Source organism: Triturus cristatus, chromosome 4_1 (genome assembly GCF_964204655.1).
Source record: "Triturus cristatus chromosome 4_1, aTriCri1.1, whole genome shotgun sequence".
In the NCBI taxonomy this organism is placed as follows: domain Eukaryota; kingdom Metazoa; phylum Chordata; class Amphibia; order Caudata; family Salamandridae; genus Triturus; species Triturus cristatus.
In genome coordinates this window covers 1,192,154,589-1,192,298,767 of record NC_140585.1, presented here as the reverse complement: position 1 = coordinate 1,192,298,767, position 144,179 = coordinate 1,192,154,589, and the positions used below count along the sequence as shown (strand labels likewise).

At 44.5% G+C, this 144,179-nt stretch overlaps 1 protein-coding gene across 2 annotated transcripts; it reads right to left on the bottom strand.

The window, feature by feature from the left end:
• Positions 1-80,906: 80,906 nt before the first annotated feature.
• On the bottom strand, positions 80,907-133,498 carry BEST2 (bestrophin 2). 2 transcript variants are annotated; one of them, XM_085654467.1, is made up of 10 exons: positions 133,363-133,498; positions 123,762-123,938; positions 123,404-123,498; positions 98,237-98,470; positions 96,731-96,885; positions 95,742-95,819; positions 85,594-85,746; positions 84,581-84,661; positions 83,777-83,931; positions 80,907-82,241 (listed from the first exon to the last, which is right to left on the bottom strand). In XM_085654467.1, the coding sequence occupies exons 2-10, from the start codon at positions 123,911-123,913 to the stop codon at positions 81,518-81,520; spliced, it is 1,827 nt and encodes a 608-aa protein (XP_085510593.1). In that variant the 5' UTR covers positions 123,914-123,938; positions 133,363-133,498; the 3' UTR covers positions 80,907-81,517. The 2 variants fall into 2 exon arrangements, with proteins under 2 accessions (XP_085510593.1, XP_085510594.1); XM_085654468.1 differs by lacking the exon at positions 133,363-133,498 and adding an exon at positions 132,623-132,689.
• Positions 133,499-144,179: the final 10,681 nt, after the last annotated feature.

The following is a 144,179-nucleotide window of genomic DNA, read 5'->3' as shown; positions in this document are numbered from 1 at the left end:
TCCGGTGGAATCCAAGGCTGGATTCAAGATGAAGAAGACCTGAAAGCAGAAGGGACAGTGTTCACAGTCACTTGCCAGTGACCAGGAAGATGGATGCCCACGGATGTCGGGTGATTTCAGGTGATCAAGGGTGTTTTGACTCTTCGCTCACGAGGTCCAGGAGAGATCGACGATGACCAGCAGCTGGATTCGGAGTGTCCCACAACGTCTGCAGCAGACTGCGGTGTTGGCAACCGGATTGGAGCCAACAAGCCTTGGCAAAAGCAGGACTTGTGAAAAGTGAATAAGTTAATGGGGCAGACCAGCAAGGTCTGAGGGACTCACCCAGCGAAGTTAAGTGAGGGCAGGCCTGGAGCAACCAGGGGAGTCTTGTGGTTTGATCAGAAAGTCTTCAGGAGACCCACAAGCCAACGGGCAAGGGATCGCGAAGACACCTCGTGAGGAAATGCTTTACAGGAGCCCACGGTCACTCGGGGACAGGGTAGGCCTCTGATTTTTGGTGCACAATCTGCTGGAGGCTTGGGCCACAAATGGTCCAAAGCACAAGTTTGTAGAACATCGTGAAGGGGTTGCACTCGACAATAGTGCACGGTTCCCAGGTATTGTGGTTCCTCATCACTCGTGGGTCCACTCGCCTCAGCTTTGCTGGGGACTCACAATGGCTGTCGAGAAGTCAGGAAATCCACTTCTGGGGCTGCAGGGACTTTGGACTCCGGCGGGAACAGGAAAGTTTGCAACCATTGATGCAAGTTTTTGGTGCCTGCCAAGCAGGGGAGTCACTCCTTGACTCCAAGGGAGATTCTTCTGTCTTCCAAAGGTAGTGGAACATCGAAGGGCCAGGATTCTTCTTGTAAAGCGTCATCCAGGGATATCTGATTTGCAATGGCAATGTTTCTCTATCTTATTCTGAAGGTAGGGGAGGGACTAGCTTTATGACCACTCCTCTGGGAGGGTCAGGGTAGGGGGTGGTTACACCCACTTCCCTTTGTCCAGTTTCGCGCCAGAGCAGGGACAGGTAGCCCCTGAACTGGTTTGAGCTGGCATATGCACAGAGGAGCCTACTGCTCCCCCAGTGCAGGACTTCAAAGCACTCTAGGAGTGCACCCACCCAGCCCCAATACACTAAATCCTGTCTGGAAGGTGGTGACACCTCCCTGTGACAGGATGCCTATTGTTGGGCCTCCTCCACTGCGAGTTTCAGTCGGCAGCAGGAGGGCAGCCCAGTGTCTGTGCTGGTGGCATCCATTTTGTGATGCCAGGGCTCTTTTAGATTTCTACCGTGTTTCCACAGTAGGTACATGTCGTCCCCTCTAGAAGGGTGGGACCATACTCTCACACCAGTTACTGGTGTGGGGGTATGATTCCAAGTTGTTTTGACACCAAACACGACATGTTTTGATGCAGTCATTCCAAAGTTAGCATTTACCGGTAGGTTATAATGCACTTAAGAGTATATGGTTTAACCGCATCCACAAACAGCCACAGAGAATAGACTCTGCCAGCTGCAGAGGGGCCCTGCTCAGGCAGAGGCACCCCCTCACATTGTAAACCAAGCACCCTGCCCTCAGGGTTGATAGGGCCTGCCTTAGGGGTGACTGATAGGTTTATATGTGTGTGTATGGTGAGATATAGGAACCTATACCTCAGTGAGGAGTGCTAACACTACCTCACCCAGGCGGCAGTAGCAGGCCTGTGGTGTCAGATTGAGTCTGCTTCCCAGGGGTGGCATAATACATGCTTCAGCCACTGGTAGGCCTGTGAAGTACCTATGCCCTTGGTACCTAAGGTACCATATACTAGGGGCTCATAAGGTACCACAGTATCCAATCACTAGTGCATCTAGTATGCACTCCAATTTGTTTAGAGAGAACAGAAAGACTGGGGCCCTGATTAGCAGGGACCCAGCCAGACTATAGCCGGAAACCAGTGTTAACATCAGAAAAAAAGTGGGGGCAACATAAGTGCAGATCCTACTCTCCTACAGTGAGGGTCTGGACAGTCTGATTAACTGTCAGAAACTGAAATGTTTGTGGCTGCGATTAGAAGATGACAGTCACCAATGTCTGACTCCTGAAAAGGGTAGGGGAGCAGCCTCCAACCCCAGTAATGGTGTGGAGTGTCCGAGAGGACCAAAACTCATTTTCATCATGGGATTCGGGGCCCCTTAACTTAAAAAAATAATAATAATCATAGTTTTTGGCCATAAACAATTAAAACAAAAGCAGATCAAAGTGCAAATAAGAATATGCACTCCAACATAGGGGGAGGCTCTGTTTATGGCTAGAAGTTATGCATAGCTCATACAGTGGGACATGGGCTGGTTCATATTTTGTACCTAGGGCCTACTGCACACAGCCCAGTGGCAAATGGAGCTGCTGGAGGCCAGACCCTGTGCACAGAACCTGATGAAGGTTGTGTGCTGCTGGTCTATCACATGCTGAAATAACTATTTAAAAAGTAGGCAGGGAGGGGCGTGTCCAAGATGGCACCCGTGCAGTAGCTAAGCTATGGAGCTCCGCAGCGCTGGATTGCTTTTTAGCAGTCCCCGTGGGAGTGCCTATCCCAAACTCACAGCAGAGCGGGCGGAAAGAGAGCGGAGCAGACTTGCGCAATTGGCGGTGGCTGCTGTTAGGTTTATACGTGTGGCCCTCGGCGGACACCGTAGTGTTCCCTTACTCACATGTCCCTGCGAGGACACCGTACCGCTGCTTCCCTCACCAGCTGTTGGTTGACAGCTGGTGATCCTGATGCAGCTGCTGTTACTTGCGCTCCACGTTCGGAGCTGTGTTGGCGAATATAACAAAGAACTTGCCTGCTACCAACATCTCGTCAACAGAAGTTCTTTACAAGTGACGACGAGCGCCAACACCGGAACCCACAGTCAAGAAATAATATTTAAGGAAGAATAACCGACGACATTCTAAATCTTAAAAAAGACGGACCTCAACCATACACTAGTACAAAGAAGATTGTATGGAATTCAAGCCGCTAAGTATCACAAAGAAGCACAACAACAAAAAGTTCCGTGAGAATTTGCAATTTAATAAACTACACATGCGTGTGGCGGAAAAGATAGTAATTACTGGTGGAGAAGTTATTAAGAGCGTACAACTCGTATCGAATTACATCGATAAAACTACATCTCAAAAGAAAGAACTTCAGCTCAGCTTCAATCAAGCCGATTTACAAAGAATGCATCGTGAGTAAAACCACTGACAGGCCAGTGACAGTTCAACGGACTGTCCAACTGTCAGCTGAGGGGAACGTCACCAACTGATGTAGCTACGGCGTGACGTACTTCGCACGTATGCGGAAGAAAATACAAAGAGTCGGGTCAGCAGTGAGAATCAATTGATGACGTATCACGCAAGAAAACGTGCGGTCATTTTGAAAAAAAAGTAAACAAACTATACTGTCAATTTCAGTCATCTGACATTGTGCTCACATGCACAAAGGCAAAACGGACTTAATAAAAAAGATGAAAAGTGGATATAAAAGAATCGGAAGCTAACGAAATAAACAAGGTACGGGAAAGGTTTAATTTGCCGCAAGCTCAAAAAAAAAAAAGGTTAATTTAGAGCAATTTGTAAACCAAGCTAGTAGCAGAATAGCAAATATATAAAGACACAGCTTACAAGAGATAAAAATTCAAACCATACAGTGCCATACCCAAAAATATTCAATAAGCAAGTATGGCATCTGGCTACTTGTGGAATCTCTCTCCCCCGCAATTGTTCCTACCGGGGAAGGGTGAACCAGTACTAAAATGGGAGGAATGGAGGGAGTATTTTAACAATTACATAACGCAATTTGATGAGGACGATGAATTTACACCCAAAAAAAAAATACAAACTCTTATTACATTGTCTAGGAGCAGGTGGAATCAAAGTATACAACAGCATAAATAAAAAGGGGAAGGGGAGGATGATGTTTAAGCAAGCGCTATAGATGACCTAAATGCGTATTACAAGCCTAATGTGTGTGTGGGTGTGGACAGGTACAAATTCTTCCACAGGAAGCAGGGAAAAGACGAGTCCGTCGATGACTATGTGTCCCACTCAAAGAATTGGCATTGAACTGTCGTTTTGGCGCCTTGCATGACGAATTCATCAGAGATCAGATCGTAATGCAAGGGTCAAATGCCAATATCCAGGACAGTTTAAGGGGAGTACCCTCTCCAAAACATAATAGACGTTGCTAGAAAGGCAGAGTTAACTGGTCGCTGTGCAAAAGCTGTCATTGCCGAGAGCAATGAAAAAAAGGAGAGTGGTACCGTAAGCAGAGTGACACATGCTAAGAGAACATCGAAACAGACATGGAGCAACAAAAACACCAAACCTATATACAACAAACAAATGAATAGCGAAATGAAGCGTTGTTATAGGTGCGGCGACGACTCACATTGGGCTGACGACAGGAAGTGTCCTGCTAGGGGAGTGAAGTGCACGTACTGCAGAGTAATAGGACATTTGCATGAGGCGTATCGCACGCACTGTCAAAATCATTAATGAAGAAGAAGTGTACCACCCTGATACATCAGATGATGATGAAATTAATATGTGTGTCCTTAGCATAGAAGACGAAGAAGTAAATGAGGTCAGTGCAATTGAGACCACTAAAAAGAAAAAACCCATCTGTGACATGATCATCGGGGGTGTGAATATAAACATTGTCGCCGATTCAGGCTCACCCTACATGATAGTCAACAGAATGGTCTAGGAAGAAAAGTTCTCACCATGCATTGGAAACCACCTGGAAAAGGCAGACATATCTATAAAATCGTTCACAGGTGAACCAATTGACGTATGCGGTTACAGAAAGCTTAGCTTTGTATATAAAGGGAGGAAGTCAGAAGGAAAACTGTACGTATCTGCAGTAGGACCCTCAGTACTGGGATGGTTGGACCAAGGCCATTTGGGCATTATACTTGATCCCAGCAAATCAGACCCCGTCCTAGTCGTCCAAAACTCAGTCGACTTCAGCCATTCCCTCTTAACCAAGTACCCCAAAGTATTCAGTGACAATATTGGAACACTTAAGGGGTACCAGCACAAGATCATAATAAAACCACAGGCCACACCCGTAGTACACAAGACACGAAATCTTCCGTTCGCTGTAAAGGATGAGGTAAAAACACAACTGGACAAGCTTCTAAAGGAGGGTTTCATAGAACAGGTGGAGGCTAGCAAATGGGTTGCGCCATTAGTCGTGGCCAAACGCCCCAACGGCAAATTGAGTTTATGTATAGACCTGCGAGACCTCAACAAAAACATAATTGTTGAACAATTTCCACTACCGAAGATAAGTGAAATGCTAGCTACCACAAAGGGAGTCAAATGGTTTTTAACAATTGACTTAAAATCAGCGTACCACCAGGTACCATTACATCACGAAAGCAAAAAACTCACTGCCTTTATTACACCCTTCGGGGGTTTCCAGTTCACTAGGGTGCCATTTGAGCTGGCATCCGCTGCAGCGATGCTTCAAAGACTTATGAACAACATTTTCAAGGGAGTTACAGGAATACTGATGTTCCAAGATGACATCCTCGTCATGGGAAGGTCAAAAGAGGAACACAATGAAAAGGTACAAGTGCTAGGAATCTTGGAGATGAAAGGTCTCACGGCAGAGTACAGCAAATGCAAGTTTGCTTGTGAATCTGTGAATTACCTGGGACACGAAATCAACGGAAATGGTATTAGCCCAAAGAAGGAACTACTCGAAGCAATAAAGAATTCACCAATACTGACAAACAAGGAGGAGTTGAGGTCGTTCCTAGGCCTTGTAGAATTTTACGCAAAGTTTATAAAGAACTTCTCTAGTAAAACCCATGAACTACGACAACTACTTAAAATGAAGAGAGAATTTGAGTGGGGCATCGTGTGTCAGGAAGCGTTCACCTCACTTAAAGAAGATCTGTACAATGCAATACCCTTGCAAGGTTTCGACCCCTTGCTCAACAATATCATCACTACTGATGCAAGTTCAAAAGGACTAGGAGCGGTCCTAACGCAGAAAGACAACAAAAGAACAGAGTATACAATAGCTTTTGCATCACGGTCCTTAACCCCAACGGAGGAAAAATTCTCCGTCATCGAACGTGAGGCATTGGCTTGTGTGTGGGCTTTAGAACACTTTCGGCACTTCGTATGGGGTAACAAAGTCACTCTATGCACAGATCATAAGCCACTCACACAGGTGTTCACAACGAAAGGCTTGTATTCAACATCGCCAAGGCTAGCTCGCTTATCTGTTCGCCTTTTTGATTTTAATTACTCCATTCAATATGTACCAGGGGTGAAAAATGTAGTCGCAGATTACCTAAGCAGGTTACCCATTGAAACCAGAGAGCATGACAACCCTACACAAGTGGAGGAGTATTGCATTGCCAGCCTGGAAGACTGTCTACAGGGAATTTCAAAAGAAGAATGGCATTCGGAACAAGAGAAGGAAAAGGACATTTGTCAAGTAATCAAAATGTTAGCAGGAGAGTGGACACACACAAACAAACTCGCCGAACCCCTAAGACATTTTTATAAAGTCAAGTATGAACTGTCACACGAAAATGATTTACTGTTAAGGGGTGGTAGAGTCCCTGTCACTTTGAGAAAACGCATTCTGCAGTTATGCCACGAAGGACACTTAGGAATTGTAAAATGTAAAAACAGGGTGAAAGAAAGCTACTGGTGGCCCGGTGTCAGCATTGACGTGGAAAGAATGGTTAGGGACTGCAGCATCTTGACCCCATCACATGCCCTGCCATGCCATGGGAAAGGGTGGCGGTGGACATTATGGGCCCGGTGCTGGAACATTATGAACAGAGGTACATGATCGTCATCATTGACCATTTTACCAAATGGCCCAAACTTAGATTTACAACCAGGCCAGATTCTAAAACTGTAGTTGAGTTTTTAGATGCAGTATTTATACGAGAAGGGCTACCCAAACAGATTATCAGCGACAATGGACCACAGTTCATGTCAGAAATATTCAAGGCATACACATCAAGAAACCAAATTGTGCACAAAACCACATCGGTGTACCACCCAGCCAGAAACGGCACAGTGGAATGTTTCAACCGAGTACTTAAGGGTATCATCCAGCTGGCCAACTGGAAAAAAGAGATCCTTATAACCTTGTGGGCTTACAGAATTACACCGTGTGACACCACTGGCCACAGCCCATTTGTACTCATGCGAGGTAGGACTCCCCTCACTAAAGACAACTTGGGTTGGACCTTAGCCGCAAAAAGAGTGCACTGGTCTACCGACCAGGTTAGGAAGAGAGTTGCGCAAGTACAGCACAAATGCAAAAGCCGGTATGACCTCTGACACAGTTGTAAACCGGTGCAACTCTCTGTAGGAGACACTGTAAAGGTCAAGAGAAGTGGACATATAGGCAAGGGACAGGATAAGTTCTCCCCACCCCTAACCGTTAACAAGGTGTATCGTAACTCTGCACTTTTGAGCGATGGTAAGGTGTGGCACTTCTCTGCCCTCTCTGTGTGCAAACCCACTTCAGAGGACCTTACCATTACACCCAGTGAGTTACCAGGCAGTGGACGAACCTGTAACAACAAGCACCACAACGCCCTATCAGACTCGTCTGACTGCGAGTCTGTAAACGATCCACTCACATCACGCAATGAGTCATCCAACCCGGCTGCACCTACACTAGCTGACGTGACGCGCGCTACCCCATGGGCACCAACCCTGGTAGGGTAGTCAGAGTATTGCCCCCCACTCCTGGGCACAATGAGTCACCCCATGTCAGCACCAGCAGATATGGTAGAAGGGTGTTGCCCCCAGTCAAACTCAGTGATTACGTTTGTGATTAAGCTTCTGGGTATGCAGTGCAATGTACTATGCGTTTTCTCTTGTTGTCTCCCTCGCCTTTCCCCGTTCCTTCCCTTCCTCCTCCTTCTCTCCTTGTTCCTTCGGGGGAAGATGTGTTAGGTTTATACGTGTGGCCCTCGGCGGACACCGTAGTGTTCCCTTACTTACATGTCCCTGCGAGGACACCGTACCGCTGCTTCCCTCACCAGCTGTCGGTAGGAATGTGCCAGTTGACAGCTGGTGATCCTGATGCAGCTGCTGTTACTTGAGCTCCACGTTCGGAGCTGTGTTGGCGAATATAATAAAGAACTTGCCTGCTACCAACATCTCGTCAACAGAAGTTCTTTACAGCTGCTAGGGCCGCCATGAGCTATTACAGTGGCCGAGCCGCCTACGGGACTGCGACAAAATGGCACCCGCATAAGCGCCAAACCCGAGGCAAGCAAGAGAGATCCCGCAGGAAAACAGCGGACCGGGCGGGGCTCACGGTGGTGACTGATGCTGTGAGAGTGAGCCTTATGTTTAATGCGGAGGCCAGATAGCAGACTTGCCTCAGGGGAAGAATACGACCGCGACGAGCCAGGGATCAAAGGGCTCCTCGGGGTCGGCTGCGGCTGCTACAGGCGAGGGAGATACTCTGAGGGACCTCGCATCAGTGGGCAGTGAGCCGAGCCCTCTTCACCGGCATTTCAACCCAGCGAAGCAGTGCATGCTCTGATTCCAGGTGAGCAGAGGCGCCTGGGGCACCTGGGGGCATTGGTGGAGCCTACTGGGGCCCCTAGATGGTGCGGGGGAATATGGACAGCCAACGGGGAAGAACTAAGATGGCAGCTGTTTGCTTCCCGAAGCCACTCTGACCAGGAGGGATATAAGACTGCTCCCCTGGGACCTGTGGAGTTACGCAGTGGGGGTCGCGAAAGAGGGTCTGTTGGACCAGGGAACGTAAGGTGCGGTGGGGCAGAAGGCGACCGGCGGGCATTAGCCCGACAACCTTGGCGGCCCTGCCATTTGAATTTGCAGCTTAGTGGCCTCCGCCCACGGAGTCTGAAGCGCACTGGTGTGAGGCCCGTACAGCTGAACCATGACAGGCTACAGTGAGTGAGGCGGCAAGGCGAGCTGGAGCAGAGAGCTCAGGGCCTGCAGAGCCACTGAGGGCCTACCTGAGAATTGTCCTACCGGCCTCACCTAATCTTGAACGGTAGGTGTCACGTGAGGGACTGCGAGCACCTGCAACAGCGTTTTTATATTTCACGTGGGAGGACTGACATTGAGGGACCGGACCTTCATATTTGGGGGGTTGTTGGGCACTGGCCCCTTGTTGACATTAACTGAGCTGGGATCGCTTAGAGCACGGTCCCCACGGTACCACCCTCGGTCCACCATGACCACCGTCAAAGAAGGACGTTGCTACCATCAAAGATCTCCTGGTTAAGGGCACCACCAAAAAAGCTGGAACTGTCTCAACCTCCTAAGATGCGGGTGGAGCAAGCTCACCGGTGTGACAGGAGGCAGACAAGGAGGCCCCAATGACAAGGGGCTTCGTGGAAGCGCTCTTTGGCATGCTGCGAAATGATATAGCAGCCCTCCGAGCAGAAATGGCCACCGAAATTAAAGATCTGCGTCATGACATGGGGTATTTAGAGCAGAGGATGGACTCGGTGAAGCGCGTCGGGGTCACCAGAGAAAAAGAGATGGAGGAATGCCGCAGAGAGATCTTGGAACTTAAGAATTGTAATGCTGACCTCAATCATCATCTGGAGGACTTGGAAAATAGGTCACGCAGATCAAATATCCAAATTAAAGGGGTGCCTCTGCAAGCAGATGTAGGTCGTCTAGAGGACTACGTTCTGCGCCTCTTCCGACACATCGTCCCGGCCTTGGATGGGAAGGAACTTCTTCTGGACCGGATGCATAAGGCGGGTAGCCCCTCCACCTCACCAGGTGCGCTACAAGATATCCTTACATGTCTCCACAACTATAAACAAAAGGAGTTAAAAATGACAGCGGTGCGGGACCAACCACATGTCCTCTTTGAGGGCACTAAAGTTCGCTTGCACCAGGACTTGTAGGTCATTACACTCCAGAGACTACGGGAAATGAGACCTGTGACGGCTTTTCTAAGGGACAAAGGCGTGCTGTACAGGTGGGGCCATCCATTTCGGCTGGTCTTTGTGTGGCAGGGAGAGACACGAGTGACATGCACAGCCGCTGAGGCAGCAGGCATTCTGGGAATAGAACTCGATCAGGACTCTTTCCCTCAACGTTCAAGCACGCAACTATCAGCTCCAGACTCACGAAGGCGGTGACGCATCACGAATCCTCCTCTGTTACAAAATACAAGGCCCACGAAAACTGAAAGCATCAAGAAATGCTCAGCTTTGCTGCAGCAGCTTTCTGAGCACCACCAATCTCGGAACGGGACGAAAATTAATGGCAAACCGCTCAGACTTCAGCATCAGTGGAAGGGGATGGGTGGCTCCTCCCGAGCCCTACATGTATTTTCACCATATCTGACCAGTTGCGGCGGGGGCCGCGAACCCCTATTCCTCTTCATACCTCCCGTGGACTACCAACGACATGAACCCTCCCTACAAACTCGCAAGTTGTGCACCAATTGGTGCTTTTGTTTTACTCCCTGTTCTTGTTGTCATATTCACTCAATGTTTCTGTGCTCAACACTTAATCAGACAGGCTTACCCCATGCACAGGTTTGGGGTGGGGGTACTGAAGAAGTTGCAGAGGGCTCTCATAGCGGCTCTACTCTCTTTGAACCATGGTGCAGGTATTTAGTTTGAATGTAAGGGGTCTCAATTCACCAGCCAAAAGAATAGCAATCCTTAATCAGCTTAGGGTGGCCCGATGTGTTCTATGTCTCCTACAGGAGACACTTTCTGAAACAGGATTGTCACAGGATGCGGTCGAGATGGTTTGATAGTCAGTACTAGTCCTCTGTCCAAGGGAAAAAGGCGGGGGTCGCGATCCTGGTGGCCACGCACTTCCAAGTGAAGGTTGAAGGGGTACAAGTTGAAATTCCCGGGCAGTTATTGTCCCTGAGGGTGTCTCTTGCTCAGCATTCACTTACTATAGCTTCCTTATAAGCCCCCAATGAACGGCAGGAACCTTTTATCCGTCAGGCGCTAGGTGAGGTACTGGCTTCCCCAGACTCCAACTAGGTAATAGGGGGTGATTTTAATCTGGTTATGGACGCCACCATAGATAGGTCCCCTTCACGTCCAGGGCCCACAGGGATGTTCTCTCCACAAGGGGTGAGCTGGCTTGCAAAGGCAGGGCCTACCGATATTTGGCGGGCACTAAATCCGAGTTCCCGGTCCTATTCCTTCTTTTACGCTGCCCACCAATCTCATGCCATAATTGATTATTTCCTGGTCTCAGACCTTTTATGCCCAAGAGTAGTCCAGGCCATGATTGAGGTGGCAGCCATATCTGACCATGCCCCAATTCAGTTAGAGAAACGCCTCCCGACAACACATCAGACTAACAAAACGTGGCGTCTTAGTCCTAAACTGTTGATTTATGATGCCACGGTAAAGGAAGTGGAGAAGGCCATAGTAGACTACCAATCTGTCAAGGATACAACGGACACCACGATAACAACGCTTTGGGAGGCTCTCAAGGCAGTTGTTAGAGGCACATATATCGCGATAGCGGCCAACCTTAATAAGTAACAAGCCTCGAAGCACGCTGTGCTCGAAGCTAGTGTGAGAGAGCTGGAAGACGAGCATTGACGGGTAGGCTCACATAAAAATAGACGGCAACTAAATATAGCGTGGAAACAGCTTAGAGCACTAGATATGGACATGGCTGCGTATACTTTGCTGCGAACGTGACAGAAGTATTATGCGGGGGAAACAAGGCAGGAAAGCTGCTGGCACACAGACTGAGGGCGCAGGTGCACTCTAGGCATGTACAGGGCTTCATAGATGGCAGCGGACACCATCTTGTGAGTGATGAGGATATAGCGGCAGAATTTGGCCGCTTCTCTGCACAATTATACACAGCTCAAGAGACACCCTCAGACATTTGCTCACCGTGCATCGCGCAGGCCCCAATAACAAAGCTGCTGACCTCTCGCGCTGAGCAGTTGGAGAAAGAAATAACTGAAAGGGAGTTCCTGGACGCAATAGGTCGACTGCAAGTAGAAAGAGCGCCAGAGCAAGACGGAGTTCATAGCTGCCTTTTACAGGCAGTACGCGTCGCTTCTATCCCCCATTCTAGTTCGTCTATACAACTCATTTAGTGACTTGGGGGAGCTCACAGAATCAATGCGCATGGCAATAATCACGGAGCTACCAGAGCCAGGGAAATATCCGCAGCACTGCTCATCATATCGCCCCATTTCATTCCTGAACGTTGACGCCAAGATTTTTATGGGGATTTTGGCAGGGCGATTGGGTAGACATAAGCCGGGACTGATAGAGCCTGATCAATCAGGCTTTATAGCGGGTCGCACCTGCGGTGATGACACTAAACGGATTTTTCATCTACTGGACAAGACTAGGTGTTCACAAGTCCCGACGCTTTTCTTGTCCATAGACGCCAAAAAGGCCTTTGACAGTGTGCATTGGCCTTTCCTGCATAAGGTATTTGAGGTGGCGGGCTTTGGACCCCGGTTCCAGCGTTAGGTCGGGGCTGGCTATGCGCCTCTCTTAGATGAACTTGCATGGTTCGGGGAGGTCTCCGGGTTTAAAGTAAATACAGCAAAGACACAAGCCCTGGACATCACCATTCCTCAGGAGGAACAAATTCACTTGGAGTAAAAATTTCCCTTTCAATGTACGCAGCAGGGTATCCATTACCTGGGCATTCAAATATTTCTCACAATAGAAAGCTCGATCACACATAATTATACGACCTGTTGCACACCGTGAGATCGTACATTCAATCGTGGCAGGGGAGTCCTTTTTCCTGGGAGGGCCGTATCGCGGCTGTAAAAATGACTCTGCTGCCGAAAATTCTCTACCTTATGCAGGTGATGCCGTTGCCGCCCCCCCCCCCCCCCCCCACCCATTCTGAAGAAGTTACAGGTTGCTCTTGAAGCCTTTATATGGACCGGTAAACGGGCTTGGATGGCGAAAGAGCAAACATATCTGCCAATTGCCAAGGGGGGTTGGGAATACCAAATCTGACAAAATATTATCAAGCTGCTCAGTTACGCTATATAGTCGAATGGCAGCGCCTGAGGCCCGAAAAAAAACTGGTGCTTCCTGGATCAAGCGGTCGCGGGAATCCATATTTGGAAGATCTCGTGGTTACAGCGTAAGCATCGCCCGCCGAGTATACATCTCGCCAGTGGTCAGAGGAACTGTTGGGGTTTGGGGCAAGGTATGCTCCATTCATCAGCTATCCACGTGTATCTCTCCGCTTACACCGATCACAGGAAATCCAGATTTCCCTCAGCTATGCCAGAGAAGGCGTTCGCATGTTGGCAGGGGGTACAGTGCAAGAGGATTGGGGACTTATTTGACGTTGGAGGCTTGTTGGACTTTGATGCTTTCCAACAGGACTTTGGACTCCCAGACTCGGAGGGCTGGCATTATCTAGCAGTTCGACATTGGGTGTCTCTTCCTGCAATCGAGCCACATGCTAGTAGACGACTAATGTTGTTTGAACGCTGGCTCATATCTAGGGGTGGGCGGAATTTGCGAACGCGACTTTCGCAAATTATCGCGAAAATGTTAAAAATCTCCGCAAACAAGCGGAAATATCGCGAAGATGCGGAAGTTTTTTTCCCGCCCGTTCGCGATATTTTCTGCATGGTTGCGGGTCGCTAACTAACCCCTGCGGTTGCTCGCGGGCGCGGCCATCTTGTTTTCAGTTGTCTCGCGGTGCATGATCGCGAGAAGAAAGACGTGATCGCGCGACGCATGACGTCACTGCGGACGGGAACTGTCGCGAGACAGCGCAAATGGCTAAAACAATACAACATCTCATGGAGAACGCGACCGGATCGAGAATACTTGTCGGCGAACGCGGTGATTCAGGTAAGGCGATCGCGCGCGCACGAGAATGTATTATTTTACAGCGCGAGCAAGAACCAAATTATCGCAAAGCTGCGGAATGCGGAAATTTTGACATTTCCGCGCTCTCCGCGGAACGCGGAAATGCCAAATTATCGCAAATTCCGCGAACGGAACGGAAATTTTGCCCAGGCCTACTCATATCTCGGAAAGACGACTCCCACATTTTGTCTGACATATACTCATTTTTAAACACTCAGACCTCATCGCTACAGACTCCAGCTATGAAGAGATGGTAACAGGAATGCGAACGCAGCTTCACAGATAAGGAATGGTTAGATATATTGCACCGAGCATGCACCTCTGCCACTAGCACTGCGGGCTACAAAACTCTATTAAAGTTAGTACACTACTGGTACTACACCCCAGCCCGCTTGGCTCAATGACAGAGGGGAAGGCCGGACACTTGTTGGAGACACTGCGCTCACTCGGGCACACTCACCCGTTTACTGTGGCACTGCCCCAAGCTTCATAGGTATTGGAAAGAGGTCCTGGCCGACATTGATAAGATGTTCCACACCGAAATACCCCGTTTTTCCAGCTATGTAATTTTGGAGTTGCCCAATGTTCAATCTTATCCACTACACTCTGAACGGGGTAAAGCCATCACATTAGCGCTGTGTTTAGCGAAGCAGGTCCTGCTATCAAAGTGGGGTACAGATTAATCCCAAACCATACAGATTGGCTCCCTAAATTTTGGGATTTACTGGGGATGGAGAAATTGACAGCCACCATTAGCCACACGTTACCCAAATTCGATGGGGAACATGCATTACACACCTCTCAGGAGAATTTCAACAACTCACATGTCCGATATATTTACACATACTGCTGATCACGCCCACCACACCCTCAGTGGATCCAGGGGGAAAAAAAAGAGTGATGTCTACAACTTTAGCGACATGAGCACGTATTGTTTCTTTATCCAATGTTTGATGTAGATTTGGATTACATTCACCTCTACCCTCTCTTCCCCTCCTCTCCTCCTGGTCTCCTAACTACCGCGCCGGCCAATGGATGTAGGCAAAGGATGGTGTAAATTGAATTAATACTTTAATGCTTATTCCTCGCCGGCCGATGGATGTAGGTGATAGCAGATGATCCCTATTCTTTCCTTTTATGAAATCAATAAAATGTTACAATCCTAAAACGTAGGCAGACCTGTAGCTTCATGCTGGGTGGGTGCAGCAGGTGTATAGTGTGTTAGCCGCACAGGAGGTTGAGCACAGACACTGGGTGGACTCCAGGCCCCACCATCAACCTCGCAGTACATGGCTGAAGGCTATGCGCAGTGGGGGTCGGCTACATGTGGGTTGGGCAGATGGTGTGGCTAAAGGCCAGGCCCTGCAGCCTGTCTCCACTGTGCATAGTCAAAGGGCAGGCACTGCAGGGGTGTTACTGCACTGTGGGTTGGGCACATGGCCTGGCCGTGGGTCTGGTGCTCTGTCCTGGGTTGTCTACTTAAAAAGTTTGGCACAGGCCAGGTGGCCTACTCCTGCTGCAAACAACCAAAGTATGTATGCCAGCAGTTGTTGGCAGCAGAGAGTTGAGAATAGGGGAATATAAAAACATGGGAGTTGGTTGCAGCTTATTATAAAAAAAATAATAACTGATAACATGTTGTTACTGGTAAGTTATTTTCTTTTTACAGGTAATCCGTTGACATATGTTTAAACTGAAGTCATGGTTATAAAGCGAAACCTAAAAAACCCTGAAATTGGCAAAGTATGATAAACTGCACAAATCATCATTCAAGCCCTCAACATTTAGAGTTCATAACATTATGGATGTCATCTCAAATGAACCCATTGATGTCACCACTGATCAGATAACATATGACTTTTCCCAGCAATTCATCAATGACATCACTGGACACTCTGGATTTCATGAAATAGTTCCTCAGTGATATCAATACATACATTTTACTGTATTGTCGCACATTATACAGAGACAATCAATTATACGTGTATAAATCTGTCTATAGGAAATGTTACTGAAGACAATGAAAATTACAAGATGTAAGAGTCACATGTCACCGATACTAACTAGCAGGCAGGATATTTGATAGTGTTTGGTCTGGAGAAGCACAAACTCAGAAGTTCAAACGTACCACAGTGGTTGGCTTTACTAAGGAGAATGTATTTCTTCCCAAACAGGGTAACAGATATCCTTTTGTTACTTACAGTTTTTAAGTTACAACCCTAATATAGCACAGTGTACCATAAACTGTCATCAAAGAGTTGCATGGTATAGGTTAGAATGTTATGTTTTTCCCCCAGTCTTTCATTATCCTAATGTTTCTAAAAAGTTATTGTTTGGGTAGAAATAATTTTGTATTTGTAAAGCCAACCCCAACCACTGTGACACTGTGTCCTGTATCCTGGGTTTGGGCTTCTCCTGACTAAGCACTCTTAAAAATGCCTACCAGTATGGATGACGTGCACCCTACACCTTGTAGTCCACTTTGCCTTAAGTAACATTTTCTATACATTGATTGACACACGTTTGATTCATTGTCTATGTGTGTGTGATGTAAAGTGCTTTGATTCCTTACACTGGTATGAGAGGCACTATAAAACAAATGAAATACATGTGAGCGAGGGCCTATGTAGAGATGAGAGACACTGTTGGAGAGTGATAATGAGGGAATCTTTGAAGGGCCCCAACAAAGACTGTTGTATCCTGGTGCACTGTATGGTAATCATTTACTACACTTTGAAACCTAATACCATTGAATATATAATGAAAAATGTGCTGTAGAATGCACCATTTCCCCTAGGTTTTCTTAAGGGGGGGGGCTGTATAGTGGTCAGGCTCTCTAGCTGCGGTCGCTATGTACCGTACGGGGTCTGGTCTGAGAACATTTACCAGGGCTGCTTGGAGTTCCCAGTCCGGCCATGCTACATACGCTCTAAAGTTCCTCCATGTCGCGCTCGATACAATTTGGTATTATCACATAAGTAATGAATTATGTATTTTCTGATGTGTTGAAATATAATTAGTGAAGTCGTGTGTGAGGTCATGCTAGTGCATGAAGGGGCGTGAGGTATGGCTTGCATAGGTAACTACAAGTAGTGGATTTTGTGGTTTGCTATCTTTTGTTTCATAACCATTACTACACTTTACACAGTGGAGAAGTGTGGCTCAATGGTTAGAGCGCCAGACCCTGATGCAGAGTTCTGGCCTGGGACAAGAGTTCAATCCCTTGCCTCGGCGGGTCTTGGATTCAATTTCCTCGGACCTGATAATTCTCGCCTCGGTGCCTATTCTAATCATGGGTCCCACGCTGCAACTCTGGGCAATAGCTTGCTTAATCTCCACAATGGCCCCAGCAGTGCTGGGATGCCTGTCTTCACCATGGGGATGCCCAGGAGTGGACATTTCACAGGGAAAGGCCAGGAAGGGTTCCATAGTGGTATGAGTAAAAGCGCCAGGATACCCCCGTTGGGGGTGGCAGTGTGCTATACAAGTACAAACACATTTACATTTTTAAGGATTTTTGTGTGACATATACATAAATATCCATACAGCTATACATTCATGTATACATATACAAAACATATATGCATACACACACAATAAGGGCACACAGGTAGGACGCTTTTATGACTTCTTTTTGGGTGAGTAGGACTTCCATGGCACTAAGAGGGGTCATCTGTCAGCAGGTGGGGTCTCCAGGATGCCCCCTACTGGTGGTGTAAGTAGTACACTGGATGCTAAATAGTATGTGGAGGATTGCAGATGTAAGAATTAAAAATATGGTAGAAATACAATGACTAGAATGCAACAGGATGAAACAGCAGCAAAGATTTATTGAGGTTTGGGCTGGTGCTCGACTGACGCAGAGTGGGGCGAGGAGCAGCAACCATCAACTGTTGCTCCCAAAAGCTATTTGAGATAGAAGTTGTAGTTCGCCCCTGTTCAGTTCTGCAAAGCGGGTTTGTCTGGAGCGGGACAGTGCACAATTTAGGTTTTGATGCAGAGGGCAATCTATTAAAGTAGCATGACCTGGTTTTCACCAAATGCTAACGTCAGGTAAAATCCGGAGCAAGCAAGGGGCCAAGCAGTGTGTTGCCTTACAAACCCAAGTGTATGCCAGCCTTATCTTAAAGCACACATCTTACACCCCTGACCCCTGTGCCGTGTGTTGCCTTACAAACCCAAGTGTATGCCAGCCTTATCTTAAAGCCCCCATCTTACATCCCTGACGACTGTGCCGTTGACTGTATATAGGAATTTGTACTAGAAGGTGTACCTCGAGCACAAATCTTAAGTTCGCTACTGCAGGCTTACGTTTGCACCATAGAGCAATGCAAAGCGGCGCATACGTCATTTTTCATTTGCATTGTTGGCTGATGACTTGCTAAACCATATGCATGTGTTTTTTGTTCTTCACGCCACATAGTGCTGCATTTTTTCAGGCAGCCCCTATTGTGTGAAGGATAATATCGGGGCCCTATTATTTTTCAGATGTGTCTGCTTGTAAGCAGGCTCACACTGGATGTCTATTTATGGTGTGAAGAAACAGCCATTTGTTTTGCTTTCACTCTGTGGAAACACGCTGTGAGCGCATGAACATGTTTAACCAGTGTGTGTTAATATAAGTCAAAATTAGCGTGCCTCAGTACAGAAATACTCAGAATGATTTACAGATTACTACATCGAGTGCAGCTCCTGTTTTTCTTAAAATATATTTGTGGTTATTTGAAACTTAATAGCAATGTACTGCAGGAGGGGGGTGGAGGAACTGGAATGAAGTGCTCCGTTTGTGGATAATGAGCGCTAGTGTTTGGGTGGACAATACGTTTGTTGTTGCCCAGTGAGTTTATAAACAGGGTGGAGGCAACATCATCTATGGATTAAGTGAACACGGTGGCACAACACAGAAGGCACACCCATCTGCCACAACCTTCTGCCACAAAACCACGATTTTCAAAGGTCTCAATCTCCTAAACATTTTTCTCGGCAAAACAATAATATATATCTATATGTATTTATATTTGTGTGTATATATATATAGTGCACCGTGCGCGTGCGCACGGTGATAAACCTTGAAAAAAAATACATAACTTAACATTTAAAAAACCGTACAAATTCACTGAAAAAACCATAGGTTTCACACACGTTATAGTTAGGAATTAGCATTTAAAAAACCTTGCAAATTCACTTAAAAAACCATAGGTTTCACACATGTTATAGTTAGCTGGACATTTCACTCGTGAAAAACCATTGAAATTCCCCTGTTATAGTTAGTGCAGGCAACTATAACTCACGCGACCGCAATCCTCTGCTGATGACGTCAGATATTACATCACTGATGACATATGTGTCTTTCTGAAAAAAAAATATTTGTAATATATGTATAGCTAAAAATTAATGGAAGAAGACATGGGTAAAGAAGTGTCTAAATACAGTGATGGAATATCTGACGTCATCAGCAGAGGATTGCGGTCGCGTGAGTTATAGTTGCCTGCACTAACTATAACGGGGGAATTTCAATGGTTTTTCACGAGTGAAATGTCCAGCTAACTATAACATGTGTGAAACCTATGGTTTTTTAAGTATATATATTCACTTAAAAAACCATAGGTTTCACCAATGTTATAGTTAGGTGGATATTTCACTCGTAAAAAACCAATGAAATTCCACCGTTATAATTAGTTCAGATAACTATAACTCGCGCGCCCGCAATCCTCTGCTCATGACGTCACATATTACATTAATCATGACATGGTCAGTGGCATCACTCTTGACATCACTGATGACATCATCCTTGTGATAGAGTGGCGGTTGCGCAAGTTATATTTATCTGAACTAACTATAACGGTGGAATTTCTTTGGTTTTTTACGAGTGAAATATCCACCTAACTATAACATGTGTGAAACCTATGGTTTTTTAAGTGAATTTGCAAGGTTTTTTAAATGCTAATTCCTAACTATAACGTGTGTGAAACCTATGGTTTTTTCAGTGAATTTGTACGGTTTTTTAAATGCTAAGTTATATATGTATTATTATTTTTTTTATATATATATATATTGTTTTTTAAATGTAAATGTTTTTTTCTGCCTTCGGGGTCCTTCAGGGACCCCCTGACAAAGGCTAGGGGGTCAGGAACTCTCTACCCTGCCCCCTTTTCACTTTCACCACCTTCCTTTTCCACTCTCGCACTGAAAACAAACAAAATGGCGGCCGACACTTCCTGATTTCGAACGATTGGAACGTTGACTGACATGTAACAACCAATCAGAATTACGCTTGCGCACGTTAGCGTGCGCGCACGGTGCGCTCATGGTGCACGCACAGTGCGCGGCTATAGATATGTATGTGCTTTTAACTGCAATTTTCTCAGGAACTACTGAACAGATTGACTCCATATATGCAAAAGGCACATCCCTGACCTGAGGACTACCTCTCTGCCAAATTTCAAGTAATTCTGTTCAGCCGTTCGGGCTGTACCTTCGACTAAAGGTCCTATGGGAAAATGCATGGGGAAAACGCATTTTGGGACCCCCCTTTTTTCTCGGCCCCCGCTTGACGAATCCCCCCGAGACTTTCAGGGTGGGAGCTGAGCGGAGCGCCCCATTAGTTTTGAAAATTTTGCGAAGATTCGTCAACCGGCGCCAAAGTTATTCAAAATAGAATTTTGAGATTTCCTATGGAAACACGGTCCTAACTATAACTATCTACTGGCGACCGCCAGTAGATAATATATATATATCTCTATCTCTGCCAGTGGAATTGCAAGGATTTCGGAGCAGGGCACTGCAAAGTTATTTTGCCAAGCGGTGGAGAGGAGAGATAGGCATGAGTCCTTAGGAGGGGGGACATTTTCAAGGTGAACAAGGGAAAATGCTGCTGCAATTTTAACAACTTGCCCATTTAGATTGTTGTGCACTATTTTAATAACATTTGTAAATACTCACCGCTCAAACTGGGACGCCAGCGAGCGAGCCCCGACCCTAACACTTCCAACATGATGGAGCCATGTAATATTTTTGGAGATTGGTTTCTAACTCTATGTAAGAGAAAAGTCATATTCTTGATTTAAGTTTTTTCACTTTTGTAACATGAAAATGTAGGAAGTGATATTACTCACGAGGCTAGTCCACTCAGCGGTCTATCATTAGCAGCTGGGAAGGCCATCGGGGAACCATTCAACATAGTACTTCACAATGAGCCTTGAGTGGTCTAAAGTTACAGCTGAGATTGCATTGGACATGTCTCTGTGGGGTGCTGATACTGGTATCAACACTCACGAATTCAAAGGTAATGTTTGGGTCACAAGCTTGCTAGTTCTATTGCGCTCATTAAGTAAGTTCCTATTTGCCGCTCCACTTTATCAGTGATGTACCACTAAATTAGGACACTCAAAGAGGGTATGCAGGAAACTCAAACAGAACTAGAGGACTGATTACAACTAGGAGAAAAGTAGAGCTATGGAGATGTACTCACCTCACACAGTTTAAGGCAGCTAGGACTGGTTTTATGAGAACAGAATTAGTTCTCCCTCTAATTTATCTAAAGAGGTTTTCAGAATAGTTTATTTGTTTCTGTCATTGTCTATAACTCAGAACCCTTGTGTCCAACATTCTCATGGTCCATTCTGACAAAGCCCTCAACGCACCACTACTGACAGAATTTGCCTAGCTATCGTCCAAAATGACCAGAGACCTTGTAGTTCAGTCAAATCTCTATCCCCATTGGAACACGATAACTCTCTGAATGGGGGTGGAGAAATTCAGTCCCGTCTTCACATCTGGGTAATGCTTTCCATGCTGTTGCTTTAATGCCGATAACTGATAGCGATAACCCTGCAACAAAAGAATCCAACATGGATCCCACCATCTTGAGCAATTGTTAACTAGTTTCAAAACTTCCAGTTACAATTGAATAAACAAATCTTACCCTATGTAGAGCAAAAGGCATTGCTCAGTCCTGCACAATCAGATTTTTTATCTTTGCATAGTACGGAATCAGCATTGGTAGCTGTGGTTAACTAAGTCCCATGAATGCTAGTTGAGGGAGGCCGAACAGCACTGATCCATTTGGACATCTCGGTGACTTGTAACACCTGCTCACATGGGGGCATATTTACAAGCCCCTATCATCACCACAACGTCACTTTCAGTGACGTTGTGTTGGTGATAGGGACCTCACCTTATTTACAAGGCACAGATAAGCCACTTAACGTGGCTTAACGCTGCCTTATAAATAAGGTACCCTTTCACGCTATATTTAGCGTGAAAGGGGAGGGTAATGGGTGTTGCGGTGGGCGTTCCACCGCAACACCCATTGATTTTTATGCTGCCCCCTATTTACAAGGGCAGCGTAAATATGAGGCAGCGCCAAAATTAAGACCAGGGAAAACCTGGTTTTATACAGGCAAAACGATGAAAAATGCATGTATTTTTGCCTCGTTTTTGGTAATTCTATGTGTGCTGCCTTGTTCAGCACACATAGAAACAGCAAATTGCCTATGATTGTTTATGTGCAGGAAGGTACGTCTTCCTGCACATGAACAATCTTTTTTTTTTCTAAATGCCTTTTCGCAACTTCTATGTGTGCTGCATTAAGCAGCACACATAGAAGTTACATAACTGCATTTCAAGATTGTTTATGTGCTGGAAGGCGGACCTCCCTGCACATAAACAATCTTCCCCTCAACACAGGCACCCTTGCACTATGGTGCAAGGGTGGCTGCATTGGTGCTAGGTAGCTATAGTTAGCGCCAGCGCAGGGGGAAACGCAGGCTGCACCATATTCTAGTAAATATGGTGCCTCCCTGCTTTTTTAAAGTGATGAAGCTTGTCGTTAGCCTCCTTGGCTTAATGACACGCTTTGCCACTTTTAAGTAAATATGCCCCATGGTGTCTTGCTAATTAAGCCTTATAAGTTTGGTATCAGAGACTCTGAGGCATACGTACCATCCCCTATCTCCACAGGAACGTCACTTTTTTTTACGTTCCTGTGGCGATAGGGGCTATGCCTTATTTACAAGGCAGCATTAAGCCACTTAAAGTGGCTTAACACTGCCTTGTAAATAAGGCCCCCTTTCATGCTATGCTTGGAGTGAAAGGGGAGGGCAATGGGTGTTGCGGTGGGTCGTTTCACTGCAACCCCCATTGATTCTGACGCTGCCTCCTATTTACAAGGGAGGTGTAAATAGGAGGCAGCGCCAGAATTAAGATCAGAGAAAGAGAGGAGAAATGTTTCATTTCTCCTCGTTTTTGCTGCTTTCATGTGTGCTGCGTTGTGCAGCAACCATGAAAACAGCAAAAGGCCAATGATTGTTTATGTACAGGAAAGTCCCCCTTCCTACACATAAACAATCACTTTTTAAAATGCCGTTTTGCAACTTCTATGTGTGCTGCATTAAGCAGCACACATAGAAGTTACAAAACAGCATGTCAAGATTGTTTATGTGCAGGAAGGGGGACTTTCCTGTACGTAAACTTTCTTCTCCTACACGCACACACCCTCGCACTATGGTGCAAGGGTGCCTGTATTGGTGCTAAGCTACTTAACTCACTACACCACTGGATTCAAGCTAGCCTGGCTGATGAAGAGTGATGCCCTAAAACCAGTCCCAGGATGCTGGTTTCTGGTCCAGGGATGACCTGGCTTGGCAGTTTGGGCTGGACTGTTCCCACAAGGAACAGGGTTGAGACTGATTTGCATATGGCTGGGTCCAAACTGGGGTGTTGTGAGCAAAAGAATGATGGATTAAACCCAGATCCTTGTGACTGGGGGTGAATGTGTGCATTGTCCAGCATTCCGTCCATCAATTGTTTCTTTTGCATATGTCGCCATAAGTGGGAAGGGTGTGCCCAGATCTGGGTTCCGTGCTCACTACACCACTGGATTCAAGCTAGCCCGGCTGATGAAGGGTGATTGCCCGAAACCGTTCCCAGGATGCTTGTTTCCGGTCCAGGGAGGACCTGGCTTGGCAGTTCAGGCTGCACTGTTCCCACAAGGAACAGTGTCAAGACTGATTTGCACATGGCTTGATCCAAACTGGGGTGGTTTGGTGAGCAAAAGAATTATGGATTAAACCCAGATCCTTGTGACTGGGTGTGAAGATGCGCATTGTCCAGCATTCCGTCCATCAATTGTTTCTTTTGCATATTACCTTAGCGCCAGCGCAGGGGAAAACACAGGGCTGCACCATATTCTTGTAAATATGGTGTAGCCCTATGTTTCAGAAGTGGCGGAGCGTGTCGTTAAACCAAGGAGGCTAATGATACGCTCCACCACTTCCCTTGAACATGTGCCCCTTTATCTTGAATTGAATCCTACTTGCAAAATAACAGTGACAATTTCATCCTTTTATTCAAAATTGAGTTCAGTCCCATACGGAGTTCCTGATGGCTCATGGCTTAATCCCACCTTCTGCCCTGTGCACCTCAGATCCGGTCGTCTTTGCTTCCCTTTCAGGACACACTTGTACAATACACAATTGATCACCCGTGTTGATGACCAAGGGGGCGGAGCAAGAGCCAGTTTTAAAAATTGTTTGGCAGCGACGGCGTCTTTGATATAATGCTCTAGAACTAAAAGTGCACAAAATCGAGGTTCTAAATCTGGGTAGCCCCCAGGATCTCACTGGTGACCCTCAAGCTGAGGTTCGGCACCAATTTCTGTTTCTTCAGCAGGGAATCCAAGCTTTACTTTTGATTAAACAAACTTTATTGTCTTTTATTGTCATCCAATAATACAATAATCAACATGTATTGAACAGATTCGAGTCTCACCCAGCCATCATGGATCTCATATCTCTAGTCTCATCCCCAAAGCTTTACTTTTGATAACGGAGCTTTGAACATTATGTCAAGAAATTCCCTTCGACCTACCTTTCTCCATAAAGAAATTGAGAAAAATATGGCCTTGCTTCCTCAGCATTGCAGGAATGTGTTTCATCAGGCGACGATGCTAGCCAGGTTGGATGATAGCAATGCACTATGGCTGGGATCTCCAAATAGGTCACTCTATAAATTACATTTCATATATAATCTGGCAGCACACGTTATATTCAGACTCCAGAGGCACACCTATATCTTACTTTGTCTGGCTAAGTTGCACAGACTAACAATAGAAACAAGAATTTTGTTCATAAGTCTCTATCTCACGCATTAGGCCTTTTATCAGGGCGTGTGTGCAAGAAATGTTTATACATCACAAGCCGAATAGATTAACGAGTTTAGCCTCAGAGGAGAGACTTGTAATTCCTCAATATCGGACAAAACTCATCAGGCAGACAGTCGATTTCAGTTCAAGAGGCCAAGAAGTGGAGTGGGACTCAGGAAGTTCAATTTAGTTAAATCAATATTTGTATATGTTTAGAGAAGATTGTATGTGAGTAGAGATGTGTTATCTTAAAGATAGCAGCACTTGGCCCAGAACTAGGCCTCCTCTCTCTCCTGGAACTCCTGGAAAAGACTGTTTGGGGCATATTTACAAGGGTATTGCGCCACAGGAACGCCACTTTAAACGATGTCCCTGTGGCGCAATGCCCTGCTCTATATTTACAAAGCAGTGTTTTTTTTTTATTTTTTTTTATTTTATTTAGTTTGTCAAATTGGCAGAACAATTCACACATTACCAATAAGTGTCTTGATTATACAGTATACATCACATATGAAGAATACTTGTTGTACAATGTTGGGCTTAATATCCCATTTTTACTCCTGACTGATGTAGAAACTTACAGCCCCGCTGCTTAACTCCCAGTCATGGCCCTCCTCCCGCCAGTTTCTCGATATAACCTGCTCTGTGGGGTCTTGCCACCGTCAAACATGCGCTCTAAAGGTTACCAACCATACCCGCCCCCACATCAGTACTCCACGAGGATTTGTCTCCTCTCACCCCGGTTGACATATAACCTTGCCATTATATACATTTCACCCGTCCTCTTGCATGCTCAGTAGATATTGTTTCAGGGGCTCCCAAAAGTCTTTGGGCCGTGAGGTATGTGGTAATTCTTCTGCATACGTTTCCATGGTTTCCCTGCAATCTGACAAGTCTGTGATCCAATCCTTGAATCTTGGGGGTCGTTTGTTTCCCCATTTAATTGCGATTCGTCTCTTTGCCAATAGTAGTGCTACCGCTAGGAACCTTCGCCGTGTAGGTTGCTTCAGTTTATACATCCCCAATAGACATACAAGAGGTGTATTCGGTACTATTTCTTGTAACATTGTGGTTATCTCCTGCCAATATGTATGTATCTGCGGGCATGTCCATGCTAGGTGCAAGAAGTCCGCCTGTGTCGCTTTGCATCTCTGGCACCTGTCGTGCGTTCTCAGACCATATCTATGGAGCTGCATCGGGGTGTAATAATATTGATGTAGAAATTTGAAGTGTATTATTCGGAGATTGCAGTTTGAGGTTAGCAAGTGTAACTGTGTGCAGCTATATTCCCAGTCTTTCTCCTCTATTGTCTCCCCTAACAATGTTTCCCATCTAACAAGGGATCTGTTGACATTATGGCTGTGTTCTGATTGGGAGACACTATATAACCTGGTGATTAGCTTCCTACGGGTCGGCGCTGTGAATAGGGCCTGCAACGCATTTAGCGCTGGTGGTTCCTCAGGATATGTACTATACAGTTCCCAAATTGCTACTTGTAGCCGCAGGTGGGCGAACACTTTCAATGGTGTATTGTGTATACTGAGTGCCGGGTCCTCTCTGCGTATGAATCTACCATGGGGAAAAACGTCTTTCATGGTCAGAATTTTCATTTCTTCCAGCAACTTCATCATTTTCTTCTCTTGTGTTACTGACAGTCTGGGATGGTTAGCTATGGGAAGCGCTGGAGCATAAATGGGAAGCTTATTGGCCCTGTGCGCCAATGCGTACCATGCATGTGTGGTGCAGTGTGCTGGTTGGATCGTGTCCCTATATATATATGGTCTCGGGTCAGATAAAAGACAAAGCGGTGTTAAGCCACTTAACGCTGCTTTGTAAATATGGTACCCTTTCACGCAGCAATCTGCGTGAAAGGGGCGTGCAATGGGTGTTCCTGTGGGCATTCTAGCGCAACACCCTTTGCTTTTTGACGCTCCTGGATTTACAAGGATGTGTAAATCTGAGGTAACGCCAAAAACAAATGCCATGCAAGAGCAGGTGTTAGAATGGCGATACAAGGAAAAATACCTTTATTTCTCATCGTTTTGATTTTTCTGCACATAAACAATCATTTAATAATGACGATTTGGTACTTTTATGTGTGCTGCATTCTGCAGCACACATAGAAGTAACAAATTGCCATTATTGACTGTTTATATGCAGAAAGGGACACCTTCCTGCACATAAACAATTGTTCCCTGCAACACAGGCACCCTTGCACTATAGTGCAAGGGTGCCTGCGTTGGCACTAGGCAGCTAAATTTACCACCAGGGCTAGGAAAAAACACAGGGGTGCGCCGTATTGTTGTAAATACGGTGCATCCCTGGGTTTTGGAAATGTCAGAGCGCGGCGCTGCCAAATTTGGCGCAAGACACACAATTGATGGATGGAATGCAGAACCAATCAAAACATTCACCCCAGTCAAGAGATCTGGGTTAAATCCATCATTCTTTTGCTCACCATGCCACCCCAGTTTAGACCTGGCCGTATGCAAATCAGTCTTGGCCCTGTGCCTCATGGGAACAGTCCAGCCCGAACTGCCAAGCCAGGTCCCCCCTGGACCAGAAACAAGCATCCTAGGACCGGTTTCGGGGTTTCACCCCTCTTCAGCCAGGATAGCTTGAATCCAATAGCACAGTGTACCTGGGACCCACACTTAGGGCGAGAAAGCAAAAGACACACAATTGATGGACGGAATGCAGAGCCAATCAAAATATTCACCTCCAGTCAAGAGATCTGGGTTAAATCCATCATTCTTTTGCTCACCATGCCACCCCAGTTTGGCCTGGCCATATGCAAATCAGTCTTGGCCCTGTGCCTCATGGGAACAGTCCAGCCCGAACTGCCATTTTTGGCGCAGCACCGCACACCGACATTTCATTGTACACATGCCCCTTTGTTTCTTTCTCTATTTTCACATGCATTCAAAATGTTCACAATTGAACTGTTCTCTACTCTGGGCAGCAAAAACATGTACCATTGAACGCAACTTTCCTTTGGGCTACTACAGTTAAGCGTCTTCCAGTTTCTAAGGCTCTGAAATAGAAATTCATGTATTGACCAGTTTGCCATTGTATTTTCATGTAACAAGCTTTGTACTATCGCATCTGTAGTTCAGATTTCAAAAGTTTATTTAATATTTTGTTTATTTAGAGAATATTGTTCGGTATTATTGAATTATTCAGAATTTTTTATCGGTTAGTGCAAGGTAAATGTGTCTTATTTTATGCTATTCATATGGTTTTTACCATGAATTTATTTTAAAAGCTGCTGGTTTTGGAGGTGAGCAACACTTTGCTTACCCGATTATCAGAGAGTAAGCCCTACCTGTTTGTTTTGCATTCTAGACTTCGAATTATTTGAAATTTGCATAAAGGCTGATTTTATGTCGGACCTCCTGCTGCATTTTATAGCTGATTCCCTATGAATATTTGCCTATATAGAGACTGTTTTCCTTTCATTTTGTTATGCCTCATTACATTTTTAATAAATTTGCTGCAGACTTTCTGCGGTCTTTTTTTTGTTTTTTTGTTCTATAAATTAATGTTTGATTTTTTCGAGTGTCTGAGGTGCACCCTATTGCCTCGTGCTCTAATGGTGTTCAACACCAGCCCCAATCCTGCATTAACACTTTATCTAATATTTATTTAGACACCTAAAAAAGGCTTTATAATTTTGGTGGAGAACGTGGGAGCATCTCCCGAAAATCTTTTAGCACCCCAACATTTTGAGAGACCCCAAAATTTGGATTTTGTTTGCCCTTGGTTCTGATGATCACTTTTGGATTATTGGCTGTGTTCCTGAGCTGTTCCTGAACAAAGGATTGTGAGTATAAATAGGGATGCATATTGCAGTGTGTTTTGGCCTGGCCCAGGTGCATTGTGTGTTTTGTAGTTGTGCATGTTCGATATGAATTCTACTGTGTGGGAGCTCTTTGGTTTTGCAACTTTTATTTGTGAGTCTGTCTAAGTGGTTTAGTTACTGTGATTCTCAATGTTTTTGTCGTATTTGTGAATTGGTGGTGTTTCTTTGTTGAGGATGTCACTGAAGTTTTGGTAAACAGATTTTTCAAGATCTCGAGATGTTCATATGCATTGAACCTGTCTGCAAAGTGGAGGCGTGTAATTGTGAGGCACCACATTCACACCACTGTAGGATGTTTGTTACTAAAGGTCTAGTTGGGAAGGTTTTTTTATTCAGATTGGTTTATTTTCTTGTTCATAGGAAATAGACGCACTGATCAAAGTAGGTTGCCACGGATCCCAAATCTGCATGTGCATGATTGTTAGTGCCATGTTGATATTGATAAAAACAATGCTAGTGCTTATGATGGTACACTCACATATATGAATGAAATCGCATTGCTATTGTCAAATTCGCCTATCATGTACTATGCATCAACCCAAACATGAAAATACGTGATCAAGCAGGCTCTGCAACCCAGGCACGGGTAACTGGTTGACAGGTCACAGGTGGGGTGGCACGTAGCCGGCAGACAAACGTGCGAACAGGAAACTCTGGTCTGTCCCCCAGATAAGCACAGCGACACCACAAAGGTCCAGGGAAATTGGCCCCAATAAAGCACACATGGCCAGAGGGGTGCGCACATTCCAACACACCATAAAGTTAGATGCCACATGGAGTTAGGAACACACAGCCACTCAGGACACAGCACAAACAGTTACGCAGCAATCATGCTCCCCTCATGCTGGACATCGGGGCACACCATCTACTGGATCACATTGTGTCCACGCAAGGTCGAGCCACCTGCATTTGTTATCAAAGATCCTTTATTTATGACTCCGCAGACATGGCCCACATTCCTTTATCAAATAAGGATCGCCAGATGTACTTTAATGGTACCCAAAACAGTATATAAGACTGCACAAATTGATTGTACTTTGAGACAGTCCTCTGACCCATTTCTGTGGGTTCTACTCCCGGTCAAAGTATTTATTTAAACCACCTGTTCCTGTTTTGCCATACACCTCTTCTCTTTGTTTTTTCAAGGTAAATTCATATTCAAGCAACATTTTGGCGAGCCAGCCAGGAGAGATTGGTACCTCGAGCCCAACTGCAGCCGAAGAAGAAGGACTCTGCCCGGACGGAATCACAAATGCAGAGCAAGGAAGGTGAGCAGACACCGCAATTGATTGGAAATTCTGCTGATTCTGCGGGGCAGAGGTCCGTCCTGAAGCCGCCATCAGAAGGGTAAGAGACCACCTCTGATCCTTAGTCCCCAGCATTTGACATGTGGCAAACTAGAAAGAATTGCAAAAATTTTACTTGAGCGCCCTGTTAGTGACCAAAATCGGGCATATTACACACATTTTATGTGCCCGAACTGAGTAGTTGCAAGGTAGCCTCGGAGGCGATCCCTCGTAGGTCACCTTTCAACGATAGTCAACAGGCTGGAAGGGTGAAGTTGGTAGTCGATTGGACTGCTGGGCATGATACAGATGCTATACTTGTTCCTGGGTGTGATACAGGGTTACCTCTTGGACCGCTGGGTGTGATACAGATGGTACGCTTGTCCCTGGGTGTGATACAGGGTTACCACTTGGACCGCTGAGTGTGATACAGATGGTACGCTTGTCCGTGGGTGTGATACAGGGTTACCGCTTGGACCACTGGGTATGATACAGAGGGTACACATGAGCTCTAGGTGTGATATAGGGCCGTCACCTTAATCTTATTTTTCAGTTTAAGAGGGTTTTCGCAGTACCACGATCTCTTAAACACTGGTGGGGTCTGAAAGAAGTGATAGGTTTTTGTTGATTGGCCCGCTGGGCATGACACTTTAAGCCCCTGGGTGTGAAACTGGGTGCAATTCAGATGTTAGGGGAGAATTTGGATCTGGGAGATTAGGTGTAGCTTGTGTTTGGCTGAGAGGAGCCTGCGGTTCTTCAAGTTATTCATTCTCTGCAAAATAAATTGTCGTTTTTCTTTCTCCTGGAGCTGATATTGGCAGGATATCAGGCTCACTTAGTCCTGTGTACCATGCAGGGCTTGCCCTAGTCACAGGATAGCATGCTCTAGGAGCGGGCTGAGGTACTGTTGATGAAGATCATCATTTTTCCTGTCAATTTGTTTTATTGTTGTAGTATTAAAATTGCTCCAAGGCACTTGTTGTGGTGCCACTGATGTTTTGATGCTTGTAATTTAATGCAACTGTATTTTATCTGAGTTTTGTGTTTTATCAATGTCTTGATGTCCCATATGAAGGTGTTGCCAATTTTTTCACAATTGCTCTTTTTTATTACAGTAAAGTCTGCTATTTTTTGCCCAATTTCTTGACGTTTTAACAATTGCACTTTCTTCTAGGTAGTGACCCTTCATATGCATTTCTGTTTATGGTTGTGAACTGGACATATTGATCCTTAGTTAGTATTTGAGCTCATAGTAGGTAGCAGTTAGGACTAAACATCCACGTGTATAATAGTTCCCCCGCGACCAAAGTATAGCTTAAAATTCCCCAAATTAGGTATTATTTGTCCCTTAAAAGGTGCTCACTTCATCATGAAGTCACCACTAAAACAAGCAAATTAGATTCCCCACACAGGCAAGAGCTCTTCACAAGTATTGCCATGAATGGCATGCGCACACTAAGGCACATGCATTTCCTAGGCCAGAAAAGGGAACCTTCAACACTAACAGAACACATGAGGACACACATTCAGACTAAGTACGCAGGACAGGAGGACAGTAGAGAGGCACTATTAGAGCACTGGGCCGTCTTCGAGGAGGCCCAGACCGATAATCTTAACCCACAATCGATAAGCAAAACATCAACACCTCCCCTGCCATATAGAGGGGCTCTCCCCAGTGCCAGTTATTCCTGCATTAGGATACACCAACCTGCCAGTCGAGTGAACCTGAGGGTCCCCTAAGGAGCAGCGAGCTGTTAGGTGCAGGCACGAGAAGCTAACCGGGCAGCAGGCCTAGGTACCACCACAATCCAGTGCTAGGGCTCCCCAACGCTCAACCCCCGTCCGTCACATTTGGACCATCAAGCCCCAGCGACACAAAGACCGCACAATCATACCAGGTCAGGTGAACACACTTGGGTGACAGGGAGATTCATGGCTGTCCTGGATAATGATACAACTAACGAGGGGAAATGCTCCAGGATCCGATGGCGAGAATAAAGCCACAGGGTTGGCCCAGCTGACCAAGGGGGCGAATAGGGAATCCATGCCAGACGCTGGAGCAGCATTCCAAGACACACACACACACACACACACACACACACACACAAACACTACTCTTCTGGTCATCCGATGACCCAATATTTTCTAAAAGCTGTATCGAGGTCACTGATGTTTTGAGTAACATCTGGTCAGATCATTCTAAAATCCATTTTTGTTGGGTTTTGGAGAAAGGTCCGCGATGTAGAGGGCCTAAGCTATCACTTCCACATCGCCCCTAGGCTAATGCTAAGTCAGAGGAAATATCATCTATTCTCTATAACAGTGCCCCAACTCTATCAGGTAGGCTTGATGATGATGCACTGGCAGTCAATACTTGGCTGAGGGATATGTCAGGCCAAATTGCACTTATTAAGTCAGGCTCTGGTGGCCTGCATTGACCCTCAGCCCCTTGGTTCGATGAGGAGCTTAGATCTATGCGTCAGAAGCGTAAAAGACTCAAAAGATCGTGGTGTAAGATTTATCTACCGGAGGATAAGGAGTGCTACAAAACGGAGCTTCAGTCCCACCACAGGGAAATAAAAAAAGCTCAAGCGAAGTATTTCACCAATGAAATTGCCTCATCTAATAACAAACCTCGAGAAGCGTTCCAAATAACAAAGATGTTTGTTAATCCATCTTCCCTCATTTAACCTCTGGAAGCCTTCCCCAAAACTTTGCTTGCAACTCTCGGACTCGGGCATTGTAGAGCATATAAAAGCAGCTGGTTCCTGTAACTACACAGACTCTACTGGATTTGAGGGCCAGACTTTACTTTCTGCTAGTAACAATAGTGATTCCTTCCAATTCGGCCCTCATCAATATCGTCCCATAACCCCCCCTTCTGGATAGCATTTCTCCCATTTCAATGGATGCCGCTGAGAATGCTCTTAAAGCCTGCAAGCCCGGCTCCCCAATAACCCTTGCCCTCCTCAGATTTTGGCTGCCAACACGGCAGCTATTAATCCCACTTTGAATTTTCTTCTAAATTATTCTTTGCGCCAGGCCATTGTCCCACGCCACTGGAAAGTGACCAGGCTGATTCCATTGTTAAAAAAGCCCACAGCGTATAAGGCAGTCCTGGCCAACTGTAGGCCAATCTCTTTGTTGCCAGCATTCTCAAAGATCCCGGAGAAGCTGGTTAACACCCAACTATCGAGATACCTTGACACCAATCAATTGTGCATCCATCACAATTGGGATTTTGCCCAGGATACAGAACTAAATCCACACTGGTTGAGGTTTCCAATGTTATTAGACTTGTTGTAGACACCATGAAGAATACTGCTGTGCTGTTATTGTATCTTTCTGCGGTGTTCAACACAGTATCCCATCCTAGCTCAATGCAACGTCTCTGTGACCTAGGTATAGGTGGGACCATGGGATATGGTCTAGCTCAGCCCTCCGACCCCAACCACAGTGGTGCAGAACCTTGGAGTGAAGTTCGATAACAACTTGTCTTTCAAACCACAGATAGAGAGTGTTGTCCAGACCTGCTTGGGCTCCTGAGGAAATAGCTGTTCCCGCTTTCAGTCTCTTGCCAGAAGACAGTAATCCATGCCCTTATAACATGTCAGCTGGACTACGCCAATGCCCTATACTAGGGTCTCCCTATGTACCGACTCAAGAGACTCCAGATAGTGCAAAACACTGCCAACCGGCTCTAGCTTAATATCCCCGACACACCTTTATTCAGGCTTATCTGAAGGAACTGCACTGGTTACCCATCCAGGAGAGAGTGAAGTTCAAAGGTTTACTGCTTGTCCACGGAGCTTACTATGTCCTATGGCCCAGCTATCACACCAAGCATCTTTCTCACTATCTACGTGGCCATCCTCTGCGCTCTGCTGATGTGGTGCATGCAGTAGTGCCCACAACTAGACCAGTGGTTGAAGTGGGGGGAAAATAGTAAGGAAACTGTGGGCGGAGAATCAGGGGGCAGAGATAACCCGTGGTTTGGGTCAGTGGGTGGAGTCAAAGGTGTGGCAGAAAGAGCAAAATATCCCAATTTTTAGTATTTGTTTCCCATTTCACTAGCCGATTACAGCTTATTATGCTATTTAATTTAACCAATGGATACACATGTTTATTTAAGGTTTAATATGAGTTATTGACATTAAAATACATTCACAAAGTGTGATACGTTTCCAATCACTGAATGTCCCAAATATCCTTAAAAGTGGAATCGCAAGCCATTTGTCATACAGTCATGGAGTTTCTGTCATCAGCACTTCTCCTTTCTTTTTCCACAAGAGCAATTCAAACATGAATGGCAAAATATCCTAGTTTACAAATGTTTTCCACATAATTATGCCTCTGCCATATTTGCCACATAATACGTCATCTGCTGCATAATCTGACGATTTTAACTAAAAAATTGTTTATAGCTCACTGGTCACCTTTCTCACTGCTGCAGTTGTATGTTCCACTGGTACTAAGGAAAAATCTTTGCAGAGACTGTTAGCATGTGTAAAAATGTAAAAACAATAAAGCATCAGAAAATTCACAACACCACTAATACCAGTGTAGGGTGTCAGAGGACATTACATCACACATATTACACAGAGACAATCAATCATACGTGTGTAAATCACTGTATAGGAAATGTTACATAAGACAAAGGACTACAAGCTGCAGGAGTCACATGACAACCATACGAGTAGGCAGCACAGTTTAATAGTGATTGGTCTGGAGTAACATAAACGTAATACCATGGTTGGGGTTCTCTTTAATAATCAGAATTGATTTCTACCCATATGAACCCTTTTTTGCAAAATTAGGATAATCAAAGACAGGAGAAAAAACCATAACGCTCTCATTTATACCTTGCAGTTTGCATGCAGCTCTTACAAGCTCACTGTTCTATGTTAGGATTTTAACTTATTAACTGCAAGTAACAATAGGGTTTCTCTGACAATACAGTAACCCACTGACCTATTTACATTATGTGCACTTTGTGATCTGCATGGTACATGTTCTTAGCAACAGGCACATTAACCCTCTGCGCTTCCTTTCCATGAGTCAAAACTTCCACTAGACAAAACACCATCTCTATCTACTAAGAACATTAATCACTGGAGTTATCATGACATTTTTATTGTTGCTGAAAATTGTTGGAGGCCAGGAAGGAGGCAGCAAGTGCTTTTAAAACCATATTATACTTACAAACATGACACCCCCTCCTGCAGTCAGCACCCGGTGCGGTTGCACTGCCCTAGAGCCACCCTGCTCAAGGGTCCTGTGACCTCAGTGACAGTCACTGTCACTAAATGGTATGCTGCTTCATAGGCCTGCCTGCAAGACTGGAGGTTAACATCAGAATTAATTGTGGTGGACAGGCCTTCAAGGTTAACTCACATTTGCCACTGCTAGGGTCCACCTGCTGGTGCTAAGACACCAGGGCTTTTAAGATCTTGCGGGGCCTTCTAAGGTATAGTATGGGAATGTGCTCCCTCAGGGGGAGATGTCTGATGGACTGGTCATGAAGGCTGAACCTGGTGCTCTAGTTCCAAATTCAGCAGCTCTGACCATAGTGCCACATCCTCTCCCCCACTGAACACCATACTGCCCCACTGAGAGAAACATGCACTGCACTGACCCGCTATAAACACCTGGATGTGACTCAATTCAAATTACTCACTAGAGAAGGCCTCTAAAAAAAATTAACAACATCCTAGAAAAAGCAAACACTCATACGGAATGCAAGATGAAGTAAAGCATGTTAAATGTAAGCAGGTACAACATGGTTACATTTTTCCTTTTACACTCATTATTCAGAAATTAGTGAGTGCTTTTGCCTGAAAAGTTAAGGCCATGACTACAGGGCCCAGAAGGGGCAAGTTTCAATGCCCATTGCTTATATCCTTACAAAGCGTAAGCATTATGGTTTAAAAAGACCACATTCTTGAAGACACAGCCACGGTACACATTTTGTTTTCCAATTCACCCATCAAGCAGGTATTTCAGTACCTCCAGGAATGGTGCACTTTCCCACCCAGGGAAAGCAATGTTGTTCAAAGAGAGACGAGAAAACAAAAGCAGCGCTTCACTGGCAAACACTGTAAAGTGGCGCTACTGTGTTTAGGTGTGAATAAATCAATCTGGCCACCTTGCAACCACTCTGTCTTGCTTTAGTTAGTTAGTTAGTTATTTTTCATATTTTGAATGTTTTATTTCTCTCCACCCTGAGGCTGCACTTAAAAATTGAAAAATGTCAGAAAAAAACAACATTTCTAGCAAAAGTGTTTTTCTTTTTTGGATCCATTTCACAGGGGAGCAAATAAACGAAAGGAGGAAAGAGAGGGTAATAATACCCGTTTCTTGAAGTCTCGGTTTTCACTAAATGAGGAGTGAGACAGAAAGAGAGGGAAGAGGTGAAACAAAGAGAGGGGCCCAGCTGCCGGTGGCAGGAGAACTGGACACTGTACTTGTCTTCTCTGGGCACGAAGGAAAATACAAAGTCATTTTCCTTCTTTGCCCGTTCCACCCGTCCCCAAAAGCCGAGCCTTAACTATCGGACATGGCGAGTTCTGCCGTCCGGGCTGCATGGTTAAAATAAGAAAGTAGGGGAACGGAGTCTATGAAATTAAAGAAGTACGGGCATGCCGTGCCCTGCCGATCCCGCCCACTTTGACCACTGAACCAGACAGAAGAGATGAGAAGGCTCTTCTTTCTCTGTGCTGGCTGCCACAGGTGGCACGTCTTTTTCCTTGCACCTTTGTGCTACCAACGATGCATGCTCTTTTAAGTGCAGCTTAAAGACGTGGTTATTTAATGGTGCCTTCGAACTCTCTTCTTATGTAGTGTTCAGTGCTTAAGGTACCTACAGCGCAGGGACAATCTCAGAGTAGCTGTGCCCTCTATAAGTTCCATTCGATATTTGATTTAGAGAACTTTGTTCAGTATTATGGAATTATTATGAAATTTGTATCTGTTAGTGCAAGGTAGATGTTGCTTGTTTAATGCGGTCCATGTGGTTTTTACTGTGAATTTATTTTAAAAGCTGCTGGTTTTGGAGGTGAGCCACACTTTGCTTACTGGATTTTCTGAGACTTAACCCTGCCTGTTTGTTTTGCATTCTAGACTTAAAATTATTTTAAATTTTCTTTAAGATTGATTTTATGTTAGACCTCTTGCTGCTTTTTATGGCAAATTTCAGCTGAATATTTGCCTATATTGAGACTAACTGATTTTCTTTCATTTTGTAATGCCTTTTATTACGTTTTCAATAAACATTCTTTAAAAGTTTTTAAAACATTTGCTGCAGACTCTCTGGAGTCTTTTTTAGAGTCTATTCCTTAATATTTGATTTATTTGGGTGTTTGGAAGGGGTCCTATTGCCTCATGTGCTAATGGGGTTTAACACCAACCCAGATCCTCAGAATCTCTGGAGTCTTTTTTAGAGTCTATCCCTTAATATTTGATTTATTTGGGTGTTTGGAAGGGGTCCTATTGCCTCATCTGCCAATGGGGTTTAACACCAACCCGGATCCTGCGTTAACAATTTATCTAGTATCTTTTTAGAGTTTGTTATTTGGTTGGAGAACGTGGGTGCATCTCCCGACATCTGTTAGCACCCCAAGATTTTGAAGTACCCAAAAATGTTGATTTTGTCTGCCCTTGGTTCGAGTAGTTCCAACGGCACCTGGAAATGAAAATGCAGGGCAGAGTCGGCCAAGGGCATTATTACATAGCCTACAGTGCCTATGGTATTAGCCGATGCAACAGCTGTATCAATTGTGCCCAATAGAGCAACTACTGTTGCTACTGCACCTTAGAAGAACCAAGAAGAGAAATTAGAATTTGCCTGCTCATTCCTTAGCTAAATTGTCTAAAAATTAGTTAAAAAGTATATGAAGACGAATTGAAATACTTGTGTAAAGAAGCAGCTAGGTGTGCAACTGATGTATATACAAAGCTTTTAGGAACTGGCAGAGGAGTAAAGAATCGATGTGACTGATGAGCAAATTAATCAGATTAATTTAATGCCTGAATCATCCTATGTTAACGTTTTGGCTAAAAGTACACAGGATTGGGTGGAGCTGCAAAAAATATGAAAGTAAGTGGGGGTAAAAAGAAAAAGCCTGGAGAAGAGAAAGTAAAGAGAGAGTCTGACAAAGAAATGGTTTAGACTGATTTTCCTTTGCAAGACGTTCATGGTGGGGAGCATGTGTATGTTTCCTGGCAGAGGTCTGATCTCATTGTAATTATAGCACATTTTCCAAAGCTCAGGAAGTAGCCAGAAAAATGATATATGAAGGTGGATAGATTGGTGATAATTTCACAAGTGCTTTATATGCATTTTTTGAGATTATGATTTCAAACGATCTGTGGGCAGATTGTAATTAGACTTTTCAGTGACCGACAGAAGGTTGCTCCAAATAATACTTAGGCTGTGGCTGCTCTTGTCATGGAGAAATAGAAGGAGTGATTGCATACTTGGAGAGAGGTTCTGGAGAAGGAGGTAAATTGGTCTACAATCATTGGGTTACTCAGCACCCAAAACAGTTGTTAGACGCGTATTAGGAGAAACTACTGCAGATCTATTGTAAGTACAGTTGAGTCGAAGCCCCACTGTAGACAGCAGTGGTTTCATGTCCCCTTTTGTTTTGGGTTTGTGTCCGGATTAGTACTCCTCTTCAGCAGAGTGTGGTGTGTTGGCAAGCTAAGGGCATAGAGGAGATCCTTAAGTATGCAAAATATTGTGGCATTTACTTCAATGCTAAGCAAGGAAGTTGAGGGGAAATCTGATGATAGCTCAGAGGAAGCATTGACAGAGGAATAAGAATCAACAGAGGAGCTTGGGTGATTCTGATTTTGCTGATGGTGTGGGTTCTGTTTCTAAATTTGAGCTGCAGGGTGTGAACATGCAAGCAAATGGGGTTCAGAATGTGCAGGTTGTTTCTTGATGTAGAGGTATGCCAAATAATCTGAGCAGGAATGGGAATATTAACATGTCGAAAAAGAGCACTTCATGTCATTTCTGTGGACCAATTGGGCACTGGAAGCGGGAATGTAGACATAATGCAAATTGATTTGTGTTCCCCAAATGCAGCCAAATACAAATCAGTCACTACAGAGTGGGCCATGACAGTCATAGTCAATCATCCCAGCCAGCTCCTGTGCAAAATGTGCAGAATCATGGGCAGTCTATTATGAATTTGCCGTTTTGCTCCAGCCATGCAAAATATGATCAAGTGCAAAATTATCAGAAAATGGTTTTTCCAGCAAAATCCTTTTTTCAGTAGTTGTGAGTTTCCTATGAATACAGTCACTTTTGGATTTTCTACTGGACCAAATCAGCCATAGAGACAGAGCCTGAAGGCAGAGAAGGACTGCATGCTTGGTGCAGTCCTAGGGGTAGACTAAGGTTGCCCCTATGTAGAAAGTCAGGTAAATGGCCACCAAGTATCATTTTTGATTGCTACAGGTGCTACCCGCCCCACGGTTTGTTCAATTAAGGTTTCAAGCCTACCTCTCTCTGGAAAAGAAGTCCAAGTTGTAGCAATTAACAATAAGCAGATTATGAACCATGTTTCAGCAAATGTCCCAATTAAAATTGGTCCAATTGAAGAGAACCACCACTTCATAATTTGTGGCGAGTTCTGATAACCTCTTATGTAGGGATCTTCTTTGCCAACTTAGGGACCAATTCCAATGCGGGCAGGAAGGGCTCTGACCGTTGGTTGGGGCCCTCCTGCCCGCATCAGAATGTGCCGTTCAGAAAGGAATTCGACTCGGTTTTCCGGATGGCTTACGACGGGCTCAAAGAGCCTGTCCACCATCCGGAAACCCTTCAGTACTCTCTTGGCCGGCTTTTTCCGGCCGAGGAAGTACGATGGCAGTTTCCCATTGCCTTTTTCTGCTGGTCTTTCTGGCACAAAAAGGCAGTGGGAAGCTGTCTTTGGGGGCCCCGAGCAGGGCTCCGATGGGTGCAGGGCTGCCAAATGGCAGCCTAGGGGGCACTTATGGTGCCACCCTGTTAATCCCTGCACCTGGTGGAAGGCACCTTGTGGTGCCAGCTAGGGGGTGCAGGGATGAACTGCACCCCTGCTCTTTCAATGAGATGCATGCCCATACCTTTCAACGAGAGCATGCATTCTGTTCTAAATACATGCTCTCATTGAAAGGTATAGGCATGCGACCCACCAGGGTTCGGTTGCATCCTACTTGCAGGTTTGCAACAGATGACAGGAGGACGTTCGGTGACAGTTTCTGACCGATGTCGAACGGACTCCGGTCTGTCCGACATCAGAAGCAGGCCCTAAATTGTGTGATTTATTGCACACTGGATGGTGTTTCAATTCAAACTCAAGATGAAAACTTTCTTTTTAGAATGAAATCAGAAGGGGCTAAAGTCTATTTATTCCCTGTGCTATCAGGCAGGTAAGAAGATATGATTGATTGAAAGTGCAGAGCCAGTGACAATTACAGTTAAACCAGATGCAGTATATGATGCAGTGATCGAGAAAATGATTGAACATGGCATTCTAGATAAGCGCTAGGAAGTTTTGTAACTCTCCTATGATGGGCATTAAACAACCTAACAGAAAATGGATGATGGTCCAAGATCTCAGGAAAATAAATAACAATGTTGTTCTATATTGTCCAGTGGAACTGAATCCAGCACTAATTGTGTTTTGGATCCTAGTGGATGTAGAGCGGTACACAGTCATTGGTTTGCGCCAAAAAGATAGTGGTATGATCCATGTTTCAGGTCAATTGTAGATGATCTTAGTCAGCGCTGTGTAACCAGCCAAACAGTGTATGCAGGAAAGCAGGAAAGCACATGGGTAAGCCAGATGATTTTTTTTTTGCATCTCCAGATTGAATCCACTGACTCACAGGGTCAAATTTGAATTCGTGGCCTGGTTCCAGACATGGCCTTAAAAATATTGAAGAGTAATAGCACAGTGAACAGCAATGTGAAGAACAGGAGCTTAAGCAAGAGAAGGTGCAAGGCTGTTTAATTTTAAAAGATTCCATCTCATGTTGAGGTGAAGTGGAAAATTCAAGTTTTGAGAACCCCTGAATGTGACCAGTATGCAGTTGATCCAGCTGATCAAGAATGCTCAGCTGTGAATCAAGTGGCAAGTTGAAGATGGAGAAGCAGCAGTAGTTACAAGTGAGACTGAAGACAAAATTGTGCATTAAGAAAAGTGGCCTGAGCCTGACTTCAGTAGGAAAATAAAAGAGTATATAGGTTGTAGGAGAGTAGGATCTGCACTTATGTTGCCCCCACTTTTTTTTCTGATGTTAACACTGGTTTCTGGCTATAGTCTGGCTGGGTCCCTGCTAATCAGGGCCCCAGTCTCTCTGTTCTCTCTAAACAACTTGGAGTGCATATTAGATGCACTAGTGATTGGATACTGTGGTACCTTATGAGCCCCTGGTATATGGTACCTTAGGTACCAAGGGCATAGGTACTTCACAGGCCTACCAGGGGCTGAAGCATGTATTATGCCACCCCTGGGAAGCAGAGTAAATCTGACACCACAGGCCTGCTACTGCAGCCTGGGTGAGGTAGTGTTAGCACTCCTCACTGAGGTATAGGTTCCCTATATCTCACCTTACACACACATATAAACCTATCAGTCACCCTAAGGCAGGCCCTATCAATCCTGAGGGCAAGGTGCTTGGTTTTCCACGTGAGGGGGTGCCTCTGCCTGAGCAGGGCCCCTCTGCAGCCCTCAGGGTCTATCCTCTGTGGCTGTTTGTGGATGCGGTTAAACCATATACTCTTAAGTGCATTATAACAAAGCGGTAAATGCTAACTTTGGGATGGATGCATCAAAACATGTAGTGTTTGATGTCAAATGCCTTGGAATCATACCCCCACACCAGTAACTGGTGTGGGAGTATGATCCCACCCTTCTAGAGGGATAGACATGTACCTACTGTGGAAACATGGTAGAAATCTGAGAGCCTGGCATCACAAAATGGATGCCACCAGCACAGACACTGGACTGCCCTCCTGCTGCTGACTGAAACTCACAGTGGAGGAGGCCCAACAATAGGCATCCTGTCACAGGGAGATGTAACCACCTTCCAGACAGGATTTAGTGTATTGGGGCTGGGTGGGTGCACTCTTAGAGTGCTTTGAAGTCCTGCACTGGGGAGAAGTAGGCTCCTCTGTGCATATGTCAGCTCAAACCAGTTCAGGGGCTACCAGCCCCTGCTCTGGTGCGAAACTGGACAAAGGGAAGTGGGTGTAACCACCCACTCCCCTGACCCTCCCAGAGGAGTGGTCATAGAGCTAGTCCCTCCCTTTCCTTTAGTATAAAATAGGGAAACCTTGCCATTGCAAATCAGATATCCCTGGACGATGCTCCTCAAGAAGAATCCTGGACCTTCGACGTTCCACTACCTTTGGAAGACTGAAGAATCTCCCTTGGAGTCAAGGAGTGACTCCCCTGCTTGGCAGGCACCAAAACTTTGAATCAACGGTCGCAAACTTTCCCGCTCCCGCCGGAGTCCGCAGTCCCTGCAGCCCCAGAATTGGATTTCCTAACTTCTCAACGGCCATTGTGAGTTCTCAGCAAACCTGAGGCGAGTGGACCCCACGAGTGACGAGGAACAGCAATACCCGGGTACCATGCACTATTGTCAAGTGCAACCCCTTCACGACGTTCTATGAACTTGTGCATTGGACCACGTGTGGTCCAAGCCTCCAGCAGGATTTCCTTTGAAAATCAGAGGCCTACCTCGTCCTGACCGTGGGCTCCTGTGAAGCGAATCCTCATGAGGCATCTTTGCGATCCCTTGCTGGCTGGCTTGTGGGGTCCCTGAAGACTTTCTCATCAAACCAAAGGGCTCCCCTAGTTGCTCCAGGCTTTCCCTGACTTACCCTCGCTGGGTGAGTCCCTCAGACCTTGCTGGTCTGCACCGCTGACTTTCTTCACATTCCACAAGACTTGCTGTTGCCAAGGCTTGTTGGTTCTAATCCGGTTGCCAACACATCAGTAAGCTGCAGACTTTGTGGGACACTCCGAATCCAGCTCCTGGTCATCATCGACACCTCCTGGACCTCGTGGCTGAAGAGTCAAGACACCCATGAATCACCTGAAATCACCAGACTACCGTGGGCATCCATCTTCCTGGCCCCGGGTCACTGGCAAGTGACTGTGAACACTGTCCCTTCTGCTTTCAGGTCTTCCTTCTTCTGAATCCAGCCTTGGATTCCACCGGACACTTCTCCAGTCTTCACAAGCAGCAAATCTTCTTCGGCTTCCATTGAAAATGACGCCGCAACCCGACACCAAAAGAAACCTATGCACTCGGCTTCCCTGGGTGAGGTAACTCGTGCACTCCGGTGCTCCTGTGGGTGTTGACCCTCAAAGTACTTACCTTGTAAGTGGCTTGCTTGTAGACTCTCCCGAAGTACCCTAAAATCCAACCGCGTCTTGCTCCATTGAATCCAATAGGGAACCCGCGGCTGTGCTCTCACACTGTACGCGCCTCCCGTGGGTCCTTTACTTACCTTCCTTGGGTGCATTAGTGAGGCCCCAGCAATTCTAAAGGCCCTAGGCCTTGTCCCTTTGCAAGTCGACATTCCTAAACCTCTTTTTTAGTATATGGTCTGGTACGCCCCTAGGGCCCCAGCCATATAAGTGCTTAATTTGTTGTGAAACATTGATTTGTGCATATGTTCCTGACTTCTAATCTCAAAGAGATTAGTAGAGTGTGTCTAGAAATAAATACATATATATTTTATATATATACCTGTGTGGGGTCTTTTCATTTGGTAATTCAAGAGATTATAAGGTAAAACAAGCTGCTTTACATTCCTCTGAGACTTCGTCTGAAGGCTGCTCTCCACAGCTACCACTAGGATAGCTTTCTTTAAAAGGTTGTCTTAAACCTATCTACCATAAGAGTCGAATTGGACTGGTGCAAGCTGGCCACTATAACTAGTGACCAGCATATGCCAGGCCAACTTCTCACATAGGTAGAGACAATTGTAGAGGAAACGGAGGCAGTAGAACAAGATCCCGATGACAGTGAGAGAGAACATCCAGTTGCAGAAAGATCAACTAGGAAGAGGATGCCCAACAGAAGGTTGCTAGCTCCTGAATGGTCTCATTTTGCTGAGACATCTGATGCCGAGTCCAATGTTGAATAAGATACAGATGCCATTCATCTAAGAGACGCTTGATACGTTTTTGAAGAACCTTCATGAACTATTAAAAACACCTGACTGAATTGACATCTCTTGATGGGACACAATTTACCGTGCATCTGGTTAAATTACATGACGTTTAGGTACATTGACATTGTTCTAAAATTCACCCCCTTTTTAGTCTCCATTAATCCCAGATCTGTCAAACATTCATCTTGTTTGTAGTCCCAATTCAACTAGTCTTAACGAGGCCCAAAAATCCTTGTTTACTCTGAAATGGATCTCATATTTGGTGCAAGAATACACCTCATGTCTTGAGAATTACTTCAGAAGTCCTCCAACTCTAAAAGATCTGCTCAATATACTGAAAGCCTTCCACATGTCGCTCGTCAAGTCTTCCAGCAACCACCGGGCTTTGGCGCAACTTACTAGAAGGAAGGTTGCTATAGCCTATTTACAAGAAACTCATCTTAATGTGGATGAGGCAGCCAAATTGCAGAGAAAATGGAGATTGCAATTATTCGCTACAACATACTCAGCTTTTTCCAGAGGGGCTGCGGTATGGATGCGGAATACTGTTCCTTTCAAGCTCCTTGAACAGAAAATAGACGTAAATGGTAGATATGTGCTGCTCCGTGGTTTATTGGATGGAACTCACATGGTTATGGGCTGTATAAATGCACCAAATATTGACCAGGATAAATATCGGACTACACTGGGCGCAGCCATGACAGAATGGGCTGCATATCCCTGGGTGATGGGGGGCGACTTCAACGCTATGTTAGATGTTGACTTAGACAGGTCTCATCCCCCGTTGCATGTTACTGAAAGCAAGAAACAAGCGGAGGCGCTTAGGAGATGGACAGAGGCTTGGGAACTACATGACGCATGGCGGGCAAAACACCCTGGGCACAGGGAATACTCCTTTTATTCGCCACCATACAGACTACACACTCTGATAGATCGGTTCCTATGTTCCGGCGCCCTATTGGGGTCCATTACTTCGGTGCTCCATATGGGGAAAACCCTGTCAGACCATAACCCTGTAGAATTGACTGTGCAATGGGGCAGGTTCCAACTCCGATACCGACTTGGAAACTACACACTGAGATGCTGAAGGATCAGGTCTTCCGCAATACCCTCTCAGAGGCGATCGTCCATTATTTCTCGGAGAATACGGGGTCTGCTAGCACCCGACAAATCGAGTGGGATGCCTTTAAATCGGTCATCAGGGGAGTGGCGATTAGCACTAAGACAGGAGTGAGACTCGCTCTTATAGAGCGACTTACGGAGATAGAGGGTCGTTTAGCCGCGCTGGAGGGGGAGGCTGCAGGGACAAATGAACAATTGACACAATTACGAGAGGCTAACATTCAATACACGGAGCTACTCGAGGAGCTACGTGTTGATTACCGGTTATACACGCAAAAGCTACACACACAAGCTGACAGGTCGGGGCCACTGTTAGCACGATTGGTCCGAAACGCTCCCTTGCCCAAACCCATATTAGAAATCCGGAACAATGAAGATGTGGTGGTAAACACGCATTTATGCAGAAAAAGGTAACCCCCTAGTAAGTTAATTTGAGGTCAGGGAACAGGGGGAAAAAACCAAAATATCAACTGTGCTGGGCAGTATCCCTCTCGACCTATCTTACTTTACTTAAAGTGGGTACAAATGGGAATGGATATCACAACTATATTTCCATTTTTATAACTTTTTTTTATTTACAGTTATTTTTTCATCATGATTAATACCTTCTTCACATTATTTTCTCATACAATACAATTCATCTCTATTTTAGTAAATGGTTTTTTCTTTTTATACAAAAATATAAACTTTTTTTGATTATCAAACCATGTGAGTTGCATCGATAATTCACAACAATTAGGAAGTAAGAATACCCCCACACTGATCACACCTCTAAGATATCTCCATACATATCACATTCATACAGCACCTTGCATACAGCACCCCAAAGGAGAAGAACAACAGTTATGGGGCTCGTCCAAGACAGGGCAAGCCGTTGAGTCTTCTGACAGATTACTAAACATTGGGGTGTCTCATACTATCCGGTCGACGCACGTTTCGGTGGCCTAACATTCTTCAGATGCCACCTTCTTCAGGACCTGTTGCTACATGAGTTAATCACGGGTAATGGTGGGGGCCTGAATTGTCTGAAAAATCAATAGGATAACATTACTTGGCATGATTTTGTTTTGTATCCAATACCATATATCGATCCCACAGGAGAATTTACAAATTTATCTCCCACACATCAATAATTTAAAAAAAACCTTTGACACTGTCAGGTCAGCAATCGCGCTACTGAATTCATTACCCTCTAAAAGGTATTAAAGAGGTGGAGAGAAAAAGAGAGAGTGAGAAAAAGCAGAATGTGTAAGGGGTGAATGAAGTATATATTCTTTGCTTATTATTTTCTATCTACCCAAATATCATTCTGGGGAACTTACTTGCAAACTATATTTAAAGGATGTTGGGAAAAAAATATATATATGAATCTACCTTATACCAGGCGAATTGGCTCCTCAGTTTTAATCCGGAGATGTGTGGTTATCTGAATTTCACAGGGAATTTGCTTGACTCTGGCTGTTACTGTAGGAAATAATAGTAATTAGCTCATCTCTTTGTAGTTGATATATCATTGCTTAACCACCAAATAGTCCGATATATCTTGATCAAACATACCTCATATTCATCTGAGTCACTCTAAAACTGTACAATGCAGCCGTAACTACGTCACGTAGTCGGTTTTCGTTATCTTGTAATTTAGGAGACTTTTGCCTTCAAGATGCCATTTTTCTCGGGGAACCTGTGTTAAATCATAGGGACTGAGAGTAATTATCTCTAAGATTTCTCACAGTAGGGAATTAGGTGGATTATGCCTATTATCAAGAAAAAATTGTCACTCTATTTATAGAATGAAAACGTACTTAGTAAGGGCTATTCTCAATCTTGTCCTTGCAGATGTTCTTGGTTGTAAACCTCTTTTTCCTTTTTTGTCGTGACGGCTATAGCTATCTTCATCAAAATTCAACGTCTATGTTTTGGTGCCTTAACCAAACGCTAGTAGGAAAAACGAAATGAGGAGAAGAAAAAAATCAGCTACTTTGATTTTTGTACTCCACCAAGCTAATATATACGCATAACTTCCTCAACTGTAATGTGCTCTCATTTCCCATTTTTTTGGCTGCGGCCCCCGGTGTTTTAGGCTATAACTCATGCTAATGAGGTTCTCCCTCTATTGCACACACAATGCTCGTAAGAATGGGGTGTGTTCAATCCCCCCTCCGTGTGATAATAATTCCCAAGCCAAAAAGCATGGTTTGTCTTTCTTTTAAATAATATCATTTCGTCTCATTATAGACCAAAAATCTTTTTTATGTTTTGTTGTCTAAACAGTTTATTCGCGGGTAAAACCAAACATCCAATCTTTAAGATACTGGTAAAACCCCCATGCGGACGAATTCGATTGCGGGTTTCTCACCTGTCGCTTGCTTGTATATAGTGTTCTCCGGTGGATCCTGGCGTAGTTCAGCTCCGTATGAATCCAAAGCAAGAGTGTTGCCTTTTATATACTCACTGACTAAAACTAATTGTACGGAGATTGGCTGATGCCAGACACCTGTAGCTCGCTGTCGGCGAACTATACGTAAATTCCCGATGTCTATCCTCTACCTAGGGTGTTGTTGACAACATTTCCTCCATCTTGGAATGGTTTACAATAAATGGTACCTTGTTGCAGATCAACTCGTTTTCATATAATCGATAGTCACGTACCGCTGTAGAACCTATAATACGGAATCATTCACTAAAATGTCTAGGAATGATATCAGTTCTTATTATTCACTGCGGCCCCTACGGAAAACGTTATGTTGTTTGTATTGAAAAACGTGGGCGCCATGTTGGAATGGGTCAATACTGTGATCTATATTTCATATAATATGACTATTTGAATCGCGAACCTGGATCGACACGATAAGGGAGGTAGATACCAGAATTATGTTACCAATCGTGTAATAGTAGAATATAATAGTTACGAATATCTTTCCAGGATACTACTCGTATTGTAAATACTGTTGACCGCTATGTGTCAATACTAGGATTGATTTCTGTTCGCTACGGTCCCTTGTCCCGATAGTTGAAATTGTGGTTTATAAATGGGCCCAAATTAGTAAAAATAATAATATTATATGTGGGCCTCATATCGGGTATATTGAGTATTTGTAGAATTATTTATTAAGTCATGTAAGTGAAATCAAATGCAGAACAATGGCGCCTTTATTTAGTGGAGAACTGGTCTCAAAACTCCCAATTGAGGTAAACCATGGTCTGATATGGGATTTAAGCTTGACACTAACAAATTTTGTTATAACTGACGTGTCCTAAGTGTATACTACGGTTGTCAGCTGTAGATGTAAATAGTCTACCAAAACTTGTGTTGGTGGATCATGTGAGGTGACTTCTAATTATTGTACCACCCCACTATTCGTCTCCCACAGTCCTTTCTGCTTTTTTCTGCCTTGGAATAGAACGTGGACCAATATTTCTAATCGTATGGCAGCTTATTGAATATAGAGACAACAAAAAGTACCTGGCATAGTCGTCTTATATAAAACCTGTAGAGGTCCTTTAGGTAGTGTGCCACACTATTTCCTCGTTCAAACCGTTTGCGACTGTATCTAGGGTGTAAATCCAATAATTCTCACGTGTTTTCCTCACTTTTTGTGTCTCCTTGCCCGGGATGTTTTTTATCTTTTCCAAGATCAACCATCTTAGTTCACTTTCATTGTGGCCCAGATCTATGCAGTGTTGAACCATAGGGCTAAGTAGTTTTTTAGTTTTTAAGTAAAGTAAGATAGGTCGAGAGGGATACTGCCCAGCACAGTTGGTAAACACGCATTTAGACATCAATACCGCGTTTAAGGACTACTATGAATGCCTTTACAGTCCGACGCCCGGACTTATTGACACTGACTTTGATTTTTTTTCTTTGATGGTTTATGCGTCCCCCAACATACACAACACCAACGTGATGACTTACTTCAACCAATAACAGGAGCGGAAATATGACAGGCGATTAAAACCTTACCACGTAATAAGACTCCAGGGAATGATGGCCTACCGGCCGCATTTTACGCGATGTATGCCAACTTGCTCACTCCTCATTTGCAAAGTCTTTATCACGAATCATTGGAGGGAGGTGGGCTCCCCACTACTACCTTGCAAGCGTTAGTGGTTTCACTACTAAAGCCCGGGAGGGATGCTTTGCTTATTTCGAGCTATAGACCCTTGTCACTCCTCAATACGGACTATAAAATCCAGAGTAAGCGGTTGGCCGCTCGCCTTAATCAGTTTATTCCCGTGCTGGTACATTCCGATCAGTGCGGGTTTGTACCTGGTAGGAGCACAGCACTCAACATCAGACGGCTACACAAAGTTATGCTAGGAACACGCGGCACGGGAACTACAGAAGGCTGCATATCCCTTGATTTGAGGCAGGCATTTGACTCCTTACGTTGGGTTTATATGTTCTATGCTCTCGCACGTTTTGGTATACCTGAGGAATACATAGCATGGGTGCGCTTGTTGTACACGAATCCCACGGCGAGGGCACGCACGGGTCGACATGTCTCAGGGCAATATGTAGTGGCTCAGGGGACAAGACAGGGCTGCCCCTTGTCACTGTTGTTGTTCATCCTGGCGTTGGAACCACTCCTACACAGACTCCGTACTTTTGCAGTTTTTCAGGGAATAACACGTGATCGTACGTCCCATATTGTCTCAGCATATGCGGGTGATCTCATTCTTTACATCAAGGACATGTCCACTAATCCCCACCCAATGCCACTCATTTTTGAGTCATTCCAAGGTCTCTCTGGCCTGGCTATCAATGCTGCCAAGTCATACGCATATTTCTTTGACAGTGCCGAGAGGAACGGACACTTCCAGTTTGGTCCCTGGGCCTTTCACAAAGCACCTGATACCTTTAAATACCTCGGGATACAAATTTATCGCAATAACTTGGACCTCCTGGATGGTAACCTGGGGCGTGCGATTGCTGCTCTCAAATCCCAAATTCAGTTTTGGGTATTACTACCCCCATCGGTAGCGGGCAGAGTGGCCATCACGAAAATGGTACTATTGCTGCGGCTCCTTTACTTCTTCACCAACCTACCGTTACCTGTCCCTATGAGGATTTTTAAAATGTTGAACTCTGGTGACAGACCTAATATGGGGTATGGGGCGTAGACGTATTGGCCTGGTGAAATTGCAACTTATCACGAAACAAGGAGGGATGGGAGTGCCGGATCTGCGTGCATACTGCTGTGCCAGCCAGCTGCAGTGGCTGGCATATTGGCTTGCAGGACGCAATTTGCATGAACTGGATAGGTCATTGCGGGATAGGTACAAGGGGATCATTCACAGACTCTTGTTACCACAGGCCCCCCTACCGACGTCGACACCCCACTTACTGAAATTGGCTATTGCATATTGGCAGAGTGCGGTAAGGTACACTGGACGGACGGAACTGTATACCCCCACCATTCCGCTGCTGGGTATCCCCACACATTCGGGACTAACCTCAAACCGTGCCTTACAGGAGTGTACCGGGGCCGGCATCACCACATTGGGAGACTTTTTTACAGAGGGTGCACTAATGTCACATGAAACCTGTGTACATGGTGCCCCCAATACGTTGTTCCTATTACATGCACATATTTGCAGATATATACGCACCACATGGTCGCCCGAAGATACGAAACCACCCACGGACACACTGCTTACCATGCAATACCTAATGGGCAATGGGGTACGACTGACAAAACGGATAACTCATGGGATTCGAACTGAGAGAGAGATCTCATTACAGCCGCTACGCGACAAGTGGGAAGGGGATGTGGGCCGTGCATTTACAGCCAAGGAATGGGACACTATATTGGGGTTCCCCAAGAAGGTCTCTCGTAATCCCAAATTTAAATTTATTCAACTGATGTTGTTACACAGGGCGCACTTAACCCCACACAGGCTGAGCGCTATGTTTCCGGGGGCAGCTGATGACCGCCCACGCTGCCACGCACCCAATGCGGGGTTGGTACACATGGTATGGTCTTGCCCTAGACTAGGACATTACTGGACGACGGTATGCTAAATATTGACAGCGATAGCCCAGGCACGCCAGAATGACACCTTGGAATATTGCATACTGGGTCTCGGACCCCGTGAAAAGAAAGGGAACCCTGCCTCACGATTTACTAACCTTGCGCTACTTCTAGCTAAGAGGGACATAACTACATGATGGAAATTAGGAGCTTGATACACGGTTACGGGACACTTGGGCCTCTCACATTATGTGTGTGCCATTCTGGGTAAGATGGCAGGAATGTGCAGTTTAAATACGACAGACTCTGGAACCGATTTGCACACACCTCTGAACATGATTGATACGCAAATGCTACTGTTGGATATTGAGGACCAAGCACGCAGGGAGGGAGGGGGGTTGGAGAACGGTTTTATGTTAGGATGTTATAACTGTATTAATTATTGATAGCTTTGACAAGTAGTCTTTGTTTAGCTGAACTCCTGATTTAGGCGAGAATGCGGAGAATAATCTGTATTGACAGACCGTTAGAGACTTATTTTAACGAGCCTGGACCACTATGTAATCATACGAGGACACTTCTAGATGCCCGACATTGTTAAGTATATTATCCTGCACTGGTTGTAAACATGTCATACTATACCATATGCCTGTATGTCATATCTTTTTATGATGTCTGGCTCACTGATTCTGTAAAATCAATAAAAAACAAATAAAAAAAAAAAAGTCTTCCAGCAACAACTAAAATTCTCCTCTTATTTTTCTGCGTCTTCATTGGTGCCCAAAGTTAACCACACAATGCAGATCATTTTCCCCAAAAAATAAATTCTGCGACACAGACATTTACCCCACATGTACTCCAAATGTGTCTCTTCTGATGGTCTGAATTTGCCTCATCGGTGTCAAAAATTATGGTGACCAGATTTTTTTAAATAAAACACTGGGACATTTTGCAAGAATAGAAAGAGGACTAATATTTTACATCAACTGAAGGACACAATGAATTTAATGGCAGGGAGCATGAACATAAGAATGCAGACAATGAGGCATGAGGCAGTATATTAAACAACTTTTAAACCCAAAATTATGCTTGTTAATCAAATTGCTTTCGGATAAGAGGTGTTCACTAGTCCTGCCTTGAAACACACAAAAATATGACTCCCTCACTTTTCAGTCGACCCTCTCTGAAAACCGTGGCGTGCTAAATTTGCCGAAATCTGCGAGGATAGCTGGTGAAAAACCACCACTGTCCCAGCAAATCAGGGGTGCCTAGTCACCCTAGTGTAAAATTCTACTCACAGATGGCTAACGCGTCATTCGGCGTCCATAGATGAACTCACAGATTCTGAAAGTTCTACTTATGAGTCCTAAATCCCCACTCAGTCTGCTCAGAGAGTTCCCTGAGCTCTTCTTCCATCCCGGGTTCCATTTCCATAGACCTGGCCTGGATTTCACAATAGTAACGACCCTCACCCTCCGGGCCTTCGAGGAAAAGGGGGCTGGGAGGCTAATCACTCAAAGCTGCTGCCTTCACAATCTGTCTCCTACTATTTTAACGTCCCTGCACCCAATTCCTCTCCTCCGGGTAAGGCAACCTTAACATGACCTCTTCCCGTCATGTGAGATGAGCTATGACATTCCAATACGCCTCCTCCAATGTAATGTATGGGATGGATGGGGAGGGTAGGGGTGCTATGACATTATCATGATCCTCCTTCATTGAGGGTGAAGGCTATGACATCATGGTTAACATTCTTCAATGTAATGTATAGAGGGGGACTATGACATCACAATGGCTATCCTCAAACTTAATGTATGGCAATGGTGACCCTCAACATTTGAACAGGATCAGTACTGAGGCCTTGGTACACACACATTTAGAACCTTGTCGTAGAGGTTGCCTGTCTGGGGCATAGTTATTTAGGCTGTGGCTGAGCTACTTCCAATAAGAAAGACCTACTACGTAACGGCTACATCTGAACACGTGGAGAACCATGGAATAAACACATACATTAGGTGTCAGTGTCTCCAAAGCAGGGAATTTCAAGATGCCGATGTGGAATATCACCCGAGTAAGAATGGTGTCTCAACTTGCATAGTGACTTCTCTATCACTTATACCTTCCTCTCAGTTAGCTAAACACCCTCTCCAGAAATCCGTCTTTAACCTACATGTCACTCAAGCATTAACTGTGCATGTTCTGGGAGTGATGAAAGCGTTTACTATTCTGCGTTGTTGGCTTCGTTCTAAGGAAGATTGCTCTACCTGCCTTCAGTGAGAGAGGGAAGATGCTTTGCTACTGCTATGCTGTGCATCTGTTCTGTGAGGAAGCAAAACTTGCACTGCCACCGCCGGATTTGTAAGTGTCCTGTAATTGGGAAGGCTTGCACTACTACTGCCCTATCTGTACCGGTCTTCTGAAGGATGGAAGTTGGCACCACTTATGCCCAGGCTGGTCCTATTTTATGTAAGGGTGAGAGGGACTTCCACCGCTATAGCCCCCATCTTATGAAAACAATCAAAGGTTATTAATTGAGCTTTCATTACATGCTCTACAAGCCAGGGGCTGTTTCACAGTGTTTGATGTGAGATAGCTGTAGCCCTGAGGAAGGTGCCTGAACCCATTGTGACAATATTCGAGAGCCTAATCATGTCCAATAGAAAATAGAAGCAGGAGCCTGCTGCTCAACCCTCCTGTTTTTAGGTCTCGCCTGACCCAGCGCATGCGCTGGTCTGGCGAGACTTATTGAGAGGGCTCCAAAAAGTGCTACCAGGCCAGCCTAGAGCCACAGTGCATGTGCGCGGGCGCGCGCGCCGCGCTTTACCGACATTACTTTCGGTTTCACGGCCGCTTTGATGTTTGTTCGTGATCACGATCACTTTCGCGGCTGCAGGGCCACTTTGCATAGCCAATAGGTCTCGCTTTTGGGACCTTATAAGTATTTAGTTATGCAACTGTTGCATGGCTAAAAACTTGTTATTATTGTGGTTGGCAGACACCAGTAACAAACACTTTTAGCACACCCACACTCAATTTTGACATAGGTGCGACAGTTCAACAAAGTGAGAACTTACAAGTTGGCATGAAGGACACAATATCACCCATACTAAAGAACCCATAACCATGAGACTACAGCCAGTGCACAGTAGTATTTTCAGATGCTTCCCAGAGCTAGAAGTGGAGCCCACTAAAGTATACCACACTGGGTATTTGAAGGTTCATCATAGAGCTTTAATTGCAATTTTACAAATATAGGTGTCTGTTTGAAAGGATAGTGACCTTCAAAATGTTGCAGTCACTCACGCTCTGCCCTTCACCCTGGTCTCCTCGGAAGCCTCTGTAAGAGACATACCCTTTTGCCATCACATCTTTCTGAAATACTTCATCTACAAATTTCAGACCTCATCTCTTTTGTCTTCAGCCCCCTCTTTTTACTCTCTCCTCCATGCACATCCATGCATAACCTTTACTTTATCATCTCCCTACACACTACCCGCCTGTAAGAACTACATTTTTTGTTTTTATTAATAAACTTTTTATTGAAGATTAAGTACAAGGATGGCAATGCATTTTGTTCAAAAAGAAAAAGGCACCACGGTCAGATCCAAAAGAGACATAACTGTGTACATTTTCATTTACTTTGGCACTAGAAATAAGTTGGCAGCTGTGTAGCCCCTTCACAAACCTTTGCCTAGAATCATAATTAGTCTGCATTTGTGATCTTTGCTTTGTGCAGAGAGGCCAAGAATAGGATGAGCTTGTATTATGAACACATTTATGCCCCATTGACAGTCACTGTGAGAAACTCGCACTGCCTTCAACCTCCACTCCAGAGCTCTCAAACATGACCAGAAACATCTCGTGTAACTTTAGCTAAACATGCAGTTAAGGCAGAAAAACGTTCTGCTGTTTTTGTGAAATTAAAGGGAATTATGTAACCGTTCACAGAAAACTATGGTTTATAGAAAAATATAACAGTCTGGGACATGGAATGCAATCTTGATGGAAGATGGACATGAATTCAGTCCACTTTCAGTATCAGTAAAATGTCAAAATAAAGCACAGAAAAATAAAGACCTACCCACAACCTGACTCACAGACACCTACAGGTGACCCAGTTCACAGTACGAGCGAAAACACCATCAAATGGATTGCTTCCTACCCGAGAGACTGGTATATCAGCCAAAACTGCAAGAGAGCCTTACCCATGTGATCTTTAAGAGTCATTATGCCATCATCCAATAGGCCCTTCTTCCTTATACGCAGGGTACAAGTTCAGAAGGCAGCCATAAGACTCTTTCTTCGCCTTCACCCCAGAGGCTCAGGGGCATATTTATCAATGTGTTGCGTCGCCCTCACGACGCGCAAGGGGGGCACAAGGGTGACAACACTTAATCAGTTTATCTGGATTACGATATGAAACTCCTACAGAGGTCCACATAACATAAAACAATGATATGTAGTACATATTAGGATCGGAAGTAAAAAAGAAAAAGAAAAGAAAGCCTCCCGGTTCAACTACATACATCATCTAACAAGCATTGGCATAGCCAATAGGTCTCGTTTTTGTGACCTTATAAGTATTTAGTCATGCAGCACAATATCCTTGGTGCAACAACATCAACTGTTGCATGGCTAAACACTTACACGGTCCCAAACAGTGAATGTCTAAGACCAGAGTTGTGAGCAAGCTTGGCAGTTCAACAATGAAGCCGCTTTTGCCAGGATGCAGTTACCAAACAAAGCAAAACCAACAGCTACTACATGCAGGATCCAACCAGGTTCATCATTCACCACAACTTTTTAGCCATTAAGTCTGTCCACTGTCATCAATAATGGCCTAAATTAGGATCAAATAATAGCCAAACTTAGTAGATAACCCAATGACCAATGAAATGAAGCTAAGCAGCTTCTTGGAAGTACTCAATAGCAGTAGAATGCATGTAAAAAAACTCAAAATGTAAGGCTAGAGAAACAGTTGTCTAGTACTGGGAGACCATAAAGAGAATTTGACTACAGATGGTTTCCAAACAAATGCCAGTCTAGCAAGTGGCAATCTATTGCTCTCTGTGGACAGCAAACCAGTGTGGTAGGCCAAGGTAAAGCAGACTTAAAAATCCCCAATTATATACAAAGTAGAACCACTCTTCCCAACTTCAGTGCATACAATTTGCCAGAGATATTAGCCAGGAGTACTTTAAGCATTTTGAAGCACACCGAAATACTTCATAGATCACGTTCAATGCATTCAAAATGTGGCAGTAAGACGTGACAGATGACCAGAGGGAAAAAATAATAGCTCAACCATGAAATAAGTGACATTACATACAATAGCACCCTACTGGAGGTTTAAATTTACATCTCTTGCAAGGCTCAAACTCAATCAATGCATCGCTCGGTTTGTAAAAGACAAACCTTAAATTCAAAGCTGCATTGGGGCAACTGTGATCCAGGTGCATGGGTCGTTCTCTTTCTGAATACCAATAATAGTCTGCAGGGAATTTCCAGGGGTGACTGTCACCTTTTAGAACTATGTGTCAACATTCATTAATCTCACAGGCATTTCGCAAAACGCAGAAACGTGGCATTGTCCAAACACACTTCGTGACAAAAGAAATCCGTCAAAAAAGTTACACAACCAGAGCAGCATTTAAGAGGCAAATGAGTTTCGAAACCACGTATCGATAAAGATAAAATATGTCAATATCGTAAACGTATGTCGGAACAATCCTTCTAAATTTAGAAGCGTGCAATGACGCGACAAACAAAATGAAAGCAAGCTGGTATGGGTCTCACAATGAATGGATACGTAGTTGTAAAGGTGCGCTACGGTAGCTGTACGTGTGGAAAGGGGGGCACTGGCTGCATCACAAAAATAGCAGAATAGGTACAATGAAGCAATCAACACAAAGGGATAACGAAAACCTGATTGGGGGCGTGGTAGATTACTGGGATTTGACAGATTGTCATGTACATGTGGGCATTTATACTCCACAAATCTGCCTGGAGACATTCTGTACAACAATGAAGATGTCAGGTTATTTAAGTGTATACATATAGTGGGGTATTTATACATGAGTATTACCTCCCACTGTAACAAACACTTTTACATTACGGAACACATTTTCTCACTAGATTGGAGAGTCGGTGATTTCCATAGACCTATATTTTGTAATAAAGTGCTTAAACCAAAAATAAACTCCAGATCCAAGACACCAAATCCCCCACTCCTGTGTCTGTGGTGGGGGTATAACAAGAAAACGTAAGGGACAGGCCATCAAAAAGGGGAAGGTCGGGAATGGAGGGCTAATAGTAGGCATATAACGTGCGATTCGTCCCACCACACTTGCCCCCCTCTTTTCCCACCACAAAAGGCACCATACCAGTGGATGGTCTTCACTGCATAGTCTTTATTAATTCTCAGATAATTCCAGCTTTATTTGTAGATGCACTGTCAACATTAGACCAACTTTTATTAACCAATCCAACACACATTGATAACATTGGGTTGCACAGTATTCGTTTGAACCAAAGGTTACAGTTGCAATTGTATTTACAGTTCAGGATCTCCCGAGACACACGGTATGTGGGTTGTACCAGCAGGACACAACCCATCTCCATTGCTTACATTTCAGGCAACTACCCGTCATCTACCTCCTAGACGCGGCCACCAGAGCACTGCTTTGCGCCTTTCCTTGCGCACCAGCTTTTACCAAGTTGCTTCCTCCAAACACCGGCATCTCGAGTAGGGCCGGAGAGTCCAGGGTCACCAGCAGGACGGCCCCCTCTGCCGCCAGCCCGGAGCCCCATTGACTGCCCTCCTTGTTCCAGGATTGGCCAGTCCCCGTCAAACAAGAGTCCCCGCCATTTTCCTGGCCCGGTACCCCGCCACAGGGCGAGGAGCCTACTGGCGCACTCGCCTTCCCCCCAAAAAACAGCTTCACCTTCAGATCTAGCGCTAACGCTCCTCCATATAGCGTGGATGAATAATTCCAACCCTGCGCTGGACAGCTGGACCCCATCTGGTAGGTACAATTCCGATTTCGTTGCCTGTATCATGGTATGCCTGATGGAACATAACAGACCCCTTCCATCCACCGGAATCCTATTGTCGCCTGCATATCTCCACCCCGCATCCTTGCGTCCGATGCCTTGAAACCACTGTATGAAAAGTCACAGAGTATAAAGAAAAAAGGCACTGCTACATCGCCGCTGCTCCCCGGCCACGTTTAACTAACTGTAGTCTGACCTACTGTTCCCAACTAGAAGACCGCCACCTGCCCACCTTCTGATCATTTCGTTACTTGAATGGGCAGCGACCCTGCTTCAAGACCTGAGCAAAGCCCAACCTAACAACCATTCCCCTTTGTCCACTGAAGTTACTAACTAAAGGCGATAAACCATTGATCTGGGTGCCGCATGATTACACGCGCCATCCCGGGAAACGTGTGTTTTGCAGCCTATCTTTGTCTATTATTTCCAATACCCTGTAGGAAGCATACCCCCTTGGATATATCGAAACTTATTCACAGCTCCCCTTTTCCACCAAGTCCACCTATGAAAGGCAGCAAGAAAATTTAGTCGAAGACAATGCATTTCATCTTCTGTGTACTCGTACTCTTGCACTTGGCCGTACTCATGACCTTAGCCGTACCCCTGAAAGTCGGCCGTACTCCTGAAACCCGGCTGTACTCCTGAATCCCGGCCATAATCCTGAAACCCGGCCATAATCCTGAAACCCGGCCATAATCCTGAAACCCGGCAATAATCTCGAAACCCAGCCGTAAACCCGAGACCCGGCCATAATCCTGAAACCCGGCCGTAATCCTGAAACCCAGCCGTAATCCTGAAACCCAGCCGTAATCCTGAAACCCAGCCGTAATCCTGAAAACCGACCGTAATCCTGAACTTGGCCGACTCGGCCTACCAAGTACCCACTTTGCTGCGTCCATTGCGCCAGCAGGCCCCAACGGTCTACAGCCAACAGTGGCACCCCTTAAAAAACCAGGGTACTGCATGCCGCATCTGCCCCCAGGGTACCTTCCCACCTGCAGGCCCCCCCCAATATTGTACTCCAGTCCACCCGAGTTGATTTAAAGCAGAGAATCCAGGACCACCAGCAGGACAGTCCCCTCCTCGCCTACCTTCTGTACACGTGGAAAACCACCCCTTCATGGGATCCTAAAAATAGTTGCAAACACCATTGTTAGGCATCCCCCTTGTCCCCAAGAAAACTGAACCAGCCCCCACAACCTTCTACTCTCGTCCATGTTGGGTTAGGGCAGCAGAGCACAATACTACACGTGGAAAACCCACTCCCTCTTGAGGTCTTTCAAATAGGTTTAAAAACACATCACTGTTTGCATCTCCCTTGCCCCCAAGAGAACTAAAAGCGCTTCCCCAATATTTTACCCCAGTCCTTCCGTGTTGGGTTAGGACAGCAGAGTGCAGGACCACCAGCAGGACAGCCCTCTCCCTGCCTACCTTCTGTACACGTGGTAACTACCCCTTCATGGGGTCCATTCCGTAGACGTAAGCACCCTTGTTGGGCGTCCCCCTTGCCCCTAATAAACTGACGAAGCCCCTCCAATATTCTACTCCAGTCCATCCATGTTGGGTCAGGGCAATAAAGTACACGTGGCCACTGCCCCCTCCTGGGGTCCCTCCAGCTGCTAAAAACCCCATTGTTGGGCATTTCCTTTGCCCCTAAGCAACTGAACTTCCTCACCATCACGGTCATCTGCCATGCATTTCTGACCCTGGTCTGTGTCGAGTGGTCGGCCTCTACAAGCGCCTGTTTCCAACCTGACCATGTGACCTTACCCTTCCGGTGCCATCACGCCTCCTAACTTCTTCTGGGCCACAGGCTCCGCCCTTGACTATTTTCTTCCGGTTCAACCTCCAAGGCCATTGCGGTAGCTTGCCAGTACCCCCTGGGTCCTGACTGTTACCTGTTTGTGGCCTGTTCTAGTTCGGCAGATGCTAAGTTTAAGTAGGATCACTATCCTCTGTAGTAACACACCCTCCTGTAGGTCTCCTCTGCCCCTGGGACTGACTTTTACTAAGTGTACCCCGCTCTCCACTTTTGAATTTCTCAGCGGGTGGGTGGGTCTTCTCCGTAACATTCCCAGGAGAAAGAGGGTGTTGCGACCCGCGCTTCTGCTTAAATACCCCACCACCTCCAGCCAAATTCCTTTCTTAAATTTATGGCTGGGCTGAACCCAGTGTCCTAATCTGCTGCCCAGCCAGTACCCTGCCTACGCTCCCCTTAACCCCGCCCTTTCCAGCCCGGGTTCTGCTCCCGAGGGGTGGCCTCCACTAAAGCCCCCGGTCCCGCCACATCCCCCCCTTTTGGGGTGGGGGGGCCGAACCAAGGGGCATAGTGAAGGCACCCCCCACCTGGTCGCCCCACCGGATCCCACAAACTTAGACCACACCAATTTCACTTTATGGCAGAATTGAGGCCGCAGTTTATTAGGCAGTTTAAACTTACGAGTGATCCTTCCACCTGCATTACTTCAATTTATTTGAAAGCCTGTGACCTCTGTACCATAGCCAGAAGCACTGTACCCTACATTCAGTGCCGGCCATCATTCACTTACCCACCGGGTGACCTTTCACTTCCGGTGCCCCACACATTCCATTCCGGGTAAGCTTCTGCTTCCAACCCGACCGGGTGACCTTTCACTTCCGGTGCCCCTCACATTCCATTCCGGGTAAGCTTCTGCTTCCAACCCTACCGGGTGACCTTTTCACTTCCGGTGCAACCACCTTTGCTTCCGGGTAAGCATCTGCTCCCAACCCGACCGGGTGACCTTTCACTTCCGGTAGGTACCACCATGCATTTCCTTCCGGTTAAGCGCCTGCTTCCAACCTGACCGTGTGACCTTACCCTTCCGGTGCCATCACGCCTCCTAACTTCTTCTGGGCCACAGACTCCGCCCGTGACTATTTTCTCAACCTCCAAGGCCATTGCGGTAGCTTGCCAGTACCCCCTGGGTCCTGACTGTTACCGGTTTGTGGCCTGTTCTAGTTCGGCAGATGCTAAGTTTAAGTAGGATCGCTTTGTAATTACCGCCAAGCCTTTCTGGGAGCTTTCGTTGCCAGGAAGGCCCCCCTGTGCCATAACTGCGCCTCAATTCTTCTAATACACTTACAACAGTTTGTATTAAATATTGCCCACATGTTTCGAAGAACATTTGGCCTGTCTTTTTTTTTTTTTTTGCATATTTATAAAGCACGATCTCGACCCAAAGGTATTGGAGCGCTTTACATAGCACCGTATTTACATTACACATTCAGGCACGGGGAGATTAAGTGATTTGCCCAGAATCGCAGGATGTGGGCACGACCTCGAGGCTCCAACCCTGGTTTCCTCTATCGCGCATTACCCCCAACGTCCTGCCGCGCCTCACGGCCCGTCACACACTTCATCCATATTAAACTAAATTGTTAAAAACTACCGCCAAACGGTACTAACTACCCCCCCTTGCCAGTCCCCGAAGGTATTGGAGCGCTTTACATAGCACCGTATTTACATTACACATTCAGGCACGGGGAGATTAAATGATTTGCCCAGAATCACAGGATGTGGACGCAACCTCGAGGCTCGAACCCTGGTTTCCTCTATCGCGCTGTACCCACAACGTCCTGGTGCGCCTTGCGGCCCGTCACACACTTCATCCATATTAAACTAGATTGTTAAAAACGACCGCCGAACGGTACTAACTACCCACTTTGCCAGTCCTGGTTTTGCAACGCTGTGAGGCCCCCTCACCACGGTGCCCGCCGCAACTTGCCAACTTTGCTTCTGGCCGCGACCTGCTGGGCGCCCGAGGCAAGAGGACTTCTCCCTCGTGTACGGCGTTCTTATCCTTTTCCCTGGAGGGGCCGCCTGCGTACCTAAGTGACGCACTACGTGCCTGCCTACCTCCTAATATTTCCTGGTGGCCCCTCCCACTCGCCTTGACCAGATGTGCACTGGCACAGCCTCTCTGTTCCCTCTCGCACAAAATGCCACTAAGAGCCCCCCACACCTAGGCGCGGTGGGGGGCCTCTCAGGAGCGCGCACCATAATGCTAAACAAAAAGGGTGATGGTAGCGGGTCACGGGACAAAAGAAGGGGATAGAAGTGGGAGACGTCACTACAAATTAGGTGATAAGGTGGAGGAGCCCAGGAGGCTGCTGTACAGAGTACAGCAGCCTCCTGGGCGGGCACCAGGTGGTAGTGGGTATAACTGATGAGCAGGATCGTGACCGATGGGAATAAAGTGAGGGGCGGCCAGGGATGAGAGTCGGTAAACAGCAAGGCCACACATTGTTTTTATTAGTAGACTTAAATTTGCTTCCTTGTGGCCTGTCAGAAGCACGATTAATGAGTCTACACCCAGACAAGCATACACTGTCCAGGCTATGCTGAAGGCAGTGATTGCCGGACCCTTGCCATGCAGTGCACTGCTGCCGTCAGTGGGACAGGGGAAGAGGGCGTGTCTGCACCTTGGGAATGCACGCGCTTGAGAAAGAGGATTCGCAAGGCGCTGTAAAGGATGACGTCAGAGGAGGCGGGGCAGCGGCTGCCATAGATTCTCGAGGGGGGGGAATGCCCTAATTCACACCAACCTGGAAATGCAAATTGAAGGCCGAGGTGAGGACGAAGGGGCGATGCGCGCCTGCACTCCGTGTCACAAGCTCTACGAGCCAACCTTACACAGCTGCTGCAGACACCCCAGAACCGTACCAACGGTGAAGAAAGCGCTACGATGCCTATACTCGTAGTAAACAAGCATTGGCCACGCGCGAGCGGCCTCAAGACGGGCTCTAGGGAGGAGCAGAGGAGCATGCTTTTGGTTTTATTAGTAGACTTTAATTTGCTTCCTTGTGGCCTCTCAGAAGCACGATTAATGAGTCTACACCCAGACAAGCATGCACTGCAAGTCCAGGCTATGCTGAAGGCAGTGATTGCCGGACCCCTGCCATGCAGTGCACTGCTACAGGTCAGTGGGACAGGGGAGGAGGGCGTGTCTGCAGACAAAGAAATGGAAGCGAGAGAAAAGTGAGCGAGGAGGGGAAACAAGAGCGGCGATTAGGAAACGAGAGCCTGACGGAGATGCACCCACTGGGAGAATCCCGAACGCTTGTAAGAGCAAATTAACGTGAGACGCGGCGGGGGAGGGGCGGAGTCAGGGAGCAAGCCAGAGGAAAGACAGATGGCACTGAAGGCTGGCGGTTCGCGCGCAAGGGCTAGGCCAGCCAGTAGCACTTTCAAAACTCACCTACTAAATGTCTCTACGAGCTACACATGCACTGGCTCAGCGAGACCTAAAAACGACATTAGCTGTCCAATATAAAGTAACAGCTTGTCTAACATCACGAGAAATATACTTTACAACTAGTCGTGAGCATGTTAATATTCAGTTGATGAGTTTCATCGAGGCACCGGACTTACTGCACGAGACCCAATCGGGTTTTCGCCTGCAGTACAGCACAGAATCTGCTCTGATAGCTTATGAATCTCTTAGATCCATTGTGGACGGTGACAAAATTGCTGCATTGACAATGCTGGACTTAAGTGCAGCTTTTGATACCGTATCTCATGGTCGTCTTCTTGAACGGCTTTGGAAATATAGTATGGTGGGGCTGGCTCTACAATGGGTAGCATCATTCCTTCAGAACCGCACTTTTACAGTGTTTAAACAACACTTCTCATCGGAGGCTTTTCTGCTGCGGCAGGGGGTGCCACAGGGTTCAGCATTGCTCAATCCTTACATGTGCCCCCCCTTGCAGATGTCATTGAGTGCCATGGCTTTAACATTGTGTCATATCGATATGACACAGCTCATCATCACACGTCCTCAGGATGAGGAAGCATCTGTGGCTGAGTTTAGACCTTCCCTGGCTGAATTGGCGGAATGGATGGACTACACTGCCTTAGGCTCAATGCCGGAAAAACTGAGGTGCTGATCCTAGGAAAGCAACCATCTATCTGGTCCGCTGCTTGGTGGCCAGATGTTCACACCAGTGCCGATTCCTAAGCCAACAGTGATAAATCTTGGCATCTGGTTCGATGCTAATCTATCTTTTGATTGCCAGGTCTCTACTTTAGCCAGAAAATGCTTTGCTATTTTGAAATTACTAAACAAAATCTTAGGCCTTCTCCCTGAAGCAGTGAGGAAATCAATAGTTCAGGCACTAGCTGCATCTAGGCTGGATTACTGTAATGTGCTCTATTTTGGAATCTCTCAGGGTGGAGCAAGAAAGCTTCAGAGTGCAGATTGCGGCAGCGTGTTTGCTGCTCAATCTTCCTAGGTGCTCATCTATAGGATCTGACCTTGCCAAACTTCATTGGCTCCCTGTATTAAAGAGCGCTGCCTTTAAAGCCACGTGTTTCAGCCACAACATGAGAAAGGACCTCGATATCTGGTTTCATTAGTGAAACCATATCAACCTTGAAGAAATGTGAGGTCTGCAGGGGCATCGCTTTTGGTGATCCCTCCGCGTCAAGAACGCTCGGATGGGAGGATGTTCCTTCAGCTTTCTGGTTTCCAGAATATGGAACACTTTGCCTCTGGCTTTAAGACAGGAATGTTCAAAATCAGTTTTCTGGAGAAAAAGAAATGTAAAACCTGTTTTTTCAAACCTATCTAAATTCCGAAGAGATTGTGTAGTTAGGCCTGCAGCCAGAGTAAGAATCCTAGCGTGGGGACACTCCAAATGGAGTAACCAGGCGCTCTCCAAATGACTTATTATTAACTGCAGTTCTATAGGTGCCACCGCTTAAGAATATCATCAGGCATAGAGCAATAAAAAATGTACAATCATCACATTTCGATTCACCCAACGCTAAAAACACCTTATTGGCTCGGTTAATCCCATCCTCACAAGGTAGGTGATGGACTTCTAAGGGAGAACTGAAAATAATCATTACAAATATGAAACGTATTCATTAGCTTCTTTTTCGAGCCTTTATAAAGTGCTATGTGCGTAGTGCAATATGCGATAATACATTTTTGTAGCTGCAACCTTATCAAATAGCAGCATACATGCACAAAATCAGAATATACCAGTGATGCATGTTTAAAGAACATGACTGGTAGAAAAACCTTTCGGTTCATTCCATCAGAGCATTCCAGATCATAATGATGGAGTGTGGACTCTCACCAATGAGGAGCCACAACCCTAAATAAAGTGCAATCAAAGCCTGAAAATGTAACTTATTACACTCAAGCAGTATAAAATCAAATCATTCGGGGGAAAACATTACATTCATTTTTATATACCCACCATTTAGACACCCGAGCCCTAATACTCCTGCCCCATAAATATTTAACTGGCACAGCTCACACCTTCTGTCCTTTTCAGGATTTGGCCGACATGCCAGTAATCACATTTAAGGGAAACAGGTCCAATCTCAACAGCAGGATCAACCTTCTGATCCCATGTGGCATATTCCATATTAAATAGGGCTGAGGTTTATTTCCCAGATTACTCTCCTACAGCAGCTTTGGCTGACATAGGGCAATATCTCTGACCCAACTCAGTTTAGGCACGGAGCCCTTTATCAGGCTGTTCAAAGCGGACAGACAAAACGAATCTATATTCAGATCAATGCCAAAAGTTTCTTTAGCCTGCAAAAAAGAACCTAAAGAATGCACTTCACTCATTCAGCAGGGGAAAAAAAAATCAACCTTCAAGGCTGCCCTAAAAGTAATGTCCTCTCCACAAAGGAGTGTGTTTACCCACCTCAAACCCGCAGCCAAGGGGAAGGCACAAGATAAGAACCAAATACCAGGCGCATAGCAGGGGGGGGGGGGGGCTACAAGTTTAAATTGTATATCTGGTGAAAACTTCCACCTTCAATCCCCTAAAAAGAGTGCCAGTAACTCATATCTAACACGTTGCATGTGTAGCATAGAGTCAGGGGGATTATGGCCTTATAAACTGACAGGACAACTCCAAAATGACTCTCCCACAGATTTGATCAAATCTCTACAGGGCACTGGCCTGAGAAAGCCCTGTTCAGGCATAGCTTCATGTGATCACTATCCTGCCCGTTCTTAGAGAAAACCTTTGCGATAGAGATACGAGTCCACTATTTCAAGTTTATTAATACCCAGATACCAATTTAAGTTCTTCTTTTTGACCCCTTCTGACAAAAGATCAAGACTTTGCTTTTGGAAATATTAATCTTCAAAAAATGGGCATCAGCATACTTTGACAATGCACTGAACGGCGCTGTAAGCCAATGGAGTTAAGTCCATAATGGCTACTTCATCTGAGCAAGGATCAATATTGGACACCGACCAATTCGGGGGGGGGGGGTAATAAAGTAAACCCTTACTTTATTTAAGATGCCTGGAAGATGAAATATATATATATATATATATAAAGAAAATGAAAGGGGAGCCAACAAATAGCCTTGCTTACGACCATTATATGTTTTAACCTTATGGTATAAAGCCTGTGTCACGCCCATCAGAATTTGGCACCAGGTATGTAATTCCATAATAAGACCCAGAAGGTGGTGCCGAACCCCCAAAACAAGTAGCTTCCTCCACATCATTTGACAATCTACTCTATCAAACACTGGAGAAATCAATGAACGCCGTATACATCGGCATACCTAGAGATAGGGCATGTATTTCCACAACTATTTGTTGGACCGCGATATTATACAGTCCACTATGATTCCTCAACTGCTTGTCCAGGAGTAATAATATTCTGATCTTGTGCCCATTGCTGTAAATGACAAAGTACACTGTTGGCACATCATTTGAGAGAAGCGTCCAGCAATGCTGTCTGTCTAAAACGTGCTTGGGAGGATTTATGGCTCTTCTTTTACAACGGAACAATAACACTACCCTTCCATGACACTGGGATTTTCCAAGAATTATAGCATTGATTAAATAAGTGGGCGAGGAAAGATCCCCAGGCTGTAGCCTCCTTTCTAATCACCATGATAGACACCTCATCAGGCCCCAAAGCACAGCAAGATCTAGCATTCTTTATAAACCCCACTATCTTATCCACAGAGGGGGCACCATACACAAAAAGAGAAACCTCATCCACACAAAGTGTCACAGGGATTTCTAACATAGTATTGTTCCCATACAACTGGGAGATATAATCCACCCAAGTACTTTTAGAAATAGGGATTGCCTGAGCCTTCACCCTAAAGTCAGTGACCATTTCAAACAGTCAATTTCATGCTGTATGCTCAAGGAAAATAGGAGATGTTTTTTTCTTAATAAATGTATTTCCCGATTAACTACTTTAAATGAAGATTTACATATTTTCAACAACCGGGGACCGTCGGATCTAGAGCATAGTTTATGGAACTCTTCCATATGGGACTCAAAAATGAGGAGGGATCACCATGAACAGGCCCCACCGGGTCACTGCAAACTGCCTTGATTTTAACACTTGTGGCAATCGTGTTCTTCATTGTCCAAAAGGAACAACCATACAACTTGTTAAAGCCAATTGTACCCAAACAGAAATTCCCAGAGTCCCTTCTAGAGATTAAAGTCCAAAGATTTACCGTCTAAACTATGATCACTCAGATCGATGGAAAAAGAGTGAGTTTCTCACAAACCCCAAACATTTGAAGCAAGACTACCACATAATCTAAAAGACTGAGTAGAGGAAATTTGGAAATGATATGAAGCGACTTCACCCACAGGGAATCTCCCATTTAATATAATCAGGTCAAATTTTCTAAGGGTCTCAAGTAATAGGAATCCACGCTTGTCAGTTCTAATTTGATCAGGAAACAGAATCTCCGGAATAGACCATATATCTTCTTTGTCAATATTGGCAAAGATTTGTGGAATTAAACACCTTTGTTTTAGATCCCCCATAGTTCTGACCTGGGGGCAATCTTCCATAATGCAAATATCATGGAAAAAGTAAAGGGGTAAACTCACAAAGTAATCAGATTTGCCAGTGGAAATGTACATGTTCACTAATAAAAAGAAAGATGGCCCAAACTTACTTCCCATGAAGGCCACCTTCAAATGTAAACACCAATCTGAAGGGTGTATATAGCCAACATGATTCCAATTGACCGTGTTCTTGAGCAGGATTGCCACCCTCCCATTAGCATGACCCCTTTCAGAGTGCCTTGCATTACAGGAATATACAAAATAGCCACTGCAATCAAACTCTGTACATGACCAAGTTTCTTGTAGGCATATAATAAACGATTTCAAAAGATTTCGTTTTTCCTCAACTTAGACATATTGCATGACATAAATAGTCCGCCCAGGCTACCTCAAGGGCTCATTGATGCTGGATAAAGGACAGGCGTTATTCAAAGCACCAGCCACCCTGCCCCACTGGGAAAGATCGTCCTTCAAATCAGAAACCCAGGGATGGAATATCAGACCCCCTGCCCTAATGAGATAACATCTTTGGGATTCCCATGTATAAAATCAAAGTCAGGCCCCACTGCATCAATGACTATAGACTTGAATACCTCTGGACCATTCCTTTGTTGAATCAGGAGTTCCCAATACTCGGCAGCAGGAACAACATCAATCCCTCACTTTTGAAAGTACTCACAGTTCTGATCAACCAAGTTAGCAATAACCAGGGATCCAAATGAGACTCTGGAATAGGGGAACGATCCAAGCAAATGAATAGTTACATTTATTAGGTCACAACTTGTCACCAGCTTTAAGGCATCAATCTCCAAGAAATTTAGGATGGAGCTCCTATTAACCGGCAGAAGACTCCTTGCCAAATAACAAAATGCAATCCAAAATGGATGACCTAGTGTTCTGCTTCACACAGGTCCTTTGTGGGGGGGCCTATTGGAGGAATCCCTGAAGATTCCCCAGCCCTTGGACAAAAAGGTTTTGCCCCATGGTTGAGAGCAGAGGCAAAGGTGCGAGCCGGGCACTGCAGAGGTGCGATCATCTACATTTCTCATACACAATGAATGATCCCCCTTGTAAGCTCCTCCAATGTGGGTACTTTCCCACACAACCAGATTGTCAGCACTAGGACCAAACTCCAGTAAGGGAGGGGGGAACCTTGCATTCCTCCTCCCACTCTAGGAGGCTCAAACAAAGTATTAGGTAAGGGACATAGGGCCCCTGAAGGGTATGAGGGGGTGGAATGAGAATAGCCAGCAATGTTCTAGTTCTCGCTTCTATTCAAACAGTCCTTGCAAGTGCACGTTTCTTTCACTGCTTCTCGTGAGGTACTTTTTAGGTTGACACTAGACGGTGAGCAAGCGCCGTCTCAAAAAGAGACACGTATGGACTTTAGGGGCTTCAGCCCACCCATATGCTTATCATTTGCAGGCTTCATCGTTGCTCTCCTACTCTTTCTCCCCATTGGTCCACGGCATGAATTTGTCATGCCTTTTCCTCCGTTTACTCCTCCCCAAGAGCAGAGACTAAGTACACAATCCCTCCACTACCCCTCATTTTATTACCAATTCAGGGACTTCTTTTTTTCCTTGTTTACCAGCCCTCCTCAGGAGCACAGGTGTTTTAATTCACTCCGACCGACTCCCAGGACATGGTTCCCTGTTCTATGGTTTAGCCAACTGCTGTGCCCCTTCGCCTCCTGGCTCGGTTATTGCAACTCTTTGCTCCGTTAGCCCTCACATTTCCGCATACATGCCAATGCTCCAGACTAAAATGGCTTACCCAGCTGTTTATCCAAACCTCACTCTATGGCTCGCGTTTTCGATGCCTGATGTTTTAAATGTATGCTCTAAGCAGACTCATGACAGCTATACAGGTTCTGTGATTGGAAACGCTTTCTCAGTAGCACCTCATTTATATTTGGGCTTGTGTTGGATAACTAAGCCAGATTATATCTCATATTTCTAGTCTTTTCTTCCATTGTCTTCCATTATCTTCCATTTATGATTTACCTTTGCCCGTTGTGACAATGGTCTGCAAATGGTGACTTGTGTAATCCCACCATGTTCGTAACAATGCAACATGTTAACGCAATAGATTTATGTGACGCCCCGGTATTCGGATGACATGGGGGGGGTGATAGTGTTGACAACACCACAGGCTACTTTGGATAATTTTAGTCTTTAGGGCAAAATAATTGGGGTAATGTTCATGGCTGTGGTCCCACACTGCTGAAGTTCAAGCAAAGAGGAGGCTGTCTGTCACTGACTAACAGTGTAAGGGTGGGAAATTATGGAACTCACACATTAAGAAAAGATTATTTTGGGGTTTTAAAATAAATGGCATATAGTGTGCAGAAAAGTATGGATTCAGTCAGAAAATGTGGCAGAAATAATTATCATATGTGTCAGCTTGCACTCATTTGATGGGCATCTCCCTCATATGTATCCATTTAAAAGCTCCTTGGCCCCATAGACTTCTTTAGGTCACCCTATTTGGAAACCTGCATGTTCTGCCAAAAGGTGTTTTTCCTCCCTTCCATTCACATTACTGGAGCAGCCATCACTCTAACTTGCCAGTTGCTTCTTTGTACATTATTTTTTCACCGCAACGTGGCCAGGTCAGTTATTGAATGCTGAGTGATGGATCAGCTTCTACATCCAAACTAGTAATCTGCTGGCTGAAAATGATGCCTGGTGTCCCATTTGATTACTGAAGTCTCATAAATAAAAATAAAAAATGGTCATGTCCAGGTGGTCTGATTTTCTAGTATCTGTCCTAATAATCAAATTTAAATTGCATCCAAGTCTTCATCGCAAATGATGCACTGAGCCCAACTATTTCTGTTTTGGGTACTCGAATTCCCACTCTCAGACCTCTGGGAATGTTACCTTTTTTAGGTCTGGGCTCTAGACCGTATGCACGTGCAGTCCCGAAAAAAGACCTGTTGTATGTACTCTAGGGGCTTCAGCCTGCCCATAGGCTTGCCATTTGCAAGCTCCATCATTTCTCTCTGCATTTGTCATGCCTCTTCCTCCGTTTACTCCTCCCTCTCACACAATCCCTCCACTGTTTCTCATTTTATTACCAATTTAAGACTTTTTTCTTAGTTTACCAGCCCTCCTCAGGAGCGCAGATTATATAATTCGCTCCGAGCGCCGTTTATTTTCTTCCATCCCACATTGCATTTTGGTAATGGTTCTAAATCTTTGACTTTACTCTGCCAACAGCACACCTTGGAGAAAGGTAAGGAAGTCACTTCCTTTAAGTCATAGGTGTCCAACATTAATCCACAAGGGTGATGTGAAAAGGAAAATGGGGCTTAACGACCAGAGCTGTCCACTCTGGAGGTGAGGAACCAGGTTCGAGTCTGGCATCTGCTCAACATCTTGTGATTCTGGGCAACTCACTAATCTCCCCATGCCTACCAAAAATTAATGTTTTCTTGTGTTATGTAACTGGTGTTCATGTAGAGCGCTCGAATACCTTCGGGTCGAGATCGCCCATATAAAACTAAAACAAAAAAAAAGTATAATTCAGAGATAGAAATACCATGCTCCCTCGACATTCATGGTTATACGAGATATCCACTTGTGCATATTAAGTGATGTGCCCAGATTCACAGGCTGTTGAGCTGACACCTGTACTCCTACCTGGTTGCACAGTCAGTAGCTCTGGCCGTAACACCACATTTCTAACACCACATCTTCAGCCTCCGAGCCAATGCCAGAGCCCGTAGTCCAGTTTTACTGTTACAACATATGTTGGTTTCTCAGTCTTTGAAGCCAAAACAAATAAATGGTAGTCAATGTAGTGTCTTGTATTATCATTTATCACAGTCAAGCTGCGACTTTACGAGGGTTACAAACAGTGCCGCCCCCAATGATTTGACGATCACAGATACATCCTAAACTCCGCACTACTGCTGTTGCACTAAACACCAAAGGAAGGATGTGTGTGTTTTTAAATGTCGAGTTTTAATTGGAAACAAGAAATTTACAGATTTGAAGAAGGTTCAAACATGTGTTACCTTCGTATACAATGTCTGAGACTTCAGGCGTTCCTCACAACACATACATGCTTTGATTTAAATTCATTATTTATTATCCACCTTTATTTATGCTATTTAACAGATTTTATTTTACACATTCATGTCTTTCTTTTGGGGTGCTGCATCTTTAATTTAATATGCCTCTTCATGTGCACTGATTTTATGGTTTTCGTAGCCCCTTTTCCCCCCCAAATACTTTGCCCTCACGTGCTACCACCAGAGGCGGAATTTCCGGTCTCTTCTCTCTCTCCAATCTTCTGGGCTTCCCAGTCTCTCTATCCCCCTCCGATGTTCCGATTTTGCTTCATGAACCTCCTTGCCTTTTACACGTTCAGTTTTTTTGCTCACCCAGTCTAACAAACGTGCCTGACGTACATTTTACACATTTGATTATGTCCTTCCTCATGCCATCTTGGGTTCTTTTCACAGCCGAAGCTTTCTTATTCGGAAAACGTTCCCTACAACTGTACATGTTCTCTGTAAAGCCTCAGCCATACATAGGCTAATCGATAGTTCGACACTGATGTTTAATTTTTTTTTATATATCATTTGCTGGTCCTTTAGGCAGACCCCCCCCAGGATATTGCGGCATAGAATTGCAAATTTAGCGGCACAAAAAGTGAAATTTTGCAGCATTATTGCGGCACTTTATTTTACTCATAATCATTCCTTTTCAGCCTTAAATCAATGTAAACTGGATTTAGCAGAGTATTTAACTTTGGAATAGGCATTATAAACTACCCGCTATATTCTCCTTTGTGGTAACATTCTGGAGCATAGGTTAAGCCAAGCACAATAGCATAGGGAGACCCCCAGAGACACTCCAGACCATGGAGACCCCCAGAGACACTCCAGACCATGGAGACCCCCAGAGGCACCCCAGACCATGGAGACCCCCAGAGGCACCCCAGACCATGGAGACCCCCAGAGGCACCCCAGACCATGGAGACCCCCAGAGGCACCCCAGACCATGGAGACCCCCAGAGGCACCCCAGACCATGGAGACCCCAGAGGCACCCCAGACCATGGAGACCCCAGAGGCACCCCAGACCATGGAGACCCCAGAGGCACCCCAGACCATGGAGACGTCAGAGGCACCCCAGACCATGGAGACGTCAGAGGCACCCCAGACCATGGAGACGTCAGAGGCACCCCAGACCATGGAGACGTCAGAGGCACCCCAGACCATGGAGACGTCAGAGGCACCCCAGACCATGGAGACGTCAGCGGCACCCCAGACCATGGAGACGTCAGCGGCACCCCAGACCATGGAGACGTCAGCGGCACCCCAGACCATGGAGACGTCAGAGGCACCCCAGACCATGGAGACGTCAGAGGCACCCCAGACCATGGAGACGTCAGAGGCACCCCAGACCATGGAGACGTCAGAGGCACCCCAGACCATGGAGACGTCAGAGGCACCCCAGACCATGGAGACGTCAGAGGCACCCCAGACCATGGAGACGTCAGAGGCACCCCAGACCATGGAGACGTCAGAGGCACCCCAGACCATGGAGACGTCAGAGGCACCCCAGACCATGGAGACGTCAGAGGCACCCCAGACCATGGAGACGTCAGAGGCACCCCAGACCATGGAGACTTCAGAGGCACCCCAGACCATGGAGACGTCAGAGGCACCCCAGACCATGGAGACGTCAGAGGCACCCCAGACCATGGAGATGTGGGTCAGTTTTGCAGAAGCGGTGCAAACATTTTAAAACACCAACATCACTTAAACTACCAACATCAGCTTCTCTGAAATGCCTTAAAAGGCAAATGTTTGGAAGCACAAATTTCACTAAAATAGCAGGCATCGACTAGGAGATGGTCCAGCAAGCAAACGCCACTGAACACACAATGTGTGCGTACAGCCAACAGGAACTTCACCTTTTTTTGCTATCTGCCGGGAGACCATTTTGAGGCCATAATGGGAAATATTGCAGCCATCGTGCTGCTTAGCTGATTTCACGGTAATTTGATGAAAAGCGAAATGCTGGTGGGTCTGCCCAAAGGAAGAATTCTCACAAGTTTCCCCAGGTGTGTACGTGCAGCAGCTCCCACTGTCCAGAGTATTACTAAAGATGCTGGGATATTATATATATATTTTTTTTTCCCACTGAAAAAAACCATAGGTTTCAGGTGTGTTAGATAGTTGGACATTTCTCTCGTCCAAAACCATTGAAATTCCCACGTTCTAGTTCGTTCAGCTAACTACAACTTGCGCGCCCGCAATGCACTGCTGATGACGTCACATATTACATCATTCATGACATGGTCAGTGACATCCCAAATGACATCCACTGAATGGGTTTCTCTGAAAATCAAATAGGTTTTATATATATCTCTCAAGGTCAATGGAAGAATAAATGGGAATATAAGTGTCTAAATGGATGAATTTTTGGCGGTCAATTGATTCAATAACTGACTGATTAAGTGTATCTTAGTGAATACATGGGTTAGTAAGTAGTCTTTAAATATGTAAATATCTGTATCAGTCTCTCACTTTGTGTATAAGTGGCTGCATGGGTTGTTGAGTAGCTACATGAGTGTATCTAGGTTATTAGTTGTTTTTTTGAGTATCAGTCTGAGTGTCTGTATGGTTCGGTGGGGGTATTATATAGTGCATAGATGCATGAATGAGATGAATGAGTGACTCACTGTTTGTATATGTTGAAGACAGCATGTGTGCAGCACTGTTTTGGTGGATGAGTGTGTATAGGTGTGTTAGTGAGTGTATGACTGTCTCAATAGTGTCTTTATGAGTAACTACATATGTTTTAAACTAGCATCTGTGAGTATTGGTGTATACGAGTACATGTGAGTGTGAGAGCTTGGAAGAGTTCCTGCATAAATGAGTCTGTTTCTATAAGTGATTGTAATTATGTGTAAGTTTCTGTAGCACTAAGTGTGGTGGTGTGCGTATAACTGTATATATGCAATTTAATGGATGTTTGAGACTTTGTTTGCATGTGTGACTATGTGTCTGAGTAACTCGATGAATGGTGTCACTGTAACAGGATGTATAGGTGTACAAGTACATATGATGAGTGAGTACATGTATGAGTGACTGTTAGTGAATGAGTGGATATGTGTGTAGATCTTGGAATTACTGAATTGGTGTGTTGTACGTGGTATTGCTATGTCCATTCATTTGAAAATGTTAGTTTCTATTTTTGAGTGTGCGTATCAAAAGGTTCTATTATGGTGAGAGGAGGTCTGCCACGCTATCACAAGGATGATGTAATTTGAGATGTCATCAGTGATGTCATGAGTGATGTCACTGACCATGTCATGAGTGATGTAATATGTGACGTCAACAGCAGTGCATTGCGGGCGCGCAAGTTATAGTTAGCTGAACTAACTATAACGTGGGACTTTCAATGGTTTTGGTCGAGAGAAATGTCCAACTATTTGTAACGCACCTGAAACCTATGGTTTTTTTCACTGAATTTGTAAGGGTTTTTTAAAATGCTAATTCCTAACTATAATGTGCCTGAAACCTATGGGTTTTTTTTAGGGAATTTCAAAAGGTTTTGTAAATGAAAATTTTTAAATGTATTAATTGTTATTGATTTTTTTAATACTGATTTCCTACATTTTTTAAAACCATTTATAGATTATTTTTTTTAAATTACATTATACATTACAAAATATACTTCCTCAAAATGAATTACTTGAAATACTTTGCAAATAGGCAATAGACTTTTAGATACAGTAGTTACAGTTGTTGCAATGGGCAACACAATTTCAAACAATGCACCATTGAGCTCAATGTGAATTTCTAGTTAAATGCAATTAGTTACTTTATGGATTACTTTTCTAACCACAGGACTGGATCCTAGATTTAGTCCTTGGACATCTCCTGTAAACAGGTGAGTAAAAGCGTTTGTTACAGTAGTGATTTTTAAGGAATATTATTGTATTTTAAAAGTTGACAAATTTTTTCACATAGAATCACCAATGTTATCCTATGGCAGGAAATTCATTTAGCAGGTAAGTAGGGTTACTGGTAGGTACAGTTAGAAATAGTTTTCAGGGTCAGTGCTGGGCTAAAAGATGTACCACTGAAGTCTCTCCTGATGGTGAGTAAATCGGAATTCGTAGTTCTGCTGATTTTATAGGAATATTTTAAAGTTCCAAAACTCCACACTTAAAAGAATTTCCAACTGAAACCAGTCAATATTAGCCTATGGAAGGAAATTCAAGTTACTGGTAAGTATGGTTAGAATTACTTTTCAGGATCAGCACTGGGCTCAAAGATGCAGCACTGAGGGCTCTCCTGATAACAGGCGAGTAAATCGGAATTCGTAGTACATCCAGTAAGCGCCCGAGAGCTGCGTAGCAGAGAGATGTCAGAAGGGGCACGGCCTGCACCACCTTTCTGCAACGCAGCGGCGCTTCCTGGAAGCACCTGGTGTGCTACATGGCCCCCAAAGTTTGAAGTGGAACCCCCCCCCCCTCAACTTTGCACACATCACGTCAGGCCCAGTCCCCTCCCTTCACCACTGTGTAAACGCGTCCTGTCACCGTTCTAAGTTGAGAGATTAAGTCTCCTTCAATCCTAAGGGTCCCTAGGGTCAAACTAGCCCACTGGGTACCTCCAGTAAGCGCCACAGAGAGGTGTAAAAAAGGGCATGGCCTCTGAACACCTCTCTGCAACGCAGCTCCCTGGCGCATACTGGAGATACCTGTTGGGGAATTAATTCTCTTTCAATACTGAGGGTCCCTGAGGGCCAAATAGCCCAACTTAAAACGCGCCACAGGGCGAGTTTGCACAGTGGTGAAGGAAGGGGGCGTGGCCTGAGGTGATATGTCTGCAAACACACCCTGTGGCGTGTTTTAGGTTAGAGAATTCATTCCTCCTCAATCCTGTGGGTCCCTGGGGGCCAACTAGCCCACCAGGTACCTCCAGTATGCGCCAGGAGGCTGCGTTAGAGAGGTGCTTAGAGGCCACGCCCCTTTTTACAACACTCTACAACGCAGCCCCATGGCACTTACTGAAGGTACCTGGTGGGCACGTTGGCCCCCAGGGACCCTCAGTATTGACAAGGAATTAATTCCCCAACTTAAACCGTGCCTCAGGGCATGGTGCACACATGTGAACTCAGGCCCCGCCCCCTCCCTTCATCACTGTGCAGATGCACCCAGTGGCACGTTTTAAGTTGGGGGATTAACTCCCCTTGAATACGGAGGGTCCCTGGGGTGCAACTAGCCCACCAACTACCTCCAGTAAGCGCCACACAGCTGCGTTGCAGAGAGGTGTAAAAAGGGGCATGGCCTCAGAACACTTCTGCAACGCAGCTCCCTGGCGCAAACTGGAGGTACCAGGTGGGCTAGTTGGCCCCCAGGGACCCCCAGTATTCAAGGGGAATTTGTTCACCCTCTGCAAACGCACCTGGGGGCACGTTTGCAGAGTGGTGTAATAAGGGGGGGCGTGGCCTCCCTCCGCAAACCCATAATTTTTAAAGAGGGGCTGTGTAGCCCCCCTTTTTTACTAATTTTTTGGCCCTGGTGACCCCATCCGCAATTTTTTTCAAACAATATAAAAATCGGGGAGGGGGCCGCATGGCCCCTCTCCCGAGACCATATTCTGCCCCGGAGACCCCATCCCCGGGGCATGGGCCTTTTTTAATTAAAAAAAAAAAAACAAAAAAAAAACATTTTGGGGAAGGGGGCTGCCTTGCCCCCCTCCTGTGGCAACTTATGGCCCGGGGTCCCCATCCCCCGGGGCTGGCCCACTGAATTAGGACCATAGCCGGGGGGGGGGGGGGGGAAGGGGGCCCAATCCCTCCCCATGGTCCCAGCCGGCTCCCCTCATCCTGCGGGAGCCGGCATTGCTTTTTGACATGGGGAGCAGCATGTTAGCTGCTCCCCATGTGGAAAAGCAATCTACTTTGCTATTTGGAAGAGAGCAGGTTTCCTGCTCTCTCTTCCACCCTGTTATTGCAAACTGCTTTGCTATTTGGGAGCCACAAGGCTCCCGCCCTGTCAATTGTAAACCGCAGTGTCCCGGGGGTGGGCACCCCAGGACACTGCAGGAGCCGGCCCTGGGGGGGGTGGTGGTCCCCAGGGCCATCAAGGGCTCCAGGAGGGCCCCCCCCCCCATCTGTCACGGACCCCCCAATTCACATATTTAGAGCCCCGGGGAGGTGCGGTCCCCGGGGCGTGTTGGGGGCTTGAGCCCCCTCACACAGGGTATATTTTAAAAAAACAAAGCCCCAGGGGTGGCGGTCCCCGGGGCTGGGGGGGGGCCTGAGAGCCCCGCCAATGAATATTAATAAACACTGGAGGGTTGCGGTCCCTTGGGCTGGGGGGGCCTGAGAGCACCCCCCACACAATTGAATAAAGCCCCAGGGGGGGGGGGGCGGTTCCTCTTTACATAACTACTGCCCCCGGGATTTGGCCCATTACCAAAGATGCGCAGGAGGTCGTGCTTCATTTTTTTTGGCTGAAATTCGCGCTGTGTGCGTGAATCTCAGCGATTTTTTTATTTTTTAAAAACGCTTTTTTTGGCCCTGGGGGTCCTTGTGGGACCCCCTGAGCAGGTCTAGGGGGTCAGGGCGTTTCTACCCTTCCCCTTTTTTGCGTTATTTTTTTTTTAAAGTTTCCTGTGACTCGGTTCTACCGAGGCACAAGATGGCTGCCAACACTTCCTGATTTGGAGTGTTGACAGCCAATTAGAATACAGCTCGTGCCCGGCGGGGTGCGTGCTGGGTGCGCTGATCCTCCAAGGCCATAGATATACATGTACATTTAAATGTCATTTTCTCAGGAACTACTGAACGGATTTACATCATTTAAGCAAAAGGCACGAGTCTGAACTAAGGACTACCTCTTTGCCAAATTTGGTGTAATTCCGTTCAGCAGTTCGGGCTGTAGCTGCGGTTAAAGGTCCTATGGGAAATTGCATGGGGAAAACAAGTTGTGGGACCCCCTTTTTTCTTGGCCCCCGCTTGACGAATCACCGTGAAACTTTCAGGATAGGAGCGGACTGGAGCTGGCCAAAAGTTTTGAAAATTTCGGGAAGATTCGTCAATCGGCGCCAAAGTTATTCCAAATAGAATGTTGCAGATTTCCTGTGGAAAATAGTTCCCAACTATAACTATCTACTGGCGACCGCCAGTAGATATATATATATATATACACACACATCTCCCCACACACACACACATACATATATATACACACACACAACTACAAATCCCAAAATGTAGTACAGGAACCTGACTTTGCTGTGGTATTCCTGCCTTTACCTAGGAAGTATAAACGCTTAGAAAGGTGGGGCGCCCACATCTGGGTCAGTGGCTCTTTTGCTTTCACAATTTGCCTGCAAATTGTGAAACCATTACACAAAGATGGAAAGTTTTTCTTTTGTATAAAACTATTCACCATGCAGAGTCTGCCACAACATCCCATTATTTAATGTGAAAAAATACTAGTTGAAATGCATTTTATTTGTCATGTAGAAGCCTTTGTATCCAAATAATAACTCTCCATTACACTTTATTTCAAGAAAGTGCACACTAGCTTAAAATAAAAAGCCACAAATCCGTTCCAAAAAGGGTAGAGAACCTCATTATACATCATGCAGGGAGCAGCTATTCTGGCTGTACGGCCGCACGTAATGGCAATGGGGAGTTACTATTGGCGTACAGCCAATAGGAACTCCCTTTTTTTTTGCCATTGGCCGGGAGACCATATTTTGCTGTCATAATGGGAAACATTGCGGCCATCGCGCTCCTTAGCTAATTTCCCAGTAATTTTGTAAATCACTAAATGCTGGAGGGTCTGTTTAGGTTCTATTGTTTCCATAAATTATGTCTCTTTATGAACACGTTCAATCAGTTGCTTTTGATACCCATTTCATTATAGTCCCCTGGCCAAGTGTAGACGTGCTGCAAAGTCACACCGCTGTACAACTCCGCTATAATAAATACCAAAGCCAATAGTTTTTGCACAGGCGAGACCTACTAGCTTTGACAAGGATTGTTTAGCATCTGGCTACAGGCAGATGTAGCTGTCCGTTGGCAGTGCTTAGGAGTCGCATACTACCAGAGCCAGGGTATACAACAGATTTACATTACACCGCAGATGTGGTGGCTGCCATTTCTTTCCGCGTCACAATTTCAACTGCATGGAATAATGGTACCACTGTGCCCATTCTGTGTATTTATGATAGACCAGCCAAACCCTTTGGCTCTGCCAAATGCACGGTTGTCCTTGTGGTATAAAGAAGTGGACAATTAGATTTAGAGCAAAAACAGTGCACTAAAGCTTTGTGGTGGCTCGCATCAAGACTTAGCCATCAGGCATTGCAGCTTCAGGAGGGCAGGGTAGAAGGGCACTTCTCCGTACTGGTTTAGGATAGGAGAACAGCTGCCGACAGTATTACGACAGGGAGCACAATGTGGTAACTAAGGGCTACTTAAAATCGTAAGATCCTACTACACGAGAGGGAAAACCTACCACAACCATGCCTTCGATACAGAGCTTTAACTTGTGCACAGATCATGTTCCAAAAACAAAACAAAAAAAAAAAACCATCGAGGACATCAATTATTTAGAAATATTTAATATATTAAAAAATATGTTCGTAGTTTGTTCTACCGAGAAAAAAAATAAAATTTACATTGTTCATCACCAACATCTAGACGTAGAGTCCTTATTCAGTAGGTGATACAGCAAAAGTGCGTCATGATGTGTCTCCATATAAGATTTAAAAATTCAGCAATAGTCACTGAATAAAGCTATCCCCTTAAAAACAACTTGCAACAGAGACAGAACTCTAGCAGAACTGGGAGACGACTAGACACGCAGTTTCCAGTGAGCAGTGGCTAGGGCTGAGGTAGGCGAAACGAGGTCATCCTCCTGTCCGCACACAGCAGCTTCATCGGCCATATGTCCTATTTCCAGTTGGTTGGGTTTGAAGTAGTTGCTATGGGGTGATGGTACAAACTGTTCGCATAAAGTCACTCTGATATAAAACTATCAGGAAAGAAACATAACCCCACATCCTCCCCCAATACACATGCTAATGTTAGTGGGAGAGACACTTGTCAGCCTTGCCCTGGCAACGCTACCAATCAGCCAAGCCTGAAAGTACAAAGTGGTGCTCTGCACTCCGCCACCAGCTAGAGGCAAGAACTGGCACGGCCATTCATGGGCACCTACTTTGAAATGGAGCTAGGCTCGTTCACCTGGGTGTCCTGGAACCTGTTTGGGCGGAAATAGATCTCCTGGAAGGAAGAATTTGAGCCGCTGCTTTCACCTTGAACATGATCAAGGGATGATGAAGATACTACAGAAGGGTCCATTACCGGTGCCATAGGGATGACAGAGGATCCCATGGTGAACATTGCCAGATGGTCGTGGTCCAGATGGTCACTGTGTGACAGAGGTTCATCTGTGGCAAAATGTCCTCCATTTATTAGTCCATACTGGGCGGCCATCTTTAGAGTGACACGCACAGCGCCGCTTTTTGACATGTCAGTGCAACTGGCTGAAGGGAGAACTTCATTCTGCGATTTGTGCTCAACTGGGAGTATTCCAGAATCCTGCACCGCTTTGTTTGTCTCCTTCTCTTGAACCAACTGTCCCGAGACCCTGTCGGGACAGTTGTTGCCATCATTCGGTTGACTGTTCTGGTGAGAGTTTTCAGAGTCGGTGGTATTTTGTTCTTTGTTGAGGCAGCTGGATATGGAGTCATCCGAATTGGAGTGGTTTCTATTCTGGAGAAGATGCATAGTGGAGTGTGAGAGAGCAGCAAAAGCAGATTGGGACCGCCCGGTCATCAGCATGCGGTTGAAGAGGTGTATCGCAGCCTGTGGGCTGTCTTCCGAGTGCTCCTCAATGTCTTCCAGTGGGTGAAACCGCATGTCTTCCTTAGCCATCCTGAGAAGAAAAAAACACCAGTTCAACAACCAAGAATTTGCCAATAGGGGGACATCACATGCTCTTCACTCATTGCTATTCAACCTGGGAAAAGGGGATTACATGAACCTGGTCCTCGGCTGGTTTTAGCATCCTAACCATGCAGCTTGGGTTATAGGCACTACACGCGAGTGTGCCTATAGGCACACTAAGCCAACGCTTGTTCTAGCTGGAATGGCTATCTGTGCCTTCAAGACACACTCAACAGGAGGGCAAAGTGGGAACTGCATTTGATCTGGCATCTATTCTACATTATATTTTTTTAAAGGGTGAAATTACAATTAAAAATGTGTTTTTAACAGGTGTCTTTCACAACTAGCAACAATGGCCCTTAGGCACATCACCTAACAGGAGTGCTCAACCATAACAATGCAAGATTCTTTTTCTAGGACATCAGCATGCAGGATTTAGAAACACTTACTTGCTGTAGTGGAATTTGTCACTACACTCGGCAATTGCCACAAAGTGCTTGGACCAAGAGAGCTTGGAGCGACGAGCTAGAAAGTCTAGCCACGCCAATAATGCCTTTTAGCACTTTTACATTCAGAAACACATCCTATTTGCTGGATGTCATATTTGAAGAGTGGATATCCATGGGAGCCAGCTCCTGACTAGCTATGGTTCTTAAAGAGCCTGCATTTTCTTTTGATCTTGATGATCAGTGGGGCAGATAAGAGTAGGACAGGGGGCATGTGGACGACCAAAACCAGGGCCAAACTTGTCGTAGCGGGCACTGGGCTTTTCCCAGGGAGGCTGGAAGGGTGGGAACTGATTTTGCCGCAGTGGGGGCCAGTTGTGTTACTGGGGGCCGGTTTTGGAGCAGTGCTGCAATATCGGCTCCCAGTAACAAAATCAGCACAGCAAATATTTTTTCATGAAGTTAAGTAAAACAAGCCTTAACAAATCCAATAGTTTTGGGTATTGTATAGTGGAACGTTTTTTCCAAGGACCAATAATGTACAGTTCACGATTCTGTGCTTACAGCATACATCTACATAATAACTAGAACCTTTATAAGCCATTAAAACTACAACTTTCCATACAACAGTGGTTGATGTGTCAATGAGACCTGTTCACCCAAATTAGGGACATTACACGTTGACATCTGGGCATGGCATTCCTGTTCATCGATTTAATCATCTCAAAATAAATAAAGTTTGGTTATAAAAAAAACGATTTGCCTTAGAAACAAGACGCAACGTTATGGAAATACTAGCACAAAACACTTAAGACTATTTTAGGGCTAACAAAACATTTTCAAAATGTTGAAGAATGACCGTGCTTCACACGACCACCCTGGGACACAAATTCTAGGGTCAGACCATTCTGTAAACTTGAAACACAAAGACATGGCAGTTTAATTCTCTAAAAAGTGTAGCAATATTAATCAATGTTCATGGTTTTTACCAGGAAATAGACTTGTGCGCACTGATGAAAAAGCATCAATGATGCAGAGGCAATGTGACCCTAACACACAAAGACACCACCATACTTACGTCATGTCAAACGACGAACCCTGGAAGGACGGCTGCTGCAGCTGGAATAGCGTAGCAGCTGTGTACGGAGGTCTGGGATTGGAATCGTTCCAATAGCGGTCCTTCTCCAATGTGGGCAGATCTTCATACATCTCATCCACCGCCATCATGGAGACCTGCAGGACATGGCAGACGGTGAGACAAAGGGTATGTAATGTCAGTTCTGCCACACTAGCCCTATAATGTTCTGTGAAAAGAAAGCCCTCCCTTATTGCGAGTTAACCAGGTCGTCCACATCAGTTCTACAAGCCCCCAGTGGTGAAAAACCACTTACGGGTTTTGAGAAGGTGTTTTCTTGCATCACTTTCTGGCTTGGTGTTGCCTGCATTTCAGAGAACAATACGCCTAACACAATCAAAAACAGCATTCCTCAGTTTCGTTTGCAGTTTTGCATAGGCATAGAATGTAATTAGATGTATGTCACAATATTGGGTGAAAAAATATAACTCAGCCATAAAATTGTATCTGAAACACTGACTACCTCATTCTAAAGGTAAATATAGATCGGAGTAGAGATGTGCCCATATATACTACCTTTTACTCTATTTATTACGTCAATAACCTGGATAGAATACTTTATCAAGATATTTAAAACTCAGTATTATGGTAGAAGTCAATGTACTTTCCCACTGGCACACTTGGATGGAGAAGCCGGCTTTGCAGCAGTCATTGATGGGTACACCATCTTACATAGTAAAGATGGAGTCCTCGTTTATGGAATGGACTTTTCCTCAGGGACCTTCCCGTTGTAGGGTGGAAAATTACCTGGAAGTTCCGGTCAATCAGAAGGTTGATTTCAAAATCATCATCGTCTTCACCAAACGGGTTTATGATTTGCTCAGCCACCTGCAGAACAGCACCAGAGTGTGAGTATCTTGAGGAACAAACAACTTCCCACACACCTAAACACCATCTGGTGGCAGTGTCTAGGGCTAGTGTCTTAGATAGAGGAATACGCAAATGCCACGTCTTGCACACCCCATTACTATTCAGCATTTGAGCCATCTGCAAGAGCTTCCCCCATACAATATTTTAGGGACGTTCCAAAATTAGATCCATGGCAGTGACTAACAGAAAAAAAATTATATAGACCCAAGTTAATGTTCGGACTACGAGTTGCATGACGGTACAGTTGTAGTGACCAGAAAGAAAAGAAAGCTATGCTGCTGTATAGACCTCAGCACAATAACAATATGATAGGGACACCACAAGCTATAACAAGTAAACATTTTTTTTTTTACAACAAATCTAAGAGTAAATATATCATCATGAAAAATAAAAAGTACAATAATCCAAAGCAACCAATCTGCCAAGGTGGGACGCATCGACAATAGTTTTTAACGAGAGCAGTTCAGGAGATGTAGACCATATCTAGTGGTGCTAATTGGATGAGATGCAATGTAATAATCAATGCAATAGTTACAGACACCATCTAAATGACCGGTATTTCCAGGAACCTACCTCCAACCCCAGTTGAAGGACTTCTGTCCTTCTCATTTCAATCATTTTAAGTACCACTAATTTGGGGTTTTAGAACCACAAATAAGAGGCCCATAGACAAGTCACTATGTATGATGTCAAGCTGTGGTTAGTATAATACTGTATTACATGGTGCTACAATCCTGTAAGGAACGACTAAATATAACTCCCATAAAAGGCAGGAGGGTTCTCCCTTATCCACAAGCCTAGTGCGATTTTTCTTTTGTGTGCATAGAGAACCCTTTCTTACACAAATACATCAAAATTATGAAGCACAGGCCAAACCAACGTGTTCCTACCTTCAGCCAGCCAGTGTAGAAGAAGAACTGCAGAAGGGTGAAGATAGGGATGTAGAGGTCAAGATCATGCCCTTTGTAGCCCTGTGTGGTGTCCAGGAACTGCCGTCCAATAAGACAGGCTACAAAGAAGCTGTAAACGGCAATGGTGACAACCTGGGGATGAGAGCAGAGGGTTATGGGGTAAGACATCCTCAAGACCACATTACCCATGGGCCAGCTCGGGGACTACAGAAGAGCAGGTTCCGATGGTGCAGGAGATTCAAGTATGGAAAGGTTTTCTAGATCAATTGTATCTGCCCCCCCCCCCCCCCCCCACCGAAAATAAGGTTCACTGCAAACATCATGTTCTAAAATAAACTTGTTCTGAAGGCAACATATGAAATAGACTGACAAATTAATTATGGCTATAGTGGAGTTTAACGGTCGCATGAGGACAACATTTAAGATGGTAAAGGCTGGGTTTAATGGGTATGGCATGAGCGACTCCATTTTAATGAAATGGGTAGGGACGTTTTATATTTTAAGTAGGAGAAAGTTGGTGGTATATGTAAAGAAAATCTACTTAAACGAATATTGTTCACAGTACAATGCAGTGGGGTGACCGAGTAGTTTATTGGTGCTCATTTTCAGCAAATACCATTATATGTTGGAGCAATGTGTGCAATAAGTTGGAATTTCAGTGGGATGTATTGCGATCAGTTTATTTTCAAATCTCACAATTCTACTGGGAATCCAAAGCCCAAAGATCGAAGGGAGTAAAAGGGCTCATTGGAAAAGCAATGAACACACAAAAAAAAATTTTTTTTAAACTTGACAAAAATTCTTAAACCAAAACGCCCACCTCAAAAGTATAACAGGAGGGGACCTCTATTGTGCCATAGGACGAGTAGGAAAAAGTTATGCACCTTTAACAATAGTTTTGCAGCATGAATCGGTTTTAGAATCACCCGCTGTGCGTGGTCGCACCACCAACTTATTTGAAAAAATCAAATTGTTTTGTAGTAACAGTTTGGCTTGAGATCCACCTTGATGAACTCAACATTTAACACTGTGTACCTTCACCCAGTTTTTACTTCAGTACAATATTTGCCATTATTTCTTCTGGGGAAAAGTCCAAGTGAAAAAAAAAAAAAAAAGTGATTAGCTATTGTCGCCACAACTCCACGATCACGCTATAGAGGTTAGCAGCCTCCCTCACTCTATCCGACTTCTACGGTAAATCTTCACCAGATTTCTGGACAAGCAAAGTCAAGACCTAACTACAGACACACCCGAGATCTTTTTTGGGCACCAGCCTGGAGAACTAATCTAAATGCAGTGACCTTCGCTGGAAGTAAACAGCTACTCTGGCAGGGAGCTGGAAATACAAAGGGACATAATTTTATTGTGGATGCGTACGGAGGGGAGTGATAAAACTTGTTCATTTGACTATCAGGTGGAAATACAGTATCCATAAGTGCAATGGGTTCTGCAAGCATGGAGGCAATTCTGAACCCTACTGCCAGAGCATCGCCAATTTTTTTGATCTTCTTCGATCGCATGACTGAAATAATCGTGTCTTGTACTTTATCGCGGCTTTTTTATTTGCTGCTTAATCATTCAATTGTTTTTACGATTTTTTATACAATATTTACTACAACACAGGCTCTGCCTAACCCATTATCATGTTATGTTTGACAATTTTTGCTTATCTAACACCGATTGTCGTTCTTTTGGATCTACAGGATATATAATAAAATAAATAAAAAGCATAAAAAAATAAAATGCATCAGGTTTCCCCGACTACTGTTTTGAGCACTGACCAAAAGTAGGTTTAGGATAAAGTGCAATCCTGTGGGAGGATGAGTGGATAAACTTTAACATTCTGTACACTTGCCAGATTTGGGTAGGTAAAATTTCTTCAAAAGCCAAGGGCCAGTTGCCTCTTTTGGCATAGTCTACTCTAATATTTTTTTAATTAAATTTTTTTTTTTTCCCAAGATAACATCCATCACATAACAGGCCAACATTCTCATTATAATAAAGATGCATAGCCAATAAGGGTTCTAGGCAAGTCATTCCAGTTTGATTCCACATACTGGTAGTGGTTTTGGGGTGGCTACTTTTACAGCTACAGCCCCCCCTCCCCCGCCGCTCCCCATGAGAGGCATCACTTACCCATGTCCGTCTTGCATGGATTATTTCGTGCTTTACCACTCTGTAAAAACTCTCTCCTTCCCCAAATCTGTTCAAACTTTTTTGGGGCAACCCCTACTCTAGTAGACGGTGACCACGCTTTCAGCCACCGTTTCCACCTAGTCCCTCCCATTTCAGAGGCATGTGCTGTGATCCCTATTTTCTACCTAAGTCTCTATTAGTTACGATCAACCCAAACATGCACAATGTTGGCTTATTTCTTGGGGTAGCCACACTATTGTGGATGCTCAAAATTACAAACTCAGGTAAAGGCTGAACTTCACTTTCTGTATTCAGCCCATTACCACCTCATACAGGTGGGTGTTTAGTGGTTACCATTTTGTGCTGCCTGCTTAATGATAGTATGCCCTTTGTAGGAGTTTTAATGGGATCGGATGCAACCTTGCCATGAACGTTACCTCTTGGGATGCACCAAGGCAGCTTTGTCGCCTACATCCTCTATTGTGCCTAGGTCTTCTCACCTACGTCTCAGTTTAAGCAGATCACCCGAATTTCTATTTATGAAAGTTTGGATGGTGGACAAGACTACTTTTTTTTCTCCAACTCCCCCAGCAATATCAGTGTGTCTAACAGGGTGTACTTGGGGCCCTCGGGCCAGTCAATGGCCTTGACATGGTGTGTAACTAAGCTGTATGCCTAGGTTAGAGACAAGTCATAGTCATCTTGCAATCGAGAGAAGGTTTCACTATTTCCCTCTTACAGTATATTCCCTTGTTTGGAGTATCCCAATGAGATCACATGACATACTTTCACCTAGTGCACTTCTTTCAGTACATCCCCTTCCCATAATGGCATTTTATTGTAACCGTACCTTTCCAACACAGGCAATTTGTCACTATTCCAGGCCGCCAGGGTTGTGACCAATGGCGCAGCATGGGTTGCCAGCTCCTGGGGCAAGGCAAGTATCCACCCACTTTTCATTTTGTAACCCTAAGAATGCCCCTCAGAATTTTGCACTGGGGCAACCACCCCTGTGGGTCCCGCACAACCTACACCACTGGTTGTGACCAATACCTTTCTTCTTCCCTGCCACCCAGAAATGTAGTGCAGGTATGAAAGTGCTTCCATAATGCATCTCTCTCTGGTCTGTGGGCTCAGTTCTTAGGGAGCAGATCCAGTCATTTGTGGGCAGGAGCTGGGATGCCCAGTAGTAGGCTCTTACTTCAGGTACAGCAATCCATCGCTCCCTATGGACATTTGCGGTAAGTGGAAGTCTGCGCCTGGTCACGTGAAATAGCAGGAGACCCACCCACTGGTACAGGTGGAAAGTTTCATCTGTGTGAGGGGGTGAATGTTTGCAGTTCCCGAGGAAAGTCAGGCCATTGCATGGTGGCAGCATTAGGCAATCTAAGAAAAGCGACCATATCAAGTGCTTCAACCTCACCTAATGTCCAAAATTGTACACGTGTGAAATAGATCTTCCTGGATTAACTGACCAACGTTCGTGATTCCAGCACATGTGGCCTTATATATTGTAGGGGCCAAGGACAGTTTGCCAAAGGCTGATATATCTGGAGTACACTACAGAGTCAAAAAAAGTTTCGCCAGCTTCCACATTGCCCAGAAAGTTCAGCAGATAGAGTCAGTCTTTTTACCAGGTTGGGGTAATTTTACTGCAAGGGCTGTATCCAATCTACCCACTTCAGGTTGATCATTTACAAACAGAAATTGGGGGATGGGGCATTTTGGGCTAATCCAATATACGGCATAGTGTGGTTGTGCTGCTAGGAAATAATGCATGGGGTCAGGGACTGCAAAGTTGCCCTTTTCATAAGCCCGCTTGAGCCTCTCCTAACTTGTGTGGTGTCTTTCCACATCAAATGAGTCGCACCACCAATGTTCATAGTAGTGTAAAAATTCCTACCTGTTGGAATGGGAATATTTATAAAAACATACAAAAAGTTTGAGATGATCATCATCTTTACAAGTGCAACCCTGCACACAAGAGACAGGGGAGAGTGATCCAGCGCTCGACCTGCGCCGTGAGCTCTTCAAGCACCAAGCCATAGTTGTCCGAGTGTTGAGCCCAAAATTCTGGTAATCTGTATATCAAGATAGCAAACAGTCGCCTCGCCATGGTGACGGGAAATCTAAGGGGACTCACAAGGTATAAGGAGTAATAAAGTCTTCAGACTTGTCCTCAATGAATGCGCAGCCCTTGCAAATTCTCCTAAGTGTGTAACATTTCAGATAATTGGACTAAGATTTTCCCCTTGGTCCCTTACAAATACACCACTGATGTACAGTGAGGGTAGACACTGCCATGCATGAAATCTCAAGCCTCTATGTATAGGTTTGTTGGTATTCGAGAAGCAAGGGGCTCAATGATCATGGCAACAGCGGGCAGCCCTGGTCCGTACCTCCACCCACCTCCAGCGTATATGAACCTAGCTGTTGGGCCCATATAGAACATTTGTCAGTCCATTAAAGTAGTGACCTAGGTCCATCCTGCAGAGGACCACAAACAGAATGGACCACTCCAGTGAAAAAAGGCTCTCAGCATCAAAAGAACAGAGATTGCCCGAGCCTCCGGTTTTAAATGGTGAATCATTGAAAGCAGCATCCTGAGATGGTTTGAGATGGCCCCGACGGCTATGAAACTGGATTTATCCGATAGGAGAAGTTTGACCATCACTGGGTTTAATCTATTGGCGATAACTCATGCTAAAATCTTATTTTCCATGTTTACCAGAGAAACTTGCCTATAAGCAGGGCCACTGGAATTATGCGGCAGGAGAAGGCCAATTTATGCAACAGGGTTGGCTAAATTAGGAGGCAAGAAAAGCCAAATTAAAACGCATAATGCAGCACATTTTGTAATCTTATTACTTCATAATGTTTATTTTTAAATGTGGTAACACTGTCTGGACATTGGTTACACCTCATTAGTACCAGTTGAATACCCAAATACAGCAACAGAAAGGTGACCAGTCCAATTTGTAAAGGGCCTTTCACTATGCGGCAAAAACTCGATGCACTTTAAGTAACTTTTGTTCCATTAGAGTTTAAAACTAATTTTGTTAAAATCTGCAGATTATGCAGCAGATGGATTATTGGCCAAATACAGCAAATTTTAAGTTATGTGACTATCATCACAGCTGCACTATTGCATAATTCCAGCGGCCCTACCTATAAGAAACAGTAGGTCTAGGGTCTTTTCCAAGTTTTAAAAGGATGGATCAGGAAATCTCTTGTTGTGAGAGGGGGGGGGGGGGGGTGGGCGCGACGGTCCCAGACTCAAGAGCCACATGGTTTGGATAGGGTAATCAAGGGACAAGTGGATCCTTAAACTCCTTGATAAATTCAATGATTAGGCCATCCAACCCCAGCGCCTTACAGCTGGGAAAGCTATCAATGGCTGCTGTATTTCGAACATTGTTATTGGTGTTAAAAGAATTTTCATAGCCAACGCTCCATCCAAGCCAGGGCAAAATAATAAAAAAAAAAAAGTCAATCTTGTCATCAAGGAGAGCCAGTTTAGAGGTATAAAGGTTTTTCAAGTGAACAGGAACAATTCCGTACTGGTTATGAGGTCACCCATGTGCGAGCGCAATGATCATACAATTGTCCTAAGTCCCATTCTCCCCAGCAGTTGGGTTAGCATTCTGCTAGGCCTTTCTCCCTCTACACAAGCTTGAACCTCACAGTCCACGACCTCCCTGTAATGAGCCAACAGGCCATCAAGGACCGCTAATGAGGCGGTCTCATGGGATCATCCATAGTGCAGCTGCACGTTCACTAGCTTAGTCTCAAGTCATTGGAGTTAAGCCCTAAGAGACTTAAGGACCCGGAGCGGTTTTGAAATAGCAATCCCTCATATATAAACTTTAAATGTTTCCCAGAACGTCAGGAAAGAGGGCACTGATCCGACATTTGTTGAAATAAACTCCTCATTCGCTTGTGCAACATCAACTTTAAACATGGAGTCCATCAATGCAGGAGAAAGGGAACACCATGGTCTATGGGCAGTGAGGGTTAGGAATTTCAATTGTGGGGACCAGGTCATAGGCAAACATCAGGGAAGGAAAGCCAGAGGTCAATGCAAGAGCACAAATCAAACTCAATGGAATGAATATGCAGCAGGCATCCCTCAATTCCTACCAACCATCTGTCAAGCCATCAGAGTCAGGCAACTGTTTGAGAGTGCATCCCACATTTGGGGTTACCAATTCTGTGAGGTCTGGGGAAATCTAAGTTGTGGCTAAAGTTGCCACTCAGAATAGGGTTTGAATCATTATGAATGCAGTAAAGTTGAGCAATGCTCTCAAAGAAATTGGGAAAATCTACATTCAGGATATAGGAATTGAGGAGTGCGAGAGGGTAATCATGCAGTAAACTGGAGTAGTAGATTTAACGCCTCATTGGATCAAGATGGACAAATTTAAAAGTAAAGGAAAAAGACCTCCAAATCCGTATCACAACTCTTAATGAATATGAGCTTTCAGAAGCGAAATAATTACTAGGCCCTAATTTATCCCAAACAGATATGTTTCGGCAGGGGCCATACACATCTCCTGAATGATGGCTACCTCAATTCCATGTCTCTCCAGACATGTCAGTGTTTTTTAGGGGTTTGCAGACCATGAACACTCCAGATAATGAGTTTAATAGTGTCAGTGTATGTGGAAGAGGATTAGGGGAGAAAATAAATTCTCACGTTACTCAGTCTGATAGATATCAAAGATGTATCCGAGCATTTCGGTTCACCTAAGCATTGAATAGTAGTAAAACAAAAAAAACAAAAAAGGTCAATTACATTCTTCAGTATCCCAGCATCCTCACCCACACTGAACACCCCAGCAGTTAGTAAAGGAACCCCTACGATCAAACAAGCCCAATTAGTGCATGTGCACAAAGAACGCGGTCCAATGCCATCCACCCCGGCCCATATAGAACATTGTTACAAACAGGCAATGAGCTAGTACAAAAATATATCAAACCGGTGATTTGATCCAGTTTTTAAAAAAAAGCTGGAATACACCCCCGCATCAAGAACCGGTAGAGAAAGTGTACTCATGGGGCATACAATCATCAGTAACCATAACGTTAAGATAAATGCAAGAACATTAATCTAAAATCAAGAAATCAGGGCTGGGTTAGTTTTAGTTCAACCAGCAAAAAAGGAAATGAGAGGGAGGCACCAAATCTACTCCACATCATTGAATAGGGCTCTAGAAGCAGAGTCAGTGTCTGTCTGGAAGCTGATCCAGAGAATTACGTTGCTTTCTTTATAGCAATTTCAAGTGGTCCTTTACTACCCTGAAGGAGTCCCTAGGTGAGGTAAAAGCCATAACATGTCCATCCCGCTGGAAACCCAATTTAAGAGGAAACACTACGTAGGGATCTCGTTGGCCACAAGCCGGTTTTGTTTTAAGTCAATAAAGGATATCTGGCCTCCTGTACCACTACGGTGAAATTCGGGTATATCTAAATGTCCATTTCTTGGTAGAACAGGGAGGACTTCTCTCTGCCAAGGCGTGTCTCTCCCCAGATGGTGGCTAAGGCCCCATTGCCCTGTGAGCTCTTGACAATAAAGCATTGGAATAGGTCTCTATCCAGGATCTCCATTAAGAGTTGTTCAATAAACTTCCCCATCTTACCCGTATTGGTGGATTACGCAAGGCCAAGGATGCACAGATATTGCGCTTTGAGCAGGATTCTAAATCCTCATTTTTATGGTAGCTTTCAACCTATCAGCAGCTAATTTTGCAACTTCGGTCTAGAGCTAGATAGTATCATCCTCAGTTGCAGATACTCTGCCCTCCGCCTCTTTGATAAGGTCATCATGCTTATCAATATGGGCTTTCATTTGATTAAGGAACGTAGGAAAGGAATCAAACTTCCAATTGATCTGCTGGAGCGCATTTTAAGAAGCAGATTCTGGGTGTTTGTCTTGTCATTTTCAACAGGGTGCCCAGCTTCCAGGTCAGACTGATCTGGCGTGGGTCACACTTGAGTTCTAGACACCCTGCGCGAGTCAATCAGTTTTTCTAGGTTGTTTCAGACCGTTCTTGTCCTTAGTAGTAGAGTTGCACAGATAGAGCATCCAAGGGCACAGTGTGATGTGAACTGGCAAGACAGCTGCAATTTAAGATAATAAAGGGTCCACAGATGTGCCTAGCTCGCCATACGTTTTGCAGAACTCTCAAATACCAATGAACGTTTAGGACCTTTGACTGTTAGGTTCATTTTTGAGAGCATGCCCTGAGGGACTTAGAAGTTCACTAGGTGTGAAAGGCAGTTGCTCATAAGCTACCCCAGCCTGGCTGATGGGACATATGGAGCAAGAAATGCCATATATAGATTGATAGGATGAATCATCATGCTACAAGAAGGCTCAAACCATTTACAGGATTAGCACAGGACGCTTCTTCTGTAGCTCTAAGGCATATTGTCACCTTGGAAAACTGCCAGCCAACGCAGGACTATCTGGATCACACCTTCAGAAAACATTTTTTCAGCTCAGACTTTATGCTAAAGCAGACACTAAATTTTGGCTCTATCACAAACATGATCTTGTGCCGGGTAAAGCAGACTAATGCATCAATTCCAAGATTCTGTTTTGACCTTGTGGTAACAAGTTCAAACCTTAGCTGTTTTACTCAGCCTTTGATGTCACTAAAACGAGTACCACTGAGCTGGGTAACAAACAGTTATTTCAGTGTCAAGAGCCCGAAGGTTGAATGCGCACTTTACAAATACACGTTATGTCATATAGTGGCTAAACCTTTACTTCGTTGAAGCAAAGGGTACCCTTCCAGATCCACACAGGATATCAAGACAATAAAAACAGGGTAGAAACTGATGTCCACTGAAAAACACCAGAAATAAAAAGAGCCAGACATGCATAATAAAACATCTGTCTGTGAAAGCTCATTGCACTACCAACTAGCTATTGTCTAGCTTGTAGGAGCTGTGCTGGAATGGCAGTGTGGTATTAGCAAGACCTGCTGCAGACGGAATCAAGTCAGTAGATTGCAAAGCAGACCATTCGTCGATGCACTCTATTCCCTTGGAAAAGTATATGGTGGGGATTAAAGTCTACATCAATGCTGTCACTTAACCTTCAAATGCCAGGTATTACAATTGAAAGGAAGTATCCGATTCTCTTGTTTTTACCAAACTATAGGAATTTGTGTTAATTCCACAACAGGTCAGAAACAGAGAGAGAAGGAGAAGATTAACTCATGACAGTTCACCCATCGCCCCTTGCTCAGAGGCTAAACTCCAATATCAAGGCCAAGATAGAAATGGGTTAATACCGTTTTCTTGGGAGGATCACCCACATTTCAGAACCAATCATTCCACCTTAAGACGTTCTAATAAAATATATTGCCCCTTTCCATGGAACAGGAATAATGACAGTGTAGCTTCATCTGGTTCAGCACAAAAAGGGATTGGATTAGTTTCTACCCAAAATCTCTTTGAAAGAGATACAGGTACCCAAGGCTTTCAACCTCTCTGGATTTGGGAAGGTATAATGGATGCAATTCCAGATTAGAGGGTGGACTAGTAAAGCCAAGACACCAAGAAGGAATGTCACAGTGAGTTCAAGCTTACAACAAACTCATCTTAGTTTGATGGGGTCAATGAAGTCATTCAAGGTTAAAGGTCACAGTAGCATCATCAATAAGAGCACGTAGATTTGCAGAACGGAATAATTACATTTTGGGTTGAGGATCATATTCAGGTGCGCTGTGGTTGAAGGGGCCGATTAGGTCAACTTTGGTTGATGCTGCCAGGGTGGTCAATTCAGGTCATGGGTTCCTACGAGGCCAGCTCAGGCAATGCAAACTTTGCAATAGTGGCCCAGAGAGGCATCATCCTTTTGGCCCTGCGAGGGCCAGAACCACTTTAGCCACTCATCAGTTACCCTCCCTCTTCATCATCATCCCCCTCCCCACTTCACCCCTGTCAAAGGAACTAACTTAAGGATTTGAGGTGCAGATTACCTGTGTGTATACCAAGGGGACGCTGATCCAATCATAGTGGAAGAGCATGCCGCAGTTCCCACGAAATGCATTCAGTTCCTTAAGGAAAGAAAAAGAAATGTAATAATTGACAAACAATAATTACCCCCTTCAAAATTCCCAAAAACAAATGAGTCTTGTAAAAACTCTCCCCTCCACCATGTGTTCCTCTCACCCCAGCAAGAAGTGCTTTCTCTGCTATCCAAGAATCACCCCCAAGCCCAACATGCCCCGTCACACCCCCCCCCCAATCCTCTTGTCCGCCAGGGAAGTCCCAGGCTAAAACACCCCAACTGTCAAATAAGCATTCAGGGGTAGATCCTACTCCAGTGATGGCCAAAGAGTCGCCGCTTCTTTGCCCCATTTACTGGTAGTCATTATTCACCCCTCAATATCAAATGAAGAATCAATTCACACCCATCAGTAACCAATGAAAAGTTATTTCTTAGCCCTTTAGTACCCAGTGAGGATCAGGTCTCAACTCAATACCTGATGAGGAGTCGATCATCACTATATATATATATATATATATATATATATAATATACGAGGGGTCCATTCTCAACCTTCCAAAATTCAATGAGGAGTCTATTCTCGCCAATCCAAAATTCAATGGGAAATCTGTTCCCGCCCCTCCAGTACCTAGTGACTGGTCTGTTCTCACCCATCCAATACCCAGTGAAGTTCCATTTTCATCCCATATATACCCAATGAAGAGTCAGTTCTCAATACTCCCATAACCAGTGAGGAGTCAGTTCTTACCTCTCCCATTCTCAATGAGGAATCCCCACAAAACCCCTTCAATTCCCAATAGGACAATGTCCACCTCAGCTACTCATTTGTACCATGCCCCATACCATACCCTACCAGTGAGCAAGAAACTTTGCAGAGTTGGGGGGGGGGGGGGGGGGATTTGGACATTTACAACCCATTTGAAACCTCACAAATTGTTACCCCCCCAGCCCATCTCACATCAATCAGCATTTTCAGTGCATGGTCATCTCTGATCCGGCCTTCTTTCCGGACCTGGGCCGCCAGGTTGGTGAACCAGACACATGGCACCCAGTACTTGTTGTAGGAGGAGTGGAGAGCCTCGTATTTCTTGCGCTCATCCCTGGTCATGAAGCCTGAGTGAAGGGGAGAGAACTCATGAGGGCACTAAACACAGCAGCAACTTGATCCTCACTAGATCATTTATCACCAGAATATTAAAGCTTAACTTTAGTGCTCAAACAATCACAAATTGGTTAAAAAAAAAAACTCACCACTTCACACAGGAGGCTAAGAACACATTGAAAACACCTGCAAATATCTCCACGCCCGGGTGCTAATGTAGGTTTCATGAGGGCTCAAAACTGACAATATTGCAGACATGAGTGTTGCTGGCATGTCAGCTACCATTTGTCACAATGCTTAAACCTATGCAAGTGTTGGATTATCATCCCATGCTGCATGTTTCATTAACAGAAATCTTGGCATGTGCCCAATACAAGTAACAATGCAACCTGAAAGGGCAATATTAATGAGTGCAGACAAGATTTTGCCTATGGAGGCAAGAGTCATAGGAAGTTTGGCATTCAGTCTTCCCAACGTCGTCAATTATAATAGTTTGAGACTTAAAAACGACTACAGGAGTTTGGTAAGCGCCTTCCCATTTAGGATAGGCAAAACATCTTCCACGTAGGCTGATGGCATATAGCTACTTATTTGTAGCCTGATCGGATAGTTCCACTTCGTACCATTCCTTCAGATTTTGCAACTACTTCCTACCTTACTTGAATATATTAACTTCTTCCCAGTCTTGGCTAAAAGTGGGTTGATCTTGGTTAGATATGCCCATTTCCTACTGGCTCAATTGGATACCCTTCATTTAAGTCAGCTGGATTAGGAATACCTGCTTTGTCCCAGTTTGTTCCGATATAGAATCTTCAAATCAGGCTGTTCGCCGAAACACACTTCTTCCTAGCCTGCTGCATCACAGCCTAGTCAGTCATGCCAGATTATTTCAAGCTCAAGCTAAATTTTCACTTGTTTTGTACCTGGTGAGTTATTGGTTCTTAGGTCCAGCCTTTATAAATATACTTGCTTTGGCCTTTGCACCCTCCACCACTTGGTCGATGGTGGGATATTCCGCGTCCTCTCAGCTTGGCTGTGTATACAAGTAGTCGCTCAGCCCGAAAGGATATGCTTGGGTCTTCCATGCCAAGCAGGGTGCAAACATTCACGCCCTGCCCAGTAGGATATACCCCACTCTTCGCAACTTTATTGGCCATATCGGTCTCTACCATGTTCAGACAGAACAATATTCCTCCCAGGTGTGTTACGCATATTTACCTCCATCATGCTCTCAAAGGTGGACTATATCCACCTCTTCCAAGTTTGGACAGCCAAGCAGGCCTTCAATCAGCGTAAGGGGATGCACCCGTTTCCGCCCAACATTTTCAGATATCCCCTCTTCGATCCAGTTATTGGAAATACCTGCTTCCACCACATGGTCCACTGTGGGGAACCTCTTGAAGACAGCGGTGCTGACGGAGCGCAGTATAAGTAGGGAGGACAGGTTGCAGTAGCGCATGAGCGTGCGGCGATAGAGACGTCCTTTCTCATTGGACCCATGCACGTTGCCAGAAATGACGCACATGAGCCGGTCTGGAAAGGGGATGCTCTTGTACTGGCTCCACCACCGATTCACAACCAGAGTGACATAAAAACCTGTTGAGATTCACAAAAAAAAAAAAAAGGATTGGTTACAGTTCAAATGAATTTAATGCGTTTCTGAAACATTTTGAAATTGCTGATATACTCTGGATGCATTGGTAGGTTACCCCTGAATAGCATAGGAAATTTGTATTATCTTGAATAAGGCAGGAAAGACAGAAACCTCTGTAAAAAGGATGCTTCTCTTACTGTGCGAATAGTGTAAAGTGTCTCAGAGAACACATGCAAACTTTGTCCCCAAACTGTTTTCAATTAAGCATACATTTGGTCAAGTCTGCACATGCTACGTAAGATCTTCAAGTGGCTACCCCTACACACACGAGACGTACCGTGACACAAGCCCTCATCACCAGCCAACTGGACTATGGCAATCTCCCCCTTGTGGGAATCGCCGCACACCTGCTACAAAGACTTCAGACCATACAGAACGCCACAGCCAGAATCATCCTCCGCCGACAAACCCACATCACACTCCACCTCAGGAAACTCCACTTGCTCCCCATACAGAGAAGCGGACACTTCAAGCTGCTGACCCATGCACACAGGGCTCTACACAACGAATGACCTGCATACATTCACCAACGCCTGAACTTCCACCAACCATCGAGAAGACTGTGCTCCACCTCCCTTTCACTTGCCCATACTCCCGCATCTACCAAAGCAGAAGTGTGGGACTCTCCTTTCCCCTACATTGCAGAAGAGACCTGGAACAGCCTCCCCATGCACCTCCGAGCCATCACCTTCCTTCCAGAATTCGAATGGCCCTCAAGACCTGGCTGTTCCAATAAGCCTCCGGGGCCTACAAGCACCGGGATACCCTATCGGGTGATTATCTGCGCTTTATTAATCGATTGATTGGTGGGGTCTATTTTCTGCCCTAGGCCCACCGTGCTTGTGGCACTAAACTACTTAATGGAAATATAACTATGGTGAACTTCGTAATGTAGCAGTGGTTCTAAAACGTACATTTCTACTAAATATCTAACTTTACCAAAGTGGTCTGCCCAGGGTAACTGCTTGCTAGGGCAAACTTAAGCCTATTCTCTGTGCAACTAAACAAGTAAAGCCCCTACCGGTCAGGTATGAGAGCCCCACAAAACTGTTGAGGTACTATAGGGTTTCTCAACCCAGTACTGCCATCCCTTTGGCAGAAGCAGAATTGCACTGATTAACAAGAATTGGTAAAGTCAGTAGGACTTGCCTTTGGGACCTACTGGCTTTTGCCAGTGTTTTTTAGCCATGCTTTGCAACATGGGGAAAGGAAAAAAGCCTTTTGACAGTGCTGCCTGCATCATTTTGTACATGCACCATTTGCAGAATTATTAATGCTATGCTACATAAATACTGGGACACAACTCCTGTGATTCAGTATGAGCCTATGCAGAGTAATATAAAAGATGCTTTACCACAAGGCTACATAGGATTCCTCTGTATATTAAGCACAAGTATAATTATGAATGAATGTGACCGCCTACAGAGCAACTCATCACGTTAAATACCTATAGTCATTAGTATGTAAAACGTCCTTCAAGCAGACTGCAGAATGATGTATGGAGAGGGAGACAGAGAGAAACAGAATAGACTGACAGATCAGTAGATTGACATATCTATAGGCAGACATTATAGAAAGGAGAGGAAATGTGCCCGGTTAACAGTGTGCAGAAAGATGCCAGTTTCTAGGGAGATTCATGAGGTTAAAGAGGAGAGAGTATGAGACAGTATTCATTATCAGTTATTTAATTTGCACTAATATTACAGAGGCCCCTTGCTCTGGAGGGCTGGCTCCTGCATGTGTCTCCAAACATGCGTTTGCAACAAGGTGCTCGGCAGCGAGCATTTTGTTTTTTGCCAGTTGACAGGCTTAATTTGAGCTGATGGTTGCAGGTGGGGCCCACCAGCACTTTTTCAGCACCAGACTTTAACCCAGAGGAAGACAGACAAAAACACACACACACAGGCAAGACGAAGGAACAGAAAGATGGAAAACTCATCACAAAGGGAAAAAGCCGGAACCTGCAAGAGTGAGATGAAGGGACAAGGACTGCCTGGTGGTGGATAACAGAGGGATGAGTAGAATTTAAAACTACTTAGTCTTGGTACTTCGCATGCTGACATGTTGAAGCACCGACCACGGGCTTCTGAACAGCACTTTAGCCACCGGCACTCATTCTTTTACAAATTAAGCACTGGTCAGTTCAGTTCTGAGAGTGAACATGTCATCTGGTGGAATAGCATAATCTTTCCTGTTACAGTCAAAAAGTTGGTGCTGTTCATCAACAGAAATACCCCGCAGGCCCTCAAACTGCCTATTTAGTGTAACCATTTGTTCTGTGCAGAGATCCAGGTCCGAGTTTTAGGTCTCGCCTAGGCGGCGCTTGCGTGGTCTCTTCAAGACATGCTGTATTCAGAACAGGAACATGAAGCTCTGCCCACTTTTTGCCCATCTTTTTAATTGGCTCCTGTCACTATCCTTTGTAAATGATGGTTTTTCATTGGCAATAGGCTTAGTAGTTACTCCCTAGTAGCACCTTTTCTCTTCTTGTAACCCCCATGATGACACCCTCCGTTACATGTGTTGCTTCTCGTTACGTTTTAATTGTAGCCTCAGCACACCATTTTCTTAAATGCCTTCCTCCTGCCTGCTGTTAAAATAAAATGTAACCAGTATGGCACACCTCAGCTGATATAATGGCGGTTACACCTTTCTTTTTTTCTTAATTGCAAAGTGGCTGCATACCTTTGTCGATTTATTTACCTTTCTTACAGTGACAGCACCCGCGCTTTCGCTTTAAACATCTTAAGCTAAAGCGCAGGTGCTAAAGCGCTAGTGCCGCTATCCATTTGTAATGCAATAGCCCTCTCATTACTGGAAGTTTGAGCCATTGCCGTTGCATTAATATTAGCAATGCCAATAGCTGAAACTTTCAGTAATACAAGACCTATTGCATTGCACATGTTTTTTTCCTGTGCCAACTGGAAGTACAAGCCCCCTCACTACCCAAAGCTCACTCGATTCTTTAGAATAGATGCCATTTACTTTTGAATTTCGACTTTCAGTAAGGCATTTCTTCCTCCGAAGTGTTAAACTGCTTCCCAGTACCGACCTTATTTTAAAGTTATTTGCTGTATAGAACTTGACCCTTCCAGTACAAATAGATTTATTCAACTCCGAACATACTTTTTTTTTTGGGTGGAATATAAATTATTCGATTTAAACAGTCGAGGCATTTTTTTTTTTTTTGTTTTTTTTTTTTTTTTTTAAATCAGGCCACATGCTCTTAAAATGTTGTTTTCCTACAGTGTTGCCCAGTCTCTGTGTCGACTCAAACTCTACTCGCCCAGAGGAGGGACTGGGGGGGGAAGTTTGCATGGAGGCAGTGGGTCTTCGGTGGCCATTGCAGTTCATACGTTTGATGGCTGCTGGAATGGGAGATGAGGGGAACTAGACTACTCTTGCATGTCGGAATTGAAGTCTCTCTTTATGTGCGAGTGTTTAGAGTTCCTCCCAGTTAGCAGTCTGACCGAAATGTACACAATGTTCCCCGTTTGCCTCCTGGCTGTTACTTAACTCAAGCAGAAAAAGAAAAAAGGATTAACCAACTAACCAAAACTGTCAGACTAGAAAGCTAGGGCATTGTTGCTGCTTATTAAATTTAGCTTATTTGTGTTGGCTGAAACAACGATTGCTGGGCGATTTCCAAATGCATCAGATGTGTTTTAGTTCACATGCTGAATAAGCGGATCTGAGGGAGATGCTTGACTTTAGGTGACATTGACCTATTTGAAGCCAAAGCTTGTGCTTTTCACATTGGGGTGTGGGTCTGGCATATGGAATTTGAAAAGGATCCCTTTGGCTCCACATCAGTTGTAGATTAGCGGTGTTAAACACCAGTCTACTGGTTCCTTTGTACATTTATGGACCTTAGAAAAACAGATGATGGCTGCCAATGTATAATGTGCATTAAAAAGCCAGTACGACTGCCATTTGGTTGTATATGTGGGCATCAAAACTCTCTCCAAATGGGTTCTCGTTTTTATGTTACTACTATTTAATTTTTTATTTTTTTTTTACTTTTTTCCACTTGTATCGTGTTTCTCCAATGTACATCTCTGTTAGTGGAAAGTTTGGCCATTTGCGCCATCTATTAAGGGTCTTTGCTCCAGATGTGCCATTGTAAGTATTTTAATGATTGGAATCGGCTGCAAACAAGTTCACTTTCATGGAGCAATCCAAACTATAACCTTTTCATTGAACAGTCTACCGTATAATTGACTTTTTGTTGAGGACATTGCAAAATTATAAGCAAATTTCCATGTTTAGGTCTTGCCAGAGACAGCGCATGTGCTCTCGCTTGTAAGACATTGTTACCTTACAGTGGGCTTACAGCCCACCCATTGTTTATGATTGGTTGGCTTCACCATCACTCAGTCCCTTGCTTCTGTTTGGTTAGCGGGTGCTAGTCTTGGCTTACTAGAAGCAAGGCTGGCAGTAAAAGATGCAGTTACTGCCAGCCATGCTTCTCCTAAGCAACGACTATAAGTGCAAAGTGGATGTTTTCGCACAGCTTGCAGGTTTCCAAAACATAACTAAAAAACATTATCAATTTCAATGCCAATAGATAGCTCACACTCTTGCAAATGCAAGACCTATTGCATTGCAAAGGCTTGATAGAACCAGCCCCTGCAGGAGTGTGTTTATGATGTGTCCTGCTGGACAGGGCAATGGTCGTGTCTTAATTATATTGCGTTTCCAGCCAACCAAGGAACTCTTCCTAATCTGGGTTGCAATCTCTGGAAGAAATTTGCTTGGATCAGCGTCTGAGAAGGCCATGACGCCCTCTGGCCTCCTTTCAAAATAGAACTCCCCACAGAGGAGGTCCAATTGCAGCAGGAGCCACCAGATAGTAAAAGGAGATTGCCTCAAATACAAAAGCATACGTTGTCCGCTTGAAACCGTGAACAAGAAACTAATCACTGTTGAGTACTCCACCACAAATGTGAAATAAGCATTTGCAATGCAAATCGGTCTTTATCTTGCAGTGCTTCCTATTGGCTTTGGCATGATCTTATGTCATCTTGCATACTAATTTTGCTCTTTTGCGTGAATAGAGGCTTATGCTGGAGTGACTCCATTTTCTGAGCTGTCGCCATTTTCTGAGCTTCACTAGGTGAGAAGGGCATGCTTTCCTTTTCACTTGTTTTTCACACTTTACTGTCCAGAAAGAACTGGATCTTGTCAGAGGAATGTGCTCGCTCTGCTCTGAAGCCATAACAGACGCCTGGCCAGCTGAAGTTGTGGCCTTGGTGCGGAGTGGTATGGGCTCTGATGGGAAAAGGGGGCGAGGCTCACCAGGAGCTTCGTCTTACGTCTCCACTTGTACTAAAGGAGGTGTCTGGGTTCTGTTCGGTGGAAGCTCATCACAGGGCAGACATGCAGCTGTGGCGGTGAGGCGTATAGTGTCACTACTGTCTCCTGTTTCGGCCGAAGAACCGGACTCCCCTGGCGAAGTGGAAACGGGATGGACAGACAGTTGGTGAGGTGTTCCACTAATTTCTAGTTTTCCTACTGGTCTTGCTTACTATAACTTTATTTTCAGGTGATGAGAGATTATATATACACATTTGCCTTGATTGTGTTTCAATCATACTATTGATATGTTAAGAGTCTGCTATGATAGGTGCATTTGGCTTACCGTGTGGTGCTATTTACTAATAAATATATCCCATATATACCAATTCGTCTTTTCCTTGTAGCAGGAGGTGTGGACGCTTCTTGGCCAAGTATTCTGTTGTATAAGGATGGGTGAATTCCCTTCTAGCAGGTAATTGTGTTATAGGAAGTTGTTCTACTCCTGGCAAGTGATGTGCAAAGTATCTCACTCTAGAGAAGTGTTGTGTGTGTTACCACAGATGCAGCTCCAGCACTGCCTAGAAGACTTCGAATGGCGCAGTTACTGATGAGACCAGAGAAGCAGCCGCAGCACTGTCTAGGGGACTATGAATGAGGAATTACAACTGGGAACAGAGAATCAGCACTGCCTAGAGGACTTGGAATGAGGAATCGCTGCCAGGACAAGAGTAGCAGCACTGTTCAGAGGACTTACAATGTCCTGATTCATGTAGGGCCATTTCCCGCCCCAATAGGTGTAACTATCAGTTTGTGACATTACACAAAAAGGAATACAGAATGGAGCTCATTACGAGTCCTGTGCAAAATCCGCCAAGCCTTCCCATAAATAAGAGCACACAAACAAAAAAGAAAAAATATAAATTCACACACCCCACCCCTATTTAAACTAAGTAAAATATTGCATCTGGAACTGCGTACATGTTAAACCCAAAAATAAAAACATTCACGTGAAAAAAAATGGTGTGCAATGAAAATAAACATGATAAAAACAGTGGCCATGTTTACAAAATGTGAAGTTAACAAATAATTTTAGTCATCGGCTGAAAGGCTTTAAATAAGCGCGTCAGTCGTTTTAAATAAAATGAAAAAGGTATTTTATCTACAAAAATTGCACTCTATACTATGTGTTAGTCAAAATAGTGGCATTAGCGTACCATACATTGTGCACATCTTGCACAGGGTTATGCAACTAAAGAGACCAAAATGTAACATTCTTTACAGAATGCTGCTGCCTGCACGAAAATAAAAATGCGCAAACAGAAAGGTAAAAAACCTTTAAAGAAAGGATACATGACATAGGACAATACTACTTGGGAAGGAGCCAAACCTGAAAAGGTGGGACAAATAAAGGCCATAAATCAAACAAAAGCAAGCTTTTCCCAACACACATTTGAACAAATCGCCAGTGAGGGGCGGAATTAAAGCCCATGTACCGAACACAGCATGCCTCGCAGAGCAACGCATGCGCTGCCTAGGCTCCACTTAAAAAGACATTATGGTTAGAAAATGCTCACTGCTGTGCAAAAATCCCTGCCAGAGGCAGCAGACGGCCTTTTCAGTAATGTGTAGCTTCTGGAGACGGTCCTGCAGCTCCTACACTGTTGTGCTGCTTCAGGGAACTATGCTCATTTCAAATAACAGGTGTGATTAGCTGCAGTGCCTTAGAAAGAGATTGGTAGATTAAATTAAAAAGAAAAGGTTTAGCACATTTTAACAGGAAAGCATGTGGGAAGGACTTGAAGCAACGTGGGGAGAATCTCATGTATGGGGCGAGCCGTCAAGAGCTGCTGGCTCGGGATCCGGGTTCGCGTCTTGGTACCAGCTCAACATCCTGTGACTCTGGGCAAAACATTTAATGTCCCCATGCCCATGGACAGCGCCTGGATACCCTGAACAGTAATAAACAGAGCTATATAAATCTGCAAATTATTAAAGAGAGCAGTGGGGACAGAGAAGCACATGGGTGAGAGCCCAATGCAGACACTGGCAGAGGGGAAAGAAGCACACAGACAAGACAGTAAAATGGAGCACGGGGGGTAAGAAGTATATGTGCTTTAGAGTGACACAAAGAACGGAGGGCAAGAAACATACAAGGGGAAGTGTTGGAAAACACACGCACTCTCAAAGTGCTTCATAAGAGAAAAAAAACTGCCCAAAAAGCGTGTATTTGTGGAAGAATGGAAGGAGCCAATCAGAGAGGTGGTAAAGAGGCAACACTCCGACAGGGGGGACAAAGACATGCTGGACTGAAAACTAGTAGAACCAATAAACCGAAAGCAAGCAACTTTAAATGACAACCCACAAAGCCAGTGGTAAACAATGGGCCGAATGCATTCCTAGACCAGCTTTCAGCATGTCTCCAATATGTCTTTTCAATCAGACAGCTGGTAGGCTTCAAACTAAAAACTGGGGGCAAGAACGCCATCACCCCTTAAACTGACATGAACGAAAATTGCCACCTGTCAGAGGATGGGGGACCCCAAACTCAGAGTTGGTTGGACAAATGGCTGAGAGATGTCAATACTCTGATCTGGCAGAGGAGATAGTTTGATGTAGAGATCTGCTCCCATTCCCAAATTGTGCTGGGCACTCCAAAATGCATCAGGCTCACATGCCCTACATAACTAGCTGGAATTATTAGTTTCTGATTCAAGGTAATTGCAAGGTGAAACAACATGCATTTAAATCTATTTCATAAGTTCAGTATTACCCCAGTATTTACTGACCGGTATAATTTCTTATGGTCAGTCTGAAAGATTGCCCACATATAACCAATCTGAGCTCTAGGTTTTTGCGCATTAGGCGCTCTATCAACAGTATTCATATTTGATGGTACTGGCCTGCTAGATAAGGACAATAGGCATAACCATTTTTCACACATATTTTTGATGGCTATTGTAATAGTATATCACAGTTAGGTAAAAAAAAAAAAAAAAGGTAGAGCAGTTTATTCAATAAACATACAGGTTTTGTGCAAGGTTTGTCTCACAACATGGTTGTTAGTATATAATTAATGTTTAACAAATGCATATCAACGTTTCTTGCATTACTGTGTACAAACATTAATTTTATGTATTCACATCAGTTGTGGCTGGTGTCGGGGCAAAGTGGCGGAGCGGAGGGAGGGGAGGGGGGGACAAACGAAAAACAAACAAAAAAGTACCAGACACCCACTGCATTGCCACATTTCTGGCTCCACCGCAGGCACAAGCTCCCAGACTGCCATGTGGCCAATCCAGACGCTGCTCTCACAGCATGAGAGTTGTGTCAGGATTGGCCTGAGCACCCTCGCTTTGCACTCCCAGGGAGATCGTACTTGCTGTCTGCATTCCGGAAACACAGCTCTGCTTGTAGACCGCTTCAGTGCGCATGACTGTTTGGCCGGCTTGAGATGGCCAGCCAAACTGTCACACGCTCCAACTGTGCCCCCCCACTCCCCCCCCCCCCCTCAGGAACAGTCATCCCCTGGCCCCGCCGCAGACTCCACGGTAGGAGAAAAATAAAATGATAATAAACATGGTCTATTATGGTTTTATTTTTCAAGTTTAGCACCAGTTACTGCTGGTGGGGGTGACACTCCCACCACCATAGCAGAGGAGCCGCAGCCGATTCACATTGGATTGTTCCAAACCTGCTCTACAAATCAAACTCATCCAAGTCTATTGGGGCTTTTCCTCTCCGGTCTCCTCTATTCAACCTTCAGAATTTTGGAAGGAGAAATGGAACCCTGAAGGTTGCGAAATTACTCCTGCTGAGGAGCGAAATAAAGTGTATCAACACTATTGGTAATGGTCTATCCCCATTTCACTCCTTCCCTACTTGACTCCTTAGGTGTAGGGCTATCTGATTCTGTGTATGTGTGGAAGCTTACCAGCCCTCTTTAGGCATGCACAAGAATGAGGTGCTGTAATGGTGACACTGGGACAGTGTAGTGCATCTATATACAAGCAAGGGATGCATGTGAATGCAATGAAGCCAGACCAAAGACGTAGCCTTGCTGATTCACTACAACCCATCTCTATATGTAAACCAAAAACAAAAAATCTCATGCAATATTAATTCCAAACACAGCTCGTACAGTCTCTGTAAGTGGCTAAATATGCCATGGAGCATTAACAAAACACCATTCTTTAAAGATTACGGGGATCTTCCATTTCAACCTCTGGACGTGTGCCCAAGAAAAGAGACCGAGAGTTTGAGACAGAGCTGGTGTTACAGAACTTTTAATAAAAAAAAAAAAGTTTTGAAAGGTGGGCATTTGCTTCAGACTTAAATCAGGATGTTTGCTGGTTTAGTTTCTGACGCTACACATTTCCTAAAAACAAAACCCGTTTAAAAACCTCTGGAAACATTGCTTTGTTACAAAATTAACAAGCTCTACAAAAGATGTAGAGTCTTTTCGGCCTATTGGCTTTGCCAATGCCTTTTGCTGTTCAGCATTTGCAGAAATATACGCTTTTTGCATTGACGTAGCTAGACCTTTTGTCTGCCCGTGGCGGTCCCTGCGTTTGCATAATGACTCATACCTGAGCATGCATCATTACACATGCACATATAAGCTTCATTCTACATACAAAAATTTTCCAGGAGGAATTGTTTAGACCACTTTCAATAGTTAGGTGGCCTTAAAGATGATCCTTTTGTATACCATCAAAAAATTAACTCACATAATCAAACACAGGCGTATTGTTATGAGCAAAAGTATATTATTATATGACTATATATTAAGGTTATCCTTTTCAATCCAACTGAAAGACTCACATGTCCACCACTCAAATAAATTTCCATGAACTATTTTCCCACTAATTCTATTTGGGGTCCAGAATTGCGTGCTAGGCGCCGAAAAGCGCTTCAACACTTCATCAAGGGTAGCAAGCTCCATATAAAAATGCAAGCCCTTCCCTCGATCCCTTCACTATCCTCTCTCAATCCAAATAAACTCACATGCTCACGGTCCAAAGTACTAATTCACCACTAATCCTTTTGGGTTCCAGAGTAGCGCGCTACTCGCCAAAAAGCAATTTGACGCCTCATGAGAGGTAGTAAGCGCTATACAAATGCAAAAAACATTGTGAATACATGTAGTACAAAGCATTATATACACACACCAATAGACACAGTAGTACATCAATATATTAACATATTACCACTGGTGCCATCACACGAGCCTTCAAAATTGATACTATGCACTCAGTGCAGGGACCTGGGGAAGTGCAGAGTCCTCTTAACAAAATTAGTTTATAAACCCGTGGTCCCATTAGGTAAATCCTTATCTTTGAACTGGTAGCTTTGGCTAAAACACCACAAGGTGTAATCAATGGTGTTAGTGGATAGACTGTCAACGTTCGGTCTCAAGTGGCTAAAAACGTCCACAAGACCATCCTCAGGACTCATGGACCTCACACCACAAGAACGGGTCAATCAATCTCGACTCCGTACAGCACTGTTCCCACACCTCCTTCGATGTGGCATGCCCAAAATCCAAAGTGCCTGTAATGACTGAGCACTAAAGAAAGCCGCAATTTTATCACAGGGTTTCCCCTGAAGCAGTCTCAGTGCCTGTGGCAGTTTAGATCTTAGAAACACGTGGCCGAAACAGAATCGAAGGGTGAAATGGGCACCTTGGTGAGGGAACAGTGTTGGACATCTTATGCTGGGTAACTGTAGGAGGGTCACACGTAATGCACTCCTGAAACCAAGACAGTACAAGTGCATATACAGGGTTTACATTACACCACAGTGGTTGCACAGACTAGATCCTCGAAACTGGAGCAATGCAGAAAAGAGGGGACTTAAATACACGTGGTGGAAATGCTCAGGTGTGGGTGCTTTCTGGAGTGAGATGGTTCATACCTTGGGGATATTAACCGAGCTACAACTGCAGCCAACGATTCAGATGTGCTTGCTGAGACTAGTTACTCACACTAAAAACGTGGAGAAGATATAAGAACTAGGACCCACCGTGGCAGAGAAGTGTGTATGCTTGAGATGGATGACTAAACGTCTGCCCGCTCGAAAGCAATGGCTATAGAATTTGTGAGTTGGTTACGTGCTGAATGATGTACATCACAGGTTGGTTTGCAGTGGGGTAAAACAGGCAGGTAGAATAGAATGGGACTTAGTAGAAATCAGACTACAGCAGGAAATGGGAGACCCTGAGGCCGGACAAGATCCAGAAATTAATGATAATTTTTCAGATGTGTCTTTAGTGCTAATTTGTAGTGATGAGATGATACAAACTAAATTACCTATGCGGTCAGAGTGTCATGCATGAACCAATGTTAAACTGTACACAGTGTGCTTTACTTCGCTCTGCTTGTTGAGGGGAAGGGGGCGGGATATTTAATTGAATTGTAATGTTACTTAACTACTGAAAATCAATAAAAGGCAGATTTTCTTTTAAAGTGGCCAGGCTATGGTCTCATCACAAGAAACCAAAGTGCCTTGGGGGACTTGGTGCTAGACCAAGATCACTTACTGCAGTTGGCTGCCACATTGACTGCGGTTAGAATCATCCTTGTGACTCAGGGTGGCCTCTTTGCGGTGGCAGGTTTATATTTGGGTGGACGATTTTTGTTTGGTCCCTAGGAAGATCACCCTGTGAAGGTTTAAACAATCGACATCAAGTCCAGCAGACCATGGCATCTTTGTCCACCACCATCCGCCCCACCATTTTCCACAGAGACGCATGGGTAGATACCAGAGATCCGAGCAGTTTCAGCAGGACTTGACCAGACTCCGCATTGTCCACATGGGAGACAGTGTGAATGACGCACCACCAAGGCCCGAGCACGCCCTGTCCCTACCCAGCAAACACCTGCAGAGGCTCACGGAAACTAAAAGCAAGGCACCTTGCAAAGAAGAAGCATTGTGGGTAGATCTTTTGGATGTCTCCCTCGCTACCTGTTCAGCCCTCCCAAGCGTATCAAGAGGGTTGAAAAGCTAAGTAGCCACTATTCTTTCTCTCTGCAAGAGGATGTGTCTGGACTTTCATTGCGTATACTAATATTTAAAAACTCCCAAGTTTGTCTCCATCACTTTACAACTTCACAAAACCTGAAGAATCCATAAACATACGTTTAATCCATTCTTATGTATTATCTTTTGATAAAATCTTATTATTTCTAAACTAGGAGTTCATGTAGTAAGATCTCCAAAATGAATCTACGTAGGATTGCATGTTTACCAACACCTATTTCCTGAAAGTCCAGTGCATATTGGTCATAATGACTATTTAAGGGCAAATCTAAAAGAAAATTGTATATAAAGCTTGCATTTAAACATTCTATCAACTGATTTTCACAGGTTGAACACCTGTAACCAAGGGTTAAAACGCTCTGTTCAATGAATTACTGCCCGTTTTAAGAACAAAAAGGACCCCTATGTCTTCCTTACAAATTACTTTAAATAAGAGATTGTCAGTTCAGTCTGGTGTCTTGCCTAATCCACTCCGTTGACAGCCCCGTGTCTTTAAATATGAAATAGACTTTAGTGATTTTACCAGAAAATGGCAAAAGCGGAGTGCTGCTTCCGAAAAGTAAAAAAATGTCATGAAGTTGCCTCATATGATTAATCCTCTATGGTTGAAGGCTGAGCAGCAACTGATATGTTTGGAAAACCAAATAAAGAGGGAGATAATAAACTTCATACTGTTCCACCTAAGGAACATTTTAGAGTTCAACTCATACTTTTATCCAACCTCAAGCTTAGTTTTTGCAAAGACAGAAGAAAAAAAAAAAAAAGAAAAAAAAAAAAGTTTGTGGAGAAGTAGTGCAAGACACTGAATAATTAAACTGAAGATTTCTTTTCACAGCAATCAATACATCTGGGTGATATTTCACATGATTAGGAATTGGATGGAGCCATACCAAAATGTACTGCTTATCCTACGACATAGAATAAAACATCGGATATCTTTGAAAAAATATGTCTAAAATTTGAACAAATAGGAGTAAAGTCAGATCAGAGGTTACTGTATCTGAACAGGAATTTCAGGCTTTAAGTAAACTGTGCTCTAATAAATTAACAAGCTGAGAAGGAAATAAATGTGGGACTGTTATTTTGCTGGATAAAGATTATTATGACAAACATTTAGTAGATGATCGTGTCTATATGAAAGCAGAAATGGATTCAAATAAATATTTGATAATGATTAAGCACATTGCTGAGACGTCAGAGGAACAAGGTAGAATTAACGATCACATGAAAGATAAAAGGCTAGCATGATAGTCTTTTATTGCCCGCTTCATGCAGCTGGACAAAGAAACATATCAGAATTCAAAGTTCTAGAACTAGAATCCCACAGTCCTAAGACGACCAGATGCAGCAGCCATTTTTCTTCATTATACAATTACCTTCTAGAACTTATGTTAAGGTAGACAATATGTTTTTTTCTATTAATATTTTCATGATAGCCGTTGTAGTCTTAAGGTTTAGTAATTAAGTTGACATGTTTTCAAATTTATGGGACCTTATTTTGTGTTGTGGTTGAACTAAAAAACGATTTTGGTTGTTGGAATTAGTTGAAGCAAAAATGTATTTTTCAAACCAGGTAACAGTGTTCATTTGAGCCATAGGACAAGCGCAACTTTTAAAACAGAGAAGTGGATCGGTCGTAAACTATTGGGGCCCATGTGCTGTCAGGTAGCCACACAACGGTCCTATTTCTATTTACAAGCAAGAGGACTGGAGATGGGCTTCAGCATTAGGAGTGGTGTACTGTTTGACATAGAACATCACATGCACGTTGCAGCCATTTTAGAGTAGGGCAAAATTAGCTGTGTTGCACCCCCTATAGTTGGAAACCGGGACTGCGGGACCGCACGCCAGTTGTGTCACTGGCTGTCTTTTCTGTGCAAGCGTTCAGCAGCAAGGACAACCCCTAAAGGAGGAAGGAAAGTAATTTAATATTAATTTTTGACTAGTGAATAAGAGTAAAAATGTGCTAAGAACTGCAAGGAAGAAACAACTCCGGAGAAATCAACAAAATATGATCCAAAAAAAAAAAACCTCAGCTTTGATCAGAACTCTTCCGAATTCTGCCTCAAACTCTGTACCGTCTTTAAACACTGAAGAGGCGGAGGAGTCTCCACCGAGGAAACAACAAGACTACCTCCCCTCCACCGCTTCCAGGGGCTTTTACAGAGTTACTGTTGAATCCTCAAGTAAAAAATTTACTGTTTGCACCAGTCTCTTGCACTTTGATGGTTACCCTCCATTCATATTTGGACCCATTGCCAAAATAATTACTTCCAAAGTGGGAGGTAATGTTATTTATAATCTCAATGTGAAGGATGATCCTTCCTGTAGTCTGCCATCTGTGCCTCTGTTCACCATTTTTGATCAGGAGATTTATTCGTACAGGTCTTTTCTATTGGCTGCTTTTCAGATATCCCGACCTTAATTTGGTACAGAGTAGCGATCTTTCTTTGGTGAGAGTTTTTGATCATGGAAGGAACGGTGGGGCTCAAGTAACATTTAGCTCCAAAGGGATACCAAACTTAGTGATTCTGAATAGCAACAAGCTGCGCTGCCGCAGTATTGGTGTTCTCCCACTGCAGGAGGAGATGGTCCCTAAAATCTTCTTGCGCAACTCCAACGGTCGGGGCAATTATCTCGCTGACTCTTCCCTCCCAGACTCCTCCCCGTTCAAGAGGCAAAGTAAATTGCGGGTCTCCAGTCTCACTGTTCCCTGAGAAAAAGAAAACAGATTCAGCCCGGAGACGAGGAAGCTGGGAGATGCAGCTGGGTGGCAGGGGCCTCTAATTCCAAATTGTCCTACAATGCTAAATTAAAAAAAAAAAAAAAAAAAAAAAAAAAAAAGTTCCTAGTAATGGTCTCAAATTAATTTCATGGAATACAGCCGGCTTACTGTCCGATAATAAATTGCAATTCGTGAAAGGATTGGAAGCTGATATACTATGTATTCAAGAAACTTGTACTGAAAATAATTGGCTGACTGAAGGCTATTTTGTGTTAAGCTGTCCAGCATGTCCAATCAAGAGGGGCCATGCAAAATGAGGTATAGCTGTGCTGCTTAGCACTAACATTAGCTGGATGTATAAAGATTTCTCGCACAAGTCAAACTCTAAAGATAAGCTTTGATGGGAATTAGGAAAGTATTGATTCACTATGGGTCGTAAATGCTTACATCCCACCTGACTCTTTATCACACTTGTTGAAGGATAGGTTTGATTTTATTTCTAGTATCATAATAAGAGGCCTGAACACACAGTACTGGTAGGCTATCTGAATGCGAAAGTCTCTTACCACACATTAAGGCTCTTTGCAAACGTCTCCAAAGAGGAAGGATTTAGAATGTCCCCAGTTATTTGACCTACTAGCAGTAGAGTAGATATAAGGGGATCAGTTTTTGTAGAGGGCTTAAGGAATGTCGAGCTCCTAATTGTAAATGGGAGAGTGGAAACGCCATTCATAAGTCCCTTTCCGGTGGTTCGATTGATTATGCAATTACTTTCAATAGGTTATTATGCATGGAAGTTCTAGATAATACATAGTGATCACATGCTAATCTCCTGTGAGATCGATATGAGCCTAATGGAGATGGGACCCTGGAAACTTAAAGTAGAATTAGTAGGGTTTAGGGAAGGGGAAAAAAAAAAAAAAAATAAATAAAAAAAAAAAAAAAAAAAAAAAAAAATAATGGCAGAATGTATTGGAATGCCAAAGCATCTAAAAAAAAAAAACAAAAAAAAAATTTTTTTTAAATCATTGACTGCATTAGTAGGAGATCAGCACCTCTCTTCCCCAGACCTCCTGATAATGCATGGAACCTGTGTAAAATCCATGGTTTCTGCCTGTAAAATAAACAACTTATCCCTTCAGCAGAGACCATATCTGGATTTGGCCTAAACAGAGAAATCAATAAGCTAGCAAGGGCACCATTCCTGCTGTTTTTCTGCAGAACAAAGCAAACTAATCAATCTCCTTAAAAGAAGATGATGCAGGGAAAAAAGTACTCTGAAAAGAGAGGAAGACCATAATTGGGTTCAGCTAGAGGAGGCAGCTTCCTGCAAAGATGCCAAAAGATACTGGAAAATAATCTGTGACAGATATGGTTCCAGTTCAAAGTCTCTTCCAGTTCCCATAAAAAGCTATATGGAGAACATATCTTGAACCCGATTCGGAAATCACTGATTGGGTTTGTCGGACTCCTTCCCCTATAGTTTCTCCCTCAGGAGGTTATGCTCCCTCTACGAGCAAGATCGTGGGAATTATCAAGAGAAGGAGATCCTTGGGGCAATGGGCCCAGATGAAACCCAATGACAGTCATTAGAAAGGAGCCCTTCCTGTGGGCCTCCCATCTCACACCCTTTTTTGCTTACTGTTACCGGCATGGAGTTACTCCCCCTTCCTGGTCTGGAAGGGTCTTAATCCTGCTTCACAGAAAGGGACCTAGACACCTCCCTGGTAATTATCGCCAATTAGCATTAATAGACGCAGTGGGGAAAGTGTTCGCTAGGAGCATTCTGGAGCACCTCACAGAGTGGGTGTGGAGGAGAAAATCCTCCCTATTGAATAAGCAGGCTTCGGGATAAAACACGGCACATTAGACAATTTCTGTATGCTGAAACTCATAGCTGAAAAGCACACCTTAATTCGAGGGGTTAATGTCTATGTGGCGTTTAGATTTTTCAACAGCCTTTGATGGGGTAGACCGGCCATCACTTTGGGAAAAACGAAAGTAGCTGGGTATGTAGGACACCCTTCTCATTAATAATCACCCTGCAACTCCTCTGCTTGGCCCAAACTGTTAATAGGGGGTGACAAAGGTTATCCTCTATAATGCCCCCAAAAATGGGCCAAAGCATGGGTGCCTGCTGGCCCAATTGCTTTTCTCTTTGTATGTCTCGGACCTCCCTAATCATTTTGCAGCTAATCAGGGAGATGTTCCGAAGAAAGGTGGCCATCTCTTTCCCGGTCAGATGTATGCAGATACTATCGCAATTTTGGATTTAATACCCAAGGGCTTGAAAAGTAGGTTGGCGTCCCTCCAACAATATACTGCCTTACACTATTTGAAGATCAATGTTTCAAAAGAGTAATATGTGGATTTTAAAAAGCAGAAATTTAGGGAAGATCAGAACTATGTTTGGAGTACAAGTCTAGAAAAACTAGAGATCGTTAAATCATATCCCTATTTAGGGAAAGTTGTGACCGGTATTACATTGGATAAATCCCATATAGAATATTGTTCCTCCAAGGCCTCCTCGCATGCAAATGGGTTATGTGCCTTTTATAACGCAATGGGGCGAAGGCTCTTTATGTAGTTGCTAATCGTTTAAGGTGAAAGTCCTGCCAACTCTATTGTATGCTATAGAATCTATCAATGTGATAAAACGGGACTTAAGAGAAAATGGTAGGGCCAATTCTACAATTTTAATACAGCTATATAGACACCAACAATTTGGTTGGAACTTGGTCTGAAAAGCTCTGATGTGCAAGGATTAGCCAGTGTGATTCCGTGGAGCTATCAGCTGAATAACAGTGAAAAGGATTTCATGAGGGGCTTCATGAATCATTCAATATTTGGCTCAGACCAGGGCAAATATTCTCCTGAAATTTTACCTTGGTGCAGAGTTATTTTGATTTACAGGAAGAGGTTGGGACCTCCTCTCCCCTAGAATTCAAAAACCAATTAAAAAGTACCGGTAGTATCATCAGTTACCAATTAGATCTCATGTATTGTACGATGAAGAAAAGATTGGAGGTGATAACTTTATCTAGCCACCCGAAGGTAGTCCAGAAGTACCTGGCCTCGAATTTAGACCATGGTGCTCGCCGTTCTAGGTCTTTATTTCAAATGAATCTGCTGCTGTTTAATGACCCAACAGCAAATTGGTCCTCTGGGAAACAGGGTAAGACTGCAACATGTGTGACCTGGGGGATCTAGGATGTTAATCATGTTCTTTTTGTTTTTCCTGCCCTATTATCTCTAAGACGCCCCCTTTTATGGCCAATCGTTTGCCAGAACAATGTCAATTCTGTAGAGGCGGCACAAGAATTCCTTTTCCACCCAAAGAATCAAGTAATTTGTACAAAATGTTCTACATTTTTTAAAGGCTTCATACATTTATTTTAATAGGCTTCTAGGTGTGCTGCTATGTTCGGGAGGGAACTCCTTCGCTTGCTCACTTTAGTGTAATTTACTCATGTCTGTTGCTATGTCAGGGTAAGAACTTCTTTGGAAGTGTATTATAGTTTATGGAGTAATTTGAATACAAGTTAACTATTTCAGGTTTCTCTGACTATTTTGGCCACAAAATCCTTAAATGTTTTAAAGCTTTAATGTACCTATTTTAATCTGGATTTAGGATTGCTGTGGTGTCTCGGTACGGAACTCCTTTGGTTGCGCACTATGGAGTAATTTGTACATAATTTCTGCTGCTGTGTCGGGTGGAGAACCTCCTTAGATACTTATTACTGCGTAATTTTCTCTTGAGTTTATCATTTCTGAACTTTATCTTGTCTCCTACCTTTTAAGATGTATTATTGTATTTTATGCATTGTTGCGATTTTTTGTGGACATCTTGAGTTCCAAATCATGAATAAAGAGTTCGACTAGTGAATATACCATACTACTTAGTTGAAGTATATTAATATAGAAACTGTGTCCATATTGAAAATTGTTTATTACATTAATTAATTTAGGAGTTCATACAGATGGAGGAATCCTGCGCTTTGAGTCAAAACGGTGCAGGAGGAGATTTAAGGAACTCAATTCAAAAAGAAGAAGTTTATTTTTCTATTATAGAAGCTGACGACTCTTTGATGGTTAGGAAACGGAAGTGGATGGAGTCATCTGATGTAGATGGAATTTGGTCCCTAGAATATAAGGGAGGTAACGGAAGGAGGAAAGAGAAATGATAAGGAAGCACATTTGTGAGAAGAGGTTTTGTCCTCTGTGGCGATCGGTGGACTAAGCATCACAGAGAGTCACGGTGTCCCATGCTGCATATTAGTGGATGTCCATAATGGACATTAATTGATTTGAGCTCAGCCTAAGGACACTGTCACGTGTGATGATGAATATGTATTCGTACTGTATGATGAGGATGGTTGGGACTTGGAGAAGAAGAAAATGATCTTTCAGAGAGCAAAGGGGGTGGTTACGGAACCCCAGAGCGAAGATCTGTATTGCCCAAAGAGGAGTAGGCATCCTAGAATTTGTGATTGGTGGCCGTTGGGTCATCGGAGTACATGCCTTTAGTAAAGGGAACTAACGCGGTTCTGAGAGTGTTTTTTTTACCAGTAACTGATAACAGGGTTTGTGCCGCCCCAGATTTAGACCCAGACTTGATCAGCTTTTCATTTAAGACGGGTTGTGATCCTTAAAGTTTTGGATGGAGCATTGAAGCAGTGGCAGGAGAGGCTCCGAGATGAGATTGGTCCTCTAGCTCATGTTCTTCATATGGTGAACCATTCTAAGGACACTTAATCCAAACTTGGGTGGATAATAAACAACCCACGGAGGACCCTTGAGATCTACTTTATGTAGATGGATTGGTGAAAGGTGTAGGCACATTTGCATCCACTTTCAGAGCCTTGGATAAGGCTTGGGTATCATTACAAAGAACCATTAGAGTCGTTCACAGGACATTTCACTGGCCGTATGTTCAACAAATCAAAATATCAAAAGCAAGGAAGAGGATCTTTAAAGGGGTTTTCGATCAGCCACTCATTTTTTTCCACAACTGTGAAGATCAAGTAGAGGTCACATGTCCAGACAAGAGACCAAAAGGTGGCTCAAGGAAATCAAGGTAGGCCCTAGGATGTTTTCTTTTTTTCCCCCCCCCCACTAATGGTATAGGAGAAATCTAAAAGTTTTTTTTAAAGAATGGAGCAAACTGACAAAAGATGAGTGGGTCTTTAATATGGAGAATGGTTCTGTGCTGGAGTTTGGTAAAACTCCATTTCAAGCGCAGTGAAGCAAGAGAATTTATATTTTCTCAGGATCAGACTGATCTGGTGAGAAGAGAGGTCTAGAATACAATAAAGGGTGCAATAGAGAACGTATCACGAGATTCAAAAAGTTTTGGTAATATTCTGTTAGGACAAAGGTTGGTGTCCTATAATAAATCTGTAAGGCCTCAATTGATTTAGAGAGTACAGAAATGGCAAGATGGAAGGAATCCATTTACATTCTTCAGGAAGGGGACTGCTTAGTAAAAAATAGATCTGAAAGTTTCTTACTTTAAATTTCCAACGGCAGAGGCGATTCAGAAATATTTAAAATTTAGGTAGAAAGGAGAACTTTATCAGTTGGCTTGCCTTCCATTTAGGCTAGCTACTGCACCCTGGTGTCTCACCAATGTTCTTTGGCCAGTGGCAGTGTATCTTCAAGAGCAGGGAGGACAAATGAGTAAGTATCTGAACGATTTCCTAGTTATGTCACAAGATCTCCAGGCGATAGATGAGTAATTGCATTTGGTGAAAAACGTTTTGGAAGGACTGTTTTTTTTTTTAACCAAATAAGTCAGTGTTCATTCCAGGGAAGGAGTTGGAGTTTTTAGGTGTTAGGATGGATACGATATAGGAAATCTTGAGTTTACCTGTGAGGAAGGTGAAAACAATAACACTGGAAGTAAATTGTCTATTGTGCAAGAATATGGTGTCGTTGAGAACTCTGGCGAGAATAAGAGGTCGTTTCTTATCTTCAATTTAGGCTGTGCTTCTCAGTTTGTTATGTTACAGGGTTCTGCAAAGACGAATGGCAGAGAGCCTATAAAACAGGTTTATGGTTCAGCGATATGATTTATGTATCCGTGGAAGCCAGAGAGGAGTTAAATAGGAGTGGAAACAATATAGAGACATCGAATAGCAGTGCGATTTTTGAAATGTGGCCTGGCTTCATTTTAGAAACAGACGAGTTTGCATGGTTGGGTGGGGAGGGGGGGGGGGGGCTTTGAATGGGTCAACAACAGGAGAGAGATTGCATCTGGAGGAGGAATATCTTCACATCAATTGCTTTGGATAAAAGAAGGTTATCTTGCCCTAAACAGATTTTAAAAAGAGTAGCAGTTGTGATGTTTTGTTGAAATGGACAATGTTTCTCTGGTGCAGGATATTAACTGTCCAGGTGGAAGCAAATCATGTGACCGGAGGCGGTTGCCAAGGAGTTTTAATGTTATTGGTTAGAGCACCATATAGGGCTGAGAGCAGAAAACCTTGCAGGTCTATGCAACTATGTAGTGGATTGGAATTCAAGATATTTAAGGGATTACAGCGATTGAAGTCCCGATCAAGAAGTGTTTCATATGCTACAAGAACAATAGGTCCTCTAGAAATAGATCTTTTTGCTTCTTGGTTAACGAGGCAGTTGAAGAGATTCTACAGTCGAGTCCCAGTCTGAAGAGGTGGATGCATTTCAACAGAACTGAAGGGTGGCAAAAGGGATCAGGTTTTCGTCCATTTGCAATGCCCTCAAAGGGTTCTCCTACTAGTGAGGAAGCAAAAGTGTCAGTCACTCCTTTTTGAGTGAGTTGCCCGTTTAAAGGGGTGCTGGAATTAGCAGAAGGGGAACCTTTAAAATTCCTGTTAGGTGAGGTTGTTAATGAAGCCAGATGGTGGAGAACATCCTCTGGTGGTCAACTGAACCTTCTTGCTTGGAGGATTTCAGGGGGTGGAGTCCAGTTTGAAGGCCTTCAGGGACAGCTCAGGGAATCTTTAACTCCAGGGATGAGGCAGAGATATGTTGGAGTGTGGAGAATCAGGGGTATGTTGGCGCATGGAAAGGGATTTGGAAGTGTTTGCAATAGATAGAAAACTATCACTTATTTGGAAAAGGATTGAGGTAGAAGATGATCAGTTGTAATAGCTCAACGGTAGCAACCGATCATAGGTTGGGTGATGGGACATGAATAGGGAAAGAGGTCTTGATTTATTGGGTTACGATATGTATCAAATTGCGGGGACTACTCAAGCCAAAATATCATTTTTCTGAACTCTATTTTTGCTTTTTAAAATATCTGAAAGTTTGCCTTTGAATGTGCACTTCTCTTCTTTCAGGAAAGTGGCGGATGTAAAGGGATTAGATGCAAGTAATTGTTTTTATAATCATGATGGAGTTAGGTTTCATAAAAATAAAAAAAGGACAAGCATGATATCTTTATCAGTGTTTTATCCAAGATTTGATGAACAGCCTCACTTGAGTGTAGTGAGATCTTTAAAAGATTATAAAATTAGGAAGGGTGAATTTCAGGAAGATGGAGTAGGACAAGTATTATGGTCTTATGTTAAATCTTTCGATCCAGTTTCAACATCAGCTATTGCCAGATGGGTAAAAGTGGTAACGAAAGATGCAACAGTAGACACGAGTCGGTTTTGTGTGCTTTTGGTATGGGAGGCCATTTCTAGTAAAGGGTTTCTGTCAGGTGGACTTTTGACGAAAATCGGGAACACTGGCGATTGGTGTTTGCAAGATTCTACCATAGACCAGTGGAACATGTGCCATCAATGGCTTTGAGGAGCTTTTCACATGCATAAAGATAGCCTCTGTTCTGGACAGGAGATGTAGATTCTCCAAGAGTTTGTTAGGAAAATCTAGATTTCATTAGAGACACTGAGGCTAGTATTACCCTCCAAGCCCGCCCTCGTTTAGGTAGGAGGAAAGGTTGCTCAAGTATAAAGTTTGACATTCTTTAATGTTTAAAACTTTGTTTTTCAGATTGAATATGAATTGTGTTCTGCAGTGATTGTTTGGAAGTTTTAGTTTGTTGACTAAGGTGTGCAATGGCCAGCTCTTGCCTCTATACAAATATTCCATAACAGCGTTTACAGAGTATTGAGTTTGTATTATTGAATGCCAATTTACATGGTATGGAAAAATAATTTCTTGCAATTATTGCATGGAGTACCAATACAAAAAGTATTTGAATGTTGTAATCAGGGCCACTTACAATGCCTGGAACAGCAATGTGCTCCTATGTTACTCTGTCCTTTGCTTGTCTCTTGAGGGATGCATATGAACAGACGTGTATTTTTCTACAACAGGCTGTCTGCATGAGACACTTATAATTTAATGTAAGGCACATCGATGCCTTTCTGGTATGTTGAGGAACACAAATGAAAATTGGAATACCTCATTTACGAAATAAATGAAATTCCTGGAAGAGGAGTAATTACAGCGGAAGTAAGAGGTATAGAAATGCGTGTTCGGATCAACGGAGAGACGGCAGAATAATGTGTACAGAAAGAACACTGATCATAATGCGCATTTGGATATCTCAAGTCTCCACCCACAACATCTACAAAACAAGACCTCTACCTTTAAGTCACATGATTTCGCTAAATACAATTATAGCTGAGAATTATAACCTAGAATTGGGAATTATAGAGCGAAACGTTAGAATGGCAGGGGTACATAAAATACACATTGAAGACTGGCAGAAACAAAAAGATAAGTGGTTTGAAAACTGCTGATTTACTGTTATTAGCAACCTAAATGACCTGACAACAGATTGGCATGTTATGAAATATTCACACAGACCTTCAAGATCAAAAATCATTCTGAAAATTTTGAATTTTGTGGACAAAAAGGATTTGAAGTGTTTATTTCCTCAAAGCCATTAGTCTCACACCAGAATATGACCAAACATCAGAAGGAAGATTATGAAAACTATTTCTCAAAAAGGCCGTATTATTGTTAACAACAAAGATTAGCAGAAACTACAAAGAAGGGGCAGGTCCTGGTTTACATTGTGTTAATTGCAAATATATATTTTTAAAGGAGGGCATAATTTAGCTCCATTTGCAAGCAAAAAAATCCTTCTCAGTGATTAGGCAACATGCAGCACTTTAAACCATATTTATGCTATAACTTGCCCTTGTAAGAAATATTAGATGGATGGGACAAAACGAGCAGTGAACCCAAGAACATAAGTCTGGATAGAATTAAATCACTTTTTGCAAGGCAATTTCTAGAGTGGTGACATAATATACATCGAATAGGTTTAAGGTCTTACAGACTACACAACATTCAAGGTGAGGTGGGAATTTAAGGACCATCACATTTCCAGAACAATTATAATAGAGAACATTGCGCTCTTTGCACTCATGGGAAGTAAAGGAGGGACAAAATGTAATGTGCTTTATTTGAGTAATTATGGTTGTAACATTTGGGGTAACATTGGTCCATTTAAAAACTCTATAAAACATGGAATTAGTGTATGTTAAACAGGATGAAAGAGCGCATGACTGATAATTTGATATAGGAATATTTACATTACAACAATGCCGGTTATTCACTAGCATTGAAGATAAACACAGATTATTATATTCCTACAATAGTAATCCATTTCAAATAACATTTGAATACATGTCAATTTATGGTTATATTTGAAGGAGTATGAATATTTCAGAATTTTATTTCCTTTAGCATGCAATTTACGATAAATGGAACAATAAAAAAAAATAACTACAAAAGAAATTAAAATCAGACTTCAATATGTAGGAAGTATTAAAGCAAGGTGGCCCTGAAAGATTTTTTGGGCACCTACCGAGCACAAAGGACACCGGTATGAGGTTGGCGTAATTGTCGCAGTAGATGGATAGTTTCTCGAAGTTGCGCTTTTGCTTGTCGGTCAAGATAAACCTGTGTCAGTGGATTGGTAGAGGAGAACAACAAGAAGGTGTTGGTTAGAGCATATATAATTCTAAAGAGGATACAAAAATAAAAAATTAAATGCATGCAAATTTGAAGATAAAAAAAAACAAGAATAAGATGACGGAGAAGAAATTACAGATAAAGACACGACAGATGAAGACACTGATCTCTCCAACCTCTGGTATACAACAACATGCCAATGCACTAGCCTGAAGGACAAGCCATCTTCTCCCGCCATTCATATGTCCTACCTGTACATGAGGCTGAGCATCAGGTACACAGCGAAGAATACCAGGAACTCCTTGTACAGTAGTTTGTAAATGCTACCTCGCCACAACAAGAGCAGCTTGTAGAACCCGCCAAAGCGGGCGTTGGAGACGCGTGCAGAGTAGGAGACAGTCATGACGCCCACCGACTGTTGGCATAAACTGAAATTAAGACATGCAACATTATATCAGGTGCGTACGTGCAGCAAACATTTATGTTAGTCATAATTTTTTTTTTAAAAGAAAAAAATCCATCAGACCACTTCACAGATTTGTCTCTGCATTGAAATACATACACAGTCGGATATAATTTTCCCAAATAGTATAAAATGGTCTAAAAATAAACAAAAATTAAAAAGCTTTGTCTTATGTAACACTAACGTGCAGCCACAGGTTCCCTGGTGTTGCCAAAAAAAACCTCTTGCAGACTATATGTGCAAACTGCCCATGTAATTGCATTTATATAGCGCTTACTAACCCGATGAGGCGTCAAAGCGTTTTTTCGATGAGTAGCACGCTACTCTGGAACCCCAAAAGGATTAGTGGTGAATTAGTATAGGGAGAAATGAAATTAATTTGAGTGGTGGACATGTGAATTTGTTATTTGGATTGAAAAAGGATAGTGAAGGGATAGAAGATGAAAGGGTTTGTATTTATCTAGCGCTTGCCACCCCTGATGAGGCGTCAAAGCACTTTTCAACGGGTAGCATGCTACGCCGGAACCCAAACTGGATTAGTGGGGAATAGTTTAGGGAAATATGTAATTAATTTGAGCGTTTTACACGTTAGTTGGATTGAAAAGGATAGTGAAGGGATAGAAGAGGGAAAGGTCTAGAAAGTGTTTTTTTTTTTAAGCTCGTAGCAGGAGGAGGTTTGGGATGAGTAAAAGGGAAGGGTTTAGAAAGGCTTGTTTGGGAGATCTGAATACTAAAACAGGTATGAGATGATGCAAAGAGGGGTAGGTGAGGGAAGAGTCCAGAGTAGTAGAATGGGGTTGGGATGAGTCAGAGTGGAAGTAGAGGATATATAGGGAGAGGTATAGGGTACCGCATTGGGTATGCTGAATTAGAAGTAAAGTAATAAATATAAAGATGTACAAGTGAATGGAAGGTATACATGTATCCGAGTTGTATTTAATAAACTCAGACCTTCAAGTGTTGCTGTACTTTAAGCTAATTTGTTTTTCTATTTTTTTTGTAGTTCAATAGTGAAGCAATTATAGATAGTTATGATAAAATATTTGCTTATTTATGCAGTCAACTATATACATGATAAACCTAGAATAATATAACCATAAGTAATATGTACATTTGTTAAGCAGAACCAACAAATATCTATATATTTATAAACAAAATTGTAACACACGTTTATACAAAGCAACACACATATGTAGGTACACAGCTATAGTCCAAATGCTTATAAACAGAGGTATCAGCTGCATATTTATGTTGGAGTACGGTGGGTATGTGTGGGGGGGGGGGGGGGGGGAAGAGCCAACTCTTGAGTAGTCTTCTGAAGATAAGTTGGTTATCTGTGGATCTTATGTTTTGGGACAAGGAGTTCCAAAGTTTGGCTGCTTGAACAGAGAAGGATGTGCCACCTATGGTTTTTTTCTTGTAAGTTGGGATTTTGAGGCGAGGTACCAATCTAGACCAGCGATTCCTTTGTTGAATGTATTTGGTGATTGAGGTCTGTTCCATGTATCACTTTTTGGGTGATACAAAGCAGCTTGAATGTGGATCTTCTGGCAACTGGTAACCAATGTAGGGCCTTCAAGGCAGGGGAAATCTGGGCTTGTGGCTTTATATGCAAGAGTAGTCTGGCAGCAGAGTTCTGAATCTGTTGTAGTCTTTTCATAGTAGTTAAATTATCTGTGGTAGAGGCTATTGGCATAATCAAATTTTGACAGAAAAAGATGTAGCCTGGACCTTGTGTAGCAATCCCAGGTGGGGGGGGGGGGGGGAGGGGGGGGGGAAGATGCGTTGAAGCTTCTTTACTATAAAAACTCTGCATCTTGCTAGTTTGTCCCCTTGGACATTCATTGATAGCTTGGAGTTCATGATAATTCAGAGGTTTCTTACTTCCTTGGATACTTTAGGCGGTGAACCCAGATTGTCAGGCCAGGTGGCGAGTGGGTCATAATTGTTCCAATCGCCACACGAAAGTGTTCATCGTTTTGGAAGCATTCAATTTAAGATGGCTCCATACACACCGCTCTGAGGCAACTGAAAATCTGAGTTTTCAATGTCTTTGTGGCTTCCCAGTTTGAGTATTTGTGTGCCATCTACGTAGGTGATGGCAATACTGATAATGAACTAAGAGGCAAATCGGAGTTCATGTGTATCCTATCCATGTCTACATTAGTATTATATATGGAGCAAAAGTTCAGTCTATTAAATCAAACATTTTTTGCTCAGCAGACATTCTGAACTCACATATTTAACGGTGCTCTCATATGTGATAATGAAGAAAATGGCAGCTCCGTAAATTAAAATATTTGCCCAGTGTAGAAAGCTGGCTCTGTATCTACTATACCAAAGTAAGGTATAGTGTGCACAGAGTCCAGGGAGTCCTCAGGGGTATAGCAGAGGCTTATTAGGTAAATACGAATAGCTCTTTGTGGTAGTGTAGGCGAATAGTTGGGCTTATCCAGAGGGTGTGTTATGCATTCATTGTATTCACTCCATCAAGGACTGAGACACACACTACGAGACAGAACCCAGAACAACGAGGCAAGTATAAAAAAAGGGTATACTTATATTTTAGAACCCAGCAGGACTTGGCACAGATGGGTGAAATATACTTTAAAATGAAAGACTGTTCAAGATAACAGTAGTTATAGGTTTGTTTCACTATTAAATGCAGTTGCTCTCATACAGTAATTACTTTCAGATTACTTACAAGGGCTCTACATACAAATGAAGTAAGACTTTTTATACTTTGAAATTGAGTTCACTTTCCTCCATACATTAAGAGTTCCACACGTAGAACGTTTTTAGGCCCAAAATCTTATAACTGGAGTTCCTATGGAAGAAAAACAGTTAATCGGTTTTGAAGGCAACTCATGAGGGTGAGATTTGGGGGTTTGAACCAAGGTTCCCCACGGTCTAGATGGGCACTCAAGTTGCACCACCAGCTGCACTCGGGCGGGCCAGGTGCAGAACGGACGTCGGAGGACCCTGTGCTTTCCAATGGAGACCTTTGGTTTCAGAAAGATGCTGCAGGATCAGGCAGGGACACTTCCTGAAGGTGACCACTGGCTGGAGAGGAAATTTGGGATCTTGGGGAATGTCTGGAATCCGTTGGTTAGGTCACCCATGGCCATGTGGTGCAGGGGTGTCTTCTGGTTTTCTTACCAGCTCCGGTCGCTGTCTGGGGGACCCTTCAAGTTGAAGGTTGTAGGCATCGTAGGGAGCCTTGAGGGAGGTGGGGGGAATCACCGAATCCCAGGTCAGGATTGCATGAGAGACCTCCTTGAGGTGTTGGGCCACTCAAACTCAGGCTGTGGGTGTTGGGTGCAGAATCGTGAAGTCCACAGAATCTGGATTCTGGAGGAGAGTCTTTGGTTGAGCAAATCTGGTGCTCACAGGAAACAGTCTGTGGAAAGGTCGCAGGGCAGGTCCTCCGAGCTCTGGGGGTTGCTGGCTGCTGGACTCGCTGGGGTTCTTGCTGCAGGCAGGTTGTAGACGGGACATGCCAGTAGGATTGGGGCCAAGGCAGTTGCTGTCCTCTTCTCCTTTCTGGGTCAGCACAGCTCTTCAGTGCTTCTTTCTTCCTCGAATCTGAAGGAGGCATGGTTCAGGGTCACCCCTAAATACTAGATTTAGGGGCGTTTAAAGGGATGTGCATGTCAGGACCAATAGGTCCCTTCCTTGGAGTGGATAGACTCCCTGTTATGCCACCCTCCAGAGGGAGGGGGCATGAGCCTCTTCCTAATTGGCAGAGTCCCCTCATCTTCAAGATGGAGGAGACAGATGTGCGCTTCACCTCGACTCCCCAACCTGAGGTGTGGGGTTGGCATAGGTGTGCACACCCTTCTTCCTATATTGGATTTACTGCACATTCTCCCGCCCAAAGTGGGAGCCAGAACCGCCCGCTATGGCCAGACTGACCCCGATTACAAACACAATAGTTCAGGTAAAACACATAAAAATCACTTAGTCCCTCACCATCACAAACCCTGCTAGTTCATGCACGTAAACACAGCAAAGATGCCTCCTTCACTGGTAGCAAACACTTTTGAGTGTTTTTACTTTCTCTGTTGAGGCAGCAACAAAGTCGTGAGGTCAGTCCCTCCTACAACCCTGCAGACTAATGCTTTAAATGGAAACAGGAGCAAGGCAAAAATTGTGGGTCCACCCACTATTTCACAGAAGGGGGGGGGGGGGGGGGGGGGGGGGGGGAACACCGTCCCCATGCCAAGAACTTGTCCCAGTGTAATTTCCAGCAAACGGGACACGTTTAGCAGCGCCTCAGTTGTCTGCTTTCGATTCCCAGCAGGAACGTGCAGGCAGCGAGGGAGCTTTTTATTCACCTCCTGCTGGGCAGAATTTAAGGGCCATCGGGCCTCCTTTTCTTTGAATATCCTGACTGGAGAAGGCCTGGAACCGCACACTTAAATGTAAATGCCACCGACGGGAAGCAAAGGCACACCGCTTGTTATCTCTTCACAGGTACAAGAGAGGCATGCTTTTGCCTTGGTTCAGTCCCTGTATACAAGTGCATGCACCATAATGTCAGGTGTGTTGGTCTGTCCCAGTATTTACACAATTAACAATTTCAATACCACTATTTTATTCCTTTTATAGCGCTACGCAACCCAATGCAGGGTGTCAGAGCTCTTTACGTAACAAACATACATTGATAATAAATCGTGAGCATGTGTAAATCAATATACAAGATGAGTTACATGAGATATGGTTACAAGGTGTATGAGTCACATGTCCTTCATAGCTCACTGTGCTATATTACACGTTTTACAATACATGTACTGCAGGTAACAAAACGGTATGTTTTCAAAGCAGTAACCCATTTTACTATCTGCGTAAAATAAAAATCTGTCATCTGTGTGCTGCAGTTTGTGCTTTGCAGGAAATACATTAACTTTCGACAGTACTTGGATTCAAATCTGGGACTTCACAAAACACAGATCTCTCCAGCAAGTGCATTAACCTCCAGCGTTCTCACCATTATTACTATTCCCTGAGATTGACTGGGCAACTTCACAGCAGATGCCTGAACCCATAAAATATTTTAAAATGTAGACTTTGCAAACAATTAGACAGGACAGGTCTTCTGCCAGGCTTCTCCTAAACGTCAATTTCTTTGCGACAGGGTTTTAAAAAAAAAAATGAATATATTAGTTGAGGCCCAGATTTTGCGTCTGGGTTGCAACACCTTTTTGGCACAACTTCGATGCCAAATCTAATTTGTTAAATCTCATAATGTGCTTAAATGTACTCAAGTAATACGCGATGAACATGTATGAGGACTTAATATCTGATGCCACTTCTTGTGATGTGTAACAAGAAGGGGGAGGGGGGGGGAACTAGGAGCTAGTTGTGGTCTAGTACCCATGCTCCCTGCGTTAATCTCAATTCCAACAAAGGGTAACTGTTCAAAGTGTGGGCACAACAGTCATCCACATCAAAGAAAAAGAGAAAAGGAGTGGGAGCAAGAGAAAGCTAGGTCTAACCCCACAGACTAGAGGCAAGACCAAGTCTGGTCTCTTCATGCCCTCACATCCCGAGGGATCTCATGCTTCATCATTGGGCGTTGCTCCTCGTCGGGCCGGCATTGTAATGTCCTACGGGTCCCCCAATGGGTCGCTTTAGCGAAGATCTTTTATTGGTACTGCTGTATGATGAGTGAGGGTGTGAGATATAGGGTTCTGAAATAAGGGTGAGTGAGTGAATGATAAACCTAGCTAAGGGATACCAGGGAGAAAGAAGTTCAATACATAGGTTCCCTTGCCAGGTTAAACAAATCCGTAGGTCGTGTGTTACTGATGCCTCAGTTACTTCTTGTGAGGTCACATTCAGTGAGGTCACTTCCTGTTATGTCATGTGCAAAGTCACGCGTCGTGACATCATGCGCTGTGATGGCTCTCGTCATGATTTCACTTGCATACTGCCTAATCTAGTCCCTCTGCTTCCCTTTTTTAGGACGTGTGCCCTGAACAGAAGTGCAGGTACCTACTATTGAGAGTAAGTGTTTTCTCCTGAGAAGTGCGGGTACACTCCATTTAAGCATATTGCAGCATTGCAAAGATGTGCTAGTTTTCTCCATTACCAAATAGTGAAGATATTCAGTCCCGGACAGTACCTGTCGATTTAACGCACTGCTTCAGATGCACCTAAACATCCGACTGAGCCACGAGGCTTGTGGGGGTAAATATCTGTGGGACAATGTGAGCAAGTGCTATCCTGTAGGCACTTGCTAAGCATCCCATAAAATGTCCTAATCTCGCGCACTTGGGTTGGCAGATCACCAGTGATGGCTTGCCCATTTATTGCCTTCACACTAGTGTGGCTCTTGGTATCCAGGTCTACTCTACAATCACTTACTTTTCACCTGTTGAGGATCCGCTGTGACCCTAGATGACCCCAGGGAATCTTCCCCCAGGGCCTTTCGAGCTCACCTAGGACCGGAAGCTCCAGCTCGTGGGTTCTTCCTCCTCCCCCCCGTTCATTAGTCGGTCCCTCCACCAGGAGCTGGCCTCGCTTCCATCCATGGTACTCCCAAGGAGACATTTTGTTTACTCTCAAACTCTGCTGGGCTTAGTATGGCCAAAGCTTCCCAGGACACTTTCATTGGAGTATCTCACTCCTGCCTTCTCTCAGACAACCTCAACCGACTGTCCTTGCATTAAATCTCACTCTTGCAGAAGGCACCAACAGATCACGTTTTCTTTTTAGCAGAGTTTTATATAGCGCGAACTTGACCCGAATCCAATCGGGTATCAGAGCGCTTTACATATCACCAGTTACGTTACATGAGGACACACACCCATTTCATTTTTTTTTTCTCGTTAGGCACGGGGAGATTAAGTGATTTGCCCAGAATCACAGGATGTTTTAGCGTCGTTACCGAGTCTCGAACCCAGTTCTCCGAGTTCGAGCCCCCTAACCGTTAAGCCAACTCCTCTCCAAGGGTTTTATGCCACACCCTTAATTATATGGCCACGCCCCTTTGAGAGACACCCCACACACACAGTTTTGTCAACCAACGTAACCCCCTGGAGCACCTATAGTTCGGACCCACGAAATATGCGGTCTTCTTAGCCCTCAGCCCCCCTTAAATGTTACTCTGAAGGAGTTTTGCCCACTGACATGGCTGGCCATGGAGTACTCTTTGTGCCACAAACAAAAATGCCCAAAGGGTTGTCCACCTCTTGTCTGTTTGTACGCACAAAACACAAGTTATTGAACATATGTATTTATATAGAAAATAGTGCTTAAATTGTATTGGGGGGGGGGGGGGAGGCGGTGTCAGAAGGCCACTGCAGCTTGTACCTTTCATTGCCCCTGACAGCGCTGCCAGTGACGGTACCAACTCAACTACTAACCATCACTCACAAATCAGGCCACTGCAGGCCCCAAAGCAATAAGAACGACTTGCATGCAGGTATTAGTCATTTTAATGTAGATTCAATTAATAGGCAACGGTTGCGCTGCTCATCTCTAAATTAGTCAAACAGAGTCACCGTGTAGCCGACAGTCATAAGTGCCGATGATGACAATGAAGTGCCGGTGTCGAGCACCGGCTCAAATTAAGCACCAAGTAAACTAAGAACTTATTCCACACCTGCGCATGTTTATTGCCTAAGAAACGAGCGGAGTGGGTCGTACAGGCTGCGATGAAAGTAGTTTGGGATGAAAGAGCTCGGATATGCCTTTACTCAAGCCGCCTCAAGCAAATGTCCGAGTGCGCCGGGGTACAGGGCCAGCTCTGCCCATTGACACGGACTCGCCGTAATTCCCTCCTCACCGAACCCACTCAAGGACGAACGTAGCCTGCCCCCTCCCACAAACACTCTGAACTCCCATTTAGAGACCCCACACGAGATACGCCTCCCATCCTATGATCCCCACTTAGGGACACCCCGCCCGAGGTACCCCAAAGACTCACCTGAAGACCTCCGAACCCTCCGTCCAGGAATCCTCTAGGACCCCCGAAGATGTGCCCAGTAACCTATGAACGCACCACGAACCCTCAGCGGCTGACCATCAACCCTCAGGCCAGGGCCATCCCCTCAAAGGCTCTCCAGGTGGGGAGGAAGGAGGTGGCGGGATGTATTTTTGGGCGGGCAGGGGGGTGTATGTGAATTCAGGAGGTTGAAACTCCGACTCCTGGCTTTAAAGATCTTCGCCCCTTCCGCTTTGACGAATCCCTTCCCTCCATCGCTGCCGCCTCAGACGTATACACTCTTTAGCCTTACAGTGGTCTTCTAGGCGCTACTCTCCCCGTCAAATGCCCTTTTTAAGTTGCCCCCAACACAGGTCTCACATTTTAATGTCGGTGCAGATGAACCAGTCCAAGTGTTTTGCAATGCATTCTGGGACTTGGTGTCATCTTTATCGATTTATAACAAGTACCCGAATGCAAAGAAAACCCTCAAAGACAAAATCAGCAACTTCCTTATGGGCTGGGAAACTGCATCATTCTCTGCTGTAGGCCTGTCTCCAGGTGCTTCTCCTTAAGCCACGAATTTCCATTCAACCCCCTCCTCTTAAGTCAATGTTTGCTCCCCCCCACCTATCGGGGCTTATTTGAATTCTCGACTCAAACTAATCTTTCCCTCCCCCTTTCCTACTGCCCCCTACCCTTTATCGCTCTGCGCATACCTCCGTTAGTCACAGCACACCGGCCCTTCTGGTTTTTTTCTGTCCCCTCGGTGCACCTCACTCCTCTCGTTCTTACGCCACCTCCTCTCCCTCATTTTCATTCACCTCGCCCCCTCCTCAATCGCGCCTCTCACCTTCCCCTGGCCACGCCTTCCGCGCCTCACTCCCTGGGGCACAGTGTGTGCTCCCCGGGACACCAACTCTAGTCAATCAGGTACAACCCGCGCTCCGCCTTACAAATTCCAATATATGCCCCTCTCCCAGCCTTTGGTACTGTATGTGCTCCCCTCAGGCACGTGCAGACCGCTCAAGACAGTCCCGGTTCCGCGCGCAGCTTATCCAGCCCAGAGGGTTGCTTTGCATCCTGGGACTTGCAGTCCTATTTATTCCAGCATGCACAGAGAAAAAAAATACATTAACAGGTCACGTAGTTACCGGCACCCATAGAAGGAGTAAATCTGAGCACTCGCTAAGGATGTGCACCCTCAGGTAGCCTCCGTGCACCTCTTACTCTGAGATGAAGGGTTTGCTCTCCTCTTGTGCCTCCTCCCCCGGCACGGACAGACTTACTCTTCTCTCTCGTCCCCTCGGGTAAGGCTGCACCCCTCCCCCATGGCTCCCCTCGTGCCCTCAAGTAGCCTCTGTTGTACCTCTTACTCTGAGGTGCAGCCTGGCATTCCTCTTAGCCCTCGGGTACAGGTTAAGCCCCCACCCCCTTCAGGTCGTTGCTACCCTCTTACCCTCGGGTTCAGACTGTGCTTCCCTCGTGCTCTCAGGTACAGACTTTGCTTCTCTCCTCCTGGGTTTACTGCTCCTCAATGTGCCTGCGCACTTTTGAAAGCTGCACCTGCCCCTCCCACCGGAACAAGCTCTTTGTTTTGGGCTAATGAGACCTCGAGCCCTGCTGGCGGGTTGTTTGTACTGGGGGTTGAGGATGTCCAACCCTGGGTCGACACATCCTCACTGCCCCTCGTTAACAGACTATCGCGTCCGTTTGTCGCAGCATATACACTGTCCCTCTGTAGCAGGGTCCATATTTCTAGCAGCCACTGCCCTCATTTCCAGACTGTGTCCCTCTTTAAGTTTGTCTTTAGTTTGGCCTCGTCCTCTTCTCTTGCGGGTGCTTCGCCTCAAAGAAGCGCCCTCCCTCAGCTGACTGTGACCCACTTTAACAGTGGCTGTCTCTTTTTGAGGCACTGCCCATCTCCCCAGAGCTGTCACATTGCTGCTGTCCATAGAGGAATAGCCAGGGCCGCTAGGAATCATGCAGCGGGGGAGGACCAAATTATGCGGCATGGTTGACTAAATTATGTGGTAAAAACATTCAAATTATGATGCGCGAGGCTGCACGTTTCGTTCTATTGTTACCTCCTTATGGGGTTAATTTTACACGTTGACACTGTCTGGGCAAATGTTTCACCTCATTAGTGCCAGTTGAACACCCAAACACAGCAATGAACGGCATAAGACGGAACAGTCAACTTTTGCAAAAGGACTTCCACCGCGAGGCTACCCATGTGTCCCCGTTTTTTATAGACCAAATTTGTGTTTTGTTAAAATCTGCAGTTTATTCACAAGATGATGGATTACGTGGTAAAAACGGCAAATCGATAATAATGCGGAAAACAGCAGCCCAAAAAAAATCACATAATTCCAATTCGAGTAGCTGGAGTCTAAAGTTAATAATTTGCATTATTGGACTGATTTTTTTTAATGGGATAAGGGGGGAGGGAGGCCACGAGTCGCAGAGGGCAAATTAAATCCTGGACTGGATAAGATTCTCGTGTGGACCTGTGACTCTTGGGAGCTCGATCTCTGTCAGGCTTTGTCCCACAGGGCAGGCGCTTCCTCGTGCCTGAAAGCGGTGTAGCTTTGGCCATGTGCTGAAATGCAATGCTGTGGTGAGCCAGCCTCTAAGAAAGGATTCGGAGACTCACTGACCTCAAATGTCCCCCTGCCAAGTCTCTGTGCTTTACGGGGGGGGGGGGGGCACTGACATGTTGACTAACGAGTTAATTATCAACATGTGAAGCTCATTAGGGGCAGCGGCCACACCTGTGTCTGAAATAGGGTCCAGTGAGAACGGGGGGGGGGGGGGGGGGGGGGATTCGCGGTCAGGTCTCCCTTTCCGCAGGACCTGTCTCTGTTTATTAAGTTGAAATGACCGTGAAAGAGACGGTTCTCCGGGGAGGGGGGTCGAAATCTCACTGAAATGCTCCAGTGAATACTCCATGGCGTGACAGGACCACAGAGATGCCGGCGGCAAGGAGGAGAGGCAGTGGTGGCGGCAGGAGCGAATGGTGAGGTGGGGAAAGAGCCTCTCCCTCAAGCCCCGCACAGAGGCCACGGGGGTTCCTCATCCATTCCTGGGGCCAGTGTAGGGATCTCAGCAGGGGCGCAACAGAGGCCTGCCGGTATGTAGCAAGGAAGCCACGGGCCCTGCTGCAAAGCAAGGAAAATGACCCATTTGACTGATGTTGGTGTAGTGAAACTGCACCTTTCAAGGTTTGGTGGGCCCCTCTGAGCCGTGGTGCCACTGCACCTGCTGCGCCAGTGCTAGCTACGCCCTGGAGGCCTCAGCTCCTGCGCGCAGGGCTGCCCACCGTTTGGGCGCCCGAGCCACCCCAATGCCTATGAATGTCTGCAAGACCTGGGAGTCTCAGCGGCTCCTCACCACATTCTGGGATGGACGGGGGGCTAACAGGGTGTGACAGCGCCGGATGTCAGGGCGTGCAACGTCAGCTGCAAATATCTCACCCCGGCCAGTTCTTACCTTTCCGTCCTGGTGCGTCCACTTCTGCGCTTACAGCTGCAACAACACAAGTACCAGACGGTAGTGAGTTGAAAGGCGAAGCTGGGTGAGCTCCCCACACGTGACCTGGGTCAGGGTGAGGTCTCTGGACTGGCAGGTACTCTCTTAGGGGCGTAGCTACCATTGGTGCAGCAGGTGCAGTGGCACCGGGCATGCTTCTCTGGAGTGGATGAACTACTCACAACCCACATGGGACAATTTACGGGTTGTTCTCGGTCACCTCTGTTCCTTTCACGTTCAGTCTTTCCCAATTGAGCCTGTCCGTAATCCACTAGCCCCCACTAAGAGTCCCCCCACCTTTAATTATCCTTGTTTAAGGTACAGTCTCTACTGCCAGCCCTCATCACCAGATCAGAGATAGATCAGAGCTTCTCGGCTGGACACTGGGCTACAGGTGAGCCAAGCGCTGGGCTACAGGTGAGCCAAGCGCCAGCCCCCACCCCAAAAGACCCCAGACCTTGCGTGCCCAGATTACTTGCTTCGGTGGAGATGCCCCAAAGACCCTGGCACTAGGAAGTATACATTGGGTTGTTGGTTCAACTAAGAACCGGTTCTCCAACTTTCACATACTTAGGTAAACAAACTCAGGGCTGAGCATCTGAGTCCTTCAGACTGGGATAAATTGAGGAACACTGTCGTACTAAAACGCGAACCCCCACCCCATGCACAGGATGTACCCTCACATCTTGCATCACTCCTGACATGTTCAATAACTGCATTGATACCAGCCCGACTGGGATCGGAAATTACATCTTTGGTAACAGCACAGCACATGGCAAGGGCGCGAGTTCTACTTACTTCAGGGCAGGAGTTATAGTTGCCTGAGATCACTAGTACTGGTCAATTTCAGTGGTTTGTTAGTTTGAAATGTTATGTTTTAATTGACATTTTCACCTAACTATAATGTCCCTTTAACCTTTGTTTTTTAGTGAAAGAAGAAAAAAAGGTGTGTGTGTCTATATATATGCAATGGCGGTTGGTGCGGGGCACTAAACAAAAATAAATTATCAGCACCACGAATTTGGGTCCGCATCGTCTGTTTTCCACAAAGGAATGGTGTGCAGGACTAGGATTTGGAATATATATATATATAGACACACACATATTTATATTGGTGTATTTTCACTTAAAACGCAATATTCAGTTATGAATAAAAAAAAAAGTAAAACACCCTTAAAGTTCACCGATTATGGTTCGCTCTCACACCCTGGCCCTGCAACCACTAACGCGCACACCAGACGCAGTGCTCGTCACCTCCCCCTTGATGTAACATGATTTCACAAAGGACATACATGATCTTACCAATGAGATACTATATCGCTTGCCTTATTGTTTGAGTTATGGATGAAACAACTTTGTCTACAGTATGATCTCTTTGTGTACGTGTGGACATTCGAAGATGTGGTGTGAAGTCCCCCTCTTTGTTGTTGTATCATCACCACACACATTGCAGCAAAGGAATCCGCCAATCGACCTTGAACCTTTGCTGACATGTTCACTGGGCATGAACCTATGTGGAATGTGTACTCTAAGCACGGATCCTAAAATTGCTTTCCCATCCATGAACGCGGTTGCAGGGCCCACTGCAACGCGCCATACAACTCATTTCTTTTTGTGACTCTACAGCAATTGGTTCTTTTTTTAATGTACTCGAAGATTCAAATTAGGGTTTAGTAAAGATTCATTATTGTTGTTTTTTTTATAATGTTATTTTAATGCAATGGTTTTAATTAACTTATGCAAATAAATAAATGTCAAATTTGCTGACAGTGATAAATGTAAACATTTCTAGGAGTGCCTCAGGTCCAGCACCTCAGTCTGCCATCACATGAACTTCAGATCTGTCATCGTCCTCCCTTCCAAAACCGGTAGCCACTTGAACCGCAGGCTCCCTAACAGCGCGCGACAAGCGGACATCATTACAAAGCCCCCACCGTGTACTCATATCTGCTCAGTGCTGTGACAATCATTTAAACAATGGTTCTTGAGAACAGACTCAGAGAGGCATTAAGCCCTTCAGAATAGGAGAGTGAATGAATGAATGAACTTTGCATTTGTAAAGCGCAACAACCCCCTCAAGAGGCATCTCAGAGCTAACAACACAGAAACAAAAGAAAGAAACCTGACCCCCCCTCCCAGAAAATAACCTACTCCCCCAAAAGGAGAAGCCGGCAATGATTTCTATAAGGAAAGTTCATATTTTTGATTATATTAGCTAATATGATGCTACATTAACATCACTATAAATTGTCCACATAGGTAGATTCTCATCCATATAAATAGTCTAATATGCAATGGGCATGACACATTTAAAAAAAATTCAGCAACTAGAGAGTTAAAATCATCTTTCAGTTTCTTGATTAGAAATGGAAAACTAAAGCAAAACATGCTGCATTTTTCTAGAAGCAGATATCAAACGTTTTCTTTCTTTTGAATAAGATTTTCATTAAAATGCTTAAAATATTTTGGTGAGAAATGTAATATGTAAAGAGCAAAGTATTAAAGTGAAGCAATGTTTTATTGCAACCTAAGTGAAAAAACCCCACTTTCTTTAAAGTAAAAAGGGAACTTTTTTGTCATGGACTTTAAAAAATATTTTGCTCTCCACCTTCTGACTAATGTTACAGTTTCTAATACATAGCGCCCTACGACAACAGGACATGTTGGCACCCAATCACTTTTTACCTTACTAATTTCATAATAATTTTTTATTTTCAAACATATTCTGTTCCTCTTTCTAGGCTGGTCAGCAAGGCAGCAGTTACAACTTCTTGTGAAAGTTAGGAAGCTAACTTTCATTTAGATTTTAGTATAACGTAGCACAATGGCTAATTCTTATGAAGTTTCACAGGACAGGCAAATAGAAGGGTGTAACACTGCAGCAAGCAGTGGTAGTTACTCACTCGGGCCAACCACTGTTTTTTATGTGGCGGTTTGTGATTGTTTGTTAGCTTTTGATTGCGCAGATCGTAAGCTCTCAGAAAAGGTGATTAGTCAACAATCTGATGGTTTCCTTAAATGTGATAAACTTTCTCATTGGTACAGTCCAAATACAACTAGTGACAGCCGCGGTCTGTGCAGGTAACAGCAGTGGGGTGGTGGGGTCACGTTAGGGGGCATTTTGAGGGACGATGCTGAGGTAAAATTAATTATTTATTTAATTCCCCCTTGGAATTGTCCCTCGAAATCCTTCCAACGCGGCCCCACCGCTGTTACCGGCACTGGCTGACTAGTGATGAACACATCTTTGAACTTGCCTGAATTAGAACATTCTTCACAAAATATGTCTGCTGCTAACTTCAGATCATACACAAAGCGGAATGACCAAACCGAAGCCGTTCAGCGAATCAAACAGTGAATGTGCTGGACAGGAAGCAGACTGTTCAAGTTCTGGATTTGGGTGGATGTGCTTCAGACATTAGTAGTAAAATCATCAAAGGCAGCTATGCCTACTACAAAGCAGTACAAAATATGCACAAGACTTAGTATCACTCTGGGTCTCACTATTTTGCAGAGGCGGCTCCTGATCTATGGCGGAGGAGCGTCGCCCCTCTGGCAAAATGCCAGCACACAGTAGAAAAAACAAAATGAAAATAAAACTATTTTATTTTTCACTTTTAGCCCACGAGTCGGAGGCAGGGCGGGGTCATGTCTCCACACCGGGGGGGGGGGGGGGTGGTACTAGTAGGCACTGAAAGTGCATATGTAGGTTTGGCTGGCCGTCTACTTGCGCACTTTGATATTTGATATCTCCAGGCTGTTCCTGGGAGATATCATCAGTGCTCAAGGCCCAGGCTCCCAGTCCCCATGGAGCGTTAAACTGGCCCACTCTACCAAATCCCAGCCCTTCTCTCATGCTGGGAGAAGCACTGGGATTGGCTGGGGTCTGGGAGCCTGTGCTCCTGGGGATTGTAGTGCCAGGAGCAGGGAGGCGCAGCAGGACGAGGGAGCAGAACACTGGACGCCAGCGAAAGGTGAGTGTTTTTTTACATTTTTTATTACCACCCCTGTTGCAGGGATTCTGCACATACACAGAACTATGTGCAGGAAAACAGGACCTCGGTGTGTAGGGGCTGATCCTTCCTACCGCCTCAGTACTTAAAATCCCCAAACCAACTAGCTATAGTGTCTCATTTGTTCTCCTACATTTTCACAAAGCTACAAATGATTAGACAACCCAGAACACAACACTCCCGACTCTCTCAGGAATCGCTGTAGCAAGACATACCCTTTCGCTCACTTACTCGTACCTGTCCACAATAAGAATTGACAGAGTCACTGTTATAGTTCAAAATGTTTATTTTAACAATAGGACTCTATAATGCAGTATACGAGCCACTACCAGCAGTAAAACGCATAAACCTAAAACAGTTAGCATTGTTGCAATTCCATAGATTATAAAGGGGGATGTCATCGTGTACAGACAGTGGATAAAGGATTATAAGGCCTTACCATCCTCCCCTTGGTAAGAAGAAGTTTTATTATATAAAGGAAGATCTCGTGGCATTGTCAGCAGACCTCATACCTTAGTGCCTAGATGGTATTTCTACATCATAGGAACAGCATAGCTCTTCTCCCTGGAAAGGTCCCTCTCCAAGTGTGTTTCAGAACAACATGCATCCCTATATTATCAAAGCAAGAGTTTTCAGCAGTAGCAGCTGTGTTAGCATGTTTTTTCTAGGTGCTAAGGACTGACCAGAACAGAATAACAAGGGGCATTGTTTATCGACCTTGCACATCGTGTTCAGACTAAACTCCAGGAACAGACAGAGAACGCAGAAAGCATACGGTTCTTATGTGAAAGGCACAGAGTCTTGCAAAATAAAGACATGTAGTAATGTGCGCAAAAGCAGCATCATGGCAGCAGTGGTCATGCTAACTTAGCAATGTCGACAATGACCCTAACGGTCATATGACACCCCCGCTGCTCCCCCAAGTTGGATTGGCAGCAGCTGCTGCTGCTATTGTGAACACTGTGGCTGATTCATAAACATTGGTCATTCATGAATATCAAGTTGATTGTCCATAAACAGTAGTAATGTTACATTTTCTTTAACTGTTCACACTGTTCTGTGTTGTCATATACTCTGAACTTTTCTTTATCACTCCCTTTTTTAAGATCCTATCCTGGATCACCACATAATTTAAAAGTAGATCAGACCATTATTAATGTTATTTATTTTTTGTGTGTTTAATGCTTGCATGCACTGTGTTGATGTTCGTGGACAATACACGCTTAAAAAAAAAAAATGAAATTTACAAATACATAAAAGGTATAAAACTCACCTTCCCACGCTGTCTTGTCTGCCGAGCACAATATTCTGAACTCCAGAGTGCTGAACAATTCTTGGGAAGGAAAGACAACAGATTCACTTGGAACATTGATGCCTTTTGGCATTTGGTTTTGCATCTCAGGGGGATGCATTATGCATAGGCATATCCATAGTCTGAATGCAAAATCAGAAATTACATTTCCCATGAGGTCACGGAACTCTCACAATGTTTGGAAATGTCAGTGGCCATCTTGCAAATATTGAGTATAGGATTCTGCATAGTCCAGAGCATCCTTGCAAGGCAATCAAAATACTTTATTGCTGCAACAATGTCTTGTTGCCAGACATTGTGCAAACTATGGATTTTGTTTTTCTTTGTGATACGTAGTTGGATGCTGAAATTTAACTTTGAATTAACTTAAAGTACTGTTACAGAGATGAACTTGAAGGAGTATAAACTCTGTGTACAAACAGTGAATATTAGTTGTATATCTCTTGCTCTTTTGGATTCTAAAACTTTGTGAAGAATTGAAAGGTTCCGCAACACATTTAAAGACTGTTGATAATTTCATGATGGATATCTTTGCACATAAAATAGTGCTGCATGTGATTCATTGGTGTGAATAAAAACTATATAACCATAACAAATGTTTGTTTGCATTACAGTTTAAGAAACAATCTCATTGTAACCAGAGATGTTGTACTCAAGAAACAAAGGATAGTGCATTTTCCTGAGATGGGAGTGAGATTTAATGGAAACACAAGTATATTTTCTGCTAACAATCATATTCTGAAGGAGTGGAGAAGTGTGGCTCAATGTGGAGAAGTGTGGCTCAATGGTTATAGCGGCAGACCCTGATGCAGAGGTCTGGCCCGGGACCAGGGTTCAATTCCCCGCCTCGGTGGGTCTTGGGCTCAAAATTCCACGGACCTGATAATTCTCGCCTCGGTGCCTATTCCAATCATGGAGTCCCACTCTGCAACTCTGGGCAATAGCTTGCTTAATCTCCACAACGGCCCCCACAACGCTAAGGATGCCTGGCCTCCACCTTGGGGGTGCCCAGGAGTGGACGCCTCACAGGGAAAGCCAGGATGGGTTCCACAGCGGTATTCGTACAAGCACCTTGAGACCCTTGCGGGTGAGTAGTGGGCTATACAAGTATCAATTTACATTTACAATTTACATTCTCTTGTGATTTGTTGGCTATTTGTGCAGAGAAACGCGGAACAGTTCATAACTGCTGTTGGATCTGGAAATCGGGCTAGTGCATTCTGACAAGATGTTAGTGGTGGTGGTTAAAAGGTATGTCTAAAAACACTGCAGATTACATAAAAAGACAGCATTACCAACATCAGTCAGATGGAAACCATCTCTTTGAAACAGATCTGGATTGTCATACTTTACACTCCAATGGTAAATGGTGCCAAATTGGTAACCTCCACAATCTGAAGTCAGGACACAATTTACGTTGTTATGTATGTTCCATCTCTGGGAGTAAGTCAGTAGCAAAGGTCCACTTTTGAGGTTGGCAACACATGAGAAAATGAAATGTATATTGGGATTTATGGCGTTGAAAATGGCAAGATCTTTCTTCTTTACGACACAAAGGTCTGAACCTGGAATAGGTACAAGCTCATTCCCCCCGGCTTGTAAAGCATTTTAAAGGCACAGGTAATCTCAGGGGCCTTTATATATTAACCTTACAAATAACTCAACACCCCCAGCACCTGGTCACCATCACAGCATCATCTCATCAACACTATCTCCATGACCTGACGGCACCGCTTCATACCTAACTGGGTGAGTAAAAAGGTCAACTTGCAAGATAACAAATTGAACGTCTGCTTTTTGAAAATGGCTGGTATTGGTCATCACTTAAACCTTAGTGGAAATAACTTATTACCTTTCTTCACTAAATATCATGTGGTCTGTCGCAAGGAAACTTGGAAGCTGAACACTCTTTATAAAGCTAATTTTCACCCGTACAAAATGTTGGCCCAAAAAGTACTAAGGGCCAACCGAATAGTGGTTGGTCTAGCAACCTTGATACATATTATCCTAGGTTTAAAAACAATTATTAATATAGACTCACACTATATGCTAATAATACAGTTCGGCCAAACAAGTTGAAACGAATTATTGCCAGTAAGCAGCTATTTTACGACCGATGCTAATACAAATTCAGCAAAACTTCACAATGTGCTCATGTGTTTGGTGAACTTGAATTTATATTGGAGCAATGTACCCAGCTATCCTTACAGAAGACCTCAATGACATCTACTGTTCCCTCTCTTGAAAGATTTATCATCAGACGATTAACCAAACCTGACCGTAAACAACTAAGAAATAACCAAAAATCACTTGTGTAAGTCCTTTTTTGACTTAGAATTCTGCACAGTGAATGGAAGATTTCCAGCAGACCAACCAGCACAAGCCACATTCTGCACACTCTCCTCCACCACACCAACTTTTAACAATCAAACTATTTCAAGGAGGGAGAGCGATCATGACGGTCAACAATGATGCTATACACGTGCCACAACTCCTTGTTGCATGACAATCACCACATTAAAGGTTCTTTAACCTTGCTAAATCAAGGGAAAAAAAATGGTGTAAGGATATTCACGCTAAACTATTGCTGCTAAGCAAAGAAGACTTTTTCACATCACAATTTAAAAATATGGATTAATATCATAAGGCATCAACTTATCGGTGCAATGACTAGGAGATACTTCTGAATACGATCTTCAACTTTATTTTCACTAAAATCAGAGTAGCTAGCCAACCTAATGGCCGAGATCGATTGATCAGTTTAACAAAAAAGAAATATTGGAGATATTTGAGAAAATATTTAAAACATCCACGATCCTCAAGCCAACATCTGCAGATTAATGAGGACAAAAGTGCATCAGGAGGCAAAATAATAAAATCTAGAGAAGCTGTCAAGAAACAGCCTGGACACTTTTGCATGCAGCAGTCAAATCAAATAATGTAAAGTTATTCTGGCCAGTATTCGGCTAAGGCAATGGTGTTCAATGGCTAGCCCTCAACTATTTCTTACCACATGAGACATGGAGAATATATATTAACGATCTCTATTGAAACATCCAAATATTTAAATCTTTCATTTGAGATCTCGAAAAAACAAACCCTGAGGGGCGTGGCTTGGAGCTGCCTGCAATGGCCGCATTTATGTGATGCTCCGAGCTCGCTGAAACGATAGTCCCAAAATCTGAACAATAATCCGGCCTGTACGGGGTGGGAGACTCAGAGCACCTAGGTGAGACCCCCATCCCCCCCACCCCCCGATTCGAAAGTGACTTCAGCAGAGACACGCGGACGGTCGCTGACAGTGTGAGAAGCCCCGAGGGCCTGGGGGAGTGAGGCCAACACTGTGTAACGAGCTAATCCAGGTGGGCCGCGCCCATCGAGTGGTGAGCTGCAGAGGGCACGCAGAGTGACGCAGCGAGC

What these genes read in the sequence shown, in the direction of transcription:
- BEST2 (XM_085654467.1), bottom strand. Translation starts at nt 123,913, where the DNA reads ATGACTGTCTCCTACTCTGCACGCGTCTCCAACGCCCGCTTTGGCGGG. An exon ending in ACCGGTGTCCTTTGTGCTCG is followed by an intron (nt 98,471 to 123,403) that starts GTAGGTGCCCAA and finishes GAATCTCAACAG; the next exon opens with GTTTTTATGTCACTCTGGTT. An exon ending in GGTTCGTCGTTTGACATGAC is followed by an intron (nt 82,242 to 83,776) that starts GTAAGTATGGTG and finishes TTTTCTTCTCAG; the next exon opens with GATGGCTAAGGAAGACATGC.